Source organism: Bufo bufo, chromosome 3 (assembly GCF_905171765.1).
Source record: "Bufo bufo chromosome 3, aBufBuf1.1, whole genome shotgun sequence".
NCBI lineage: Eukaryota > Metazoa > Chordata > Amphibia > Anura > Bufonidae > Bufo > Bufo bufo.
The window spans coordinates 4,467,831-4,612,009 of record NC_053391.1 but is presented as its reverse complement, the minus strand read 5'-3'; the positions used below and the strand labels follow the sequence as shown (position 1 = coordinate 4,612,009).

The 144,179-nt window shown below is 47.8% G+C and overlaps 2 protein-coding genes and 1 long non-coding RNA gene across 3 annotated transcripts; 2 read left to right on the top strand and 1 right to left on the bottom strand.

Moving 5' to 3' along the window:
- Positions 1-50,422: 50,422 nt before the first annotated feature.
- On the bottom strand, positions 50,423-102,671 carry MAN1A2 (mannosidase alpha class 1A member 2). The gene is made up of 13 exons (XM_040422787.1): positions 101,857-102,671; positions 66,685-66,940; positions 64,971-65,067; positions 64,184-64,302; positions 63,986-64,066; positions 56,239-56,333; positions 55,988-56,111; positions 55,667-55,760; positions 55,218-55,333; positions 54,829-55,048; positions 54,576-54,748; positions 51,613-51,728; positions 50,423-51,124 (listed from the first exon to the last, which is right to left on the bottom strand). Exons 1-13 carry the CDS (start codon positions 102,162-102,164, stop codon positions 50,992-50,994), a joined length of 1,932 nt encoding a protein of 643 aa, XP_040278721.1. The 5' UTR covers positions 102,165-102,671; the 3' UTR covers positions 50,423-50,991.
- On the top strand, positions 79,115-96,740 carry LOC120994321 (interferon-induced very large GTPase 1-like). The gene is given in 6 exon segments (XM_040422786.1): positions 79,115-79,173; positions 90,896-90,987; positions 91,624-92,791; positions 92,793-94,083; positions 94,085-96,164; positions 96,167-96,740. Coding segments are annotated over 5 exon segments (4,926 nt in total). The 5' UTR covers positions 79,115-79,173; positions 90,896-90,923; the 3' UTR covers positions 96,490-96,740.
- On the top strand, positions 102,482-103,070 carry LOC120994323. The gene is made up of 3 exons (XR_005777394.1): positions 102,482-102,629; positions 102,664-102,715; positions 102,749-103,070. It is a non-coding gene; the product is annotated as an uncharacterized LOC120994323 (long non-coding RNA).
- Positions 103,071-144,179: the final 41,109 nt, after the last annotated feature.

Here is a 144,179-nt window from a genome sequence, read left to right as displayed (position 1 = left end):
ACAGTGTTCTACACCACTATACAGGCACAGTGTTCTACACCACTATACAGGCACAGTGCTCTACACCGCTATACAGGCACAGTGTTCTACACCACTATACAGGCACAGTGTTCTACACCACTATACAGGCACAGTGTTCTACACCTCTATACAGGCACAGTGTTCTACACCGCTATACAGGCACAGTGTTCTACACCGCTATACACGCAGTGTTCTACACCGATATACAGGCACAGTGTTCTACACCACTATACAGGCACAGTGTTCTACACCGCTATACAGGCACAGTGTTCTACACCGCTATACAGGCACAGTGTTCTACACCACTATACAGGCACATCGCTCTACACCGCTATACAGGCACATCGCTCTACACCGCTATACAGGCACAGTGTTCTACACCACTATACAGGCACAGTGTTCTACACCACTATACAGGCACAGTGTTCTACACCACTATACAGGCACAGTGCTCTACACCGCTATACAGGCACAGTGTTCTACACCGCTATACAGGCACAGTGTTCTACACCACTATACAGGCACAGTGTTCTACACCACTATACAGGCACAGTGTTCTACACCACTATACAGGCACAGTGCTCTACACCGCTATACAGGCACAGTGTTCTACACCGCTATACAGGCACAGTGTTCTACACCGCTATACAGGCACAGTGTTCTACACCGCTATACAGGCACAGTGTTCTACACCGCTATACAGGCACAGTGTTCTACACCGCTATACAGGCACAGTGTTCTACACCACTATAAAGGCACAGTGTTCTACACCACTATACAGGCACAGTGTTCTACACCACTATACAGGCACAGTGTTCTACACCACTATACAGGCACAGTGTTCTACACCGCTATACAGGCACAGCGTTCTACACCACTATACAGGCACAGCGTTCTACACCACTATACAGGCACAGTGCTCTACACCACTATACAGGCACAGTGTTCTACACCACTATACAGGCACAGTGTTCTACACCGCTATACAGGCACAGTGTTCTACACCGCTATACAGGCACTGTGTTCTACACCGCTATACAGGCACAGTGTTCTACACCACTATACAGGCACAGTGTTCTACACCACTATACAGGCACAGTGTTCTACACCGCTATACAGGCACAGTGTTCTACACCGCTATACAGGCACAGTGTTCTACACCACTATAAAGACACAGTGTTCTACACCACTATACAGGCACAGTGTTCTACACCACTATACAGGCACAGTGTTCTACACCGCTATACAGGCACAGTGTTCTACACCGCTATACACGTAGTGTTCTACACCGATATACAGGCACAGTGTTCTACACCACTATACAGGCACAGTGTTCTACACCGCTATACACGCAGTGTTCTACACCGATATACAGGCACAGTGTTCTACACCGCTATACAGGCACAGTGTTCTACACCGCTATACACGCAGTGTTCTACACCGATATACAGGCACAGTGTTCTACACCACTATACAGGCACAGTGTTCTACACCACTATACAGGCACAGTGTTCTACACCGCTATACAGGCACAGTGTTCTACACCGCTATACAGGCACAGTGTTCTACACCACTATACAGGCACAGTGTTCTACACCACTATACAGGCACAGTGTTCTACACCACTATACAGGCACAGTGTTCTACACCGCTATACAGGCACAGTGTTCTACACCGCTATACAGGCACAGTGTTCTACACCACTATACAGGCACAGTGTTCTACACCACTATACAGGCACAGTGTTCTACACCACTATACAGGCACAGTGTTCTACACCACTATACAGGCACAGTGTTCTACACCGCTATACAGGCACAGTGTTCTACACCGCTATACAGGCACAGTGTTCTACACCACTATACAGGCACAGTGTTCTACACCGCTATACAGGCACAGTGTTCTACACCACTATACAGGCACAGTGTTCTACACCGCAATACAGGCACAGCGCTCTACACCGCTATGCGGCACAGTGTTCTACACCACTATACAGGCACAGTGTTCTACACCACTATACAGGCACAGTGTTCTACACCACTATACAGGCACAGTGCTCTACACCGCTATACAGGCACAGTGTTCTACACCACTATACAGGCACAGTGTTCTACACCACTATACAGGCACAGTGTTCTACACCTCTATACAGGCACAGTGTTCTACACCGCTATACAGGCACAGTGTTCTACACCGCTATACACGCAGTGTTCTACACCGATATACAGGCACAGTGTTCTACACCACTATACAGGCACAGTGTTCTACACCGCTATACAGGCACAGTGTTCTACACCGCTATACAGGCACAGTGTTCTACACCACTATACAGGCACAGCGCTCTACACCGCTATACAGGCACAGCGCTCTACACCGCTATACAGGCACAGTGTTCTACACCACTATACAGGCACAGTGTTCTACACCACTATACAGGCACAGTGTTCTACACCACTATACAGGCACAGTGCTCTACACCGCTATACAGGCACAGTGTTCTACACCGCTATACAGGCACAGTGTTCTACACCACTATACAGGCACAGTGTTCTACACCACTATACAGGCACAGTGTTCTACACCACTATACAGGCACAGTGCTCTACACCGCTATACAGGCACAGTGTTCTACACCACTATACAGGCACAGTGTTCTACACCGCTATACAGGCACAGTGTTCTACACCGCTATACAGGCACAGTGTTCTACACCGCTATACAGGCACAGTGTTCTACACCGCTATACAGGCACAGTGTTCTACACCACTATAAAGGCACAGTGTTCTACACCACTATACAGGCACAGTGTTCTACACCACTATACAGGCACAGTGTTCTACACCACTATACAGGCACAGTGTTCTACACCGCTATACAGGCACAGCGTTCTACACCACTATACAGGCACAGCGTTCTACACCACTATACAGGCACAGTGCTCTACACCACTATACAGGCACAGTGTTCTACACCACTATACAGGAACAGTGTTCTACACCGCTATACAGGCACAGTGTTCTACACCGCTATACAGGCACAGTGCTCTACACCACTATACAGGCACAGTGTTCTACACCACTATACAGGCACAGTGTTCTACACCGCTATACAGGCACAGTGTTCTACACCGCTATACAGGCACAGTGCTCTACACCACTATACAGGGCACAGTGTTCTACACTGCTATACAGGCACAATGCTCTACACCACTATACAGGCACAGTGTTCTACACCGCTATACAGGCACAGTGTACTACACCACTATACAGGCACAGTGTTCTACACCGCCATACAGGCACAGTGTTCTACACCGCTATACAGGCACAGTGTTCTACACCGCTATACAGGCACAGTGTTCTACACCGATATACAGGCTCAGTGTTCTACACCGATATACAGGCACAGTGTTCTACACCGCTATACAGGCACAGTGTTCTACACCACTATACAGGCACAGTGCTCTACACCACTATACAGGCACAGTGTTCTACACCACTATACAGGCACAGTGTTCTACACCACTATACAGGCACAGTGCTCTACACCGCTATACAGGCACAGTGTTCTACACCGCTGTGGCGAAACCGACCTCGCCACTGGGTTTTGGAGAGGACTGGCTGCTGGCCTCTTGCCCCAGGATTATGGGCCATATACTAACTTTTAAACCCCTGAACCGATTCAAGTGAATTTTGGATAGGTTTGTCCCCACGTTATACTGTTTGAATTAATGTAAGTTATATGTATGGCCAATGTAAACTCACAAAGTTGTAACAATTTATAATAAGTGTAACTTGTCAGCTTGGGAGGAAAATGCTGGGTGTGTTTCTATTGTGCCATTGTCCCATTGTGTGTTTAAATGGTGATGTCTGTCCTGTTGTATCTACATGTGTATTGGCGATCTCCCTTTGTTCTGAGAGATAATTGGATTGCTCCTCAGGTTGTCTCCAGACAGAGGGCAGGAGACCATGATGCATTGTGGGGATATGTTGTCCTATGTCCCAGTCTTCATTCTGGTCCTCTGGGGGCGTGAACGATTGGTTGCTGTAGTTACATTGTATGTGTTGTTAATTACTGATTGGTTGTATTTCAAACCCCTGTGGGCAGTACTATGTTTTTGGTTTGTGAATAAAAGAGGCTGTACGTGAAGTACAGTCAGTTCCTGTTTCACCTTCAACATAGAGCCTCGTCTCATGTGTGTGGGGATTGCTATACGTGTATACTCCCCTGGCTATAACTACTAGCTCTTTTAAGGGCTGTTCCTGATCTCTGGTTTTAGGAGAGGTCCACCCACTGGAGCCTTGTCGTAGGTCCAGGGTGTGTAGGAGACGGTGAGACCTCAACCAAGCTTCGGCGGTTCGTGGGGTCTGCAGTGCGTACGGTGTCAAGTGGAGTGCTTGGAGTCCTCGGAAAGCACTAGGAGCATTCATTCAACGGAGGTACCCGGTCGGGGTGCCAGGTGATCCGTTACATTGGTGGCAGCAGTGGGATCCAGAGGCTGACTTTCCACAGGCTACCCCAGTGGAAGCGCTGTCATCTGGGCAGAGCGCAGTCGGCCTCTGCCCTCCCCTATCCTCTTCTCCAGAGCCGGACTTCCCACAGGCTACCCCAGCGGAAGCGCTGGCATCTGGGCAGAGCGCAGTCGGCCTCTGCCCTCCCCTATCCTCTTCTCCAGAGCCGGACTTCCCACAGGCTACCCCAGCGGAAGAGCTGGCATCTGGGCAGAGCGCAGTCGGCCTCTGCCCACCAAGTACCTACAGTTCCAAGCTGGAGAACCACAAGGAAGCGAGGAGTAGCAGATGCCCACTCAACAGCTGGGGACATACAGAACAGAGCCAGGCCCCAAGATTCAACAGGTCCAGTATTGGGTTGTGGTTGGACTGCCAGACTAACTCAGGTACTGACCGTGAGGTCAGGTATCTGGTTAGTCTTCCCTGGGAGGGGGAGATGTGTGGCGAAACCGACCTCGCCACTGGGTTTTGGAGAGGACTGGCTGCTGGCCTCTTGCCCCAGGATTATGGGCCATATACTAACTTTTAAACCCCTGAACCGATTCAAGTGAATTTTGGATAGGTTTGTCCCCACGTTATACTGTTTGAATTAATGTAAGTTATATGTATGGCCAATGTAAACTCACAAAGTTGTAACAATTTATAATAAGTGTAACTTGTCAGCTTGGGAGGAAAATGCTGGGTGTGTTTCTATTGTGCCATTGTCCCATTGTGTGTTTAAATGGTGATGTCTGTCCTGTTGTATCTACATGTGTATTGGCGATCTCCCTTTGTTCTGAGAGATAATTGGATTGCTCCTCAGGTTGTCTCCAGACAGAGGGCAGGAGACCATGATGCATTGTGGGGATATGTTGTCCTATGTCCCAGTCTTCATTCTGGTCCTCTGGGGGCGTGAACGATTGGTTGCTGTAGTTACATTGTATGTGTTGTTAATTACTGATTGGTTGTATTTCAAACCCCTGTGGGCAGTACTATGTTTTTGGTTTGTGAATAAAAGAGGCTGTACGTGAAGTACAGTCAGTTCCTGTTTCACCTTCAACATAGAGCCTCGTCTCATGTGTGTGGGGATTGCTATACGTGTATACTCCCCTGGCTATAACTACTAGCTCTTTTAAGGGCTGTTCCTGATCTCTGGTTTTAGGAGAGGTCCACCCACTGGAGCCTTGTCGTAGGTCCAGGGTGTGTAGGAGACGGTGAGACCTCAACCAAGCTTCGGCGGTTCGTGGGGTCTGCAGTGCGTACGGTGTCAAGTGGAGTGCTTGGAGTCCTCGGAAAGCACTAGGAGCATTCATTCAACGGAGGTACCCGGTCGGGGTGCCAGGTGATCCGTTACAACCGCTATACAGGCACAGTGTTCTACACCACTATACAGGCACAGTGTTCTACACCGCTATACAGGCACAGTGTTCTACACCGCTATACAGGCACAGTGTTCTACACCGCTATACAGGCACAGTGTTCTACACCGCTATACAGGCACAGTGTTCTACACCACTAAAAAGGCACAGTGTTCTACACCGCTATACAGGCACAGTGCTCTACACCGCTATACAGGCACAGTGTTCTACACCGCTATACAGGCACAGTGTTCTACACCACTATACAGGCTCAGTGTTCTACACCACTATACAGGCACAGTGTTCTACACCGCTATACAGGCACAGTGTTCTACACCACTATACAGGCACAGTGTTCTACACCGCTATACAGGCACAGTGTTCTACACCGCTATACAGGCACAGTGTTCTACACCGCTATAAAGGCTCTCTGCAGCCAGGAAACAGACGTTTTTTGATGCAATTCGCCTCAATTATATTCGGATCGAATCAAATCTTTTTGAAAAATTTGATGAACCGACCGAATAGAAATTTTTAGAAAATTGCTTATTTCTAGCCATGATGTCACTGCTGCTCTCTAGTAAATGGATCTCATGGCTGTGATGTCACCGCTGCTCTCTAGTAAATGGATCGCATGGCTGTGATTTCAACACTGCTCTCCAGAGAATAGATCCCATGGCTGTGATGTCACCTCCGCTCTCTAGTGAATGGATCTCATGGCTGTGATGTCACCGCTGCTCTCTGATGAATGGATCTCATGGCTGTGATGTCACCGCTGCTTTCTAGTGAATGAATCTGATGGCTGTGATGTCACCGCTGCTCTCTAGTAAATGGATCTCATGGCTGTGATGTCACCGCTGCTCTCTAGTGAATGGATCACATGGCTGTGATGTCACCGCTGCTCTCTAGTAAATGGATCTCATGGCTGTGATGTCACCGCTGCTCTCTAGTGAATGGATCTCATGGCTGTGATGTCACCGCTGCTCTCTAGTGAATGGATCTCATGGCTGTGATGTCACCGCTTCTCTCTAGTAAATGGATCTCATGGCTGTGGTGTCACCGCTGCTCTCTAGTAAAGGAATCTCATGGCTGTGATGTCACCGCTGCTCTCTAGTAAATGGATCGCATGGCTGTGATTTCAACACTGCTCTCCAGAGAATAGATCCCATGGCTGTGATGTCACCTCCGCTCTCTAGTGAATGGATCTCATGGCTGTGATGTCACCGCTGCTCTCTGATGAATGGATCTCATGGCTGTGATGTCACCGCTGCTTTCTAGTGAATGAATCTCATGGCTGTGATGTCACCGCTGCTCTCTAGTAAATGGATCGCATGGCTGTGATTTCAACACTGCTCTCCAGAGAATAGATCCCATGGCTGTGATGTCACCTCCGCTCTCTAGTGAATGGATCTCATGGCTGTGATGTCACCGCTGCTCTCTGATGAATGGATCTCATGGCTGTGATGTCACCGCTGCTCTCTAGTAAATGGATCTCATGGCTGTGATGTCACCGCTGCTCTCTAGTGAATGGATCACATGGCTGTGATGTCACCGCTGCTCTCTAGTAAATGGATCTCATGGCTGTGATGTCACCGCTGCTCTCTAGTGAATGGATCTCATGGCTGTGATGTCACCGCTTCTCTCTAGTGAATGGATCTCATGGCTGTGATGTCACCGCTTCTCTCTAGTAAATGGATCTCATGGCTGTGATGTCACCGCTGCTCTCTAGTGAATGGATCTCATGGCTGTGATGTCACTGCTGCTCTCTAGTGAATGGATCTCATGGCTGTGATGTCACTGCTGCTCTCTAGTGAATAGATCCCATGGCTGTGATGTCACCGCTGCTCTCTAGTGAATGGATCTCATGGCTGTGATGTCACCGCTGCTCTCTAGTAAATGGATCTCATGGCTGTGATGTCACCGCTGCTCTCTAGCGAATGGATCTCATGGCTGTGATGTCACCGCTGCTCTCTAGTGAATGGATCACATGGCTGAGATGTCACTGCTGCTCTCTGATGAATGGATCTCATGGCTGTGATGTCACCGCTGCTCTCTAGTAAATGGATCTCATGGCTGTGATGTCACCGCTGCTCTCTAGTGAATGGATCTCATGGCTGTGATGTCACTGCTGCTTTCTACTGAATGGATCTCATGGCTGTGATGTCACCGCTGCTCTCTAGTGAATGGATCTCATGGCTGTGATGTCACCTCTGCTCTCCAGTGAATAGATCCCATGGCTGTGATGTCACTGCTGCTCTCTAGTGAATGGATCTGATGTCAGTTATGTCAACAATGCTCTCTATTATTATTATTATTTATTATTAAAGCGCCATTCATTCCATAGCGCTGTACATATGATAAGCGGTGCACATATATAACACAGACAATTGCACTAATCGTAAACAAGACGAGTTACAGACTGGTACAGAAGGAGAGTGGGCCCTGCCCGCGAGGCTTACAATCTACATGGTATGGGAGAAGGACACAGTAGGTGCGGGTGAAGCAGGTCATGGCGGTATAGAGGCAGCAGGGTCACTGGTTGGAGGCTTGTCTGAGGAGGTGGTTTTCATGTTTCTTGTGAAGGATTCCACTGTAGGTGAGAGTCTGATATGTTGGGGCAGTGAGTTCTAGAGTGTGGGGGATGCACGGGAGAAATCTTGTGGGAAGAGGCGATAAGAGGAGATAAGAGAACGAGGTCTTGTGAGGATCGGAGAGTGCGTGTGGGGGTGTATCGGGAAAGTAGCTCAGAGATGTAGGAGGGGACAGGTTGTGGACGGCCTTGTATGTATTTGTTAGTATTTTGAAGTGAATTCGCTGGGCAATGGAGAGCCAGTAAAGGGATGGCCGAGGGGAGAGGCAGAGGAGTAACAGAGTGAGAGGTGGATTAGTCGGGCAGCAGAGTTGAGGATAGATTGGAGGGGTGCGAGAGTGCTAGATGGAAGGCCACAGAGGAGAGTGTTGCAGTAGTCTAGGCGGGAGATGATGAGGGCAAGTTCAACTATTTTCGCAGATTCAAAGTTAAGGAAAGCGCGGATGCGGGAGATGTTTTTGAGTTGGAGGCGGCAGGTGGTGGAAAGGGCTTGGATGTGCGGTCGGAAGGAGAGGGCAGAATCCAAGGTCACTCCAAGGCAGTGGACTTGGTTGACCGGGGAGAGTGTGCAGCCATTGATCGTGATAGATAGGTCTGTTGGGGGGGTGAGCAAGATGGGGGAAAGATGATGAATTCTGTTTTATCCATGTTAAGTTTTAGAAAGTAAGAGGAGAAGAAGAAAGATATAGAAGATAGACATTGTGGGATTCTTGATAATAAGGTGGTGATGTCTGGACCAGAGAGGTAGATCTGTGTGTCGTCAGCATAAAAGTGAACTGAAAGCCATGGGACTCTATGAGATGTCCCAGGCCGAAAGTGTAGATAGAGAAGAGCAGGGGTCCTAGGACAGAGCCTTGCGGGACACCAACACAGAGGGAATGAGACGAGGAGGTGGTGTGGGAGTGGGAGACGCTAAACGTCCGGTCTGTGAGGTATGGTGTGATCCAGGAGAGGGCCAGGTCGGTGATGCCAAGAGATGAGAGAGTTTGCAACAGAAGGGAGTGGTCGACAGTATCGAAGGCAGAGGACAGGTCAAGGAGAAGGAGGACTGTTGTGCCTTTTCATAGGTAAATGCATTGATATCCAATTTATTCTAGTCAAGATGGATGTTCATTTCCTTTAAGAGCCATGCTCGACTATATTTACAATTTTGTATGTATTGAGTAGGCCAAAGTAAGGTCGTACAAAGGTTTCTGCTCTTTAATGTTATTCTTCTAATGAATGTACCAGTCTGAGAAGAGACCTCCTTGTCTACTTATAAATTTATGACAGGAGATAAAGATAAGCTCTATGCAGCTGGTGATCATTACCTATACAATTAGATATTTATTAATGAAGCAAAATATATAATTCTTGTATTCATTTAATGAGCCTTAATTAGTCCTTAGCATAAGACAATCAGTAGGACATATATATATATATTTGTTTATATTATATTGTTATATGTTATGAAGACAACATGTATCCAGTATATTGTATATATTTCTCATTAGAAGAGTGTCTGTAAAGATGTGTGTCTTGTAACAATTAATCACATCTTTGATATGACAGAGGAGGTACTAATATCTCTGTGAGAAAACAAGGCCACTCATATCAATAAATCAACAGTGTGAGAAACATTCAAAGAGACGCCTAGAGGTCTGTCTCTAATTGCTACAAGTGTCAGAATTAATCCCTATGGCTTTGAATTAAAGCTTCTAAGGTCAAAATGTATATTCAGACCTACATAAGTTAACCCTTTATACTATGATGCAGATAGCTTATACAGCAGTGCCACCTAGATATCAGTAGGTGACAATACAACAGTAGCAAAAGTGCATTCTGGGTAGGGTTATGATGTCACATCTTTTATCAATGGTCACGCCCATCCGACAATGATTGGAAAGATCCAAACCAGGAAGGTGTGTCTAACTGATAAGTTTGTGATCATAAGCCGTACACAGGAGAAGAAAGAGGAAAAAAGGAGAGAGAAAGAGAAGAGAAGTGGAGCTCTCTAGAGGGGTCTATCAAGATGAAAGCCATGGTGAGATGCGCTATGACGGACCACCCAGCTTTCCTAGGAGCAGAAGTGAGATTCCTACTAGGACTTGGTAAGAGACACAGAAAATGATATTTCATTTTAATAAGACTAATTTGATAGTGTGGGTGAAATTATACCATCTAGATTGGCGAATAAGTAAATCATTAAATTAATTGATCATCTCCATATTGAGATGTAGTCTTAGGATATTGTGAGGCTTCATTCTACCTGCAGAAGAATCTAGACTCATAATCTAGCAAAGCATTAAATAATTGCTTTTATATATATATATATATATATATATATATTGATAGAACATTCTTCGCCAAGCTAAGTGATGGATTGCCACAGGAAAGACTTGTTTCAAGTCCTTCCCATAGGATCCTAGATCCCTGTTATTTGTCTTAATAGTCTTACCAAAGTTATATATGTGAAAATAGTCCAGGATGGGGCGGAAGGATACAGATATCTCTTCTAAGTTATATCCTTGGATGGATTTGCCCATCTTGAAGTCATGTGATGTGTAGTCGGTTAGGGGGCGGAATGTATTTAGCATTCTATATTGATGTCTAGGATTAGACATGACCATCTTGATATCATGAGGTTTTCTCTGAACAGAAGTGATGTATATAACTTATGTTCCTACTTTGATATCCTAACCTTATAATAGCTTGATTATAATGTGACAAATTATTTCCACTCACATGTATTGTTAAGCTTGTAATGCTTTATATTAACGCTATATATATTCATTTGCATGTATCATTGTGTTTATTTACTTATATATGTTTATAATCTTGTAACCAATAAATCTGTAAATCTATAAATAAATTTTATAATACCTGTGTATTATTGTATAATGCAGAACTACATTTTATCATTAACGTCATCTCACGTCAAAAAGAACTTATTTATCTGAGGAAATAGTCGGACTCAGATGTGAATTGTATCAATTAGGTTGACTACAATTCACCAGGTCATGATTTTAACCCCTTAAGGACTCAGCCCTATTTCACCTTAAAGGGTTTCTATCACTTCGTATGCCATAATTAGCTCTCAGACACTAGCGATCCGCTAGTGTCTGCTCTGGCCAACCATCCTAATATAACAGCTTTTGGGGCAGCCGTTTTGCTAAAAAAAATAACTTTTATAAATATGCTAATGAGCCTCTAGGTGCTATGTGGGCGTCATTAGCACCTAGAGGCTCCGTCTACCTTCATACACAGCCACCGCCCAGCGCGTCCCTCCAGCCCGCCCATCTCCTGCTGAATGCGATTCTCCTTGTGACGCAGCGGACGAATTCTCGCGCATGCGCCGTGCGCGGCTGTATTCGGCGCATGCGCAGTGAATGTCTGACCGCTTCCCTGCTCAGACATCTCCACTGCGCCTGTTCCTTGGAGCACTATGACGTCATCGGCGCAGGCGCAGTGGAGATGTCTGAGCAGGGAAGCGGTCAGACATTCTCTGTGCATGCGCCGAATACAGCCTCGCACGGCGCATGCGCGAGAATTCGTCCGTTGCGTCACACGGAGGATCGCATTCATCAGGAGATGGGCGGGCTGGAGGGACGCGCTGGGCGGTGGCTGTGTATGAAGGTAGACGGAGCCTCTAGGTGCTAATGACGCCCACATAGCACCTAGAGGCTCATTAGCATATAGATATAAGTTGTTATTTTAGCGAAACGGCTGCCCCAAAACCTATTATATTAGGATGGTTGGCCAGAGCAGACACTAGCGGATCGCTAGTGTCTGAGAGCTAATTATGGCATACGAAGTGATAGAAACCCTTTAAGGACTTTATTTTTTGCAAATCTGACCAGTGTCACTTTAAGTGCTGATAACTTTAAAACGCTTTGACTTATCCAGGCCGTTCTGAGATAGTTTTTTCGTCACATATTTTACTTCATGACACTGCTAAAATTGGGTCAAAAAAGTTATTTTTTCAGCATAAAAAAATACCATATTTACCAAAGATTTTGAAAAATTAGCAAATTTCAAAGTTTCAGTTTCTCTACTTCTGTAATACATAGTAATACGCCCAAAAATTGTGATGACTTTACATTCCCCATATGTCTACTTCATGTTTGTAGCATTTTGGGAATGATATTTTATTTTTCGGGGATGTTACAAGGCTTAGAAGTTTAGAAGCAAATCTCAAAATTTTTCAGAAATTTACAAAAACCCAATTTTTAGGGACCACTACAGGTCTGAAATCACTTTGCGAGGCTTATATAATAGAAACCGCCCAAAAATGACCCCATTCTATAAACTAGACCCCTCAAGGTATTCAAAATGATTTTACAAACTTCGTTAACCCTTTAGGTGTTGCACAAGAGTTATTGGCAAATGGGGATGAAATTTGAGAATTTTATTTTTTTGCCTAATTTTCCATTTTAAGCAATTTTTTCCACTAACAAAGCAAGGGTTAACAGCCAAACAAGACTGTATCTTTATTGCCCTGACTCTGCCATTTACAGAAACACCCCATATGTGGCTGTAAACTGCTGTACGGGCACACAGTAAGGCGTAGAGTGAAAGGTGCGCCGTTTGGTTTTTGGAAGGCTGATTTTGCTGGACTGTTTTTTTGACACCATGTCCCATTTGAAGCCCCCTGATGCACCCCTAGAGTAGAAACTCCATAAAAGTGACCCCATCTAAGAAACTAAACCCCTCAAGGTATTTAAAACTGATTTTACAAACTTTGTTAACCCTTTAGGTGTTGCACAAGATTTAATGGAAAATAGAGATACAATTTCAAAATTTCACTTTTTTGGCAGATTTTCCATTTTAATAATTTTTTTTCCAGTTACAAAGCAAGGGTTAACAGCCAAACAAAACTCATTATTTATGGCCCTGATTCTGTAGTTTACAGAAACACCCCATATGTGGTCGTAAACTGCTGTACGGGCACACGGCAGGGCGCAGAAGGAAAGGAATGCCATACGGTTTTTGGAAGGCAGATTTTGCTGGACTGTTTTTTTTACACCATGTCCCATTTGAAGCCCCCCTGATGCACCCCTAGAGTGGAAACTCCAAAAAAGTGACTCCATTTTGGAAACTACGGGATAGGGTGGCAGTTTTGTTGGTACTAGTTTAGGGTACATATGATTTTTGGTTGCTCTATATTACACTTTTTTGTGCGGCAAGGTAACAAGAAATAGATTTTTTTGCACGTTTTTTTTTTTTTGTTTTAGTGTCTCCATAGTCTAAGAGCCATAGTTTTTTCAGTTTTTGGGCGATTATCTTAAGTAGGGTCTCATTTTTTGCGGGATGAGATGACGGTTTGATTTGCACTATTTTGGGGTGCATATGACTTTTTGATCGCTTGCTATTACACTTTATGTGACGTAAGATGACAAAAAATGGCTTTTTTTACACCGTTTTAATTTTTTTTTTTTTTACGGTGGTCACCTGAGGGGTTAGGTCATGTGATATTTTTATAGAGCAGGTTGTCACGGATGCGTCGATACCTAATATGTATACTTTTTTTTTATTTATTTAAGTTTTACACAATGATTTCATTTTTGAAACAAAAAATTCCATAGTCTAAGAGCCATAGTTTTTTCAGTTTTTCGGCGATTATCTTGGGTAGGGTATGATTTTTGCGGGATGAGATGACGGTTTGATTGGTACTATTTTGGCGTACATGCAACTTTTTTGATCACTTTTATTACCTTTTTTGGGAAGTAAGGTGGGCAAAATTTCAATTTTCTCATAGTTTTTATTTTTTTATTTTTATGGCGTTCACCGTGTGGGGAAAGTAACATGACCGTTTTATAGATCAGGTCATTACGGACGCGGCGATACCTAATATGTGTAGTGTATTTTTTTTTTTTTTTTTTTTATTAAGTGATAAATGTGTTTTTTTTTTATCTTAACTTTTTTCACTTTTTTTTTTTATTTTTTTTGACCCAGACCCGCTTGGTTCTTGAAGAACCAGTGGGTCTGATGTCTGTATAATACAGTACAGTACAATATATATTGTACTGTACTGTATTTTACTTACACTTTGTCTGAACAGATCTCTGCCTTTAGCACAGATCTGTTCAGCACCATGGACAGCAGGATGCCTGAGAAGGCGTCCTGTTGCCATGGGAACCTTCCCCGTCTGCTCAGTACTGGTCAGAACTTCGCAGACGGTAAAGGGTAAGGACGGGGCTGTCGGGGGGCTGTCTGGGGGCTCTCTCCCTCTCCCATCGGGGGGCTGCAAAGGCACAGCAGCCCCCTGATGGGAGAGGGAGGGAGCTCCCTGAGCTGTTAACCTTTTCCATACTGTATGGAAAGGGTTAAACGGCTGACATCGCATCACTGATGTCAGCCGTTTATACCAGGGTGTCAGCAATGTGCTGGCACCCTGGTATACCCACTAGACGCCAACGATTATTCAAGGGGAGGCGGGCGGGGGATCGCACCTCCCGCACCGCCTGTGACACCCCCCCTGCACCACCCGCCCACATAATATCATTCAGGGGTGCAGGGGGGGGTTAATAAAACTTTATTTCGGGCATTTTAAAGTTTGATCCCCGCGGTCAGAGACCGCGGAGATCAGAATCGGCTAAAAGCGCAGCAAACCGCAGGTCTAAATTGACCTGCGGTTTTCTGCGATCGTCGATACGGGGGGGTTAAATGACCCCCCCCTGCGTTGTTACGGGATGCCGGCTGAATGATTTCAGCCGGAATCCCGTTCCGATTAACCCCCATGGCGCCGGAATCACGAATTAAAGCCATGACGTACCGGTACGTCATGGGTCCTTAAGGATTCGGGACCCATGCCGTACCGGTACGTCCGAAGTCCTTAAGGGGTTAAGAATTTATGACAAATTTTATAAATTTTATTTTTTTATGGTTAATTATTTTTATGACCATAATTAATAATTCTTAATTGAATTATTACCCCCCGACAGGACAGAGTATTGTTTCTTGGTTTTGGCTGTCAGTAGGTCATTGATGACTTTGATAAGGGCAGTCTCAGTCGAATGGTGGGGTTGGAAGCCAGATTGTAGGCGGTCAAAGAGGGAGCAGGAGGAGAGGTGAGAGGACAGTTCTGAATGGAGTGAGCGGGGCAACAGTGTCCAGAGCTGTAGTTATGGTGGTGTTATATAGGGTGGTGGCAGCATCTGGGTCTTGGAGGGAACAGATGGTAGAGAGTGGGAGAAGAGAGTCAGAAAGCAAGCGAAAGTCGAGATGTTTAAGGTTCCTGCGGGGTGTGCTAGTGTGTGGACCGGTGGAGCAGCAGAAGAGACCAGTGAAGGGAAGGTGAGTAGGTTGTGGTCGAATAGGGGGAGAGGCGAATTAGAAGGGTTACATAGGGAGCAGAGGCGGGTAAAGATAAGATCCAAAGTGTGACCATCTCTGTGGGTGGGAGCTGAAGACCACCGTGAGAGGCCAAAGGAGGAAGAGAGCGATAGGAGTTTAGAGGCGGCTGAGTGTCACCGCCAGTCCTGTGAGAAGGTCTGTTAGACGTTCTTCTCTACCTCTTGCATGACGTTCTTTGTTTTGGTTTCACTTTGTCATCTCCTTTCCTTCTCCCAGCTGTCACCTAATTGTCTCCCTTTATATTCCCTCCCATACTGCCTCACTTTGCGGTTTATACTTCTTCCTGAATGAGTTGTTCACTGCTGGAGACTGCTACTACTGATTCCTCAGATAAGTGTTTTTCCTTTATTTGTGTTTCCTTGCTGGCTTGATTCTAGGTGACCCTGACTCCGTCTGTATTAAGTGCAGGGAGCCGGTTGTCGTGTCCCCTCACTATTATAGGGTTTTCAGGTGTCACACAGTATGAGGTACGCGGGCATGCAATTGTCTACCATAAAGACCTTTGCATGGGCATAGCAGTCAGGGAGAGCTCTGGGGGTTTTATAGGGCTCACCCATATGGTCCTAGACCCGGGATCTGTGCCTGTTCTGGTGGATGTTGTGTCTAGCAGTCTCTCGGGGTATGTCTCTATAGCGCCGCATATCTAGACCCCAGGATCAGTGCCCGTTCTGGTAGATGTTGTGTCCAGCAGTCTCTCAGGGTTTGTCTCTATAGCTCAGGACATCTAGACCCTGGGATCTGTGCCCGTTCTGGTGGATGTTGTATCCAGCAGTCTCTCAGGGATGTCTCTATAGCTCAGGACATCTAGACCCTGGGATCTGCACCCGTTCTGGTGGATGTTGTGTCCAGCAGTCTCTCAGGTCATGTCTCTATAGATCAGGACATCTAGACCTCGGGATCTGTGCCCGTTCTGGTAGATGTTGTGTCCAGCAATTTCTCAGGGTATGTCTCTATAGCTTAGGACATCTAGACCCCGGGATCTGCACCCGTTCTGGTAGATGCTGTGTCCAGCAGTCTCTCGGGGTATGTCTCTATAGCTCAGGACATCTAGACCCGGGATCTGCGCCCGTTCTGGTAGATGTTGTGTCAAGCAGTCTCTCGGGGTATGTCTCTATAGCTCAGGACATCTAGACCTCAGGATCTGTACCTCGTTCATTGGGAGGGTTATGGTCCTGAGGAGAGGATGTGGGTCCCAGTGGCGGACATTAAGGCCACTCGTCTCATCAGGGCTTTCCATAGGTCTCATCCTGAGAAGGTGGGTTCTGAGTGTCCGGAGTCCACCCGTAGAGGGAGGGGTACTGTCACCGCCAGTCCTGTGAGAAGGTCTGTTAGACATTCTTCTCTACCTCTTGCATGACGTTCTTTGTTTTGGTTTCACTTTGTCATCTCCTTTCCTTCTCCCAGCTGTCACCTATTTACACTAATTGTCTCCCTTTATATTCCCTCCCATACTGCCTCACTTTGTGGTTTATACTTCTTCCTGGATGAGTTGTTCACTGCTAGAGACTCCTACTATTGATTCCTCAGATAAGTGTTTTTCCTTTATTTGTGTTTCCTTGCTGGCTTAATTCTAGGTGACCCTGACTCCATCCATATTAAGTGCAGGGAGCTGGTGGTCGTGTCCCCTCACTATTATAGGGTTTTCAGGTATCACACAGTATGAGGTACGTGGGCATGCAATTGTCTACCATAAAGACCTTTGCATGGGCATAGCAGTCAGGGAGAGCTCTAGGGGTTTTATAGGGCTCACCCATATGCTCCTTAGTTTGGGATCAAGCCAGTCGGATGTTTATTTATAAGTTCCAGCTTTCTTCAACACCATCCGTGACACTGAGTGGCACGTGTCAAGTCACTGCTGAAGTGTTGAAGTCACTCATGATGATAGTGGGGATGTCGGCAGAAAGAAAGTGTAGGAGCCAGGTGTTAAAGTGGTCAAGAAAGATGGTGGCTGGGCCTTGGGGGGGGGGGGGCATAAATGACAGCTACTTGGAGGTTGGAGGGAGAGCAGATGTGAACAGAGTGTACTTCAAATGAGGTGAGCGTAATAGAGGGTGGCAGTGGAGTTGGGCTGTAGGAGCAGGTGTCTGATTGGCGAAGACCAACTCCTCCACCATGTTTGCAGCCGGAGCGGGGGGTGTGAGTGAATTGAAATCCACTATATGAGAGTGCAGCAAGGGAGGAGGTGTCAGAGGGTGTCAGCCATGTTTCTGTGAGACCCAGAAAGGAAAGTTTTTGAAAGATAAAAAGTTCATGAATGTAGGACAGTTTGTTACAGACAGAGTGTGCATTCTATAATGCTCCTGCAAGAGGAACCAAAGGAGCAGGGGTCAGAGGAATGGTTATTAGGTTTAAGGGGTTGCAGAAATTTGTAGAAGGAGATTTGTAGTGGGACATGGAGGTGATAGTGGGGATTTGCTGAAGGGGGCCTAGATTTGGAGAGATATCACCAGCAATAAAGAGAAGCAGAGAAAGTGTTAATAGGTGAGAATAAGAGAGGGCAGGAGGTATCTGTGTGTGTTTGGGAGGGAAGTGTTTTATGTTGTCAAACAGGGTAGTGCAAGTGGTCAGGTGAGAAGGTAAGATGGAGGGAGAGATAAATAGTTCCTTGCTGGGTGAATGGATGTGGGGATACTTCAGGAGGTTGTGGAAAAGTGGGAAGAGTAAGATGAAAAATGGAAACATTGTTTGCATTAACTATGTCTATAATTACCTGTGGTCCCCTTCTGGTCTTATTCTGGTATAATTCAGTATGTGCACTTAAGAGTTGCACTTGAGAGATGTTGCATTTGGAAAGACCAAGGTCTGAAAAGACCTAGGAACTTAGATTTATACCACTCAGTGTTCAATCAGGTGTGACCAAGAGGGGAGGGGGCTACATATGGCCTAATCAAGAAGGACCAGATACAGGGGTGAAATAGTCAGTGGGATAAATCAAGAGGACATTGTTTTAAATTAGAGGGGCAAAGGTTTAAAAGTAATCAGGAAGTACAGTCGTGCCCAAAAGTTTGGAGGATTACATACATATTGGAAATTGGAAAAGTTGCTGCTTAAGTTTTTATAATAGCAATTTGCATATACTGCAGAATGTTATGAAGAGTGATCAGATGAATTGCATAGTCCTTCTTTGCCATGAAAATTAACTTAATCCCAAAAAAAACTTTCCACTGCATTTCATTGCTGTCATTAAAGGACCTGCTGAGATCATTTCAGTAATCGTCTTGGTAACTCAGGTGAGAATGTTGACGAGCACAAGGCTGGAGATCATTATGTCAGGCTGATTGGGTTAAAATGGCAGACTTGACATGTTAAAAGGAGGGTGATGCTCGAAATCATTGTTCTTCCATTGTTAACCATGGTGACCTGCAAAGAAACGCGTGCAGCCATCATTGCGTTGCATAAAAATGGCTTCACAGGCAAGGATATTGTGGCTACTAAGATTGCACCTCAATCAACAATTTATAGGATCATCAAGAACTTCAAGGAAAGAGGTTCAATTCTTGTTAAGAAGGCTTCAGGGCGTCCAAGAAAGTCCAGCAAGCGCCAGGATCGTCTCCTAAAGAGGGTTCAGCTGCAGGATCGGAGTGCCACCAGTGCAGAGCTTGCTCAGGAATGGCAGCAGGCAGGTGTGAGCGCATCTGCACGCACAGTGAGGCCAAGACTTCTGGAAGATGGCCTGGTGTCAAGAAGGGCAGCAAAGAAGCCACTTCTCTCCAAAAAAAACATCAGGGACAGATTGATCTTCTGCAGAAAGTCTGGTGAATGGACTGCTGAGGACTGGGGCAAAGTCATATTCTCCGATGAAGCCTCTTTCCGATTGTTTGGGGCATCTGGAAAAAGGCTTGTCCGGAGAAGAAAAGGTGAGCGCTACCATCAGTCCTGTGTCATGCCAACAGTAAAGCATCCTGAGACCATTCATGTGTGGGGTTGCTTCTCATCCAAGGGAATGGGCTCACTCACAATTTTGACCAAAAACACAGCCATGAATAAAGAATGGCACCAAAACACCCTCCGACAGCAACTTCTTCCAACAATCCAACAACAGTTTGGTGAAGAACAATGCATTTTCCAGCACGATGGAGCACCGTGCCATAAGGCAAAAGTGATAACTAAGTGGCTCGGGGACCAAACGTTGACATGTTGGGTCCATGGCCTGGAAACTCCCCAGATCTTAATCCCATTGAGAACTTGTGGTCAATCCTCAAGAGGCGGGTGGACAAACAAAACCCACTAATTCTGACAAACTCCAAGAAGTGATGATGAAAGAATGGGTTGCTATCAGTCAGGAATTGGCCCAGAAGTTGATTGAGAGCATGCCCAGTCGGATTGCAGAGGTCCTGAAAAAGAAGGGCCAACACTGCAAATACTGACTCTTTGCATCAATGTCATGTAATTGTCGATAAAAGCCTTAGAAACGTATGAAGTGCGTGTAATTATATTTCACTACATCACAGAAACAACTGACACAAAGATCTAAGAGCAGTTTAGCAGAAAACTTTGTGAAAACTAATATTTGTGTCATTCTCAAAACCTTTGGCCACAACTGTATTACTTTACTGAGAGAGTAGTGGATGCATGGAATAGCCTTCCTGCAGAAGTGGTAGCTGCAAATACAGTGAAGGGGTTTAAGCATGCATGGGATAGGCATAAGGCCATCCTTCATATAAGATAGGGCCGGGGGCTATCCATAGTATTCAGTATATTGGGCAGACAAGATGGGCCAAATGGTTCTCATCTGCCGACACATTCTAGGTTTCTATGTTTTCAAACAAATACTCAATAAATCCAGCAGGGAAAGAGAAATTAAAGATCTAATCAGACATACCAGGATTTAGAAGGAAAGATGAGAGGGGTGGAAAATAGCACCTCTCTAGGGAATAGATCTCATGGCTGTGATGTCACCGCTGCTCTTTAGTAAATGGATCTCATGGCTGTGATTTCAACACTGCTCTCCAGAGAATAGATCCCATGACTGTGATGTCACTGTCGCTTTATAGTGAATGGATCTCATGACTGTGATGTCGCCGCTGCTCTCTAGTGAATGGATCACATGGCTGTGATGTCACCACTGCTCTTTAGTGAATGGATCACATGGCTGTGATGTCACCGATGCTCTTTAGTGAATGAATCTCATGGCTGTGATGTCACCGCTGCTTTCTAGTAAATGGATCTCATGGCTGTGATGTCACCGCTGCTCTCTAGTTAAAAGTTCTCATGGGTGTGATGTCACCGCTGCTCTCTAATGAATGGATCTCATGGGTGTGATGTCACCACTGCTTTTTAGTGAATGGAAAGCATGGCTCTAATGTTACTGCTGCTCTCTAATGATTAGATCTCATGGCTGTGATGTCAACTCTGTTCTCTAGTGAATGGATCTCAAGGCTTTGATGTCACTGCTGCTCTCTAGTGAATGCATCTGATGTCTGTGATGTCACCGCTGCTCTCTAGTGAATGGATCTCATGACTGTGATGTCACCACTGCTCTCTAGTGAATAGATCCCATGGCTGTGTTGTCACCGCTTCTCTCTAGTGAATAGATCTCATGGCTGTGATGTCACCGCTTCTCTCTAGTGAATAGATCTCATGGCTGTGATGTCACCACTGCACTCTAGTGAATGGATCGCATGGCTGTGATGTCACCTCTGTTCTCTAATGAATAGATCCCATGGTTGTGATGTCACCGCCGCTTTCAAGAGAATGGATCTCATGGCTGTGATGTCACCGCCGCTCTCTAGTGAATGGATCTCATGGCTGTGATGTCACCGCTGCTTTCTAGTGAATGGATCTCATGGGTGTGATGTCACCGGTGCTCTCTGATGAATAGATCCCATGGCTGTGATGTCACCGCCGCTCTCTAGTTAATGGATCTCATGGCTGTGATGTCACCGCTGCTCTCTAGTGAATGGATCACATGGCTGTGATGTCACCGCTGCTCTCTAGTGAATGGATCTCATGGCTGTGATGTCACCTCTGCTCTCTGATGAATAGATCCCATGGCTGTGATGTCACCGCCGCTCTCTAGTTAATGGATCTCATGGCTGTGTTGTCACCGCTTCTCTCTAGTGAATAGATCTCATGGCTGTGATGTCACCACTGCACTCTAGTGAATGGATCGCATGGCTGTGATGTCACCTCTGTTCTCTAATGAATAGATCCCATGGTTGTGATGTCACCGCCGATTTCAAGAGAATGGATCTCATGGCTGTGATGTCACCGCCGCTCTCTAGTGAATGGATCTCATGGCTGTGATGTCACCGCTGCTTTCTAGTGAATGGATCTCATGGGTGTGATGTCACCGGTGCTCTCTGATGAATAGATCCCATGGCTGTGATGTCACCGCCGCTCTCTAGTTAATGGATCTCATGGCTGTGATGTCACCGCTGCTCTCTAGTGAATGGATCACATGGCTGTGATGTCACCGCTGCTCTCTAGTGAATGGATCTCATGGCTGTGATGTCACCTCTGCTCTCTGATGAATAGATCCCATGGCTGTGATGTCACCGCCGCTCTCTAGTTAATGGATCTCATGGCTGTGTTGTCACCGCTTCTCTCTAGTGAATAGATCTCATGGCTGTGATGTCACCACTGCACTCTAGTAAATGGATCGCATGGCTGTGATGTCACCTCTGTTCTCTAATGAATAGATCCCATGGTTGTGATGTCACCGCCGATTTCAAGAGAATGGATCTCATGGCTGTGATGTCACCGCCGCTCTCTAGTGAATGGATCTCATGGCTGTGGTGTCACCGCTGCTCGCTAGTGAATAGATCTCATGGCTGTGATGTCACCGCTGCTTTCTAGTGAATGGATCTCATGGGTGTGATGTCACTGCTGCTGTCTGATAAATGGATCTCATGGCTGTGATGTCACCGCCGCTCTCTAGTGAATGGATCACATGGCTGTGATGTCACCTCTGCTCTCTAGTGAATAGATCTTATGGCTGTGATGTCACCGCTGCTCTCTAGTGAATGGATCTCATGGCTGTGATGTCAACGCTGCTTTCTAGTGAATGGATCTCATGGGTGTGATGTCACTACTGCTCTCTGATAAATGGATCTCATGGTTGTGATGTCACCGCCGCTCTCTAGTGAATGGATCTCATGGCTGTGATGTCACCGCTGCTCTCTAGTGAATGGATCACATGGCTGTGATTTCACCGCTGCTCTCAAGTGAATGGATCTCATGGCTGTGATGTCACTGCCGCTCTCTAGAGAATGGATCACATGGCTGTGATTTCACCACTGCTCTCTAGTGAATAGATCTTATGGCTGTGATGTCACCGCTGCTCTCTAGTGAATAGATCTCATGGGTTTGATGTCACCACTGCTTTTTAGTGAATGGAAACCATGGCTGTGATGTCACTGCTGCCCTCTAGTGAATAGATCTCAAGGCTGTGATGTCACCACTGCACTCTAGTGAATGGATCTCATGGCTGTGATGTCACCACTGCTCTTTAGTAAATGGAAAGCATGGCTGTGATGTCACCGCTGATCTCTAGTGATGGATGGCATGACTGTGATGTCACCGCTGCTCTCTGATAAATGGATCTCATGGCTGTGATGTCACCGCTGCTCTCTGTTGAATGGATCTCATGACTGTGATGTCACTGCTGCTTTCTTGTGAATGGATCACATGGGTGTGATCTCATGGCTGTGATGTCACCTCTGTTCTCTAGTGAATGGATCTCATGGCTGTGATATTATCGATGCTTTCTGATAAATAGATCTCATGGCTGTGATGTTACCCCGGCTCTCTAGTGAATGGATCTTATGGCTGTGATGTCACCACTGCTCTGTAGTGAATAGATCCCATGGCTGTGATGTCACTACTGCTCTGTAGTGAATAGATCCCATGGCTGTAATGTCACCGCCGCTCTCTAGTGAATGGATCTCATGGCTGTGATGTTACCGCTGCTCTATAGTGAATAGATCCCATGGCTGTAATGTCACCGCCGCTCTCTAGTGAATGGATCTCATGGCTGTGATGTTACTGCTGCTCTCTATTGAATGGATCTCATGGGTGTGATGTCACTGCTGCTGTCTGATAAATGGATCTCATGGCTGTGATGTCAGCGCTGCTCTCTAGTGAATGGATCTCATGGCTGTGATGTCACCACTGCTCTCTAGTGAATGGATCTCATGGGTGTGATGTCACCGCTGCTCTCTAGTAAATGAATCTCATGGCTGTGATGTCACTGCCGCTCTTTAGTGAATGGATCACACGGCTGTGATGTCACTGTTGCTCTCTAGTGAATGGATCTCATGGCTGTGATGTCATTGCTGCTCTCTATTGAAAAATCTCATGGCTGTGATGTCACCACTGCTGTCTAGTGAATGGATCTCATGGCTGTGATGTCACCATTGCCCTCTAGTGAATGGATCGCATTGCTGTGATGTCACCTCTATTCTCTAGTGAATTGATCCCATGGCTGTGATGTCACCGTTGCTCTCTAGTGAATAGATCCCATGGCTGTGATGTCACTGCCGCTCTCTAGAGAATGGATCACATGGCTGTGATTTCACCACTGCTCTCTAGTGAATAGATCTTATGGCTGTGATGTCACCGCTGCTCTCTAGTGAATAGATCTCATGGGTTTGATGTCACCACTGCTTTTTAGTGAATGGAAACCATGGCTGTGATGTCACTGCTGCTCTCTAGTGAATAGATCTCAAGGCTGTGATGTCACCACTGCACTCTAGTGAATGGATCTCATGGCTGTGATGTCACCACTGCTCTTTAGTAAATGGAAAGCATGGCTGTGATGTCACCGCTGATCTCTAGTGATGGATGGCATGACTGTGATGTCACCGCTGCTCTCTGATAAATGGATCTCATGGCTGTGATGTCACCGCTGCTCTCTGTTGAATGGATCTCATGACTGTGATGTCACTGCTGCTTTCTTGTGAATGGATCACATGGGTGTGATCTCATGGCTGTGATGTCACCTCTGTTCTCTAGTGAATGGATCTCATGGCTGTGATATTATCGATGCTTTCTGATGAATAGATCTCATGGCTGTGATGTTACCCCGGCTCTCTAGTGAATGGATCTTATGGCTGTGATGTCACCACTGCTCTGTAGTGAATAGATCCCATGGCTGTGATGTCACTACTGCTCTGTAGTGAATAGATCCCATGGCTGTAATGTCACCGCCGCTCTCTAGTGAATGGATCTCATGGCTGTGATGTTACCGCTGCTCTATAGTGAATAGATCCCATGGCTGTAATGTCACCGCCGCTCTCTAGTGAATGGATCTCATGGCTGTGATGTTACTGCTGCTCTCTATTGAATGGATCTCATGGGTGTGATGTCACTGCTGCTGTCTGATAAATGGATCTCATGGCTGTGATGTCAGCGCTGCTCTCTAGTGAATGGATCTCATGGCTGTGATGTCACCACTGCTCTCTAGTGAATGGATCTCATGGGTGTGATGTCACCGCTGCTCTCTAGTAAATGAATCTCATGGCTGTGATCTCACTGCCGCTCTTTAGTGAATGGATCACACGGCTGTGATGTCACTGTTGCTCTCTAGTGAATGGATCTCATGGCTGTGATGTCATTGCTGCTCTCTATTGAAAAATCTCATGGCTGTGATGTCACCACTGCTGTCTAGTGAATGGATCTCATGGCTGTGATGTCACCATTGCCCTCTAGTGAATGGATCGCATTGCTGTGATGTCACCTCTATTCTCTAGTGAATTGATCCCATGGCTGTGATGTCACCGTTGCTCTCTAGTGAATAGATCCCATGGCTGTGATGTCACTGCCGCTCTCTAGAGAATGGATCACATGGCTGTGATTTCACCACTGCTCTCTAGTGAATAGATCTTATGGCTGTGATGTCACCGCTGCTCTCTAGTGAATAGATCTCATGGGTTTGATGTCACCACTGCTTTTTAGTGAATGGTAACCATGGCTGTGATGTCACTGCTGCTCTCTAGTGAATAGATCTCAAGGCTGTGATGTCACCACTGCACTCTAGTGAATGGATCTCATGGCTGTGATGTCACCACTGCTCTTTAGTAAATGGAAAGCATGGCTGTGATGTTACCACTGCTTTTTAGTAAATGGAAAGCATGGCTGTGATGTCACCGCTGATCTCTAGTGATGGATGGCATGACTGTGATGTCACCGCTGCTCTCTGATAAATGGATCTCATGGCTGTGATGTCACCGCTGCTCTCTGTTGAATGGATCTCATGACTGTGATGTCACTGCTGCTTTCTTGTGAATGGATCACATGGGTGTGATCTCATGGCTGTGATGTCACCTCTGTTCTCTAGTGAATGGATCTCATGGCTGTGATATTATCGATGCTTTCTGATGAATAGATCTCATGGCTGTGATGTTACCCCTGCTCTCTAGTGAATGGATCTTATGGCTGTGATGTCACCACTGCTCTGTAGTGAATAGATCCCATGGCTGTGATGTCACTACTGCTCTGTAGTGAATAGATCCCATGGCTGTAATGTCACCGCCGCTCTCTAGTGAATGGATCTCATGGCTGTGATGTTACCGCTGCTCTATAGTGAATAGATCCCATGGCTGTAATGTCACCGCCGCTCTCTAGTGAATGGATCTCATGGCTGTGATGTTACTGCTGCTCTCTATTGAATGGATCTCATGGGTGTGATGTCACTGCTGCTGTCTGATAAATGGATCTCATGGCTGTGATGTCAGCGCTGCTCTCTAGTGAATGGATCTCATGGCTGTGATGTCACCACTGCTCTCTAGTGAATGGATCTCATGGGTGTGATGTCACCGCTGCTCTCTAGTAAATGAATCTCATGGCTGTGATGTCACTGCCGCTCTTTAGTGAATGGATCACACGGCTGTGATGTCACTGTTGCTCTCTAGTGAATGGATCTCATGGCTGTGATGTCATTGCTGCTCTCTATTGAAAAATCTCATGGCTGTGATGTCACCACTGCTGTCTAGTGAATGGATCTCATGGCTGTGATGTCACCATTGCCCTCTAGTGAATGGATCGCATTGCTGTGATGTCACCTCTATTCTCTAGTGAATTGATCCCATGGCTGTGATGTCACCGTTGCTCTCTAGAGAATGGATCTCATGGCTGTGATGTCACCGCTGCTCTCTAGTGAATGGATCCCATGGCTGTAATGTCACCGCCGCTCTCTAGTGAATGGATCTCATGGGTGTGATGTCACTGCTGCTGTCTGATAAATGGATCTCATGGCTGTGATGTCACCGCAGCTCTCTAGTGAATAGATCTTATGGCTGTGATGTCACCAATGCTCTCTAGTGAATAAATCTCAAGGCTGTGATGTCACCACTGTACTCTAGTGAATGGATCTCATGGCTGTGATGTCACCACTGCTCTTTAGTGAATAGATCTCATGGGTTGATGTCACCACTGCTTTTTAGTGAATGGAAACCATGGCTGTGATGTCACTGCTGCTCTCTAGTGAATAGATCTCAAGGCTGTGATGTCACCACTGCACTCTAGTGAATGGATCTCATGGCTGTGATGTCACCACTGCTCTTTAGTAAATGGAAAGCATGGCTGTGATGTCACCGCTGATCTCTAGTGATGGATGGCATGACTGTGATGTCACCGCTGCTCTCTGATAAATGGATCTCATGGCTGTGATGTCACCGCTGCTCTCTGTTGAATGGATCTCATGACTGTGATGTCAGTGCTGCTTTCTTGTGAATGGATCACATGGGTGTGATCTCATGGCTGTGATGTCACCTCTGCTCTCTAGTGAATGGATCTTATGGCTGTGATTTTATCGATGCTTTCTAGTGAATGGATCTCATGGCTGTGATGTCACCACTGCTCTCTAGTGAATGAATCTCATGGCTGTGATGTCACTGCCGCTCTCTAGTGAATGGATCACATGGCTGTGATGTCACTGTTGCTCTCTAGTGAATGGATCTCATGGCTGTGATGTCATCGCTGCTCTCTAGTGAAAAGATCTCATGGCTGTGATGTCACCACTGCTCTCTAGTGAATGGATCACATTGCTGTGATGTCACCTCTATTCTCTAAAGAATAGATCCCATGGCTGTGATGTCACCGTTGCTCTCTAGAGAATGGATCTCATGGCTGTGATGTCACCGCTGCTCTGTAGTGAATAGATCCCATGGCTGTAATGTCACCACCGCTCTCTAATGAATGGATCTCATGGCTGTGATGTTACCGCTGCTCTCTAGTGAATGGATCTCATGGCTGTGATGTCACCACTGCTCTCTAGTGAATGGATCTCATGGGTGTGATGTCACCGCTGCTTTCTAGTGAATGAATCCCATGGCTCTGATGTCACTGCTGCTCTCTAGTGAATGGATCACATGGCTGTGATGTCACTGTTGCTCTCTAGTTAATGGATCACATTGCTGTGATGTCACCTCTATTCTCTAGTGAATAGATCCCATGGCTGTGATGTCACCGTTGCTCTCTAGAGAATGGATTTCATGGCTGTGATGTCACCGCTGCTCTGTAGTGAATGGATCTCATGGCTGTGATGTCACCGCTACTCTCTAGTGAATGCATCTCATGGCTGTGATGTCACCGCTGCTCTCTAGTGAATAGATGTCATGGGTTTGATGTCACCACTGCTTTTTAGTGAATGGAAACCATGGCTGTGATGTCACTGCTGCCCTCTAGTGAATGGATCTCAAGGCTGTGATGTCACCACTACACTCTAGTGAATGGATCTAATGGCTGTGATGTCACCACTGCTCTTTAGTAAATGGAAAGCATGGCTGTGATGTCACCACTGCTTTTTAGTAAATAAAAATCATGGCTGTGATGTCACCGCTGATCTCTAGTGAATAGATGGCATGACTGTGATGTCACCGCTGCTCTCTGATAAATGGATCTCATGGCTGTGATGTCACCGCTGCTCTCTATTGAATGCATCTCATGACTGTGATGTCACCGCTGCTTTCTAGTGAATAGATCTCATGGGTGTGATGTCACCGCTGCTGTCTGATGAATGGATCTCTTGGCTGTGATGTCACCGCTGCTTTCTAGTGAATAGATCTCATGGCTGTGATGTCACCACTGCTCTCTAGTTAATGGATCTCATGAGTGTGATGTCACCGCTGCTCTCTAGTTAATGAATCTCATGGCTGTGATGTCACCGCTGCTCTCTAGTGAATGGATCACATGGCTGTGATGTCACTGTTGCTCTCTAGTGAATAGTTTCCTTGGCTGTGATGTCATCGCTGCTATCTAGTGAAAAGATCTCATGGCTGTGATGTCACCACTGCTCTCTAGTGAATGGATCTCATGGCTGTGATGTCACCATTGCCCTCTAGTGAATGGATCGCATTGCTGTGATGTCACCTCTATTCTCTAGTGAATTGATCCCATGGCTGTGATGTCACCGTTGCTCTCTAGAGAATGGATCTCATGGCTGTGATGTCACCGCTGCTCTGTAGTGAATAGATCCCATGGCTGTAATGTCACCGCCGCTCTCTAGTGAATGGATCTCATGGGTGTGATGTCACTGCTGCTGTCTGATAAATGGATCTCATGGCTGTGATGTCACCGCTGCTCTCTAGTGAATAGATCTTATGGCTGTGATGTCACCACTGCTCTCTAGTGAATAGATCTCAAGGCTGTGATGTCACCACTGTACTCTAGTGAATGGATCTCATGGCTGTGATGTCACCACTGCTCTTTAGTGAATAGATCTCATGGGTTTGATGTCACCACTGCTTTTTAGTGAATGGAAACCATGGCTGTGATGTCACTGCTGCTCTCTAGTGAATAGATCTCAAGGCTGTGATGTCACCACTGCACTCTAGTGAATGGATCTCATGGCTGTGATGTCACCACTGCTCTTTAGTAAATGGAAAGCATGGCTGTGATGTTACCACTGCTTTTTAGTAAATGGAAAGCATGGCTGTGATGTCACCGCTGATCTCTAGTGATGGATGGCATGACTGTGATGTCCAGTGAAGATGAAGAAAGTCACGGCACTCCAAGGCTAGTTCAATGTTCTTTAATCCACCAAATGTTCAGCAGCAACGTTTCGACAGAAGTCTTTATCAAGCTACATATGTAGCTACGTATGTAGCTTGATAAAGACTTCTGTCGAAACGTTGCTGCTGAACATTTGGTGGATTAAAGAACATTGAACTAGCCTTGGAGTGCCGTGACTTTCTTCATCTTCACTGGTAATTTGGGGGTCTTTGAGGCCGAGACCTGACGCCACGAGCACCGCCGCAAAAAGTTTTTTGAATGCTTTCAAGTAAGTGGTGCTGTCCTACTTTCTATTTTTTGATGACTGTGATGTCACCGCTGCTCTCTGATAAATGGATCTCATGGCTGTGATGTCACCGCTGCTCTCTGTTGAATGGATCTCATGACTGTGATGTCACTGCTGCTTTCTTGTGAATGGATCACATGGGTGTGATCTCATGGCTGTGATGTCACCTCTGCTCTCTAGTGAATGGATCTCATGGCTGTGATGTCACCTCTATTCTCTAGTGAATAGATCCCATGGCTGTGATGTCACCGTTGCTCTCTAGAGAATGGATTTCATGGCTGTGATGTCACCGCTGCTCTGTAGTGAATGGATCTCATGGCTGTGATGTCACCGCTACTCTCTAGTGAATGCATCTCATGGCTGTGATGTCACCGCTGCTCTCTAGTGAATAGATGTCATGGGTTTGATGTCACCACTGCTTTTTAGTGAATGGAAACCATGGCTGTGATGTCACTGCTGCCCTCTAGTGAATGGATCTCAAGGCTGTGATGTCACCACTACACTCTAGTGAATGGATCTAATGGCTGTGATGTCACCACTGCTCTTTAGTAAATGGAAAGCATGGCTGTGATGTCACCACTGCTTTTTAGTAAATAAAAATCATGGCTGTGATGTCACCGCTGATCTCTAGTGAATAGATGGCATGACTGTGATGTCACCGCTGCTCTCTGATAAATGGATCTCATGGCTGTGATGTCACCGCTGCTCTCTATTGAATGCATCTCATGACTGTGATGTCACCGCTGCTTTCTATTGAATAGATCTCATGGGTGTGATGTCACCGCTGCTGTCTGATGAATGGATCTCTTGGCTGTGATGTCACCGCTGCTCTCTAGTGAATAGATCTCATGGCTGTGATGTCACCACTGCTCTCTAGTTAATGGATCTCATGAGTGTGATGTCACCGCTGCTCTCTAGTTAATGAATCTCATGGCTGTGATGTCACCGCTGCTCTCTAGTGAATGGATCACATGGCTGTGATGTCACTGTTGCTCTCTAGTGAATAGTTTCCTTGGCTGTGATGTCACTGCTGCTATCTAGTGAAAAGATCTCATGGCTCTGATGTCACCACTGCTCTCTAGTGAATGGATCTCATGGCTGTGATGTCACCATTGCCCTCTAGTGAATGGATCGCATTGCTGTGATGTCACCTCTATTCTCTAGTGAATTGATCCCATGGCTGTGATGTCACCGTTGCTCTCTAGAGAATGGATCTCATGGCTGTGATGTCACCGCTGCTCTGTAGTGAATAGATCCCATGGCTGTAATGTCACCGCCGCTCTCTAGTGAATGGATCTCATGGGTGTGATGTCACTGCTGCTGTCTGATAAATGGATCTCATGGCTGTGATGTCACCGCTGCTCTCTAGTGAATAGATCTTATGGCTGTGATGTCACCACTGCTCTCTAGTGAATAGATCTCAAGGCTGTGATGTCACCACTGTACTCTAGTGAATGGATCTCATGGCTGTGATGTCACCACTGCTCTTTAGTGAATAGATCTCATGGGTTTGATGTCACCACTGCTTTTTAGTGAATGGAAACCATGGCTGTGATGTCACTGCTGCTCTCTAGTGAATAGATCTCAAGGCTGTGATGTCACCACTGCACTCTAGTGAATGGATCTCATGGCTGTGATGTCACCACTGCTCTTTAGTAAATGGAAAGCATGGCTGTGATGTTACCACTGCTTTTTAGTAAATGGAAAGCATGGCTGTGATGTCACCGCTGATCTCTAGTGATGGATAGCATGACTGTGATGTCACCGCTGCTCTCTGATAAATGGATCTCATGGCTGTGATGTCACCGCTGCTCTCTGTTGAATGGATCTCATGACTGTGATGTCACTGCTGCTTTCTTGTGAATGGATCACATGGGTGTGATCTCATGGCTGTGATGTCACCTCTGCTCTCTAGTGAATGGATCTCATGGCTGTGATTTTATCGATGCTTTCTAGTGAATGGATCTCATGGGTGTGATGTCACCGCTGCTTTCTTGTGAATGGATCACATGGGTGTGATCTCATGGCTGTGATGTCACCTCTGCTCTCTAGTGAATAGATCTCATGGCTGTGATTTTATCGATGCTTTCAAGTGAATGGATCTCATGGCTGTGATGTCACCACTGCTCTCTAGTGAATGAATCTCATGGCTGTGATGTCACTGCCGCTCTCTAGTGAATGGATCACATGGCTGTGATGTCACTGTTGCTCTCTAGTGAATGGATCTCATGGCTGTGATGTCATCGCTGCTCTCTAGTGAAAAGATCTCATGGCTGTGATGTCACCACTGCTCTCTAGTGAATGGATCACATTGCTGTGATGTCACCTCTATTCTCTAAAGAATAGATCCCATGGCTGTGATGTCACCGTTGCTCTCTAGAGAATGGATCTCATGGCTGTGATGTCACCGCTGCTCTGTACTGAATAGATCCCATGGCTGTAATGTCACCGCCGCTCTCTAGTGAATGGATCTCATGGCTGTGATGTTACCGCTGCTCTCTAGTGAATGGATCTCATGGGTGTGATGTCACCGCTGCTCTCTAGTGAATGAATCCCATGGCTCTGATGTCACTGCTGCTCTCTAGTGAATGGATCACATGGCTGTGATGTCACTGTTGCTCTCTAGTGAATGGATCGCATTGCTGTGATGTCACCTCTATTCTCTAGTGAATAGATCCCATGGCTGTGATGTCACCGTTGCTCTCTAGCCACCTCAGCCCCCAGTGCTTAAACACCCTGAAAGACCAGGCCACTTTTTACACTTCTGACCTACACTACTTTCACCGTTTATTGCTCGGTCATGCAACTTACCACCCAAATGAATTTTACCTCCTTTTCTTCTCACTAATAGAGCTTTCATTTGGTGGTATTTCATTGCTGCTGACATTTTTACTTTTTTTGTTATTAATTGAAATTTAACGATTTTTTTGCAAAAAAATGACATTTTTCACTTTCAGTTGTAAAATTTTGCAAAAAAAACTACATCCATATATAAATTTTGCTCTAAATTTTTTGTTCTACATGTCTTTGATAAAAAAAAAAATGTTTGGGTAAAAAAAAAATGCTTTGGGTAAAAGTTATAGCGTTTACAAACTATGGTACAAAAATGTGAATTTCCGCTTTTTGAAGCAGCTCTGACTTTCTGAGCACCTGTCATGTTTCCTGAGGTTCTACAATGCCCAGACTGTACAAACACCCCACAAATGACCCCATTTCGGAAAGTACACACCCTAAGGTATTCGCTGATGGGCATAGTGAGTTCATAGAACTTTTTATTTTTTGTCACAAGTTAGCGGAAAATGATGATTTTTTTTTTTTTTCTTTTCTTACAAAGTCTCATATTCCACTAACTTGTGACAAAAAATAAAAACTTCTATGAACTCACTATGCCCATCACGAAATACTTTGGGGTCTCTTCTTTCCAAAATGGGGTCACTTGTGGGGTAGTTATACTGCCCTGGCATTCTAGGGGCCCAAATGTGTGGTAAGGAGTTTGAAATCAAATTCTGTAAAAAATGACGAGTGAAATCCGAAAGGTGCTCTTTGGAATATGGGCCCCTTTGCCCACCTAGGCTGCAAAAAAGTGTCACACATCTGGTATCTCTGTATTCAGGAGAAATTGAGGAATGTGTTTTGGGGTGTCATTTTACATATACCGATGCTGGGTGAGATAAATATCTTGGTCAAATGCCAACTTTGTATAAAAAAATGGGAAAAGTTGTCTTTTGCCAAGATATTTCTCTCACCCAGCATGGGTATATGTAAAATGACACCCCAAAACACATTCCCCAACTTCTCCTGAGTACGGAGATACCAGATGTGTGACACTTTTTTGCAGCCTAGGTGGGCAAAGGGGCCCATATTCCAAAGAGCACCTTTCGGATTTCACAGGTCATTTTTTACAGAATTTGATTTCAAACTCCTTACCACACATTTGGGCCCCTAGAATGCCAGGGCAGTATAACTACCCCACAAGTGACCCCATTTTGGAAAGAAGACACCCCAAGGTATTCCGTGAGGGGCATGGCAAGTTCCTAGAATTTTTTATTTTTTGTCACAAGTTAGTGGAAAATGATGATTTTTTTTTTTTTTTTTTTTTCATACAAAGTCTCATATTCCACTAACTTGTGACAAAAAATAAAAACTTCCATGAACTAACTATGCCCATCAGCGAATACCTTGGGGTCTCTTCTTTCCAAAATGGGGTCACTTGTGGGGTAGTTATACTGCCCTGGCATTCTAGGGGCCCAAATGTGTGGTAAGGAGTTTGAAATCAAATTCTGTAAAAAATGACCTGTGAAATCCGAAAGGTGCTCTTTGGAATATGGGCCCCTTTGCCCACCTAGGCTGCAAAAAAGTGTCACACATCTGGTATCTCCGTACTCGGGAGAAGTTGAGGAATGTGTTTTGGGGTGTCTTTTTACATATACCCATGCTGGGTGAGATAAATATCTTGGTCAAATGCCAACTTTGTATAAACAAATGGGAAAAGTTGTCTTTTGCCAAGATATTTCTCTCACCCAGCATGGGTATATGTAAAATGACACCCCAAAACACATTCCCCAACTTCTCCTGAGTACGGAGATACCAGATGTGTGACACTTTTTTGCAGCCTAGGTGGGCAAAGGGGCCCATATTCCAAAGAGCACCTTTCGGATTTCACAGGTCATTTTTTACAGAATTTGATTTCAAACTCCTTACCACGCATTTGGGCCCCTAGAATGCCAGGGCAGTATAACTACCCCACAAGTGACCCCATTTTGGAAAGAAGAGACCCCAAGGTATTCGCTGATGGGCATAGTGAGTTCATGGAAGTTTTTATTTTTTGTCACAAGTTAGTGGAATATGAGACTTTGTATGAAAAAAAAAAAAAAATCAGCATTTTCCACTAACTTGTGACAAAAAATAAAAATTTCTAGGAACTCGCCATGCCCCTCACGGAATACCTTGGGGTGTCTTCTTTCCAAAATGGGGTCACTTGTGGGGTAGTTATACTGCCCTGGCATTTTCCAGGGGCCCTAATGTGTGGTAAGTAGGTAAATGACCTGTGAAATCCTAGAGGTGCTCTTTGCAATATGGGCCCCTTTGCCCACCTAGGCTGCAAAAAAGTGTCACACATGTGGTATCGCCGTATTCAGGAGAAGTTGGGGAATGTGTTTTGGGGTGTCATTTTACATATACCCATGCTGGGTGAGAGAAATATCTTGGCAAAAGACAACTTTTCCCATTTTTTTATACAAAGTTGGCATTTGACCAAGATATTTCTCTCACCCAGCATGGGTATATGTAAAATGACACCCCAAAACACATTCCCCAACTTCTCCTGAGTACGGCGATACCAGATGTGTGACACTTTTTTGCAGCCTAGATGCGCAAAGGTGCCCAAAGTCCTTTTAGGAGGGCATTTTTAGACATTTGGATACCAGACTTCTTCTCACGCTTTGGGGCCCCTAGAATGCCAGGGCAGTATAAATACCCCACATGTGACCCCATTTTGGAAAGAAGACACCAAAAGGTATTCAATGAGGGGCATGGCGAGTTCATAGAAATTTTTTTTTTTTGGCACAAGTTAGCGGAAATTGATATTTTTAATTTTTTTCTCACAAAGTCTCCCGTTCCGCTAACTTGGGACAAAAATTTCAATCTTTCATGGACTCAATATGCCCCTCACGGAATACCTGGGGGTGTCTTCTTTCCGAAATGGGGTCACATGTGGGGTATTTATACTGCCCTGGTATTCTAGGGGCCCTAAAGTGTGAGAAGAAGTCTGGAATATAAATGTCTAAAAAAATTTACGCATTTGGATTCCGTGAGGGGTATGGGGAGTTCATGTGAGATTTAATTTTTTGACACAAGTTAGTGGAATAGGAGACTTTGTAAGAAAAAAAATAATAATTCCGCTAACTTGGGCCAAAAAAATGTCTGAATGGAGCCTTACAGAGGGGTGATCAATGACAGGGGGGGTGATCAATGACAGGGGGGGTGATCAATGACAGGGGGGGTGATCAGGGAGTCTATATGGGGTGATAACCACAGTCATTGATCACGCCCGTGTAAGGCTTCATTCAGACGTCCGTATGCGTTTTGCGGATCCGATCCATCTATCAGTGCATCCGTAAAAATCATGCGGACATCTGAATGGAGCTTTACAGGGGGGTAATCAATGACAGGGGGGTGATCAGGGAGTCTATATGGGGTGATCACCACAGTCATTGATCACGCCCCTGTAAGGCTTCATTCAGACGTCCGGATGCGTTTTGCGGATCCGATCCATCTATCAGTGCATCCGTAAAAATCATGCGGACATCTGAATGGAGCTTTACAGGGGGGTGATCAATGACAGGGGGGTGATCAGGGATTCTATATGGGGTGATAACCACAGTCATTGATCATGCCCCTGTAAGGTTTCATTCAGACGTCCGGATGCGTTTTGCGGATCCGATCCATCTATCAGTGCATCCGTAAAAATCATGCGGACATCTGAATGGAGCTTTACAGGGGGGTAATCAATGACAGGGGGGTGATCAGGGAGTCTATATGGGGTGATAACCACAGTCATTGATCATGCCCCTGTAAGGCTTCATTCAGACGTCCGGATGCGTTTTGCGGATCCGATCCATCTATCAGTGGATCCGTAAAAATCATGCGGACGTCTTATGGAGCTTTACAGGGGGTTGATCAATGACAGGGGGGTAATCAATGACAGGGGGGTGATCAGGGAGTCTATATGGGGTGATCAGGGGTGATCAGGGGCTAATAAGGGGTTAATAAGTGACGGGGGGGGGGGGGGTGTAGTGTAGTGTAGTGGTGCTTGGTGGGACTTTACTGAGCTACCTGTGTCCTCTGGTGGTCGATCCAAACAAAGGGGACCACCAGAGGACCAGGTAGCAGGTATATTAGACGCTGTTATCAAAACAGCATCTAATATACCTGTTAGGGGTTAAAAAAAACACATCTCCAGCCTGCCAGCGAACAATCGCCGCTGGCAGGCTGGAGATCAACTCTCTTACCTTCCGTTCCTGTGAGCGCGCGCGCCTGTGTGCGCGCGTTCACAGGAAATCTCGCGTCTCGCGAGATGACGCATATATGCGTGACTGTGCGCAGCGCTGCCACCTCCGGAACGCGATCCTGCGTTAGGCGGTCCGGAGGTGGCTAGAGAATGGATTTCATGGCTGTGATGTCACCGCTGCTCTGTAGTGAATGGATCTCATGGCTGTGATGTCACCGCTACTCTCTAGTGAATGCATCTCATGGCTGTGATGTCACCGCTGCTCTCTAGTGAATAGATCTCATGGGTTTGATGTCACCACTGCTTTTTAGTGAATGGAAACCATGGCTGTGATGTCACTGCTGCCCTCTAGTGAATAGATCTCAAGGCTGTGATGTCACCACTGTACTCTAGTGAATGGATCTCATGGCTGTGATGTCACCACTGCTCTTTAGTAAATGGAAAGCATGGCTGTGATGTCACCACTGCTTTTTAGTAAATAAAAATCATGGCTGTGATGTCACCGCTGATCTCTAGTGAATAGATGGCATGACTGTGATGTCACCGCTGCTCTCTGATAAATGGATCTCATGGCTGTGATGTCACCGCTGCTCTCTATTGAATGCATCTCATGACTGTGATGTCACCGCTGCTTTCTAGTGAATGGATCTCATGGGTGTGATGTCACCGCTGCTGTCTGATGAATGGATCTCTTGGCTGTGATGTCACCGCTGCTCTCTAGTGAATGGATCTCATGGCTGTGATGTCACCACTGCTCTCTAGTTAATGGATCTCATGGGTGTGATGTCACCGCTGCTCTCTAGTTAATGAATCTCATGGCTGTGATGTCACTGTTGCTCTCTAGTGAATAGTTTCCATGGCTGTGATGTCATCGCTGCTCTCTAGTGAAAAGATCTCATGGCTGTGATGTCACCACTGCTCTCTAGTGAATGGATCGCATTGCTGTGATGTCACCTCTATTCTCTAGTGAATAGATCCCATAGCTGTGATGTCACCGTTGCTTTCTAGAGAATGGATTTCATGGCTGTGATTTCACCACTGCTTTCTAGTGAATGGATCACATGGCTGTGATGTCACCGTTGCTCTCTAGTGAATGGATCTCATGGCTGTGATGTCACCGCTACTCTCTAGTGAATGGATCTCATGGGTTTGATGTCACCACTGCTTTTTAGTGAATGGAAACCATGGCTGTGATGTCACTGCTGCCCTCTAGTGAATAGATCTCAAGGCTGTGATGTCACCACTGCTCTCTAGTGAATAGATCTCAAGGTTGTGATGTCACCACTGCACTCTAGTGAATGGATCTCATGGCTGTGATGTCACCACTGCTTTTTAGTAAATGAAAAGCATGGCTGTGATGTCACTGCTGATCTCTAGTGATGGATAGGCTGCATCTCATGGCTGTGATGTCACCACTGCTCTCTAGTGAATGGATGGCATGACTGTGGTGTCACCGCTGCTCTCTGATAAATGGATCTCATGGCTGTGATGTCACCGCTGTTCTCTATTGAATGGATCACATGGGTGTGATCTCATGGCTGTGATGTCACCTCAGCTCTCTAGTGAATAGATCCCATGGCTGTGATGTCACCGCCGCTCTCTAGAGAATGGATCTCATGGCTGTGATGTCACCGCTGCTCTCTGATGAATAGATCTCATGGCTGTGATGTTACCCCTGCTCTCTAGTGAATGGATCTTATGGCTGTGATGTCACCACTGCTCCCTAGTGAATAGATCCCATGGCTTTGATGTCACCGCCGCTCTCTGGAGAATGGATCTCATGGCTGTGATGTCACCACTGATCTCTAGTGAATGGATCACATGGCTGTGATGTCACCGCTGCTCTCTAGTGCATGGATCTAATGGCTGTGATGTCACCGCTGCTCTCTGATTAATGGATCTCATGGCTGTGATGTCACCGCTGCTCTCCAGTGAATGGATCTCATGGCTGTGATGTCACCATTGCTCTCTAGTGAATAGATCCCATGGCTGTGATGTCACCGCCGCTCTCTAGTGAATGGATCTCATGGATGTGATGTCACCGCTGCTCTCTAGTGAATGGATCACATGGCTGTGATGTCACCGCTGCTCTCTAGTGAATGGATCTCATGGCTGTGATGTCACCGCTTCTCTCTAGTGAATGGATCTAATGGCTATGTCACCGCTGCTGTCTAGGGAATGGATCTCATGGCTATGATGTCACCGCTGCTCTCCAGTGATTAGATCTTATGGCTGTGATGTCACTACCACTCTCTAGTGAATGGATCTCATGGCTGTGATATGACACCGCTGCTCTTTAGTGAATGGATCACATGGCTGTGATGTCACTGCTGCTCTCTGATGAATGGATCTCATGGCTGTGATGTCACCGCTGCTCCCTAGTGAATGGACCTCATGGGTGTGATGTCACCGCTGCTGTCTAGTGAATGGATCTCATGGCTGTGATGTCACCGCTGCTCTCTAGTGAATGGATCTCATGGCTGTGATGTCACCGCTGCTCTCTACTGAATGGATCTCAAGGCTGTGATGTCACCACTGCTTTTTAATGAATAGAAAGCATGGCTGTGATGTCACTGCTGCTCACTAGTGAATAGAACGCATGGCTGTGATGTCACCACTGCTCTCTAGTGCATGGATCTCATAGGTGTTATGTCACCGTTGCTTTCTAGCGAATGGAAAGCATTTCTGTGATGTCACCTCTGCTCTCTAGTGAATGGATCGCATGGCTGTAATATCACTGCTGCTTTCTAGTGAATGGATCTTATGGCTGTGATGTCACCACTGCTCTCTAGTGAATTGATCGCATGGCTGTGATGTCACCTCTGCTCTCTAGTAAATGGATCTCATAGGTGTGATGTCACAGCTGCTCTCTAGCGAATGGATCTCATGGCTGTGATGTCACCACTGCTTTTTAGTGAATGGAAACCATGGCTGTGATGTCACTGCTGCTCTCTAGTGAATAGATCTCATGGCTGTGATGTCACCGCTGCTCTCTAGTAAATGGATCTCATAGCTGTGTGTGGGAGGCACATACTTACGGCTGTGTACTGTGATTACACATAATGATTAATGTGCGGGTTAATACCCCGTAGGAATATTACAGCATCCTGTAGGGTCACCCCATAATCCTGGAGCCCCAATATCAGCGGCGGCTGCAGGTCATGATCAGACTCAGGGTGACATCTATGAGAATGTCCTGCACCGAGATGATGGTGTAATGCGAGATGCTGCGGTCTATAACATTAACTCGCGAATGACCAGCAGCACCAATCTTCTCCAGGTCACTCTAGATTTGGGCATGGAGCTCGTCTAGGGGGCACTTGCCGGCAGTTTCTAAGACGCCTCTTCATGATGTCTATGAGATACAGGGTCACAGCCGGCAGTGCCGCTTATCTCCTGCCGCATCATGTTACACATTAGTCCTGTAGCAAGTGCCTGAGTATTCTTTCTCAGCAAAACACCAGCCTGGCTTGAGTTTGTGGGGATTTTATCCGCTCTCCAATGTGAAATGTCACTTTGAATTATGGAGTCCTTGCAATGAACAGTAGTAACACTTGTGGCCCGACACAAATAGAAACCCTAACTAACTAACTACAGGCCTGGTCTCAGTCTCTAGGCGCCAGCACTCTAATGAGGTGCGTGCACGATCTTACCGACCCTCTGCTGGTGACTGAACAGAACAAATGTCTCTCCAACAAGAATGCGGTCCCGCAGTGTATGTAACTTTGCTCTCATCAGCGTTCCTGGAGGCAATCCTCCTTCCTCTGGACAGGATCAGGGTCCTGGACATGATCAGCGTCACTTAGCTGCAGCTTTGGTCACTGAGGGATTTTCTGCTCACACAGTTCCTCAGTCTCATCTTCCTCTAAGATGGCTGCTTTCTTTCTTCCAGGCTCTAAAACTCCACCTCTCATGAATATGAAAATATAAGCAGTCTGTAGCTGTGTTTAGGAAACAGCGGCATCTTGTGGCCAAACATCAGAATGTCAGTCCAGATCATTTAATTTATTCTATACAAACAGTGTTCAGACAATGAGAGCTGTTTCCCCATCTTACATGGCTTAGATACATCATTATGTGCACAGCAGAGTAACTGGATTTCATGGCTGTGATGTCACCGCTGCTCTGTAGTGAATGGATCTCATGGCTGTGATGTCACCGCTACTCTCTAGTGAATGCATCTCATGGCTGTGATGTCACCGCTGCTCTCTAGTGAATAGATCTCATGGGTTTGATGTCACCACTGCTTTTTAGTGAATGGAAACCATGGCTGTGATGTCACTGCTGCCCTCTAGTGAATAGATCTCAAGGCTGTGATGTCACCACTGTACTCTAGTGAATGGATCTCATGGCTGTGATGTCACCACTGCTCTTTAGTAAATGGAAAGCATGGCTGTGATGTCACCACTGCTTTTTAGTAAATAAAAATCATGGCTGTGATGTCACCGCTGATCTCTAGTGAATAGATGGCATGACTGTGATGTCACCGCTGCTCTCTGATAAATGGATCTCATGGCTGTGATGTCACCGCTGCTCTCTATTGAATGCATCTCATGACTGTGATGTCACCGCTGCTTTCTAGTGAATGGATCTCATGGGTGTGATGTCACCGCTGCTGTCTGATGAATGGATCTCTTGGCTGTGATGTCACCGCTGCTCTCTAGTGAATGGATCTCATGGCTGTGATGTCACCACTGCTCTCTAGTTAATGGATCTCATGGGTGTGATGTCACCGCTGCTCTCTAGTTAATGAATCTCATGGCTGTGATGTCACTGTTGCTCTCTAGTGAATAGTTTCCATGGCTGTGATGTCACTGTTGCTCTCTAGTGAATAGTTTCCATGGCTGTGATGTCATCGCTGCTCTCTAGTGAAAAGATCTCATGGCTGTGATGTCACCACTGCTCTCTAGTGAATGGATCGCATTGCTGTGATGTCACCTCTATTCTCTAGTGAATAGATCCCATAGCTGTGATGTCACCGTTGCTTTCTAGAGAATGGATTTCATGGCTGTGATTTCACCACTGCTTTCTAGTGAATGGATCACATGGCTGTGATGTCACCGTTGCTCTCTAGTGAATGGATCTCATGGCTGTGATGTCACCGCTACTCTCTAGTGAATGGATCTCATGGGTTTGATGTCACCACTGCTTTTTAGTGAATGGAAACCATGGCTGTGATGTCACTGCTGCCCTCTAGTGAATAGATCTCAAGGCTGTGATGTCACCACTGCTCTCTAGTGAATAGATCTCAAGGTTGTGATGTCACCACTGCACTCTAGTGAATGGATCTCATGGCTGTGATGTCACCACTGCTTTTTAGTAAATGAAAAGCATGGCTGTGATGTCACTGCTGATCTCTAGTGATGGATAGGCTGCATCTCATGGCTGTGATGTCACCACTGCTCTCTAGTGAATGGATGGCATGACTGTGGTGTCACCGCTGCTCTCTGATAAATGGATCTCATGGCTGTGATGTCACCGCTGTTCTCTATTGAATGGATCACATGGGTGTGATCTCATGGCTGTGATGTCACCTCAGCTCTCTAGTGAATAGATCCCATGGCTGTGATGTCACCGCCGCTCTCTAGAGAATGGATCTCATGGCTGTGATGTCACCGCTGCTCTCTGATGAATAGATCTCATGGCTGTGATGTTACCCCTGCTCTCTAGTGAATGGATCTTATGGCTGTGATGTCACCACTGCTCCCTAGTGAATAGATCCCATGGCTTTGATGTCACCGCCGCTCTCTGGAGAATGGATCTCATGGCTGTGATGTCACCACTGATCTCTAGTGAATGGATCACATGGCTGTGATGTCACCGCTGCTCTCTAGTGCATGGATCTAATGGCTGTGATGTCACCGCTGCTCTCTGATTAATGGATCTCATGGCTGTGATGTCACCGCTGCTCTCCAGTGAATGGATCTCATGGCTGTGATGTCACCATTGCTCTCTAGTGAATAGATCCCATGGCTGTGATGTCACCGCCGCTCTCTAGTGAATGGATCTCATGGATGTGATGTCACCGCTGCTCTCTAGTGAATGGATCACATGGCTGTGATGTCACCGCTGCTCTCTAGTGAATGGATCTCATGGCTGTGATGTCACCGCTTCTCTCTAGTGAATGGATCTAATGGCTATGTCACCGCTGCTGTCTAGGGAATGGATCTCATGGCTATGATGTCACCGCTGCTCTCCAGTGATTAGATCTTATGGCTGTGATGTCACTACCACTCTCTAGTGAATGGATCTCATGGCTGTGATATGACACCGCTGCTCTTTAGTGAATGGATCACATGGCTGTGATGTCACTGCTGCTCTCTGATGAATGGATCTCATGGCTGTGATGTCACCGCTGCTCCCTAGTGAATGGACCTCATGGGTGTGATGTCACCGCTGCTGTCTAGTGAATGGATCTCATGGCTGTGATGTCACCGCTGCTCTCTAGTGAATGGATCTCATGGCTGTGATGTCACCGCTGCTCTCTACTGAATGGATCTCAAGGCTGTGATGTCACCACTGCTTTTTAATGAATAGAAAGCATGGCTGTGATGTCACTGCTGCTCACTAGTGAATAGAACGCATGGCTGTGATGTCACCACTGCTCTCTAGTGCATGGATCTCATAGGTGTTATGTCACCGTTGCTTTCTAGCGAATGGAAAGCATTTCTGTGATGTCACCTCTGCTCTCTAGTGAATGGATCGCATGGCTGTAATATCACTGCTGCTTTCTAGTGAATGGATCTTATGGCTGTGATGTCACCACTGCTCTCTAGTGAATTGATCGCATGGCTGTGATGTCACCTCTGCTCTCTAGTAAATGGATCTCATAGGTGTGATGTCACAGCTGCTCTCTAGCGAATGGATCTCATGGCTGTGATGTCACCACTGCTTTTTAGTGAATGGAAACCATGGCTGTGATGTCACTGCTGCTCTCTAGTGAATAGATCTCATGGCTGTGATGTCACCGCTGCTCTCTAGTAAATGGATCTCATAGCTGTGTGTGGGAGGCACATACTTACGGCTGTGTACTGTGATTACACATAATGATTAATGTGCGGGTTAATACCCCGTAGGAATATTACAGCATCCTGTAGGGTCACCCCATAATCCTGGAGCCCCAATATCAGCGGCGGCTGCAGGTCATGATCAGACTCAGGGTGACATCTATGAGAATGTCCTGCACCGAGATGATGGTGTAATGCGAGATGCTGCGGTCTATAACATTAACTCGCGAATGACCAGCAGCACCAATCTTCTCCAGGTCACTCTAGATTTGGGCATGGAGCTCGTCTAGGGGGCACTTGCCGGCAGTTTCTAAGACGCCTCTTCATGATGTCTATGAGATACAGGGTCACAGCCGGCAGTGCCGCTTATCTCCTGCCGCATCATGTTACACATTAGTCCTGTAGCAAGTGCCTGAGTATTCTTTCTCAGCAAAACACCAGCCTGGCTTGAGTTTGTGGGGATTTTATCCGCTCTCCAATGTGAAATGTCACTTTGAATTATGGAGTCCTTGCAATGAACAGTAGTAACACTTGTGGCCCGACACAAATAGAAACCCTAACTAACTAACTACAGGCCTGGTCTCAGTCTCTAGGCGCCAGCACTCTAATGAGGTGCGTGCACGATCTTACCGACCCTCTGCTGGTGACTGAACAGAACAAATGTCTCTCCAACAAGAATGCGGTCCCGCAGTGTATGTAACTTTGCTCTCATCAGCGTTCCTGGAGGCAATCCTCCTTCCTCTGGACAGGATCAGGGTCCTGGACATGATCAGCGTCACTTAGCTGCAGCTTTGGTCACTGAGGGATTTTCTGCTCACACAGTTCCTCAGTCTCATCTTCCTCTAAGATGGCTGCTTTCTTTCTTCCAGGCTCTAAAACTCCACCTCTCATGAATATGAAAATATAAGCAGTCTGTAGCTGTGTTTAGGAAACAGCGGCATCTTGTGGCCAAACATCAGAATGTCAGTCCAGATCATTTAATTTATTCTATACAAACAGTGTTCAGACAATGAGAGCTGTTTCCCCATCTTACATGGCTTAGATACATCATTATGTGCACAGCAGAGTAACTCCTGACAGTCTTCAAATCCACAGAGATGGAGTGTGGCCCGATGATGTCATAAGGAAGTTTGCTTCTTATAAAAAACTTTAAGAAATTAAGAGATTAAAATACAAAGATTTCACCGCTGATCTGTAGTGAATGGATAGTCGACATTCCCAGTGATGTCACCGCTGATCTCTAGTGAATGGATAGGCGGCATTCCCAGTGATGTCACCGCTGATCTGTAGTGAATGGATAGTCGACATTCCCAGTGATGTCACCGCTGATCTCTAGTGAATGTATAGTCTGCATTCTCAGTGATGTCACCGCTGATCTCTAGTGATGGATAGGCGGCATTCTCAGTGATGTCACCGCTGATCTCTAGTGATGGACAGGCTGCATTCTCAGTGATGTCACTGCTGATCTGTAGTGAATGGATAGGCTGCATTCTCAGTGATGTCACCGCTGATCTGTAGTGAATGGATAGGCTGCATTCTCAGTGATGTCACCGCTGATCTGTAGTGAATGTATAGTCTGCATTCTCAGTGATGTCACTGCTGATCTCTAGTGAATGGATAGGCGGCATTCTTGTCACCGCTGATCTCTAGTGAATGGATAGTCTGCATTCTCAGTGATGTCACCGCTGATCTCTAATGAATGGATAGGCGGCATTCTTGTCACCGCTGATCTGTAGTGAATGGATAGTCGACATTCCCAGTGATGTCACTGCTGATCTTTAGTGAATGTATAGTCTGCATTCTCAGTGATGTCACTGCTGATCTCTAGTGAATGGATAGGCGGCATTCTTGTCACCGCTGATCTCTAGTGAATGGATAGTCTGCATTCTCAGTGATGTCACCGCTGATCTCTAGTGAATGGATAGGCGGCATTCTTGTCACCGCTGATCTCTAGTGAATGGATCGGTGGCATTCCCAATGATGTCACTGCTGATCTCAGAGGAGTCCGGAGTAGGGGGACAGAGGGGTTTGGTGCCCAGCTGATTTTGGGGTTGTAGCTGCTGACTGATGGTCTGGGTCAGGCCTAGTTCACACAGTGATTTCCATCAGAGATGCTCAGCCAAAACCAGCAGTGGAGCCTCTGCAGACATCGGGATGATGGGAGGATCTGCTCCTGTTTGGGGCCACTCCGGTTTTGACTCACAATAGCTGATGGAAAACACTGATGTGTGAAAGCCGCCTTAGGACAGGTTCACACTGAGCTTGAGTTGGTTTTGAGGCAGGATTTCCTGCCAATGCATCTTTAGATGTGGACTTGAGGTCGGACGTGGACTTCTTCTGGATCCACTTCTGGCTTTGGCTGAATTTTAACCTGCAGGAAAATCTGGCTAAAACTTAGAAAATGCAGCGTGTGAACCTGCCCTTACTGCCCAGCGCCGCCTCTCTAGACTGAACGCACCGGTGACTCCTCAGGGCTTGAGCTCTCAGCAGTCCAGTGTAGACCTCTGCTTGCTGTGAGTGAACGAGAACAATGCTGTTTACATTCTGCAGCACTAATGGATCTCAGGCTGATAACTTCATCCGGATACCCTGGAACAGTGTGACACTGAGGGCTTTAATTCACTGACAGCCAGCAGAGTTGGTTAAACCAGTGAGAAATGTACACTCATTAGAATCCATCATCTTTTCATTGATCCATCACGGGCAGGCTCGGGCCTTCTGCAGAGCCTCTGGAGATGCAGATGGAGCAGAACGTTTCCTCCTCTTAATCCCGGGCATCCGCTGCTGGCTGAGCCCTCGGAGCGTCCGCCCGCCTCATCTCTGTGCCAAAGCTGACAGATCCCTGGCCGACAACACAGGACGGACACGTTCTGCCCGGCCGCATCCTCCGATCTGCGGAGCTCAGATGGGCGAGTGGTGGGAAATTGTGTACGGGACGTCCTAGAGATGCATCACATGGAGGACACAAGTGACCCCAGATCCCCCTGCAGAAGCACCAGGCTCCTGGGTCTTGTCCCAGTACTGGCCAGATATGACCTTCCTGGTGGTGAAAAGGTTAAGCATCCCCCATCAATGTATGAAAGCTCCTCCTGTCCTGGTTTTTGGCGAGTTTTCCCCAGGTATCAGCGAGCGCTCAGGACGTGGCGGGACGTGTCTATGCAGAGGTTCTCCGGCCCAGCCTCCCCCGAGAGCAGAAACCCCCATAAATAGGAATAATCTCATTATCATCACTTCTTCACAGTTAGCAAGATCTCTGCTTGCTGTTCTTGTACAGGAACCTTCAGGGTTCACATCCAGTGAGTAGAACCAGTCCCGGACACTCAGAGGCACAGCTCGTTACATGGAGGTGCTCTAAGCCCTGCCCTGTAAGGGCGAATTCACACGTCCGTGGAACACGGTCCGTGTGATACCTGGATTTCTTCTGAGTGCAGGAGCGCACGGCGTCATTGGTTGCTATCATGCCGTGCGCTTACTGCTGCTGCCGCAGTACAGTGTATAGATCACACCAGTGCATTACTGTACTGCGGCGGCAGCAGGAAATGCACGGCGTCATAGCAACCAATGACGCCGTGCGCTCCTGCACTCAGAAGAAATCCAGGCCGGTATCACACGGACAGAGTTCCACGGACGTGTGAACCCAGCCTAAGGGTGCGTTCACACGTCCGCAAAATGGGTCCGCATCCGTTCCGCAATTTTGCAGAATGGGTGCGGACCCATTCATTCTCTATGGGGATGGAATGGATGCGGACAGCACACAGTGTGCTGTCCGCATTTGCGGTGCGCGGCCCCGATCTTTGGGTTCGCAGCTCCGCAAAAAGATAGAGCATGTCCTATTCTTGTCTGCAGCTTGCGGACAAGAATAGGCATTTCTATGGGGGTGCTGGGCGGGTGTGTTGCGGGTCCGCAACACAGCACGGACGTGTGAATGCAGCCTTAGGGTGCCCAAGAGCGCGTCCATGCGGAGGAGAGATGTAGTCTGTATGTGGCATAGAAAACACCTAATCAACACTCGGCAGCGGGAAGTTCTCTTCAGGGTGTGCAAACTTTTGGCCGGGTAAACACTTTGCTTTTGTGCTGCTTTTCAAATACACAGACTGTGGTCAGTTTTACATCAGTGGGTAAGAGCGCACACCTCCTTACAGGTGAAACACATTGCATCAGTGCCTAAGAGCGCACACCTCACAGGTGAAACACGTTGCATCAGTGGGTAAGAGCGCACACCTCACAGGTGAAACACATTGCATCAGTGGGTAAGAGCGCACACCCCCTTACAGGTGAAACACGTTGCATCAGTGCCTAAGAGCGCACACCTCACAGGTGAAACACGTTGCATCAGTGGGTAAGAGCGCACACCTCACAGGTGAAACACGTTGCATCAGTGGGTAAGAGCGCACACCTCACAGGTGAAACACGTTGCATCAGTGGGTAAGAGCGCACACCTCACAGGTGAAACACGTTGCATCAGTGGGTAAGAGCGCACACCTCCTTACAGGTGAAACACATTGCATCAGTGGGTAAGATCGCACACCTCACAGGTGAAACACGTTGCATCAGTGGGTAAGAGCGCACTCCTCACAGGTGAAACACATTGCATCAGTGGGTAAGATCGCACACCTCACAGGTGAAACACGTTGCATCAGTGGGTAAGAGCGCACTCCTCACAGGTGAAACACGTTGCATCAGTGGGTAAGAGCGCACACCTCACAGGTGAAACACATTGCATCAGTGGGTAAGAGCGCACACCTCACAGGTGAAACACGTTGCATCAGTGGGTAAGAGCGCACACCTCACAGGTGAAACACGTTGCATCAGTGGGTAAGAGCGCACACCTCACAGGTGAAACACGTTGCATCAGTGGGTAAGAGCGCACACCTCACAGGTGAAACACGTTGCATCAGTGGGTAAGAGCGCACACCTCACAGGTGAAACACGTTGCATCAGTGGGTAAGAGCGCACACCTCCTTACAGGTGAAACACATTGCATCAGTGGGTAAGAGCGCACACCTCACAGGTGAAACACATTGCATCAGTGGGTAAGAGCGCACACCTCACAGGTGAAACACGTTGCATCAGTGGGTAAGAGCGCACACCTCCTTACAGGTGAAACACATTGCATCAGTGGGTAAGAGCGCACACCTCACAGGTGAAACACGTTGCATCAGTGGGTAAGAGCGCACACCTCCTTACAGGTGAAGCACGTTGCATCAGTGGGTGAGAGCGCACACCTCCTTACAGGTGAAGCACGTTGCATCAGTGGGTAAGAGCGCACACCTCCTTACAGGTGAAACACATTGCATCAGTGGGTAAGAGCGCACACCTCCTTACAGGTGAAACACATTGCATCAGTGGGTAAGAGCGCACACCTCCTTACAGGTGAAGCACGTTGCATCAGTGGGTAAGAGCGCACACCTCACAGGTGAAACACGTTGCATCAGTGGGTAAGAGCGCACACCTTACAGGTGAAGCACGTTGCATCAGTGGGTAAGAGCACACACCTCCTTACAGGTGAAGCACGTTGCATCAGTGGGTAAGAGCGCACACCTCCTTACAGGTGAAGCACGTTGCATCAGTGGGTAAGAGCGCACACGTTTTGATGCATTACAAAAAAGCGATGTGTAAGCCCAGCCTTAGAAGCCGCTCCGGCGGACCGGTACATGTACTGACACCGGTACTGGCTCACTCTGCAGCCATATTTCACCGCACGTTGTCTCACCTTAGGCCACACCCCCTCTTCGAGCTGGAAAACCCAAACAGGCCGGCCAGGCGCCGAATGTGGTCTGACGTTAGTACATTCTCCCCACTGCCGCTCTGTGCTGACAGCTCCTGTGCAGTCCTATGTGTCTCCATGGTAACCTACTACAAACAAGCCCTGCGTGGTCCGCTCCGCTCGCCCGGCCTCCCTGTAGGTCCCTCATGGACCATATTTGCAGCCCGGCACGCACACATCCAGGTCTCTCAGATCCGTGTGCCCGATCCGCAGAACTCCCCCCCCAGGGAGCCATACATCAGGTGATGGTCACATGACCAGGATCGGCTTTGTCTGTAACCAGAGACACATTGGCCTGCACAGGAGCTGAAGACACAAAACGGGGGCTTTTAATTAAAGTTGCTTCATTTCTTTTCTCTATATGCACTGGAGCAATACAAACTGAGTGCAAAAGTATTCACACCCTACACAATAACCACTGACATCGTTAGGCCGTGATGTACCACTCGTAAAGGGGTCTCCAGTCAGACCCCCATCTGCCTGTAGTTTTCTATCTGGTACCACTATGACAAGACCCTGTGTATTCCCATTTCCTTCTTCGTAGCATGTGTCTGATCCTGAGGGCCCCTCACTGTGGCCCCCAGCTTCAGGAAAGAGGCACACGGCGGGGTATGTACAATGTCTTTAATCTCCTGCTTGTTGTGTTGCTCATGCCGCTAAAACCCCAGAAAAGTGTAATTAAAGGAGGAGGTGGGAGCCCCTGGGGTGTGGGGCGGGACAGCTTCACCCATCACTGGCTTTGCCATGAAGACCCGTCCTTAGTTTTGGAGCGCCGCGGCGTGCTCTACTCCATGGCCGCCAGGATAGAGGTAAGCTTTGGCAATGGTGCAGGATAAAAACCAGTCAGTGCAAGTCTGCCGCAAAGTGCAGCCGAAATGTCTTTTCCTGAAACAATCTCCGGACCCCCGCCCCCCCCCCCCCCCCCCCATAAAAGCCCCAACCCTGGAGTTTTGGCCCCGTAGTAACCCCTGCAGTAGCAGCCTTGTAAGCAGCGCAGTTTGGTCGGTGATCGCCTCCATCCAACGTGCTGTTCTGTCGCTGGAGGCAACAGAGAAAAAAAGAAATGAAGGGAAATGGAATAGTGCCCGGGACGAGGCCCAGTCCTGTCGAGAGAGGGGGTCTTCCCAAAAAGCCCCCCAGATCCCCAGTCTGAATTATGTGGTCCCAGGATATTGGTCCTATCGCGCCACGTGGCTCCCGGGCAGCGTGCTATTGGCCGTGCGGATGACCGGTAAGGGGTGCGCCTCCGTGTTGAACACCCAGTTGTCTAATGGTAGAAGGTCGTCACTGGAGAAGAGCAGATACAGGTACCTGGGGGGAGGAGAGGGTTAATAGGGTGGGGTGTGAATCCTAAATCTTCAGGGAAATAAAGGCCTCACCAGTGGACCCAGATACCCCGCCCACTCTGGAAGGAACCGCCCCCCCCCCCTCCAAAATAAGCCAATAACTGTGGAGACCCTCAGCCATAGCTGCAATGGCAGTGCAGCGCCCCCATAGGGGAACTGAAGGATTACAGTGTCCATTCATATCAATGGCAGGCAGAGTCCTCCAGAGACAGAGGAAGATTGCTAGACCTCCCCTGCCCCTCCCTCATTAGGCACCATTTTCAGCATCTCTGCTTGTCAATGAATGGAAACAACACAGAGCTGAACTTTTCAGCATACCCTCTGCTGCAAGAAGTATTAGATCAGGTCCCGTTCACTGACTGCCTACAGAGATCTTGAAAACAGTGAGCAATTGATCCACAGAACATATCAGAAATCTGCACAATGCTCCCCGCAGGACGATGGTCTACTCACTTCAGGGTCTCAGCGAGGAAGAAGCTCTGCTGGACGTCGTCGTACGCGGGGGCGGAGGAGTACACGTCCTTCAGACCAGAGAAGCCACCGCTCACCCTGCAGTACTTATCAATGGCCTGTAGAGGGAGACAGAGCGAGTCAGCGCGGCGGGGAGACAGAGCGAGTCAGCGCGGCGGGGAGACAGAGCGAGTCAGCGCGGCGGGGAGACAGAGCGAGTCAGCGCGGCGGGGAGACAGAGCGAGTCAGCGCGGCGGGGAGACAGAGCGAGTCAGCGCGGCGGGGAGACAGAGCGAGTCAGCGCGGCGGGGAGACAGAGCGAGTCAGCGCGGCGGGGAGACAGAGCGAGTCAGCGCGGCGGGGAGACAGAGCGAGTCAGCGCGGCGGGGAGACAGAGCGAGTCAGCGCGGCGGGGAGACAGAGCGAGTCAGCGCGGCGGGGAGACAGAGCGAGTCAGCGCGGCGGGGAGACAGAGCGAGTCAGCGCGGCGGGGAGACAGAGCGAGTCAGCGCGGCGGGGAGACAGAGCGAGTCAGCGCGGCGGGGAGACAGAGCGAGTCAGCGCGGCGGGGAGACAGAGCGAGTCAGCGCGGCGGGGAGACAGAGCGAGTCAGCGCGGCGGGGAGACAGAGCGAGTCAGCGCGGCGGGGAGACAGAGCGAGTCAGCGCGGCGGGGAGACAGAGCGAGTCAGCGCGGCGGGGAGACAGAGCGAGTCAGCGCGGCGGGGAGACAGAGCGAGTCAGCGCGGCGGGGAGACAGAGCGAGTCAGCGCGGCGGGGAGACAGAGCGAGTCAGCGCGGCGGGGAGACAGAGCGAGTCAGCGCGGCGGGGAGACAGAGCGAGTCAGCGCGGCGGGGAGACAGAGCGAGTCAGCGCGGCGGGGAGACAGAGCGAGTCAGCGCGGCGGGGAGACAGAGCGAGTCAGCGCGGCGGGGAGACAGAGCGAGTCAGCGCGGCGGGGAGACAGAGCGAGTCAGCGCGGCGGGGAGACAGAGCGAGTCAGCGCGGCGGGGAGACAGAGCGAGTCAGCGCGGCGGGGAGACAGAGCGAGTCAGCGCGGCGGGGAGACAGAGCGAGTCAGCGCGGCGGGGAGACAGAGCGAGTCAGCGCGGCGGGGAGACAGAGCGAGTCAGCGCGGCGGGGAGACAGAGCGAGTCAGCGCGGCGGGGAGACAGAGCGAGTCAGCGCGGCGGGGAGACAGAGCGAGTCAGCGCGGCGGGGAGACAGAGCGAGTCAGCGCGGCGGGGAGACAGAGCGAGTCAGCGCGGCGGGGAGACAGAGCGAGTCAGCGCGGCGGGGAGACAGAGCGAGTCAGCGCGGCGGGGAGACAGAGCGAGTCAGCGCGGCGGGGAGACAGAGCGAGTCAGCGCGGCGGGGAGACAGAGCGAGTCAGCGCGGCGGGGAGACAGAGCGAGTCAGCGCGGCGGGGAGACAGAGCGAGTCAGCGCGGCGGGGAGACAGAGCGAGTCAGCGCGGCGGGGAGACAGAGCGAGTCAGCGCGGCGGGGAGACAGAGCGAGTCAGCGCGGCGGGGAGACAGAGCGAGTCAGCGCGGCGGGGAGACAGAGCGAGTCAGCGCGGCGGGGAGACAGAGCGAGTCAGCGCGGCGGGGAGACAGAGCGAGTCAGCGCGGCGGGGAGACAGAGCGAGTCAGCGCGGCGGGGAGACAGAGCGAGTCAGCGCGGCGGGGAGACAGAGCGAGTCAGCGCGGCGGGGAGACAGAGCGAGTCAGCGCGGCGGGGAGACAGAGCGAGTCAGCGCGGCGGGGAGACAGAGCGAGTCAGCGCGGCGGGGAGACAGAGCGAGTCAGCGCGGCGGGGAGACAGAGCGAGTCAGCGCGGCGGGGAGACAGAGCGAGTCAGCGCGGCGGGGAGACAGAGCGAGTCAGCGCGGCGGGGAGACAGAGCGAGTCAGCGCGGCGGGGAGACAGAGCGAGTCAGCGCGGCGGGGAGACAGAGCGAGTCAGCGCGGCGGGGAGACAGAGCGAGTCAGCGCGGCGGGGAGACAGAGCGAGTCAGCGCGGCGGGGAGACAGAGCGAGTCAGCGCGGCGGGGAGACAGAGCGAGTCAGCGCGGCGGGGAGACAGAGCGAGTCAGCGCGGCGGGGAGACAGAGCGAGTCAGCGCGGCGGGGAGACAGAGCGAGTCAGCGCGGCGGGGAGACAGAGCGAGTCAGCGCGGCGGGGAGACAGAGCGAGTCAGCGCGGCGGGGAGACAGAGCGAGTCAGCGCGGCGGGGAGACAGAGCGAGTCAGCGCGGCGGGGAGACAGAGCGAGTCAGCGCGGCGGGGAGACAGAGCGAGTCAGCGCGGCGGGGAGACAGAGCGAGTCAGCGCGGCGGGGAGACAGAGCGAGTCAGCGCGGCGGGGAGACAGAGCGAGTCAGCGCGGCGGGGAGACAGAGCGAGTCAGCGCGGCGGGGAGACAGAGCGAGTCAGCGCGGCGGGGAGACAGAGCGAGTCAGCGCGGCGGGGAGACAGAGCGAGTCAGCGCGGCGGGGAGACAGAGCGAGTCAGCGCGGCGGGGAGACAGAGCGAGTCAGCGCGGCGGGGAGACAGAGCGAGTCAGCGCGGCGGGGAGACAGAGCGAGTCAGCGCGGCGGGGAGACAGAGCGAGTCAGCGCGGCGGGGAGACAGAGCGAGTCAGCGCGGCGGGGAGACAGAGCGAGTCAGCGCGGCGGGGAGACAGAGCGAGTCAGCGCGGCGGGGAGACAGAGCGAGTCAGCGCGGCGGGGAGACAGAGCGAGTCAGCGCGGCGGGGAGACAGAGCGAGTCAGCGCGGCGGGGAGACAGAGCGAGTCAGCGCGGCGGGGAGACAGAGCGAGTCAGCGCGGCGGGGAGACAGAGCGAGTCAGCGCGGCGGGGAGACAGAGCGAGTCAGCGCGGCGGGGAGACAGAGCGAGTCAGCGCGGCGGGGAGACAGAGCGCAGAGCGGAGACACGGGGCGCACGGCATAGATGGAGGGGACCCACCTGAGCAGCTTCCCAGCCCCAGTTGCGGTATTTGGGGTCGTGGGTGAAGCGCCACATGTACCAGTACGTCTCGATCACCTCTGGTCTCAGGATGTAGTATTTCTCGTTCTGACGTACGGCTAACGCTTCCGCGCCCCCGTCAAATTTAAACGCTTCAGGACCCAACTTCAGCACTGCCAAAAAAGCAGAAGGAAGCATTGAGGACTCACCCCTCCTCGTCTGGCACTTACATGACCCCTATCCCGGTACCCACCTGTCCGGTCATAGGACTCGTGACACGTGTGAGCAATCTCTGCGCCCAGCTGAAGGTAGTGTCCAGCTTTATCCCCCGGAGATCCATCGGCTCCTAGTGCCAGCATGCCACCCGCAAAACAGGTCAGGTGACCCATTTTCCGTTCCAGGTGCCCGTTCTTCCACTCACCAATGAAGGTGAGGCCCCCGTTGGACTTGCGGATAAGATGCTTCTCGATGGCCTAGAGCAGGGACAATAAGATGTTAGGATTCTTTCACAGGACTACCACTCACATCGGGATAAGCTCACATATTACCCAGGTACCCAAAAGGTAGCGCTACAGTGCAAGGAATACAGGAACCAGTCCACCGATCACCCTCCCCCGCAGGCTGCCCGACACTGGTACTCACTTCTATGGCGTTGTCATACATGTTCCGAGCCTCGATGTCAGTCCGGTCTGACACCAGCCAGGCCTTCAGGAGATACTCGTAAAAACTGTCTCCTAAACCTCCCACCGACGTGTGGTCTGGAGGGACAGGAAGGGTTAATTGCACATGAGTCGTCCTCACGCACCCCCGCAGTCCATGGGTCATCCTCACATCCTCAACCTCTGGGGACACAGGTAGTCCTCACGCACACCTCCTGCACAAGGGTCATCTTTACACATCCCTCCGGGGACACCGGTCGCCCTCACACACCCCTCCTGCACATAGGTCATCCTCAGACACCCCACCGGGACACGGGTCGTCCACACAACTCACACGTCTGGTACACGGATTATTCTCACATACCTCTCCAGTACACAGGTCATCCTCACAACACTCCCAGTACACGGGTCACGTGTTATTCCACCACTTACGTTGCCCCCAACGCCCTGTCCTGGGATTCAGATAATTTGGGTAAAGTCCATTGGGACGATCCATTTTCTGCAGAAGTTTTCTGATGTGCATAACCTGCAAGTCAGAGGAATTCACAGTCAGGGTCTCGGGCGATGGACGGGCGTCTGCTGCCCCGTATTACTACCATACCTACTGGAGGATGTAAGTGGCCGCGGGGTGAGGAGAGCGGATGGAAAGCAATGGAGACCGAAGGCATCAGCAGACCTGAGGGGGCACAGATCCTCCAGACTCCCTCCGGACTCATCTGTGTCACCATACAGGGTGGGAAGGAGACATCTTACCTTATTATAGTACACAGGATTGCCCGTCAGGTAGGTCAAGTGCACAAACTCCAGGTGAAGGGTGCCAAATTCTGCCAGGATGCTACTGCCAGCCGATGCCCAGCCCCAGTTCCTGCCAACGCCACTAGGAGAGGAGGAATACAAGACAATAGGTTCTCCGCTCTGTACGACAAGTGGGCACCAGGGGGCACCACTGAGCCGGGTAATATCCATTCTCTTCCCCGTAATGGAGGATTACAGTAACCACTCACCTCTTGAGGTTCACCATTGCCCAGGGGATGCCCGTCGGGGTGTTAAATGCCGGGAGCAGCTTCTCCGCCAGCAGCACCGCCTTGTTCTTAAATACCTGGAACAAGCACAGAAAGTGAATCCATTATAGAAGCCACATCTGAGGCGGTCAGGGAATACAATAGAGATAGGTGAGGAGATCCCTGCTGGCAGCTGCACGTGAAGGGTTAATTTGCGGAAAATGTGATGATGTCACTCTCCTGAGAGGACGCTGCCCATTTCAGGGAGATACGTAAATAAAGCACTTACCGGGAAGCACGGAGGCGTCTGCTGAGCCGCGAGGTGCTAAAAGCCTCTTAATATCCGCAAATGCTGAAGAACCCCTGAAGATTTAACCCTTCACTTCTCTATCTACAGGGTTACTAAGGAGTTTTGGGGGGGGAAGGGGTTCTGCTGACCCCCATCCCAATTACAGGAAAGGGGCACTGCACCTGCAGGACAGGAGAATACAGTGTATTGCCCCCTGTTATCTGCCATTTCAGGGGAGAGGATGACTGTAGGACAGGAGAATACAGTCTATTGCTCCCTGTTATCAGCCATTTCAGGGGAGAGGATGACTGTAGGACAGGAGAATACAGTCTATTGCTCCCTGTTATCAGCCATTTCAGGGGAGAGGATGACTGTAGGACAGGAGAATACAATCTATTGCCCCCTGTTATCAGCCATTTCAGGGGAGAGGATGACTGTAGGACAGGAGAATACAGTCTATTGCCCCCTGTTATCTGCCATTTCAGGGGAGAGGATGACTGTAGGACAGGAGAATACAGTCTATTGCCCCCTGTTATCAGCCATTTCAGGGTAGAGGATGACTGTAGGACAGGAGAATACAGTGTATTGCCCCCTGTTATCTGCCATTTCAGGGGAGAGGATGACTGTAGGACAGGAGAATACAGTGTATTGCCCCCTGTTATCTGCCATTTCAGAGGAGAGGATGACTGTAGGACAGGAGAATACAGTCTATTGCTCCCTGTTATCAGCCATTTCAGGGGAGAGGATGACTGTAGGACAGGAGAATACAGTCTATTGCCCCCTGTTATCTGCCATTTCAGGGGAGAGGATGACTGTAGGACAGGAGAATACAGTCTATTGCCCCCTGTTATCTGCCATTTCAGGGGAGAGGATGACTGTAGGACAGGAGAATACAGTGTATTGCCCCCTGTTATCTGCCATTTCAGAGGAGAGGATGACTGTAGGACAGGAGAATACAGTCTATTGCTCCCTGTTATCAGCCATTTCAGGGGAGAGGATGAGTGTAGGACAGGAGAATACAGTCTATTGCCCCGTGTTATCTGCCATTTCAGGGGAGAGGATGACTGTAGGACAGGAGAATACAGTCTATTGCCCCCTGTTATCTGCCATTTCAGGGGAGAGGATGACTGTAGGACAGGAGAATACAGTCTATTGCCCCCTGCTATCAGCCATTTCAGGGGAGAGGATGACTGTAGGACAGGAGAATACAATCTATTGCTGCCTGTTTTCAGCCATTTCAGGGGAGAGGATGACTGTAGGACAGGAGCATACAGTCTATTGCCCCCCTGTTATCAGCCATTTCAGGGGAGAGGATGACTGTAGGACAGGAGAATACAGTCTATTGCCCCCTGTTATCAGACATTTCAGGGGAGAGGATGACTGTAGGACAGGAGAATACAATCTATTGCCCCCTGTTATCAGCCATTTCAGGGGAGAGGATGACTGCAGGACAGGAGAATACAATCTATTGCCCCCTGTTATCAGCCATTTCAGGGGAGAGGATGACTGCAGGACAGGAGAATACAATCTATTGCCCCCTGTTATCAGCCATTTCAGGGGAGAGGATGACTGTAGGACAGGAGAATACAGTCTATTGCCCCCTGTTATCAGCCATTTCAGGGGAGAGGATGACTGTAGGAAAGGAGAATACAGTCTATTGCCCCCTGTTATCTGCCATTTCAGGGGAGAGGATGACTGTAGGACAGGAGAATACAGTCTATTGCCCCCTGTTATCAGCCATTTCAGGGGAGAGGATGACTGTAGGACAGGAGAATACAGTCTATTGCCCCCTGTTATCAGTCATTTCAGGGGAGAGGATGACTGTAGGACAGGAGAATACAGTCTATTGCTCCCTGTTATCAGCCATTTCAGGGGAGAGGATGACTGTAGGACAGGAGAATACAGTCTATTGCTCCCTGTTATCAGCCATTTCAGGGGAGAGGATGACTGTAGGACAGGAGAATACAATCTATTGCCCCCTGTTATCAGCCATTTCAGGGGAGAGGATGACTGTAGGACAGGAGAATACAGTCTATTGCCCCCTGTTATCTGCCATTTCAGGGGAGAGGATGACTGTAGGACAGGAGAATACAGTCTATTGCTCCCTGTTATCAGCCATTTCAGGGGAGAGGATGACTGTAGGACAGGAGAATACAGTCTATTGCCCCGTGTTATCTGCCATTTCAGGGGAGAGGATGACTGTAGGACAGGAGAATACAGTCTATTGCCCCCTGTTATCTGCCATTTCAGGGGAGAGGATGACTGTAGGACAGGAGAATACAGTCTATTGCCCCCTGTTATCAGCCATTTCAGGGGAGAGGATGACTGTAGGACAGGAGAATACAGTCTATTGCCCCCTGCTATCAGCCATTTCAGGGGAGAGGATGACTGTAGGACAGGAGAATACAATCTATTGCTGCCTGTTTTCAGCCATTTCAGGGGAGAGGATGACTGTAGGACAGGAGAATACAGTCTATTGCCCCCCTGTTATCAGCCATTTCAGGGGAGAGGATGACTGTAGGACAGGAGAATACAGTCTATTGCCCCCTGTTATCAGACATTTCAGGGGAGAGGATGACTGTAGGACAGGAGAATACAATCTATTGCCCCCTGTTATCAGCCATTTCAGGGGAGAGGATGACTGTAGGACAGGAGAATACAATCTATTGCCCCCTGTTATCAGCCATTTCAGGGGAGAGGATGACTGCAGGACAGGAGAATACAGTCTATTGCCCCCTGTTATCAGCCATTTCAGGGGAGAGGATGACTGTAGGAAAGGAGAATACAGTCTATTGCCCCCTGTTATCTGCCATTTCAGGGGAGAGGATGACTGTAGGACAGGAGAATACAGTCTATTGCCCCCTGTTATCAGCCATTTCAGGGGAGAGGATGACTGTAGGACAGGAGAATACAGTCTATTGCCCCCTGTTATCAGTCATTTCAGGGGAGAGGATGACTGTAGGACAGGAGAATACAGTCTATTGCTCCCTGTTATCAGCCATTTCAGGGGAGAGGATGACTGTAGGACAGGAGAATACAGTCTATTGCTCCCTGTTATCAGCCATTTCAGGGGGGGGGGGGGGGGTGGCTGTAGGACAGGAGAATACAGTATATTGCTCCCTGTTATCAGCCATTTCAGGGGAGAGGATGACTGTAGGACAGGAGAATACAGTCTATTGCTCCCTGTTATCAGCCATTTCAGGGGAGAGGATGACTGTAGGACAGGAGAATACAGTCTATTGCCCCCTGTTATCAGCCATTTCAGGGGAGAGGATGACTGTAGGACAGGAGAATACAGTCTATTGCTCCCTGTTATCAGCCATTTCAGGGGAGAGGATGACTGTAGGACGGGAGAATACAATCTATTGCCCCCTGTTATCAGCCATTTCAGAGGAGAGGATGACTGTAGGACAGGAGAATACAATCTATTGCTCCCTGTTATCAGCCATTTCAGGGGAGAGGATGACTGTAGGACAGGAGAATACAGTCTATTGTCCTCTGTTATCAGCCATTTCAGGGGAGAGGATGACTGTAGGACAGGAGAATACAATCTATTGCTCCCTGTTATCAGCCATTTCAGGGGAGCGGATGACTGTAGGACAGGAGAATACAGTCTATTGCCCAATGTTATCAGCCATTTCAGGGGAGAGGATGACTGTAGGACAGGAGAATACAGTCTATTGCTCCTGTTATCAGCCATTTCAGAGGAGAGGATGACTGTAGGACAGGAGAATACAGTCTATTATCCCCTGTTATCAGCCATTTCAGGGGAGAGGATGACTGTAGGACAGGAGAATACAGTCTATTGCCCCCTGTTATCAGCCATTTCAAGGGAGAGGATGACTGTAGGACAGGAGAATACAGTCTATTGCTCCCTGTTATCAGCCATTTCAGGGGAGAGGATGACTGTAGGACAGGAGAATACAGTCTATTGCCCCCTGTTATCAGCCATTTCAGGGGAGAGGATGACTGTAGGACAGGAGAATACAGTCTATTGCTCCCTGTTATCAGTCATTTCAGGGGAGAGGATGACTGTAGGACAGGAGAATACAGTCTATTGCCCCCTGTTATCAGCCATTTCAGGGGAGAGGATGACTGTAGGACAGGAGAATACAATCTAATGCCCCTGTTATCAGCCATTTCAGGGGAGAGGATGACTGTAGGACAGGAGAATACAATCTATTGCCCCCTGTTATCAGCCATTTCAGAGGAGAGGATGACTGTAGGACAGGAGAATACAGTCTATTGCCCCCTGTTATCAGCCATTTCAGAGGAGAGGATGATTGTAGGACAGGAGAATACAGTCTATTGCCCCCTGTTATCAGCCATTTCAGGGGAGAGGATGACTGTAGGACAGGAGAATACAGTCTATTGCCCCCTGTTATCAGCCATTTCAGGGGAGAGGATGACTGCAGGACAGGAGAATACAGTCTATTGCCCCCTGTTATCAGCCATTTCAGGAGAGAGGATGACTGTAGGACAGGAGAATACAGTCTATTGCCCCCTGTTATCAGCCATTTCAGGAGAGAGGATGACTGTAGGACAGGAGAATACAGTCTATTGCCCCCTGTTATCAGCCATTTCAGGGGAGAGGATGACTGCAGGACAGGAGAATACAGTCTATTGCCCCCTGTTATCAGCCATTTCAGGAGAGAGGATGACTGTAGGACAGGAGAATACAGTCTATTGCCCCCTGTTATCAGCCATTTCAGGAGAGAGGATGACTGTAGGACAGGAGAATACAGTCTATTGCCCCCTGTTATCAGCCATTTCAGGGGAGAGGATGACTGTAGGACAGGAGAATACAGTCTATTGCCCCCTGTTATCAGCCATTTCAGAGGAGAGGATGACTGTAGGACAGGAGAATACAGTCTATTGCCCCCTGTTATCAGCCATTTCAGAGGAGAGGATGACTGTAGGACAGGAGAATACAATCTATTGCCCCCTGTTATCAGCCATTTCAGAGGAGAGGATGACTGTAGGACAGGAGAATACAGTCTATTGCCCCCTGTTATCAGCCATTTCAGGGGAGAGGATGACTGTAGGACAGGAGAATACAGTCTATTGCCCCCTGTTATCAGCCATTTCAGGGGAGAGGATGACTGTAGGACAGGAGAATACAGTCTATTGCTCCCTGTTATCAGCTATTTCAGGGGGGAGGACGACTGTAGGACAGGAGAATACAATCTATTGCTCCCTGTTATCAGCCATTTCAGGGGAGAGGATGACTGTAGGACAGGAGAATACAGTCTATTGCTCCCTGTTATCAGCCATTTCAGGGGAGAGGATGACTGTAGGACAGGAGAATACAATCTATTGCCCCCTGTTATCAGCCATTTCAGGGGAGAGGATGACTGTAGGACAGGAGAATACAGTCTATTGCCCCCTGTTATCAGCCATTTCAGGGGAGAGGATGACTGTAGGACAGGAGAATACAGTCTATTGCCCCCTGTTATCAGCCATTTCAGGGGAGAGGATGACTGTAGGACAGGAGAATACAGTCTATTGCCCCCTGTTATCAGCCATTTCAGGGGAGAGGATGACTGTAGGACAGGAGAATACAGTCTATTGCCCCCTGTTATCAGCCATTTCAGAGGAGAGGATGACTGTAGGACAGGAGAATACAATCTATTGCTCCCTGTTATCAGCCATTTCAGGGGGGGGGAGGATGACTGTAGGACAGGAGAATACAGTCTATTGCTCCCTGTTATCAGCCATTTCAGGGGAGAGGATGACTGTAGGACAGGAGAATACAGTCTATTGCCCCCTGTTATCAGCCATTTCAGGGGAGAGGATGACTGTAGGACAGGAGAATACAATCTATTGCTCCCTGTTATCGGCCATTTCAGGGGAGAGGATGACTGTAGGACAGGAGAATACAATCTATTGCCCCCTGTTATCAGCCATTTCAGAGGAGAGGATGACTGTAGGACAGGAGAATACAGTCTATTGCCCCCTGTTATCAGCCATTTCAGAGGAGAGGATGATTGTAGGACAGGAGAATACAGTCTATTGCCCCCTGTTATCAGCCATTTCAGGGGAGAGGATGACTGCAGGACAGGAGAATACAGTCTATTGCCCCCTGTTATCAGCCATTTCAGGGGAGAGGATGACTGCAGGACAGGAGAATACAGTCTATTGCCCCCTGTTATCAGCCATTTCAGGAGAGAGGATGACTGTAGGACAGGAGAATACAGTCTATTGCCCCCTGTTATCAGCCATTTCAGAGGAGAGGATGACTGTAGGACAGGAGAATACAGTCTATTGCTCCCTGTTATCAGCCATTTCAGGGGAGAGGATGACTGTAGGACAGGAGAATACAGTCTATTGCCCCCTGTTATCAGCCATTTCAGGGGAGAGGATGACTGTAGGACAGGAGAATACAGTCTATTGCCCCCTGTTATCAGCCATTTCAGAGGAGAGGATGACTGTAGGACAGGAGAATACAGTCTATTGCCCCCTGTTATCAGCCATTTCAGGGGAGCGGATGACTGCAGGACAGGAGAATACAGTCTATTGCTCCCTGTTATCAGCCATTTCAGAGGAGAGGATGACTGTAGGACAGGAGAATACAGTCTATTGCCCCCTGTTATCAGCCATTTCAGCGGAGAGGATGACTGTAGGACAGGAGAATACAGTCTATTGATACATAAATATATATATAGTCACCGATCTCTTCTTTCTGAGTTGTATATTGTCATATAACATCTTTATTTGCAGTTCTAGATGCAATCGCTTTGTTCATGTTTGGTTCGTAGTCGCTGACTCTTGCACTGTCTGCACCTCAGCTCTGTATTATTATTCAATAGCGCATGCGCCATGTACCCCCCTCCAGTGCCCGATGGTGTGCCTCCCCTTGGCATGTACTTACATCATGTGAAGTGTAAATACATGCGAATAGCCCCCTGCTTGTCCAGTAACTGGTGGAGCCCAGCACATTATCATGGTTACATGTAATTTTGGCACACTTTGTGTTACTTTTTTAGTGCAGATTGAATGATAAATCGGCCCCCGTCATTATAACTACTACCACCATCATCACTAAACCCTGCGGCTGTGGAGAGCTCAGAGTGGCGGAGTATTTGTGCACCACCCTGGGGGAGCGCAGACCACTAACGTCCACTCTGAATATTGTCAATGATTTACAGGAAGTGGCAATAGAGAGCTGCCAGACCCTACACCCTCGGTATAGCAGAGCTGCAGTGTTACACCACTACTCAATGTACACAGGGGGTGTTAGAGCGTGGGTCCAGTAACCCCCTTATAGAGCGGATGGGGAGCACTGCTAGATCGATAGGGGTCCGATGGACCCCCACTGACTACCAGAAAGGGGGTCACACTATAACTTCTCCTGGCCACGATTATCACCTGGAGGGGGGGGCCCACTTCAGGAGATCGACGAGTTCCCACTATGTAATTACTAGTCTGCCCCTTTAAAGGCTCCTCAGTCCCACCTCTCACCTCTTGTCCGGACAGGTAGTATGCCGCCAGCAGACCACCGATGAAACGGATATTCACCTCGAATACGGACACCTCGGAATTCTGGAAAACAATGGGACACATCTAAGAGAAGACAGGCTCCAGCAGGAGGCGCTGCAGCCTTCACACGGCCACACACCCAGGGGCCAATGAACGAGCGTCAGAAGAGGCCGCACTCACCACGCCGAAGTCCAGATTATTGGTCACCCACTCCTGTCCGTCACGGAATTCATCCAGGAGCCCCATGATGTACAGGGTGTCCAGAGCGTCCACGATGGTGGCTCCCATCTGTGAGTTCCCTGCAGTGATCAGAAGGGGTTAACAGTAGTCAGAGACCGATGCCCAGCGATGCCAGTCAGATGAAGAGATGGGTGCTGCCCATCCAATAACCACAACAGGATCTGATGGGAGGTACCTGATGGGGCCACATGGGGCAGCGCAGCCACACGGCTCCCCAGCACCTGACCCGCCCCGTCACATGACCTGTCCGCTGTAACGGTGCGTCTATATGTCTAACACCACGGACTAAAACCGCACATACACGCCACAGGCATCGGGAACACGTGTGCAATGCCTTAAAGGGATTGTCCATTTTCTGTAAATCAATTATTTTTCTGATAGACTCTCTCACCATTTTTAAGATCACTGCTTGCTGTCAGAAGCTTGTACAATCTACAGCTGGGTTTGCTACAATGTATCAGTCTGTGAGCTGGACTGGTTAAATGACACTAGACTGATACATTGTAACAAAATCTCAGATTAGTGCTGTGGATTGGCTGGACTGGACACACTGTAACAAACCCTCAGCTGTGAGGCATACATGCACAGAAGACTTGGAGTCTATTAGAAACCTGCAGAGCTTCTCCTTATATAAAGAGCGTCCGGGGTCACATGACGCGGAGATATTACCCAGAATCCTCGGCTCCGGAAGCGGTCAGATAACAAGCCAAGAATCCGCAAAACTCACCGAAAATATTAGTGGAGTGGCCCTTCCGGGCGATCGGCTTCAGCTCGTTGTGGCCCCAACCGTACTGGCGGTAATTGTCCCAGGCGTGCTTCATCATCTGCAGGAGAAGAGGACAGCGCCTTATATACTGACCCCCGCACTGTACTATTATATACTGACCCCCGCACTGTACTATTATATATACTGACCCCCGCACTGTACTATTATATATACTGACCCCCGCACTGTAATATTATATATACTGACCCCGCAACGTAATATTATATATACTGACCCCCGCACTGTAATATTATATACTGACCCCGCACTGTACTATTATATATACTGACCCCCGCACTGTAATATTATATATACTGACCCCCGCACTGTAATATTATATATACTGACCCCCGCAACGTAATATTATATATACTGACCCCCGCACTGTACTATTATATATACTGACCCCCGCAACGTAATATTATATATACTGACCCCGCAACGTAATATTATATATACTGACCCCCGCACTGTAATATTATATATACTGACCCCCGCACTGTAATATTATATATACTGACCCCCGCACTGTAATATTATATATACTGACCCCCGCAACGTAATATTATATATACTGACCCCCGCACTGTAATATTATATATACTGACCCCCGCACTGTAATATTATATATACTGACCCCCGCACTGTAATATTATATACTGACCCCCGCACTGTAATATTATATACTGACCCCCGCACTGTAATATTATATACTGACCCCCGCACTGTAATATTATATACTGACCCCCGCACTGTAATATTATATATACTGACCCCCGCACTGTAATATTATATATACTGACCCCCGCACTGTAATATTATATATACTGACCCCGCACTGTAATATTATATATACTGACCCCGCACTGTAATATTATATATACTGACCCCCGCACTGTAATATTATATATACTGACCCCCGCACTGTAATATTATATATACTGACCCCGCACTGTAATATTATATATACTGACCCCGCACTGTAATATTATATATACTGACCCCGCACTGTAATATTATATATACTGACCCCCGCACTGTAATATTATATACTGACCCCCGCACTGTAATATTATATATACTGACCCCCGCACTGTAATATTATATATACTGACCCCCGCACTGTAATATTATATATACTGACCCCGCACTGTAATATTATATATACTGACCCCCGCACTGTAATATTATATATACTGACCCCCGCACTGTAATATTATATATACTGACCCCCGCACTGTAATATTATATATACTGACCCCCGCACTGTAATATTATATACTGACCCCGCACTGTAATATTATATACTGACCCCCGCACTGTAATATTATATACTGACCCCCGCACTGTAATATTATATATATAATCTTATAACATGTTGATGGGGGGGGTCTGTACATTAATCAGTGTCCTCTTGTTGAGGTGGGGGTGCAGTCTGTACATAGTGCTGTCACCGCTCTGTGCGCCTCGCGCCTCTTCTCAGCAGCCGCTGTGGACTTCCTGCTGAAGCCTCGTCAGGAAGAAACCTACAGACCTCAGGGGGTCACGGCCGAATCTGGGGGATGGGTAAACCCTGCGGAAGAGCTGTCATGGCAACCGACGGGCGCAGCGCTCCATTTCCCGATTTGAGAGGAGGCATCATATTGGTTGGGCAGAGCGGTCACGTTCCCCTCACCTCCTTGATCTTGTCCCGTTTCTCTCGGATGTCGGGGTCCCCGGGGTCGCCACTCTTCAGCTCGGGCAGGTTGGGCACCGGGGCCAGCGGCACGGGCGGGTTCTCCTTCTTCTTCAGGTCTTCCAGCAGCTTGCTCTTCTCCGTCTGGATCTCGGCCCGGATCTCGTCTCGGGACTTCTTGAGCTTCTCCTTGGCTTCCTCCAGGGCCCGCTCATGGTCGGCTCGGATCTTGTTCCTCAGCTGCTCCTCCTCTTCCCTGCAGAAGGAAGCAGAATATCATCAGTGACTGGCGGGAAAACCGCTTGCTTTCAGTGAACTGTCCTGACCACACATCTGTGCCCACTGAAAGTGTCATGATGACTCAGTATATGTTCCCGGGAGCAAGAGATTAATGTTCCCATTCACTGACTGCAAGCAGAGATCTTGAAAGAAAATGCAATGATTTCACGTAAACACACAGCTGTGATCTATAGGATATGTCAGTCACTTCACTGCTGTCTAATCATATGGGCCCCCGGGGCCCCCACCCACTGCGGCACTGATGAGAGAGGCAGGAATATGCAGCAGGTGCACCTGAGGCGCGAGGTCCTGCTGTGCCTCGTGTCATCACCACTGCAGGAGCTCGGAGAACAGGCCGACCATTATAAGAATATAGAAGGCCGAGCCGCGAGGGAGGTGGAGGCTCATGCCTCAGGAAGCGGCAGCCTCCCGTTACTGCAACTGTACTGATGATGTATACTCCAGTCACATCCAAAGCTGAAGAGACACGGGTCCTCCAGTCACATCCAGAGCGGTTTCCGGTTGGCTCTCAGGACCTCCTCTGCTGGCAGGAACCAGAATTGTGAATGCAGCTCTGGATGTGACTGGAGTATGAGACACCCCGGTGGCGCTGTGTCTTTGGGGAGGCTGGGTACCCTACATGAGGGCGGCGGTGCCTGCAGCAGTGTCACCCGGGCACGGATCGCAGCGCAGCCGCCACTAACATCACTGGATCAGGGGGTAGACCAGGACACAGCGGTGCAGGTAATTCTGGCCTCATCAGAAAACTAGGGGTCTATCCCCATCTGCAATGTCAGTCTTCACTGTAATTCTGGCATTCTATTCATGTGCCCCCTGGTGATTATAATCAGAAACAATGTTTCCCCGGGGATCTTCTAACGCCCTCAGACAGCAGCAGCGTCTACCGGGCCCGAGCCCAGGTGCAGAAGTATTGGTGCCCTCCAGCCAATGCCGCCTGTGCTGCCACCTGACAAAGAACATACGTGGACAGCTGCATGATGGCGGCAGGGATGAGGGTCTCCACAGATCACCCCCCCGGGGCGGCTATAAATTCACATCTATGACCCCCCCCAGGAGCGGCATTATTATTTCATGTCCTCTGCTTCCTCGAGCGCAGATCAATCTTCTGTCAATAATGAGCAGCGGTAAAAGGAGAAGCCGGATACAGGGCTGCACTACCGAAATACCGACATAACACCGCCAGAAATACCGACATAACACCGCCAGAAATACTGGTATAATACAGCCAGAAATACTGACATAATACCGCCAGAAATACCGACATAACACCGCCAGAAATACTGGTATAATACCACCAGAAATACAGACATAACACCGCCAGAAATACCGACATAACACCGCCAGAAATACCGACATAACACCGCCAGAAATACCGGTATAACACCGCCAGAAATACCGGTATAATACCGCCAGAAATACTGACATAACACCGCCAGAAATACCGACATAACACCGCCAGAAATACAGACATAACACCGCCAGAAATACCGGTATAATACCGCCAGAAATACCGGTATAATACAGCCAGAAATAGACATAACACCGCCAGAAATACCGACATAACACCGCCAGAAATACCGGAATAATACCGCCAGAAATACCGACATAACACCACCAGAAATACCGACATAACACCGCCAGAAATACCGACATAACACCGCCAGAAATACCGACATAACACCGCCAGAAATACCGACATAACACCGCCAGAAATACCGACATAACACCGCCAGAAATACCGACATAACACCGCCAGAAATACCGGTATAATACAGCCAGAAATAGACATAACACCGCCAGAAATACCGACATAACACCGCCAGAAATACCGACATAACACCGCCAGAAATACCGACATAACACCGCCAGAAATACCGACATAACACAGCCAGAAATACCGGTATAATACAGCCAGAAATACCGGTATAATACCGCCAGAAATACTGACATAACACCGCCAGAAATACCGGTATAATACCGCCAGAAATACTGACATAACACCGCCAGAAATACCGACATAACACCGCCAGAAATACCGACATAACACCGCCAGAAATACCGACATAACACCGCCAGAAATACCGGTATAATACAGCCAGAAATAGACATAACACCGCCAGAAATACCGACATAACACCGCCAGAAATACCGACATAACACCGCCAGAAATACCGACATAACACCGCCAGAAATACCGACATAACACAGCCAGAAATACCGGTATAATACAGGCAGAAATACCGGTATAATACCGCCAGAAATACCGACATAACACCGCCAGAAATACCGACATAACACCGCCAGAAATACCGACATAACACCGCCAGAAATACCGACATAACACCGCCAGAAATACCGGTATAATACCGCCAGAAATACTGACATAACACCGCCAGAAATACCGACATAACACCGCCAGAAATACCGGTATAATACCGCCAGAAATACTGACATAACACCGCCAGAAATACCGACATAACACCGCCAGAAATACAGACATAACACCGCCAGAAATACCGGTATAATACCGCCAGAAATACCGGTATAATACAGCCAGAAATAGACATAACACCGCCAGAAATACCGACATAACACAGCCAGAAATACCGACATAACACCGCCAGAAATACCGACATAACACCGCCAGAAATACCGGTATAATACAGCCAGAAATAGACATAACACCGCCAGAAATACCGACATAACACCGCCAGAAATACCGACATAACACCGCCAGAAATACCGACATAACACCGCCAGAAATACCGACATAACACAGCCAGAAATACCGGTATAATACAGCCAGAAATACCGGTATAATACCGCCAGAAATACTGACATAACACCGCCAGAAATACCGGTATAATACCGCCAGAAATACTGACATAACACCGCCAGAAATACCGACATAACACCGCCAGAAATACCGACATAACACCGCCAGAAATACCGACATAACACCGCCAGAAATACCGGTATAATACAGCCAGAAATAGACATAACACCGCCAGAAATACCGACATAACACCGCCAGAAATACCGACATAACACCGCCAGAAATACCGACATAACACCGCCAGAAATACCGACATAACACCGCCAGAAATACCGACATAACACAGCCAGAAATACCGGTATAATACAGCCAGAAATACCGGTATAATACCGCCAGAAATACTGACATAATACCGCTAGAAATACTCTCTTTCCTCCAGGCCCCTCTGTCTCTCTCTCTCTCCCCTCCCTCAGGGGCCCCCCTCTCTCTCCTCCCTCAGAGGGGCCCCTCTCTCTCTCCTCCCTCAGAGGGGCCCCTCTCTCTCTCCTCCCTCAGAGGGGCCCCTCTCTCTCTCCTCCCTCAGAGGGGCCCCCCTCTCTCTCTCCTCCCTCAGGGGCCCCCCTCTCTCTCTCCTCCCTCAGGGGCCTCCCCTCTCTCTCTCCTCCCTCAGGGGCCACCCTCTCTCTCTCCTCCCTCAGGGGCCCCCCTCTCTCTCTCCTCCCTCAGGGGCCCCCCTCTCTCTCTCCCTCCCTCAGGGCCCCCCCCTCTCTCTCTCTCTCCCCCCTCCGGGCCCCCCCCTCTCTCTCTCTCTCCCCTCCGGCCCCCCCCCCTCTCTCTCTCTCCTCCGGGCCCCCCCCCTCTCTCTCTCTCCCCCCCGGGCCCCCCCCCTCTCTCTCTCTCTCCCCCCCGGGCCCCCCCCCCCCTCCCCTCTCTCTCTCTCCCCCCCTCAGGGGCTCCTCTCTCTCTCCCACCTCAGGGGCCCTCTCTCTCTCCCACCTCAGGGGCCCTCTCTCTCTCCCACCTCAGGGGCCCCTCTCTCTCTCCCCCCTCAGGGGCCCCCTCTCTCTCCCCCCTCAGGGGCCCCCTCTCTCTCCCCCCCTCAGGGGCCCCCTCTCTCTCTCCCCCCTCAGGGGCCCTCTCTCTCTCCCACCTCAGGGGCCCTCTCTCTCTCTCTCTCTCTCCCACCTCAGGGGCCCTCTCTCTCTCCCACCTCAGGGGCCCTCTCTCTCTCTCTCCCCCCCTCAGGGGCCCTCTCTCTCTCTCTCTCCCACCTCAGGGGCCCTCTCTCTCTCCCACCTCAGGGGCCCTCTCTCTCTCCCACCTCAGGGGCCCTCTCTCTCTCCCACCTCAGGGGCCCTCTCTCTCTCCCACCTCAGGGGCCCTCTCTCTCTCTCTCTCTCCCACCTCAGGGGCCCTCTCTCTCTCTCTCCCACCTCAGGGGCCCTCTCTCTCTCCCACCTCAGGGGCCCTCTCTCTCTCCCACCTCAGGGGCCCTCTCTCTCTCCCACCTCAGGGGCCCCCTCTCTCTCTCTCTCCCACCTCAGGGGCCCCCTCTCTCTCTCCCACCCCAGGGGCCCCCTCTCTCTCTCTCTCCCACCTCAGGGGCCCCCTCTCTCTCTCTCTCCCACCTCAGGGGCCCCCTCTCTCTCTCTCTCCCACCTCAGGGGCCCCCTCTCTCTCTCTCTCCCACCTCAGGGGCCCCCTCTCTCTCTCTCTCCCACCTCAGGGGCCCCCTCTCTCTCTCTCTCCCACCTCAGGGGCCCCCTCTCTCTCTCTCTCCCACCTCAGGGGCCCCCTCTCTCTCTCTCTCCCACCTCAGGGGCCCCCTCTCTCTCTCTCTCCCACCTCAGGGGCCCCCTCTCTCTCTCTCTCCCACCTCAGGGGCCCCCTCTCTCTCTCTCTCCCACCTCAGGGGCCCCCTCTCTCTCTCTCTCCCCCCTCAGGGGCCCCTCTCTCTCCCCCCTCAGGGGCCCCTCTCTCTCTATAGGACAGTCAGAAATGCTGCAGAAGTCACTACATATGAACTTGGCCTAAAAGTGCCCTCGAAGACCAATCCAGCCCGATCCACCTGTCCTGCCCGTGTCAGTCACTCTGAGTTCTTGCATTCTTTTCATGAATCAGACAAATCGAGAGCATCATAAGACCACCTACAGGACAAGGATATATGACAGATCATGACGTCCACATCAGCTCCATGCCTGGCAGAGATCCTGGACAAACCGGTTTGGGGAGTGACCCTGCAGCGGGGGCGTTCCCTCCTGCCTGTCCAGCAGACAGTTCTGAGCCTCCTATTGGATAATTACTGCTCCGGCGATTATCTCTCAGCTGGTAATACGTTATTTAACCCCGACTGGTGCAACGAGCTGCTTCTCATTTCCTAAACAACCATGTGGAAAGACCTGACCATCCTGAAGGACCAGGTTACTCCAGCAATGGATCTGCTCTTCCCTGATGGCCCGGGCATATTCCAAGATGACAATGCCAGGACTCATCGGGCTCAGATTGTGAAAGAGCGGTTCAGGGAGCAGGAGACGTCATTGTCACACAGGGATCGGCCACCAGAGTCCAGACCTTAACCCCATGGAGAACCTCTGGGATGTGCTGGAGAAGGCTTTGTGCAGCCGTCAGACTATCATCATCAATGCAAGATCTTGGGGGAAAATTACTGCAACACTGGATGGAAATCTTGTGACATTGCAGAAGCTTATCGGAACAATGCCGCAGCGAATGCGTGCCGGAATCACAGCTGCAGTGTATGTAGGGTGCTCTCTGTCAGTATACTGGTGACTGCAGTGCGCGCCACCGGCGTGTGACCATAATGTGCGCACCAATCCCAAGCCTTCACTTCCCACCTGTGCAGGGAGCTGCTCCAGAGGGGGCAGGCCGAGGAGGACCCCATTACTGGGCCGCCAGTCATCAAATGTTCCGAAATATCCGTCACAGAAGAGACAAACTCACGTGTAATGAGAGGAGCAGGTGACAGTCACCGCAGCCTTAGGCCCCTTTCACACGGGCGAGTATAATGCCTGATGTGAACGCATTGCACCCGCACTGAATACCGACCCATTCATTTCTATGGGGCCGTTCACATGAGCGGTGATTTTCACGCATCACTTGTGCGTTGCGTGAAAATCTCAGCATGCTCTATATTCTGCGTTTTTCATGCAACGCAGGCCCCATAGAAGTGAATGGGGTTGCGTGAAAATCGCAAGTAAGTGCGGATGCGGTGCGATTATCACGCCCGGTTGCTAGGAGACGATCGGGATGGAGACCCGATCATTATTATTTTCCCTTATAACATGGTTATAAGGGAAAATAATAGCATTCTGAATACAGACTGCATAGTAAACTAGCGCTGGAGGGGTTAAAAAAAATAATAAATCATTTAACTCACCTTAGTCCACTTGATCGCGTAGTCCGGCATCTGCTTCTTTCTCCTTTACTGAATAGGACCTGTGGTGAGCATTAATTACTGTAACAAGACCTTTGATGACGTCACTCCGGTCATCACATGGTACGTCACATGATCTTTTACCATGGTGAATCACCATGGTAAAAGATCATGTGACGTACCATGTGATGACCGCAGTGACGTCATCAAAGGTCCTTGACCTATAATTAATGCTCACCACAGGTCCTATTCAGTAAAGGAGAAAGAAGGAGATGCCGGGCCGCGATCAATTGGACTAAGGTGAGTTGAATGATTTTTTATTTTATTTTTTAACCCCTCCAGCGCTAGTTTACTATGCAGTCTGTATTCAGAATGTATTATTTTCCCTTATAACCATGTTATAAGGGAAAATAATACAATCTACACAACCCCGATCCCAAGCCCGAACTTCTGTGAAGAAGTTCGGGTTTGGGTACCAAACATGTGCGATTTTTCTCACGCGAGTGCAAAACACATTACAATGTTTTGCACTCGCGCGGAAAAATCGCGGGTGTTCCCGCAACGCCCGCGTGAAAAGGGCCTTACAGCCACTCACCTCAAGAGACTCCCGACTATCAGACGCTGCAAACTGCTCCATCAGTCACATCCCTCACCGGACCTCGAACACAAACTGATGACTACACCCTGCACTCACCCCAAACCCCGTACAACTGAATACAGCCATCAGTGTTATACTCCAGAGCTGCACTCACTATTCTGCTGGTGCAGTCACTGTGTACATACATTACTTATCCTGTACTGATCCTGAGTTACATCCTGTAATATACTCAAGAGCTGCACTCACTATTCTGCTGGTGCAGTCACTGTGTACATACATTACTTATCCTGTACTGATCCTGAGTTACATCCTGTATTATACTCCAGAGCTGCACTCACTATTCTGCTGGTGCAGTCACTGTGTACATACATTACTTATACTGTACTGATCCTGAGTTACATCCTGTATTGTACTCCAGAGCTGCACTCACTATTCTGCAGGTGCAGTCACTGTGTACATACATTACTTATCCTGTACTGATCCTGAATTACATCCTGTATTATACTCCAGAGCTGCACTCACTATTCTGCTGGTGCAGTCACTGTGTACATACATTACTTATCCCGTACTGATCCTGAGTTACATCCTGTATTATACTCCAGAGCTGCACTCACTATTCTGCAGGTGCAGTCACTGTGTACATACATTACTTATCCTGTACTGATCCTGAGTTACATTCTGTATTATACTCCAGAGCTGCACTCACTATTCTGCTGGTGCAGTCACTGTGTACATACATTACTTATCCTGTACTGATCCTGAGTTACATCCTGTATTATACTCCAGAGCTGCACTCACTATTCTGCTGGTGGAGTCACTGTGTACATACATTACTTATCCTGTAATGATCCTGAGTTACATCCTGTATTATACTCCAGAGCTGCACTCACTATTCTGCTGGTGCAGTCACTGTGTACATACATTACTTATCCTGTACTGATCCTGAGTTACATCCTGTATTATCCTCCAGAGCTGCACTCACTATTCTGCTGGTGCAGTCACTGTGTACATACATTACTTATCCTGTGTTACATCCTGTACTATACTCCAGAGCTGCACTCACTATTCTGCTGGTGCAGTCACTGTGTACATACATTACTTATCCTGTACTGATCCTGAGTTACATCCTGTAATATACTCCAGAGCTGCACTCACTATTCTGCTGGTGCAGTCACTGTGTACATACATTACTTATCCTGTACTGATCCTGAGTTACATCCTGTAATATACTCCAGAGCTGCACTCACTATTCTGCTGGTGCAGTCACTGTGTACATACATTACTTATCCCGTACTGATCCTGAGTTACATCCTGTATTATCCTCCAGAGCTGCACTCACTATTCTGCTGGTGCAGTCACGGTGTACATACATTACTTATCCTGTACTGATCCTGAGTTACATCCTGTATTATACTCCAGAGCTGCACTCACTATTCTGCTGGTGCAGTCACTGTGTACATACATTACTTATCCTGTACTGATCCTGAGTTACATCATGTATTATACTCCAGAGCTGCACTCACTATTCTGCTGGTGCAGTCACTGTGTACATACATTACTTATCCTGTACTGATCCTGAGTTACATCCTGTATTATACTCCAGAGCTGCACTCACTATTCTGCTGGTGCAGACACTGTGTACATACATTACTTATCCTGTAATGATCCTGAGTTACATCCTGTATTATACTCCAGAGCTGCACTCACTATTCTGCTGGTGCAGTCACTGTGTACATACATTACTTATCCTGTACTGATCCTGAGTTACATCCTGTATTATACTCCAGAGCTGCACTCACTATTCTGCTGGTGCAGTCATTGTGTACATACATTACTTATCCTGTACTGATCCTGAGTTGCATCCTGTATTATACTCCAGAGCTGCACTCACTATTCTGCTGGTACAGTCACTGTGTACATACATTACTTATCCTGTACTGATCCTGAGTTACATCCTGTATTATACTGCAGAGCTGCACTCACTATTCTGCTGGTGCAGTCACTGTGTACATACATTACTTATCCTGTACTGATCCTGAGTTACATCCTGTATTATACTCCAGAGCTGCACTCACTATTCTGCTGGTGCAGTCACTGTGTACATACATTACTTATCCTGTACTGATCCTGAGTTACATCATGTATTATACTCCAGAGCTGCACTCACTATTCTGCTGGTGCAGTCACTGTGTACATACATTACTTATCCTGTACTGATCCTGAGTTACATCCTGTATTATACTCCACAGCTGCACTCACTATTCTGCTGGTGCAGTCACTGTGTACATACATTACTTATCCTGTACTGATCCTGAGTTACATCCTGTATTATCCTCCAGAGCTGCACTCACTATTCTGCTGGTGCAGTCACTGTGTACATACATTACTTATCCTGTACTGATCCTGAATTACATCCTGTATTATAATCCAGAGCTGTACTCACTATTCTGCTGGTGCAGTCACTGTGTACATACATTACTTATCCTGTACTGATCCTGAATTACATCCTGTATTATACTCCAGAGCTGCACTCACTATTCTGCTGGTGCAGTCACTGTGTACATACATTACTTATCCTGTACTGATCCTGAGTTACATCCTGTATTATACTCCAGAGCTGCACTCACTATTCTGCTGGTGCAGTCACTGTGTACATACATTACTTATCCTGTACTGACCCTGAGTTACATCCTCTATTATACTCCAGAGCTGCACTCACTATTCTGCTGGTGCACTCACTGTGTACATACATTACTTATCCTGTACTGATCCTGAGTTACATCCTGTATTATACTCCAGAGCTGCACTCACTATTCTGCTGGTGCAGTCACTGTGTACATACATTACTTATCCTGCACTGATCCTGAGTTACATCCTGTATTATACTCCAGAGCTGCACTCACTATTCTGCTGGTGGAGTCACTGTGTACATACATTACTTATCCTGTACTGATCCTGAGTTACATCCTGTATTATACTCCAGAGCTGCACTCACTATTCTGCTGGTGCAGTCACTATGTACATACATTACTTATCCTGTACTGACCCTGAGTTACATCCTGTATTATACTGCAGAGCTGCACTCACTATTCTGCTGGTGCAGTCACTGTGTACATACATTACTTATCCTGTACTGATCCTGAGTTACATCCTGTATTATACTCCAGAGCTGCACTCACTATTCTGCTGGTGCAGTCACTGTGTACATACATTACTTATTCTGTACTGACCCTGAGTTACATCCTGTGATATACTCCAGAGCTGCACTCACTATTCTGCTGGTGCAGTCACTGTGTACATACATTACTTATCCTGTACTGATCCTGAGTTACATCCTGTATTATACTCCAGAGCTGCCCTCACTATTCTGCTGGTGGAGTCACCGCCACCTCATTAGTTTGTCTGATGTCCTACATGTTGTGGGGTCAGTTAGTTTTCGGAAGGCAATGCGTCCATGAGTGCAGTATGATGGCGGGGGTCCCGCTCCTCTGTGTAGAGAGTAGATGGGTTTGGGCGCCTGATGTTTGAAGGGTTTTTCTGGGGGCCATTTGTGCTAAGAAAAAAGGTATATGTTTTTATTTCAGAAACAGCGCCCCTCCTGTCTGTGGCTGATATTGCAGCTCACCCTACTGAAGTGAATACCAGACACACGGACCGGAGGGCACTGGTTGACCCTCGGCTACTGGTTTAAGGACTGGTCTTTCTTTTTAGCCTTAGGTTGCAGATGAGAGGACAGAAGAATGATTTCAGGACTGATCTCATCCAGGACAGGGACCCCAGCAGTAAGATCAAACTTGGGGGTGTGATCTTCTGATCCACGCATGAGTGAGGGGGATGGGGATCGTAATGCTACAGCTGGCCTGAGGTGGCGCTAAAGAGGAAGAGAGCAGCCAGTGGCAACCTACCCACCGGGGGTGTCCGGATCCATGGCTGGGGATGTCGGGATGAGACTGCTCCTTTAAGGCATGTACTTCACACTGAACTTTCTGGAGGTGGTGTTGAGGTCAGAAGAGGATTAGGAAGGAATAGGAAATGTAAAGGGCGTGGACCTCTCCTCCTGCTGGATCCACTTCTGCTTCTGGCTGAAAAACATTGCAGAAAATCTGCCTCAAAATCTCCTCCAAAAACCTGTCCTTACGATGCCCTGGAGCAGTCAATGTGGCCCCTTCTACGTCCGCAGAGACCTCGAGGACAGAACCATGCTTATACTGAGCAGAACATACAGCTGCCCGGGGGTCCTTGGAAGGGCAGGGACCGGCCCCGTCCATGCCAACCGCATCGACGGCAAACGAGGGAGTGGTGAACCGGCCCGGGGTCAATGCAAAGGGGAAGAAAAACTGCTGCTGCCCACTGCTGTCACTACTGCTGCCCACTACCCCTGCCACCACTGCTGCTGCTGCCCACTACCCCTGCCACTGCTGCTGCCCACTACCCCTGCCGTCATTGCTGCTGCCCACTACAGTAACTACTGATGCTGCCCTTTTCCCCCTGCCGTCACTGCTGCTGCAGCCCACTACCCCTGCCATCATTGCTGCTGCCGCCCCACTGCTGCCCACTACCCCTGCCGTCATTGCTGATGCCCACTACCCCTGCCGTCATTGCTGCTGCTGCCCACTGCCGCTCACTGCCCCTGCCATCATTGCTGCTGCTGCCCACTACCGCTCACTGCCCCTGCCATCATTGCTGCTGCTGCCCACTGCCGCTCACTGCCCCTGCCATCATTGCTGCTGCTGCTGCCCACTGCCGCTCACTGCCCCTGCCATCATTGCTGCTGCTGCCCACTGTCCCTGCCTTCACTACTGCCCGTCATCACTGCTGCCTACTGCCATTGCTGCCCTCTACCCCTGCCTTCACTGCTGCTGCTGCCCCCTGCCAGCTTCCTCTCTCACTCAGCATGTAATAATCATATATCGTCCGTGGGCACGCCCTGCATTCCGTGGCAGGTGGTGGTGGTAACTAGCGCTACCTATTACACTGCAAGTTTTTCCCCACCCTGAATATTTGTCTTAAAGCCATAGTCCGGTTCCAGAATAAAAGATGGCCTACTCTGCCCGTGATGGGAAGCTTTACCATCTTCCACCATTCTTCCTGCATAAGTTCCATGCTGCATTCAAGATCTCTGCTTGCTGTCACTCAATAGGACCCTCATGGCACGGGTCCTGCTGATGTGAGGACACTCGGGTGCACAGCTCCTCACAGTTATCAGAGATAAACAATAAAGGTTCCTCTTGAGTAACAGCAATCAGAGATCTTGAAAACTGTGAGGAACTGATGCAGAAGGTATACCGGGAAGAGGTAGACGGGCTGAGCACACCCCGAAGGAGTGGTTTACAGAAGGGGAAAGTGAAAGGGAATTGCTGGAAACTCCTGCAGCCGTCTCCTGTGTGACCGGACGCTGTGGGGCTCCATCGCACGGACGCCGAGGTAGGAGAATATTATTTCAGTTCCATCATACAATGTAAGGCCTCCGATATACGGTCCGTGAGCGGCGTGGATCCCACAGCATCATGGATAACAATGATCACATGAGTGCGGGGCGGCCCGCCGTGCACAGCATCATTGCTCCGGTGGCACGATCCATGCCGCTCACGGACCGTATATCGTGGAGGGCATACGACCGTGGGCAAGAGGCCTAACAGCCGGTACAGGCCGCGCCCCGATGCTCTGGTGGCCTCTGACTCCCCCCCGGTGGTTCTCCAGGACCACAATCCTTAGGATAGCACTCAAGCACTTCCTTTCTTCACCACACAGAGGCGCTGTCGGCTGGTGACTCGCCAGACCTAGCTCAGGGGACTGACTGTACGGCAGCCCCATGTCACGATCTCCACCCCGCCACCTCCTCGGCTCCACAGACACTGAGCATCAGGACTATAAGGAACAGTCCTCCAAGAACAGCTGAGCAGTGCTACTCCTGGCGCTGCAGCCAATCTGTTCACAAGGCACAGCGCCATACACGTGGTAGTGGTAGGGCCTGGTACTGCAGCTCAGTCCCATTAAAGGGGTTGTCCGAGTTATGAAAAAAAATATATAGCACTGAAAATCTGATGGGCAGCGATATATAACTGAGCTAAGCAAGTTTTATGCAAAAAAAAAAAAGAAGATATATATTTCCTCATTTCCCTGGTTCTCTTCTGGCCCTTTGTTTACATGCAATAAAAACAATCTCTGCCTGTTATATGTGTAGGACTACAAGTCCCAGCTGTATAATGACACTGCTAAGGGAGCGGATACAAGAGCTGCCCTGAGTGACATGTCTGCCTGCTGGGAGACTCTGCAGCATGTTATATGTGTAGGACTACAAGTCCCAGCTGTATAATGACACTGCTAAGGGAGCGGATACAAGAGCTGCCCTGAGTGACATGTCTGCCTGCTGGGAGACTCTGCAGCATGTTGTATGTGTAGGACTACAAGTCCCAGCTGTATAATGACACTGCTAAGGGAGTGGATACAAGAGATGTCCTGAGTGACATGTCTGCCTGCTGGGAGACTCTGCAGCATGTTGTATGTGTAGGACTACAAGTCCCATCTGTATAATGACACTGCTAAGGGAGTGGATACAAGAGATGTCCTGAGTGACATGTCTGCCTGCTGGGAGACTCTGCAGCATGTTGTCTGTGTAGGACTACAAGTCCCAGCTGTATAATGACACTGCTAAGGGAGTGGATACAAGAGCTGCCCTGAGTGACATGTCTGCCTGCTGGGAGACTCTGCAGCATGTTGTATGTGTAGGACTACAAGTCCCAGCTGTATAATGACACTGCTAAGGGAGTGGATACAAGAGCTGCCCTGAGTGACATGTCCGCCTGCTGGGAGACTCTGCAGCATGTTGTATGTGTAGGACTACAAGTCCCAGCTGTATAATGACACTGATAAGGGAGTGGATACAAGAGCTGCCCTGAGTGACATGTCCGCCTGCTGGGAGACTCTGCAGCATGTTGTATGTGTAGAACTACAAGTCCCAGCTGTATAATGACACTGCTAAGGGAGTGGATACAAGAGCTGCCCTGAGTGACATGTCCGCCTGCTGGGAGACTCTGCAGCATGTTGTATGTGTAGGACTACAAGTCCCAGCTGTATAATGACACTGCTAAGGGAGTGGATACAAGTGCTGCCCTGAGTGACATGTCTGCCTGCTGGGAGACTCTGCAGCATGTTGTATGTGTAGGACTACAAGTCCCAGCTGTATAATGACACTGCTAAGGGAGTGGATACAAGTGCTGCCCTGAGTGACATGTCTGCCTGCTGGGAGACTCTGCAGCATGTTGTATGTGTAGGACTACAAGTCCCAGCTGTATAATGACACTGCTAAGGGAGTGGATACAAGTCCTGCCCTGAGTGACATGTCTGCCTGCTGGGAGACTCTGCAGCATGTTGTATGTGTAGGACTACAAGTCCCAGCTGTATAATGACACTGCTAAGGGAGTGGATACAAGTGCTGCCCTGAGTGACATGTCTGCCTGCTGGGAGACTCTGCAGCATGTTGTATGTGTAGGACTACAAGTCCCAGCTGTATAATGACACTGCTAAGGGAGTGGATACAAGAGCTGCCCTGAGTGACATGTCTGCCTGCTGGGAGACTCTGCAGCATGTTGTGTGTGTAGGACTACAAGTCCCAGCTGTATAATGACACTGCTAAGGGAGTGGATACAAGTGCTGCCCTGAGTGACATGTCCGCCTGCTGGGAGACTCTGCAGCATGTTGTATGTGTAGGACTACAAGTCCCAGCTGTATAATGACACTGCTAAGGGAGCGGATACAAGAGCTGCCCTGAGTGACATGTCTGCCTGCTGGGAGACTCTGCAGCATGTTGTATGTGTAGGACTACAAGTCCCAGCTGTATAATGACACTGCTAAGGGAGTGGATACAAGTGCTGCCCTGAGTGACATGTCCGCCTGCTGGGAGACTCTGCAGCATGTTGTATGTGTAGGACTACAAGTCCCAGCTGTATAATGACACTGCTAAGGGAGTGGATACAAGAGCTGCCCTGAGTGACATGTCTGCCTGCTGGGAGACTCTGCAGCATGTTGTCTGTGTAGGACTACAAGTCCCAGCTGTATAATGACACTGCTAAGGGAGTGGATACAAGAGCTGCCCTGAGTGACATGTCTGCCTGCTGGGAGACTCTGCAGCATGTTGTCTGTGTAGGACTACAAGTCCCAGCTGTATAATGACACTGCTAAGGGAGCGGATACAAGAGCTGCCCTGAGTGACATGTCCGCCTGCTGGGAGACTCTGCAGCATGTTGTCTGTGTAGGACTACAAGTCCCAGCTGTATAATGACACTGCTAAGGGAGCGGATACAAGAGCTGCCCTGAGTGACATGTCTGCCTGCTGGGAGACTCTGCAGCATGTTGTCTGTGTAGGACTACAAGTCCCAGCTGTATAATGACACTGCTAAGGGAGCGGATACAAGAGCTGCCCTGAGTGACATGTCTGCCTGCTGGGAGACTCTGCAGCATGTTGTATGTGTAGGACTACAAGTCCCAGCTGTATAATGACACTGCTAAGGGAGTGGATACAAGAGCTGCCCTGAGTGACATGTCTGCCTGCTGGGAGACTCTGCAGCATGTTGTATGTGTAGGACTACAAGTCCCAGCTGTATAATGACACTGCTAAGGGAGTGGATACAAGAGCTGCCCTGAGTGACATGTCTGCCTGCTGGGAGACTCTGCAGCATGTTGTATGTGTAGGACTACAAGTCCCAGCTGTATAATGACACTGCTAAGGGAGCGGATACAAGAGCTGCCCTGAGTGACATGTCTGCCTGCTGGGAGACTCTGCAGCATGTTGTATGTGTAGAACTACAAGTCCCAGCTGTATAATGACACTGCTAATACACACAGGATCTTCCCCCCCTACCTTCTTGTGCAATGCTCTCTCTAGTCTGTCAGCTCCTGTGCCCAGAATTGTCACTGCTGCAGCTAGCCAGTATGTGCAGTTGAAGGGGTTAAAAATCTTGAGAGATGAGAGAGAGAGAGAGAGATGTGAGAGAGAGAGATGTGAGAGATGAGAGAGAGATGAGAGAGATGAGAGAGATGAGAGAGATGAGAGAGATGAGAGAGATGAGAGAGATGAGAGAGATGAGAGAGAGAGATGAGAGATGAGAGAGAGATGAGAGAGAGAGAGATGAGAGAGATGAGAGAGAGATGAGAGAGAGATGAGAGAGAGATGAGAGAGAGATGAGAGAGAGATGAGAGAGAGATGAGAGAGAGATGAGAGAGAGATGAGAGAGAGATGAGAGAGAGATGAGAGAGAGATGAGAGAGAGATGAGAGAGAGATGAGAGAGAGATGAGAGAGAGATGAGAGAGAGATGAGAGAGAGATAGAGATAGAGAAAAGACGGCAGTGAAGGGGGTGTGGCCAGCACAGTGAGGACCACTATCAGAGCAGGGAGAGAAGCTGACATCACAGGTCATGTGACCCTCAGTGAAATCTGAGAAACAAGGCACTGCAGATAAAGGTTGTTAGGCTACTTTCACACCAGCGTTGTTTGAATCCGGTGTTCAATTCCGACACCGGAACTGCCCGCCGGATCCGGAGAAAACGTGTGAAAACTGATTACATTTGAATCCTGATCAGGATTTTGATCACAATGAAAAAATGCATTGGAAAAAACGGACCCGCCATTTATGGACTTTAACTTTTTTTTCACATTTTTCGGGTTTAACATGCAAAAGCCGGATCCGTTTTGACGGAACACACAGCGCCGGATACGGCGTTAATGCAAGTCAATTGGAAAAAGGCCGGATCTGGCGTTCAGTCAAAGTGTTCCGGATTTTTGGCCGGAAGTAAAAATTAGAGATGAGCGAACTTCTGTTTTAAGTTCGGCGTCTAAAGTTCGGCTTCCGTTAGCGGAGGATCCCGATATGGATTCCGAATTCCGTTGTGGTCCGTGGTAGCGGAATCAATAATGGTCATTATTGATTCCGCTACCACGGACCACAACGGAATTCGGAATCCATATCGGGATCCTCCGCTAACGGAAGCCGAACTTTAGACGCCGAACTTAAAACAGAAGTTCGCTCATCTCTAGTAAAAATACAACATGCTACGGTTTTCTGAAACGCCTGATCAGTCAAAAAGACTGAACTGAAGACGTCCTGATGCATCCTGATCGGATCACTCTCCATTCAGAATGCATGGGGATATGCCGGATCAGTTCTTCTCCGGTATTGAGCCCCTAGGACGGAACTCAGCGCCGGAAAAGAAAAACGCAAGTGTGAAAGTAGCCTTATCTGGAAAGCTGTTACATTTGCTTAGTTAGGAACATAGAAAGAACAAAAAAATAACTCGGACAACCCCTTTAAATGGAATCTGTCAGCAGACGGCAGTTAGGCGCCAAGCTGCTGACAGACCCAATCTCTCGGACGTCCGGACTTGCGGGTCTCATCACATTCATTTGTTTGTGGGTCCGATTGGCGCCGTTGGTATGTATGGTGCAGCGGACCCAGCAGAAGGTTGTGGAGCCCTTATAAAATGGAGGATGCAGATAGAAGCAGAGAGGACTAGACGGATGGAGTGTGACCCCGATCAGAACCACCCAGAGAATAAGCCCGCTATTTATACAGCGGCGGGAAGAAAACCCCCCCCAAAACTAAATTCTCAGCAGCAGGAGGGGAGAGCGCCCGCTCTGAAGGAGGCCAGAGGTTACACTCGGATTTATCCGGAGTCTCACATATCGAGGTCAGGGGTCAGCAACCAGAGGAACTCCAGCAAACTACAACTCCCAGCATGCTCTGTTTATTCCTGTAGGAAGTCCAAAAGCAGCCTAACAAGTATGCACCACGGCATAGGTACTAGGTGGGTCCCGGTGACAGCGCGGCATAGGTGCTAGGTGGGTACAGCGCTGTATAGGTGCTAGGTGGGTACAGCGCTGTATAGGTACTAGGTGGGTACAGCGCTGTATAGGTACTAGGTGGGTACAGCGCTGTATAGGTACTAGGTGGGTACAGCGCTGTATAGGTACTAGGTGGGTCCCGGTGCTAGGTGGGTACAGCGCTGCATAGGTGCTAGGTGGGTACAGCGCTGCATAGGTGCTAGGTGGGTACAGCGCTGCATAGGTGCTAGGAGGGTACAGCGCTGTATAGGTACTAGGTGGGTACAGCGCTGCATAGGTGCTAGGTGGGTCCCGGTTACAGCGCTGTATAGGTACTAGGTGGGTACAGCGCTGCATAGGTGCTAGGAGGGTACAGCGCTGTATAGGTGCTAGGAGGGTACAGCGCTGCATAGGTGCTAGGTGGGTACAGCGCGGCATAGGTGCTAGGTGGGTACAGCGCTGCATAGGTGCTAGGAGGGTACAGCGCTGTATAGGTACTAGGTGGGTACAGCGCTGTATAGGTACTAGGTGGGTACAGCGCTGTATAGGTACTAGGTGGGTCCCGGTGACAGCGCGGCATAGGTGCTAGGTGGGTACAGCGCTGTATAGGTACTAGGTGGGTACAGCGCTGTATAGGTACTAGGTGGGTACAGCGCTGTATAGGTACTAGGTGGGTACAGCGCTGTATAGGTACTAGGTGGGTACAGCGCTGTATAGGTACTAGGTGGGTCCCGGTGCTAGGTGGGTACAGCGCTGCATAGGTGCTAGGTGGGTACAGCGCTGCATAGGTGCTAGGTGGGTACAGCGCTGCATAGGTGCTAGGAGGGTACAGCGCTGTATAGGTACTAGGTGGGTACAGCGCTGCATAGGTGCTAGGTGGGTCCCGGTTACAGCGCTGTATAGGTACTAGGTGGGTACAGCGCTGCATAGGTGCTAGGAGGGTACAGCGCTGTATAGGTGCTAGGAGGGTACAGCGCTGCATGGGTGCTAGGTGGGTACAGCGCGGCATAGGTGCTAGGTGGGTACAGCGCTGTATAGGTACTAGGTGGGTACAGCGCTGTATAGGTACTAGGTGGGTACAGCGCTGTATAGGTACTAGGTGGGTACAGCGCTGTATAGGTACTAGGTGGGTCCCGGTGCTAGGTGGGTACAGCGCTGCATAGGTGCTAGGTGGGTACAGCGCTGCATAGGTGCTAGGTGGGTACAGCGCTGCATAGGTGCTAGGAGGGTACAGCGCTGTATAGGTGCTAGGAGGGTACAGCGCTGCATAGGTGCTAGGTGGGTACAGCGCGGCATAGGTGCTAGGTGGGTACAGCGCTGTATAGGTACTAGGTGGGTACAGCGCTGCATAGGTGCTAGGAGGGTACAGCGCTGTATAGGTACTAGGTGGGTACAGCGCTGTATAGGTACTAGGTGGGTACAGCGCTGTATAGGTACTAGGTGGGTCCCGGTGACAGCGCGGCATAGGTGCTAGGTGGGTACAGCGCTGTATAGGTACTAGGTGGGTACAGCGCTGTATAGGTACTAGGTGGGTCCCGGTGACAGCGCTGTATAGGTACTAGGTGGGTCCCGGTTACAGCGCTGTATAGGTACTAGGTGGGTACAGCGCTGCATAGGTGCTAGGAGGGTACAGCGCTGCATAGGTGCTAGGAGGGTACAGCGCTGCATAGGTACTAGGAGGGTACAGCGCTGTATAGGTACTAGGTGGGTACAGCGCTGCATAGGTGCTAGGAGGGTACAGCGCTGTATAGGTACTAGGTGGGTACAGCGCTGCATAGGTGCTAGGTGGGTACAGCGCTGTATAGGTACTAGGTGGGTACAGCGCTGCATAGGTGCTAGGTGGGTACAGCGCTGTATAGGTACTAGGTGGGTACAGCGCTGCATAGGTGCTAGGTGGGTACAGCGCTGTATAGGTACTAGGTGGGTACAGCGCTGTATAGGTACTAGGTGGGTCCCGGTGACAGCGCTGCATAGGTGCTAGGTGGGTCCCGGTTACAGCGCTGCATAGGTGCTAGGAGGGTACAGCGCTGTATAGGTACTAGGTGGGTACAGCGCTGCATAGGTGCTAGGAGGGTACAGCGCTGTATAGGTACTAGGTGGGTACAGCGCTGTATAGGTGCTAGGAGGGTACAGCGCTGTATAGGTACTAGGTGGGTCCCGGTGACAGCGCTGCATAGGTGCTAGGAGGGTACAGCGCTGTATAGGTACTAGGTGGGTCCCGGTGACAGCGCTGCATAGGTGCTAGGTGGGTACAGCGCTGCATAGGTGCTAGGTGGGTCCCGGTTACAGCGCTGCATAGGTGCTAGGAGGGTACAGTGCTGTATAGGTGCTAGGAGGGTACAGCGCTGCATAGGTGCTAGGTGGGTACAGCGCGGCATAGGTGCTAGGTGGGTACAGCGCGGCATAGGTACTAGGTGGGTACAGCGCTGCATAGGTGCTAGGAGGGTACAGCGCTGTATAGGTACTAGGTGGGTACAGCGCTGTATAGGTACTAGGTGGGTACAGCGCTGCATAGGTGCTAGGAGGGTACAGCGCTGCATAGGTGCTAGGAGGGTACAGCGCTGCATAGGTACTAGGAGGGTACAGCGCTGTATAGGTACTAGGTGGGTACAGCGCTGCATAGGTGCTAGGTGGGTACAGCGCTGTATAGGTACTAGGTGGGTACAGCGCTGTATAGGTACTAGGTGGGTCCCGGTGACAGCGCTGCATAGGTGCTAGGTGGGTCCCGGTTACAGCGCTGCATAGGTGCTAGGTGGGTACAGCGCTGTATAGGTACTAGGAGGGTACAGCGCTGCATAGGTGCTAGGAGGGTACAGCGCTGTATAGGTACTAGGTGGGTACAGCGCTGCATAGATGCTAGGAGGGTACAGCGCTGCATAGGTGCTAGGAGGGTACAGCGCTGTATAGGTACTAGGTGGGTACAGCGCTGCATAGATGCTAGGAGGGTACAGCGCTGTATAGGTACTAGGTGGGTACAGCGCTGCATAGGTGCTAGGAGGGTACAGCGCGGCATAGGTGCTAGGTGGGTACAGCGCTGTATAGGTACTAGGTGGGTACAGCGCTGCATAGGTGCTAGGAGGGTACAGCGCTGTATAGGTGCTAGGTGGGTCCCGGTTACAGCGCTGCATAGGTGCTAGGAGGGTACAGTGCTGTATAGGTGCTAGGAGGGTACAGCGCTGCATAGGTGCTAGGTGGGTACAGCGCGGCATAGGTGCTAGGTGGGTACAGCGCTGTATAGGTACTAGGTGGGTACAGCGCTGCATAGGTGCTAGGTGGGTACAGCGCTGTATAGGTACTAGGTGGGTCCCGGTGACAGCGCTGCATAGGTGCTAGGAGGGTACAGCGCTGTATAGGTACTAGGTGGGTACAGCGCTGCATAGGTGCTAGGAGGGTACAGCGCTGTATAGGTACTAGGTGGGTACAGCGCTGCATAGGTGCTAGGTGGGTCCCGGTTACAGCGCTGCATAGGTGCTAGGAGGGTACAGTGCTGTATAGGTGCTAGGAGGGTACAGCGCTGCATAGGTGCTAGGTGGGTACAGGGCGGCATAGGTGCTAGGTGGGTACAGCGCGGCATAGGTGCTAGGTGGGTACAGCGCTGTATAGGTGCTAGGAGGGTACAGTGCTGTATAGGTGCTAGGAGGGTACAGCGCTGCATAGGTGCTAGGTGGGTACAGGGCGGCATAGGTGCTAGGTGGGTACAGCGCGGCATAGGTGCTAGGTGGGTACAGCGCTGCATAGGTACTAGGTGGGTACAGCGCGGCATAGGTACTAGGTGGGTACAGCGCTGTATAGGTACTAGGTGGGTCCCGGTGACAGCGCTGCATAGGTGCTAGGTGGGTACAGCGCTGCATAGGTGCTAGGTGGGTACAGCGCTGTATAGGTACTAGGTGGGTACAGCGCTGTATAGGTGCTAGGAGGGTACAGCGCTGTATAGGTGCTAGGAGGGTACAGCGCTGTATAGGTACTAGGCGGGTCCCGGTGACAGCGCTGTATAGGTACTAGGCGGGTCCCGGTGACAGCGCTGCATAGGTGCTAGGCGGGTACAGTGCTGCATAGGTACTAGGAGGGTCCCGGTGACAGCGCTGTATAGGTACTAGGAAGGTACAGCGCTGTATAGGTACTAGGAGGGTACAGCGCTGTATAGGTACTAGGAGGGTACAGCGCTGTATAGGTACTAGGAGGGTACAGCGCTGTATAGGTACTAGGAGGGTACAGCGCTGTATAGGTACTAGGTGGGTCCCGGTGACAGCGCTGTATAGGTACTAGGTGGGTACAGCGCTGTATAGGTACTAGGAGGGTACAGCGCTGTATAGGTACTAGGAGGGTACAGCGCTGTATAGGTACTAGGTGGGTACAGCGCTGTATAGGTACTAGGTGGGTCCCGGTGACAGCGCTGTATAGGTACTAGGTGGGTACAGCGCTGTATAGGTACTAGGAGGGTACAGCGCTGTATAGGTACTAGGTGGGTACAGCGCTGTATAGGTACTAGGTGGGTACAGCGCTGTATAGGTACTAGGAGGGTACAGCGCTGTATAGGTACTAGGAGGGTACAGCGCTGTATAGGTATTAGGAGGGTACAGCGCTGTATAGGTACTAGGAGGGTACAGCGCTGTATAGGTACTAGGAGGGTCCCGGTGACAGCGCTGTATAGGTACTAGGAGGGTCCCGGTGACAGCGCTGTATAGGTACTAGGAGGGTCCCGGTGACAGCGCTGTATAGATACTAGGAGGGTCCCGGTGACAGCGCTGTATAGATACTAGGAGGGTCCCGGTGACAGCGCTGTATAGATACTAGGAGGGTCCCGGTGACAGCGCTGTATAGGTACTAGGTGGGTACAGCGCTGTATAGGTACTAGGAGGGTACAGCGCTGTATAGGTACTAGGTGGGTACAGCGCTGTATAGGTACTAGGTGGGTCCCGGTGACAGCGCTGTATAGGTACTAGGTGGGTCCCGGTGACAGCGCTGTATAGGTACTAGGTGGGTCCCGGTGACAGCGCTGTATAGGTACTAGGTGGGTCCCGGTGACAGCGCTGTATAGGTACTAGGTGGGTCCCGGTGACAGCGCTGTATAGGTACTAGGTGGGTACAGCGCTGTGTATCCGTGTACGCATTCCTCCTCGGCTGCACCGAGCGCTGTAGGGGCCGGAGCATCGCTCCTCCTGCCTGCACCAGCACAGCTTTGCTATAACATTGCACATCGATGCCAGGCTTTTCAGCAGGGTGAGCGGGCACAGGGAAGAGCTGACATAGCACGTCGCTTCTCCTGCCTGCGCCCGCTCTGCTACAGCCTGGCATAAAAGTTAATTTTAGAAGTTAGGTTAGTTTTTATATAAAACCGTAATAGCACTGTCGCCGCTGCCATGTCCTGAGGTCTCCACCAGTGCTGCAGGCATATACCAGTATTGCTAACTGGTACAGAAGTATGTGGCACGCCGCGCCAACTATCCAACATACTTTTCTACTATTCTCAAAAGTAGTAGAAAATGGCGGCTCACAAACAGCTGGCACTAACACTTCCGCCACTGGCCCCCTATGGGCCCCTACCAGGGCTGTCCGATGCCTGGGGGCTGCAGTGAGTACAGATGATGTGTACGGGGTAAAAGCCCCCCGGCCGGTGCCGCTTCTCCTGTCTGGATGTTCCCTGATGAAGGCAAACGTAAAGCTTTTTCCAAAACGTGTTAGGTAGTTTTTTGGTTGCCAGAGGCTTCTGTACCTCAGTGATGTCACTGAACGCTGGGTCCAGACAGGAGAAGCAGTACCGGCGGGGGGGCTTCCATCCCGTATACATCATCTGTACGTACACCAGCAGCCCCCAGGACAGGCATCGGACAGCCCTGATAGGGGCCCATAGGGGAACATGGCTAATGCATCTGCTTTTGTGGCTCCATTTCTGAGAAAAACAAACGTATTTTATGCAAATGAGCCTCTAGGAGCAACGGGGGCGTTGTCGTTACACCAAGAGACTCCAGGTGTGATGGCGTCCTAAAGTGGAGAGGGCCCGGCAGTTGCAGAGAGAACAGAGCCCCTAGGTGTAATGGCAACGCCCCCATTGCTCCTAGAGGTTCATTTGCATACATATGAACATGTGATCAACACAGATGCCTTCAGCTGCCGAGCGCCCATGTAATAGGTACAAAACTGCTGACAGATGCCCTTTAATAGCGGGTAACTGGGAGACCTGATTTTCTAACTGAAATATCAGTTTTCTTATAAAAATCCTAAATCTGGAAAGTTTTCTCAAAACACCCTTATGGCATCGCTGACCTTCCTGCATCTGCGGGGTCTGCTGATGGGGATTCTGGTGATTTATTGAATGTTTGATGTTTCAGGTTCAATGACGTCATCCAAAGCGACACCATGCTTAAGGCGGTGACCGGACTGGAATTATTCACTGCAGTAACACAACGGGTTAAATCACCAGGTGAGGACCACAGTCTTTCCTAGATTCATGACCGAACCCTCAGGGGTAGTAGGAACAGCGGGGCATTGGGGTGTCAAGGTGACCATACGCTGGGGATTGACCATAGACGGGTGTCCGTGACAGATCCCCACAGCAGATCCGCATCCCACGAGTGGAGGCTCAGGTCCGGCCGCCACGGATCGATTGGTGACTTTTTTTTGTTTGTTTTAACTTATGGCATTGTTGTGGAAGACGACCAGCAACCTTCAGCACTCCAGCTGTTTTCAAACTACAACTCCCAGCATGCACAACTCATAGAAGTGAAAGGAGGATTCTGGGAAATGTAGTTTCAGAACAGCTGGAGTGCCGGAGGTTGCTAAACCCTGGTGTATGACAAGTCACCCAGAAAATGGCCATCTGAAATTTCTGTGTATGACCAGCTAAGTGTTGTCAAGCATTAAGACAGGCATGGCCAACCTGAGGCTCTCCAGCTGTTGTAAAACTACAACTCCCACCATGCCCTGCTGTAGGCTGATAGCTGTAGGTAGCCTGGGCATGCTGGGAGTTGTAGTTTTGCAACAGCTGGACAGCCTCAGGTTGGCCATCGCTGCATTAAGAGAATCCATCATGTAACTGGGATCTGTTCTGTCTTCACAGGAAACGCATTTCAGCATCTCTTGAAGGAATTAGATCTACAAAAGTATGTGAATTCAAAGCTAACACTAAACGAGGTCTTAGAACTAGGACTGGATCATGTCCATCAGGACCAAGCACTGGAAACAGGACTGGATCATGTCCATCAGGACCAAGCACTGGAAACAGGACTGGATCATGTCCATCAGGACCAAGCACGGGAAACAGGACTGGATCATGTCCATCAGGACCAAGCACGGGAAACAGGACTGGATCATGTCCATCAGGACCAAGCACGGGAAACAGGACTGGATCATGTCCATCAGGACCAAGCACAGGAAACAGGACTGGATCATGTCCATCAGGACCAAGCACAGGAAACAGGACTGGATCATGTCCATCATGATCAACCGCAGGCCAAAGAGGAGATCCCTTGGATTTACTTAAAGAAACTGATGGCCTTAAACTCCACTGCAAGGGAGATGGTCAGTGACATCCACCCGCTAGATGTCCTCTGCGTCCTCCTGCAATGTGCCGACAGCTTTCTACAGCAAGAGATTGTAACCAAAATGTCCATGTGCCAATTTGCTGTCCCTCTGCTGCTTCCTCCCACCATCGGCCCAAACAACACCCTCATGCTATGGGCTATGAGAGGTATTGTGAAGCGATGGAAAACTCACGTAAAAAAAAGCAGCAAAAAATTCATAGAAGAAAATATAGTATATATTCCCATGCCAGTCTTCTCGTTTGTCAGATTGGGGAAAGTGAAATTATCCAAATCTCTGCTCTTAAACAACCTCCTCAGCTCACGAGCTCAAAACCACGACTTCTTCATACACGAGAATTTGGAGGGAGGAAACGTGGAGAAAAAAGTGTCTGAAGGCCTCGTAGAAATGTCCTGGTACTTTCCTTGTGGGAAATCTGACGTCTTCCCAGAACCTGTTGCAGTGACCAATCTACGTGGAGACCTGGGGTCCAACTGGGAACAGTTCACATTTCTGACTCGAATCTCATCGGCTGTGTTCATATTTGTCGACAGGGTTCCTACAGAGGCAGAAACCAGGCGATTACCAACCGGCACTAACTATTATTACGTTGTCACTCAGTTTGAAGAGTCACATAAGACAAAATGGGACAACTTCATGTCGATGTTCAGGATTGATCAGGGCAATGTTATAATAAAAGGACAGAAGAACAAACCTAAGTCAAATAGTGCAAGTGATGAGAAAGACCATGATGTCCTTGAGTACCAAACAGATCACAATTAAAAACATGGCATATAAAATCTCTGGTCTTCCCATCTGTGTAGATGAGCAATCGGAAGAATGCAGTCGGGCGAGAAGATATGCTGAAGAGCTAACACAAGACATTGCAGTGGTAGAGAAGTATAAAGAAAAGGCAATGGCCTTACAGGGGAAGCTCTGGAAACAACTGTCCGCAACAGAGAAGGAGCTCTGCCGAATGAGCAGACAGGGGGAGCGGAGCATGCAGGACTACCAGTCAGAACTGACGGACAAACAGGCCTCCATTCGTCAGCAGCAAAGTGAGACCACAATGCATAAGAGCATAGAGCGCTTTATTGCAGCAACCACTGGCCTTCCACCGCCAGAAAGACGCTATTTTCTTAAATGGCTTCAGGAGGAACTCAGTTCACTTGCTAGAAGAGATATCTCGGCGTTGCAGGTGAAATACAATGAAACATGTCTCAAGATAAATGATCTAGAACTAAAGAATCAACCACTAGAAAGATGTAGAACAGAACTGAAGCAGCTGGATGAGAAGATTTCGGATAGCTCTTTGGGACTTGAACACTTCCTGCGGGAGATGGGGCAGATCTATGAGGCTGAACGGGCTATGCAGAATCGAGGACCGATGAACATGAATCGGAGAAGTGCTGACAGCTTTCCAGGCACAGCTGCCGATCTCCTGCTGGATGGGTTCCCACTGGAGCTGATTGATGGAGATGTCTCCAACATTCCCATACAGTGGATAACGGATGTCCTGACCGAGCTTGATAGGAAGACCGACGGACGCTGTAGGATGAGAGTGATATCGGTGCTGGGAGTGCAGAGTACGGGGAAGTCCACCCTTCTGAACACCATGTTTGGTCTACAGTTCCCTGTGGCCAGTGGACGCTGCACACGAGGAGCCTTCATGACCCTTATCAAAGTGAAGGAAACCTCCCGGGAAGAACTAGGCTGTGACTTGGTCATGGTGATTGACACTGAAGGGTTAAGGGCCCCCGAGCTGTCTTCTCTGGAGGGCAGTTATGAGCACGACAATGAGTTGGCCACATTAGTGGTTGGGTTGAGTGATATCACCATAGTAAACATAGCCATGGAAAACGCAACAGAAATGCAAGATATTTTACAGATTGTGGTCCATGCTTTTCTCCGGATGAAAGAGATATGGACAAAAACACAGTTGGTTTTTTCCCCTCAGAATGTGAGTGATGTGTCCGCTCAAGAGAACAACATGAGGGATAAGAAAAAAACTCCTAGAACAGCTCAACGAAGTGACAAAAATAGCTGCAAAAATGGAAAAAAGAAGTAAAGTCTCAATGTTCAGCGACGTGATGGACTATAATCTGGAGAGAAACAACTTGTACATTTCTGGCCTGTGGCAGGGGAAGCCACCAATGGCCTCTGTGAACGTTGGTTACAGTGAACAAGTTCAAGACCTTAAAAAATATTTACTTGAATTTATGAAACGTCAAAAACGTTATCGGAATCCGTCCAGCATTCCCCAATTCTGCAAATGGATCGAAAGCTTATGGAAGGCTGTAAAGTATGAGACATTCATCTTCAGTTTCCGAAACAGCCTGGTAGCGGACGCTTACTACAGACTGTCCATGCAGTTCTCCCTGTGGGAATGGGAATTTCGCAAAAAGGTCCACAGCAAAGTTAACAGCTTACAGAACAGCATCAAAAATCTGTCAGAGGAGGCTCCAGACAGAGGAGCACATGCCGAACTCAAGAACCTGGAAAACTGCATCCATCATGAAGAAACTCAAATGATCCGGTCACTAGAAAAATATTTCGAGGATAGGCTAGAAAATCAAAATGTTCAACTTCTAGAAAGATATCGGGAAGACTTCATTAAAAGCATCCAGTCTCTGAGAAGGGAACTGGAAAATAACGCTCAAGTCAAGTACAGGGAAGCGGTTGCTATACAGAGAGAGACATTAGCCATTCAGAATATCCAGAATAGATATCAAGAGTTAATAGAAGAAAAGATCACCAAACTTCTAGAACGCTGCAGAAAGGAAAACTACAGGTTGGGTAATAATGATTTAATGAAGGAATTCAATACCATGTGGACCGAGACTCTTGAAGACCAACAGATCAGTCATGTGAACAAGCGTAACGTCCGACAGTCCATGTTTTATCAACTGAAACGAGACATGGGCATGAAAGGACCTCTGGTCAACGAGAGGCTTACATCAGAATGTACGTTACGAAGCTCCTCGCTGATCGATCACTATTTAACAGAGGAGATAACTAACGAGGAGGACCACAAGCTGAAGACAATGGTGACCTCGCTAGACCAGCGCTGTGAAGAAGAATATGTAGACAGAGTCGTTAACACAGGTGGAGATTATGTCGATGTTTTCTGCTATGAATTACTTAACATGATCAACGAACAACTTGGGGCCAAAACAGGCAACGTGGCGGACTATTCTGTAGAGTTTGAGTTGGAGATCAAGATTTTCATTTTACATAAAGCGTCTCAGAAGTTTCAGGACATGCACGAGAGATTCAACCACAACAACCACCCAAGGGCCATTCTAGAGCGCCTCAAACCTCAGTATCTGTCAATATTCGCCAACTCATTCCAAGAAAAGGATGAATGTCAGAGCCGAGCCAAACGCTTCACCCAGCTCTGCCTGAAACCGGCCATATTCAACTATATATTCCAGAATCTCGGAGATAAAATTATGGACGATGTTCTTCTTGGTCCCAATAATCAGACTTTTAGAAACAGAAGTTTTTTTCAAAACACTCTGCTAGAAGGTCTACTGTCCGACATGTCATTCCAGGAATACGTCAAGTACATAAGCTCCTATGAGGTATACGCCAAAGACTGGACGTTAAAATATATTTCTAAAACGTACAGAAATTCCCCAGTTCTAGAGTCTTTACAAGAACAGGTTCTCGCTGATATCATCTCAAGAATCAAAGACATTCTCAACAATGAAGAATGCCAGGAAAGTCCAAACCTCTCCAGATTTTTAAAAATATTTTGTGGGATGTTAAGAAAAGAATTGGTGCTGTCAACGGCAGAGATTAAAGTGTTGGCCTTCCACAGCCTTATGAATTCTAAGCAATTTTCTTCTGATGTTCAGGTCTTTCTCCAAGACACAGAACAAGAGGTTCGGTCAGAGATGAGGTCTATGAGTTTTGAATCTCTACTTTCCAAAATCACATTGAAGCCTCAGGATGAGCTGCTGAAGAAAGCGATTGGATGTGGACACCAGTGTCCGTTCTGTAAAGTCCCCTGTGAGGCTGGAAGTGATGCCCACGAGAACCACTTTGCATCTGTCCATAGACCTCAAGGACTGGGACAATACAATACAGGTGGTGCAAGAATGAAAAACTGGTTGCTGACATTTGTACTACGGCCGTTGTGTCCCAAAGTCAATTCAAAAATTCAGACACGGGTTGGACATTTCATCCATACAAAGACTATCGCACTTACTATCCAGACTGGGCCATCCAGCCCGACCCCAGCATCGAGTCCTCCGATTACTGGAAATACATATTCGTGAAGTTTAATATAGAATTTGCCAAAATGTACAATGCAAAACCGGCCGTTCTGCCAGCCAACTGGAAGACGATCACCAAGGAGCAGGCCTCGTCCAGCCTGAGGAGAGTGTACAACTTGAGTTAATCTTTTTTTTTTATACATTTTTATTAGTGTATTCACAAAGCCAAAAACATAACGACAATAAAAAGGATATCAATTTAAAGGGGTTGTCCGGGTTCAGAGGTGAATCTGGACATATCCCCTTCTTCACCTAGGCAGCCCCTCTCACATGAGCATTTCATGTTCAGATGCTCTCCTTCGTCCTGTGCTGAATCGCCCAGGACAAGGGCTTTTTCTGGAAATCTGGTGACGTACCAGCATCTCCATGGGCAAGCTAGGCGGAGGCTCCCACCTAGCAGTGAGCCCGGTGACGTCACCAACACTTACCCTGTAAAAGTCCACCCATCAGTGACATCACCGGCAACGCTGCTAGGCAGAAGCCTCCTCCCAGCAATGGAAATGTAAACGAAACAGCGCAGGCCAAGGAGGGGCATCGGAGCATGAAAGGCTCATCTGAGAGGGGCTGCCTGAAGGAGGGGTATAAGTCCGGGTTCAGAGATGAACCCCTTTAACTCCACCCCATACATTATGCTCAAGATCTGCCACCTCAGGAGGGCACCATAGGCCGCCCGGTCCTTAGTTTGGACCTATCTAGAGAAGCCGGGGTATAATACAGACCATATACAAGTGAACCATCCTGTGATTACTATTTAAAGGGGTTGTGTAGGAATGAGAGGGCTTTTTCAACTCCCCCTCCCCCATTCTGAGGGACCTGCAAAGGGAGGATGACTTACCTGCTTCCCGGCGCCGGCTCCCGCTCCTCTGGGCTCCAGTGATTTCAACATCCGGTCTTATCATCGCCACAGCCAATAACACGGAGCAGGGGGAGCCTGGCGATCATTCATCATGGTGTACGGGGAGCCCGGCGATCATTCATCATGGTGTACGGGGAGCCCGGCGATCATTCATCATGGTGTACGGGGAGCCTGGCACCGCCGCAGCTGTTATTGGCTGCGGAAATGTCAAACCGGATGTTGACACCACTGCAGCCCGGAGGAGCATCGCAGGCCGCGAGAAGGAGGAGCAGGGAAGCAGGTAAGTCATCCTCCCTTTGCGGGTCCCTCAGAACCCCTTAAAAGAGGAATTTTTCATGTTTTTACCAATCCGAGCCCATTGTTAAATTCCCTAATTTCCCTACGCCACAAATCCTTCCGTCCACACCTTCTCCATCTGTGACCGGGACGGACAATCATCTACAAGACTATCACGTGGACAATGTGATTCTCCAGTCTGTGAGGAGCCGCTTGTCAACCACAGAATAAAATATTCATTTCCCTTCTTTACAAATCTGAGCAATAAAATTTAGACCTTTTTGGAATTGTCTAAAATTATTCCACGGCGGAGAAGAACTACGGGGCGAGCCAAAAGTCGCCGAACGCCCTTTTATTTCAGAAACGAAAAGTAAATTAAATATCTGAAGACCCCAGCAAGTAATCGGTGAGGGGGCTTTTAGGCCATGTCTGATCCAAGGCCACCATCTTGAAAGCCACCATTTTGGACGAAGGACAAATTTTATCCAATGGGAAGGGGGTCTGTGTACATACATTACTTATCCTGTATTATACTCCAGAGCTGCACTCACTATTCTGCTGGTGCAGTCACTGTGCACATACATTACTTATCCTGTACTGATCCTGAGTTACATCCTGTATTATACTCCAGAGCTGCCCTCACTATTCTGCTGGTGCAGTCACTGTGTACATACATTACTTATCCTGTACTGATCCTGAGTTACATCCTGTATTATACTCCAGAGCTGCACTCACTATTCTGCTGGTGCAGTCACTGTGTACATACATTACTTATCCTGTACTGATCCTCTGTTACATCCTGTATTATACTCCAGAGCTGCACTCACTATTCTGCTGGTGCAGTCACTGTGTACATACATTACTTATCCTGTACTGATCCTGAGTTACATCCTGTATTATACTCCAGATCTGCGCTCACTATTCTGCTGGTGCAGTCACTGTGTACATACATTACTTATCCTGTACTGATCCTGAGTTACATCCTGTATTATACTCCAGAGCTGCACTCACTATTCTGCTGGTGCAGTCACTGTGTACATACATTACTTATCCTGTACTGATCCTGAGTTACATCCTGTATTATACTCCAGATCTGCGCTCACTATTCTGCTGGTGCAGTCACTGTGTACATACATTACTTATCCTGTACTGATCCTGAGTTACATCCTGTATTATACTCCAGAGCTGCACTCACTATTCTGCTGGTGCAGTCACTGTGCACATACATTACTTATCCTGTACTGATCCTGAGTTACATCCTGTATTATACTCCAGAGCTGCACTCACTATTCTGCTGGTGCAGTCACTGTGTACATACATTACTTATCCTGTACTGATCCTGAGTTACATCCTGTATTATACTCCAGAGCTGCACTCACTATTCTGCTGGTGCAGTCACTGTGCACATACATTACTTATCCTGTACTGATCCTGAGTTACATCCTGTATTATACTCCAGAGCTGCACTCACTATTCTGCTGGTGCAGTCACTGTGTACATGCATTACTTATCCTGTACTGATCCTGAGTTACATCCTGTATTATACTCCAGAGCTGCACTCACTATTCTGCTGGTGCAGTCACTGTGTACATGCATTACTTATCCTGTACTGATCCTGAGTTACATCCTGTATTATACTCCAGAGCTGCACTCACTATTCTGCTGGTGCAGTCACTGTGTACATACATTACTTATCCTGTACTGATCCTGAGTTACATCCTGTATTATACTCCAGAGCTGCACTCACTATTCTGCTGGTGCAGTCACTGTGTACATACATTACTTATCCTGTACTGATCCTGAGTTACATCCTGTATTATACTCCAGAGCTGCACTCACTATTCTGCTGGTGCAGTCACTGTGTACATACATTGGCGACACGGGTGGCACTTCCCCAGCTGTAGTCAGAGGGCTGAAGACATAAACTAGTAACAAGTCTGGGGCTTCCACCTGCAGGGCTGCACTACTGACACTGACTCCAATTTTATTCTACCTGCTAACGATCTCAGTACAACATGTCTTACTTAATAGGTCACTTCCAGAGCTGCACTCTCTATTCTTCCAGCAGTATTTAGCAATTTGTCTGGACATACACATCTGAAAATGCAGCCGGCCCGGAGACCATCTCCTGGAGCAGCAATTTCCTTCCAGGTAAGACAGATAGAAACTGCGCTCTGCTGCTTCTGGCATCCATCCATTTATCATCAGAGCAGACATGAAGGTAAAGATAAGTGAGCAGGTGAGGGGCTCCCTGGGGCCCCTAACTACATTACCCACTTCAGAGCCAGCTGCTGTAACAATTCAACCCGGGAGCTCAATTGTTGTGAGATCCTTGTCAGAGCTGAGGGCTGGCTGCTGGGGATAAAGGAATGAAGGGCGTGAAGATCCGGGCAGGAGACCTCCAGCTCCAGCAGTATGCGGTGTGAAGATCAGGACAGGAAATCTCCTGCCCTAGCAGTATGGGGCGTGAAGATCCAGGCAAGAGATCTCCAGCTCCAGCAGTATGGGGCATGAAGATCCGGGCAGGAGATCTCCAGAGCCAGGAGAATGGGGCGTGAAGATCCGGGCAGGAGATCTCCAGAGCCAGGAGAATGGGGCGTGAAGATCAGGGCAGAAGATCTCCAGCCCCAACAATAGGGAGCGTGAAGATCAGGGCAGAAGATCTCCAGCCGCAACAGTAGGGAGCGTGAAGATCAGGGCAGAAGATCTCCAGCCCCAACAGTAGGGAGCGTGAAGATCAGGGCAGAAGATCTCCAGCCGCAACAGTAGGGAGCGTGAAGATCAGGGCAGAAGATCTCCAGCCCCAACAGTAGGGAGCGTGAAGATCAGGGCAGAAGATCTCCAGCCCCAACAGTATGTGGTGTGAAGATCATGACAGGAAATCTCCTGCCCTAGCAGTATGGGAGGTGAAGATCCAGGCAAGAGATCTCCAGCCCCAGGAGTATGGGGCGTGAAGATCCGGCCAGGAGACCTCCAGAGCCAGGATATGGGGCGTGAAGATCCAGGCAGATCTCCAGAGCCAGAGGTATGGGGCGTGAAGATCCGGCCAGGAGATCTCCAGACACAGGAGTAAGGGGTGGTGATAAGTTTTGGCCAGATTTGGCCAAGCATGTCCCCGTGTTCTAGATTATACAATAGCGGCAGGGCTGCTCGGACACGGCTGGGTAGTGGCCACGTTTCCTATTATCAATGTGGCTCATGTGACCTGAACTCACTACATCATAGATCAGCCACATACGGTCTTGTGAAAGTACCCTTAGTGTGAGTCTGTGTTCTATACTGCATGATGGCGGTAAGTGTGCTCCTGTGTTCTAGATTAGGTACGCTCAACCTGTGGCCCTCCAGCTGTAGTAAAACTACAACTCTCAGTATGCCCTAAATGCTGTAGGCTGTCCAGGCATGCTGGGAGTTGTAGTTTTGCAACAGTTGGAGGGCTGCAGGTTGAGCACCCCTGTTCTAGATGATATGATAGAAGTAAGAATGCCCCTGCATTCTAGACTGTATGATGACAGGAACTCTGCTCCTGTGTTCTAGATGATACAATGCCAGTAAGTGTTCTTCTATGCTCTAGATCATAAGATAGAAGTAAGCATGATCCTTGATTCTAGACTGTATGATGACAGGTAGTGTGCTCCTGTGTTCTAGATGATATGAGGGCATTAAGTGTGGTCCTGTGTTCTAGATCGTATTATTAAAGCAAGTATGCTCCGGCATTCTAGATCATATGAGGGCAGTAAGCAAGCTCCTGTGTTCTAGATCATATGACAGAAGTAAGCGTGCTCCTGTGTTCTAGACCATATGATAGAGGAAAGCATGCTCCTGTGTTCTAGATTGTATAATGACAGGAAGTGTGCTCCTGTGTTCTAGACCATATGATAGAGGAAAGCGTGCTCCTGTGTTCTAGACCATATGATAGAGGAAAGCGTGCTCCTGTGTTCTAGATTGTATAATGACAGGAAGTCTGCTCCTGTGTTCTAGATTGTATAATGACAGGAAGTCTGCTCCTGTGTTCTAGATTGTATAATGACAGGAAGTCTGCTCCTGTGTTCTAGATTGTATAATGACAGGAAGTCTGCTCCTGTGTTCTAGATTGAGCAGTACACGTGCTCCTGAGTACAGGTGTGTTCTAGACTTTGATGATGTGTGGGTTCAGTGGGTGACTTTCCCAACTACTGCCCGTCTCACCCAGTTGGATCTTATAAAAACACCAGAGACTTTCCATCATGACCCCTGACCCCTGTGCTGGCCGCGGGGTGCCACCTGTGGTGTCCTCTCCCTGATCTAGAATAGTGATAGAACCTCATTGCTGAGGAGGAGTTGGTGCCACACGTTAGGGTGACCCAGGCGCCGCTGCTCCTACCTGTGGCGGTGCTCGTCGTGGCCCAGGCCGTGGATCAGGAAGCCGCCCGAGTTCTTGTCGCCCTTGTCGGAGTCGATGTGGGGGATGAGCACGTCCTCCAGGCCCAGGTCGAATCGCTTGTGCTTGGAGGAGTCCGGCAGGAAGAAGAAGGCGCCGAAGCAGAGCGTGATGAAGGCACTGAGGATGAGGAGCAGGATGAACTTCTCCGAGAGCCTCAGGGTGGCGCGGTGGTGGGGGATGGACGAGGCGCCCAGGCTGAGGGGGGGGATCCTGCGCCCAGACAGGGGGAGCAGAGCTGGGGTGGTCATGTCTGCAGCGGCCGTGAAGAGCGGGTATCAGGTGATGCCAAACGTACAATTCATTGAGGGACTGTCAGCGAAGACCTGCCACGTGTCACCCCGGGCACCCGATGCCAGTACAAGGAAAGAGTGCCCACAAATCCTGGCAGGTGAGGGGAACAAGTACAATGTGCACGCTCTGCCCCCTCACCAGAGGTGCCAGCTGTGCCCCTCACTGACAGGTATCCAGTGGCAGCTGTGCCCCCTTACTGACAGGTATCCAGTGCCAGCTGTGCCCCCTCGCCAGAGGTGCCAAGTATCCAGTGCCAACTGTGCCCCCTTACTGACAGGTATCCAGTGCCAGCCGAGCCCCCTCACCAGAGGTGCCAAGTATCCAGTGCCAGCCGAGCCCCCTCAAAGGTGCCAGGTATCCAGTGCCAGCTGAGCCCCCTTACTGACAGGTATCCAGTGCCAGCTGTGCCCCCTTACTGACAGGTATCCAGTGCCAGCCGAGCCCCCTCACCAAAAGAGGTGCCAGGTGTCCAGTACCAACTGTGCCTCTTCAGTATGACATGTGCCTAGTATCCGGTGCCAGCTGTGCCCCTCACTGACAGGTATCCGGTGCCAGCCGAGCCTCCGTACTGTAGGGAGTGCCGGCCACGGCCTGTGGTGCCTCCCGCACTGAGGTGACGAGGTTAGGGGCCCGTGTTTCAGTCCAGGCTATGGCTATGAGCGAGCAGTGACCGTAGACAGGACGGAGGCAGCCCGGGTCCGCTCTCTCCGGAGACCTCGGCCGATGCAGCTCCCGGCGCTCAGCCCGCAGCTCCTCCTCTATCTCATACGTTAATCGGTGCCTTCGCCATCTTTGGGGAGGGGAGGCGGAGCGAGGAGGAGCTGCCATGGAGACGCCGAGTCCTCCGCAGCCAATGAGGCTGACAGCTGACCTAATACGTCACTTCCGGCGTTAAGGGTCACGTAGGCCATAGCACATTCTATGCCCGCCATCTTTGATAAGGGAAGGGAAAGTATCACAGGGTTTGACCTAAACTAGACGTTTACTGTCAGTGTCACAGGGGGAGCAATTAGATACACAGCTCAGCAGACTGTATCACACAGGATAGGATTAGATACACAGCTCAGCAGGCAGTATCACACAGGATAGGATTAGATACACAGCTCAGCAGACAGTATCACACAGGATGGGATTAGATACACAGCTCAGCAGACAGTATCACACAGGATAGGATTAGATACACAGCTCAGCAGGCTGTATCACACAGGATAGGATTAGATACACAGCTCAGCAGGCAGTATCACACAGGATAGGATTAGATACACAGCACAGCAGACTGTATCACACAGGATAGGATTAGATACACAGCTCAGCAGACAGTATCACACAGGATAGGATTAGATACACAGCTCAGCAGACTGTATCACACAGGATAGGATTAGATACACAGCTCAGCAGGCAGTATCACACAGGATAGGTTTAGATACACAGCTCAGCAGACTGTATCACACAGGATAGGATTAGATACACAGCTCAGCAGGCAGTATCACACAGGATAGGATTAGATACACAGCTCAGCAGACAGTACCACACAGGATAGGATTAGATACACAGCTCAGCAGACTGTATCACACAGGATAGGATTAGATACACGGCTCAGCAGGCAGTATCACAGAGGATAGGATTAGATACACAGCTCAGCAGACAGTATCACACAGGACAGGATTAGATACACCGCTCAGCAGACAGTATCACACAGGATAGGATTAGATACACAGCTCAGCAGACTGTATCACACAGGATAGGATTAGATACACAGCTCAACAGACAGTATCACACAGGATAGGATTAGATACACAGCTCAGCAGACAGTATCACACAGGATAGGATTAGATACACAGCTCAGCAGACAGTATCACACAGGATAGGATTAGATACACAGCTCAGCAGACAGTATCACACTGGGAAGGATTAGATACACAGCTCAGCAGGCAGTATCACACAGGACAGGATTAGATACACAGCTCAGACTGTATCACACAGGATAGGATTAGATACACAGCTCAGCAGACTGTATCACACAGGATAGGATTAGATACACAGCTCAGCAGGCAGTATCACACAGGATAGGATTAGATACACAGCTCAGCAGACAGTATCACACAGGATGGGATTAGATACACAGCTCAGCAGACAGTATCACACAGGATAGGATTAGATACACAGCTCAGCAGGCTGTATCACACAGGATAGGATTAGATACACAGCTCAGCAGGCAGTATCACACAGGATAGGATTAGATACACAGCACAGCAGACTGTATCACACAGGATAGGATTAGATACACAGCTCAGCAGACAGTATCACACAGGATAGGATTAGATACATAGCTCAGCAGGCTGTATCACACAGGATAGGATTAGATACACAGCTCAGCAGACAGTATCACACAGGATAGGATTAGATACACAGCTCAGCAGACTGTATCACACAGGATAGGATTAGATACACAGCTCAGCAGGCAGTATCACACAGGATAGGTTTAGATACACAGCTCAGCAGACTGTATCACACAGGATAGGATTAGATACACAGCTCAGCAGGCAGTATCACACAGGATAGGATTAGATACACAGCTCAGCAGACAGTACCACACAGGATAGGATTAGATACACAGCTCAGCAGACTGTATCACACAGGATAGGATTAGATACACGGCTCAGCAGGCAGTATCACAGAGGATAGGATTAGATACACAGCTCAGCAGACAGTATCACACAGGACAGGATTAGATACACCGCTCAGCAGACAGTATCACACAGGATAGGATTAGATACACAGCTCAGCAGACTGTATCACACAGGATAGGATTAGATACACAGCTCAACAGACAGTATCACACAGGATAGGATTAGATACACAGCTCAGCAGACAGTATCACACAGGATAGGATTAGATACACAGCTCAGCAGACAGTATCACACAGGATAGGATTAGATACACAGCTCAGCAGACAGTATCACACTGGGAAGGATTAGATACACAGCTCAGCAGGCAGTATCACACAGGACAGGATTAGATACACAGCTCAGACTGTATCACACAGGATAGGATTAGATACACAGCTCAGCAGACTGTATCACACAGGATAGGATTAGATACACAGCTCAGCAGGCAGTATCACACAGGATAGGATTAGATACACAGCTCAGACTGTATCACACAGGATAGGATTAGATACACAGCTCAGCAGACTGTATCACACAGGACAGGATTAGATACACAGCTCAGCAGACTGTATCACACAGGATAGGATTAGATACACGGCTCAGCAGACTGTATCACATAGGATAGGATTAGATACACAGCTCAGCAGACTGTATCACACAGGATAGGATTAGATACACAGCTCAGCAGACAGTATCACACAGGATAGGATTAGATACACAGCTCAGCAGGCAGTATCACACAGGATGGGATTAGATACACAGCTCAGCAGGCAGTATCACACAGGACAGGATTAGATACACGGCTCAGCAGGCAGTATCACAGAGGATAGGATTAGATACACAGCTCAGCAGACAGTATCACACAGGATAGGATTAGATACACGGCTCAGCAGGCAGTATCACAGAGGATAGGATTAGATACACAGCTCAGCAGACAGTATCACACAGGACAGGATTAGATACACCGCTCAGCAGACAGTATCACACAGGATAGGATTAGATACACAGCTCAGCAGACAGTATCACACTGGGTAGGATTAGATACACAGCTCAGCAGGCAGTATCACACAGGACAGGATTAGATACACAGCTCAGACTGTATCACACAGGATAGGATTAGATACACAGCTCAGACTGTATCACACAGGATAGGATTAGATACACAGCTCAGCAGACAGTATCACACAGGACAGGATTAGATACACAGCTCAGCAGACTGTATCACACAGGATAGGATTAGATACACAGCTCAGCAGGCAGTATCACACAGGACAGGATTAGATACACAGCTCAGACTGTATCACACAGGATAGGATTAGATACACAGCTCAGACTGTATCACACAGGATAGGATTAGATACATAGCTCAGCAGACAGTATCACACAGGATAGGATTAGATATACAGCTCAGCAGACAGTATCACACAGGATAGGATTAGATACACAGCTCAGCAGACAGTATCACACATGATAGGATTAGATACACAGCTCAGCTGACTGTATCACACAGGATAGGATTAGATACACAGCTCAGCAGACAGTATCACACAGGATAGGATTAGATACACAGCTCAGCAGACAGTATCACACAGGACAGGATTAGATACACAGCTCAGCAGACTGTATCACACAGGATAGGATTAGATACACAGCTCAGCAGACTGTATCACACAGGATAGGATTAGATACACAGCTCAGCAGACAGTATCACACAGGATAGGATTAGATACATAGCTCAGCAGACAGTATCACACTGGGTAGGATTAGATACACAGCTCAGCAGGCAGTATCACACAGGATAGGATTAGATACACAGCTCAGCAGACAGTATCACACAGGATGGGATTAGATACACAGCTCAGCAGACAGTATCACACAGGATAGGATTAGATACACAGCTCAGCAGACTATCACACAGGATAGGATTAGATACACAGCTCAGCAGACTGTATCACAGGATAGGATTAGATACACAGCTCAGCAGACGGTATCACACAGGGTAGGATTAGATACACAGCTCAGCAGACAGTATCACACAGGATAGGATTAGATACACGGCTCAGCAGACAGTATCACACAGGACAGGATTAGATACACAGCTCAGCAGACAGTATCACACAGGATAGGATTAGATACACAGCTCAGAAGACAGTATCACACAGGATAGGATTAGATACACAGCTCAGCAGACAGTATCACACAGGATAGGATTAGATACATAGCTCAGCAGACAGTATCACACAGGATAGGATTAGATACACAGCTCAGCAGGCAGTATCACACAGGATAGGATTAGATACACAGCTCAGCAGTATCACACAGGATAGGATTAGATACACAGCTCAGCAGACAGTATCCCACAGGATAGGATTAGATACACAGCTCAGCAGACTGTATCACACAGGATAGGATTAGATACACAGCTCAGCAGACAGTATCACACAGGAGAGGATTAGATACACAGCTCAGCAGACAGTATCACACAGGATAGGATTAGATACACAGCTCAGCATACAGTATCACACAGGATAGGATTAGATACACGGCTCAGCAGACTGTATCACACATGACAGGATTAGATACACAGCTCAGCAGACAGTATCACACAGGATAGGATTAGATACACAGCTCAGCAGGCAGTATCACACAGGATAGGATTAGATACACAGCTCAGCAGACAGTATCACACAGGATAGGATTAGATACACAGCTCAGCAGACAGTATCACACAGGATAGGATTAGATACACAGCTCAGCAGACAGTATCACACAGGAGAGGATTAGATACACAGCTCAGCAGGCAGTATCATACAGGAGAGGATTAGATACACAGCTCAGCAGACAGTATCACACAGGATAGGATTAGATACACAGCTCAGCAGTCAGTATCACACAGGATAGGATTAGATACACAGCAGACAGTATCACACAGGATAGAATTAGATACACAGCTCAGCAGACAGTATCACACAGAATAGGATTAGATACAGCTCAGCAGACAGTATCACACAGGATAGGATTAGATACACAGCTCAGCAGACTGTATCACACAGGATAGGATTAGATACACAGCTCAGCAGACTGTATCACACAGGGTAGGATTAGATACACAGCTCAGCAGACAGTATCACACAGGATAGGATTAGATACACAGCTCAGCAGACAGTATCACACAGGATAGGATTAGATACACAGCTCAGCAGACTGTATCACACAGGATAGGATTAGATACACAGCTCAGCAAACAGTATCACACAGGATAGAATTAGATACACAGCTCAGCAGACTGTATCACACAGGATAGGATTAGATACACAGCTCAGCAGACAGTATCACACAGGATAGGATTAGATACACAGCTCAGCAGACAGTATCACACAGGATAGGATTAGATACACAGCTCAGCAGACAGTATCACACAGGATAGGATTAGATACACAGCTCAGCAGACAGTATCACACAGGATAGGATTAGATACACAGCTCAGCAGACAGTATCACACAGGATAGGATTAGATACACAGCTCAGCAGACAGTATCACACAGGATAGGATTAGATACACAGCTCAGCAGACTGTATCACACAGGATAGGATTAGATACACAGCTCAGCAGACAGTATCACACAGGAGAGGATTAGATACACAGCTCAGCAGACTGTATCACACAGGGTAGGATTAGATACACAGCTCAGCAGACAGTATCACACAGGATAGGATTAGATACACAGCTCAGCAGACAGTATCACACAGGATAGGATTAGATACACAGCTCAGCAGACTGTATCACACAGGATAGGATTAGATACACAGCTCAGCAGACTGTATCACACAGGATAGGATTAGATACACAGCTCAGCAGACAGTATCACACAGGATAGGATTAGATACACAGCTCAGCAGACAGTATCACACAGGATAGGATTAGATACACAGCTCAGCAGACAGTATCACACAGGATAGGATTAGATACACAGCTCAGCAGACAGTATCACACAGGATAGGATTAGATACACAGCTCAGCAGACAGTATCACACAGGATAGGATTAGATACACAGCTCAGCAGACAGTATCACACATTATAGGATTAGATACACAGCTCAGCAGACTGTATCACACAGGATAGGATTAGATACACAGCTCAGCAGACAGTATCACACATTATAGGATTAGATACACAGCTCAGCAGACTGTATCACACAGGATAGGATTAGATACACAGCTCAGCAGACAGTATCACACAGGATAGGATTAGATACACAGCTCAGTAGGCAGTATCACCCAGGACAGGATTAGATACACAGCTCAGCAGACTGTATCACACAGGAGAGGATTAGATACAGCTCAGCAGACAGTATCACACAGTATAGGATTAGATACACAGCTCAGCAGGCAGTATCACACAGGATAGGATTAGATACACAGCTCAGCAGACAGTATCACACAGGACAGGATGAGATACACAGCTCAGCAGACAGTATCACACAGGATAGGATTAGATACACAGCTCAGCAGACAGTATCACACAGGATATGATTAGATACACAGCTCAGCAGACTGTATCACACAGGATAGGATTAGATACACAGCTCAGCAGACAGTATCACACAGGATAGGATTAGATACACAGCTCAGCAGACAGTATCACACAGGATAGATTAGATACACAGCTCAGCAGACAGTATCACACAGGATAGGATTAGATACACAGCTCAGCAGACAGTATCACACAGGATAGGATTAGATACACAGCTCAGCAGACAGTATCACACAGGATAGGATTAGATACACAGCTCAGCAGACTGTATCACACAGGATAGGATTAGATACACAGCTCAGCAGACTGTATCACACAGGATAGGATTAGATACACAGCTCAGCAGACAGTATCACACAGGATAGGATTAGATACACAGCTCAGCAGACAGTATCACACAGAATAGATTAGATACACAGCTCAGCAGACAGTATCACATAGGATAGGATTAGATACACAGCTCAACAGACAGTATCACACAGGATAGGATTAGATACACAGCTCAGCAGACAGTATCACACAGGATAGGATTAGATACACAGCTCAGCAGACAGTATCACACAGGATAGGATTAGATACACAGCTCAGCAGACAGTATCACACAGGATAGGATTAGATACAGCTCAGCAGACAGTATCACACAGGATAGGATTAGATACACAGCTCAGCAGACAGTATCACACAGGATAGGATTAGATACACAGCTCAGCAGACAGTATCACACAGGATAGGATTAGATACAAAGCTCAGCAGACAGTATCACACAGGATAGGATTAGATACACAGCTCAGCAGACAGTATCACACAGGATAGGATTAGATACACAGCTCAGCAGACAGTATCACACAGGATAGGATTAGATACACAGCTCAGCAGACAGTATCACACAGGACAGGATGAGATACGTGGCCTCGGCTGTAATCCAGTGACCAGAGATTTCCTCTGTGCTGCTGTTACCGCTCAGGATCCCGTTGTGTGTGATTTGTGCTCTGATATTACGTTGCGGTTTCCTCGCTGCGACCGTATAATTGACGGTCAGACTGAGGCTCAGGACATTGGGCACAGACCCTGTGCAGACCACGTTCCAGGGGCTCCTGCAGATCGGCACCAGGGGGCAGTGGTTAGCACTGGTGCCTGGGTTCGAACCCGACCAAGGACAACATGGAGTTTGTATGTTCTCCCCGTAATTACGTGGGTTTCCAGGTTCTCCAGTTTCCTCCCACTCCAAAGACAGTGATAGGGAACTTATCTGTACAGCGCTGTGGAATATGTCAGTGATATATAAGTGATGAGAATGTCTGTACAGCGCTGTGGAATATGTCAGTGATATATAAGTGATGAGAATGTCTGTACAGCGCTGTGGAATATGTCAGTGATATATAAGTGATGAGAATGTCTGTACAGCGCTGTGGAATATGTCAGTGATATATAAGGGATGAGAATGTCTGTACAGCGCTGTGGAATATGTCAGTGATATATAAGGGATGAGAATGTCTGTACAGCGCTGTGGAATATGTCAGTGATATATCAGTGATGAGAATGTCTGTACAGCGCTGTGGAATATGTCAGTGATATATAAGGGATGAGAATGTCTGTACAGAGCTGTGGAATATGTCAGTGATATATAAGTGATGAGAACATAGTAACATAGTAACATAGTACATAAGGCCGAAAAAAGACATTTGTCCATCCAGTTCGGCCTGTTATCCTGCAAGTTGATCCAGAGGAAGGCAAAAAACCCTGTGAGGTAGAAGCCAATTTTCTCCACTTTAGGGGAATAAAAAATTTCTTCCCGACTCCAATCAGAATAACTCCCTGGATCAACGACCCCTCTCTAGTAGCCATAGCCTGTAATATTATTACGCTCTAGAAACACATCCAGGCCCCTCTTGAATTCCTTTATTGTACTCACCATCACCACCTCCTCAGGCAGAGAGTTCCATAGTCTCACTGCTCTTACCGTAAAGAATCCTCTTCTATGTTTGTGTACAAACCTTCTTTCCTCCAGACGCAGAGGATGTCCCCTCGTCACAGTCACAGTCCTGGGGATAAATAGCTGATGGGATAGATCTCTGTACTGACCCCTGATATATTTATACATATTAATTAGATCTCCCCTCAGTCGTCTTTTTTCTAAAGTGAATAACCCTAATTTTGATAATCTTTCAGGGTACTGTAGTTGCCCCATTCCAGTTATTACTTTAGTTGCCCTCCTCTGAACCCTCTCTAGCTCTGCTATGTCTGCCTTGTTTACAGGAGCCCAGAACTGTACACAGTACTCCATGTGTGGTCTGACTAGCGATTTGTAAAGTGGTAGGACTATGTTCATATCACGGGAATCTATGCCCCTTTTGATGCAACCCATTATCTTGTTGGCCTTGGCAGCAGCTGCCTGACACTGGTTTTTGCTGTTTAGTTTGCTGTTTATTAAAATTCCTAGATCCTTTTCCATGTCAGTGTTACCGAGTGTTTTACCATTTAGTATGTACGGGTGACTTGCATTTTTCCTTCCCATGTGCATAACCTTACATTTATCAGTGTTAAACCTCATCTGCCACTTATCTGCCCAAGCCTCCAATCTATCCAGATCCCTCTGTAGTAATATACTGTCCTCTTCAGTGTAAATTACTTTACACAGTTTAGTGTCATCTGCGAAAATTGATACTTTACTATGCAAGCCTTCTACAAGATCATTAATAAATATATTGAAGAGAATAGGGCCCAATACTGACCCCTGAGGTACCCCACTAGTGACAGTGACCCAATCTGAATGTGTACCGTTAATAACCACCCTCTGTTTTCTATCACTCAGCCAGTTACTTACCCACATACAGATGTTTTCTCCCAGTCCGAGCATTCTCATTTTATATACTAACCTTTTATGCGGTACAGTGTCAAATGCTTTGGAGAAGTCCAGATATACGACATCCATTGATTCGCCGCTGTCAAGTCTAGAACTTACCTCCTCATAGAAACTGATTAAATTAGTTTGACATGACCGATCCCTCACGAAGCCATGCTGATATGGCGTTATTTGCTTATTTCCGTTGAGATGCTCTAATATAGCATCTCTCAGAAAACCTTCAAACAGTTTACCCACAACAGATGTTAAACTTACCGGCCTATAGTTTCCAGGCTCTGTTTTTGGCCCCTTTTTGAATATTGGCACCACATATGCCACGCGCCAATCCTGTGGGACATTCCCTGTCAGTATAGAGTCTGCAAATATCAGAAATAAGGGTCTGGCTATGACATTACTTAATTCCTTTAGGATACGGGGGTGTATGCCATCCGGTCCTGGCGATTTGTCTATTTTAATCTTTTTAAGCCGCTGATGTACTTCTTCCTGGGTCAGACAGGACACTTTTAATGGGGAATTTATTTTTGCATTCTGCATGTCATCTGACAGTTTATTTTCCTCAGTGAATACATTGGAGAAAAAAATATTTAACAGCTTTGCTTTCTCCTCGTCGCTCTCTGCGACTCTGCGACTACAGAAGGTCTGTACAGCGCTGTGGAATATGTCAGTGATATATAAGTGATGAGAATGTCTGTACAGAGCTGTGGAATATGTCAGTGATATATAAGTGATGAGAATGTCTGTACAGCGCTGTGGAATATGTCAGTGATATATAAGTGATGAGAATGTCTGTACAGCGCTGTGGAATATGTCAGTGATATATAAGTGATGAGAATGTCTGTACAGCGCTGTGGAATATGTCAGTGATATATAAGTGATGAGAATGTCTGTACAGCGCTGTGGAATATGTCAGTGATATATAAGTGATGAGAATGTCTGTACAGAGCTGTGGAATATGTCAGTGATATATAAGTGATGAGAATGTCTGTACAGAGCTGTGGAATATGTCAGTGATATATAAGTGATGAGAATGTCTGTACAGCGCTGTGGAATATGTCAGTGATATATAAGGGATGAGAATGTCTGTACAGCGATGTGGAATATGTCAGTGATATATAAGGGATGAGAATGTCTGTACAGCGCTGTGGGATATGTCAGTGATATATAAGTGATGAGAATGTCTGTACAGCGCTGTGGAATATGTCAGTGATATATAAGTGATGAGAATGTCTGTACAGAGCTGTGGAATATGTCAGTGATATATAAGTGATGAGAATGTCTGTACAGAGCTGTGGAATATGTCAGTGATATATAAGGGATGAGAATGTCTGTACAGAGCTGTGGAATATGTCAGTGATATATAAGTGATGAGAATGTCTGTACAGAGCTGTGGAATATGTCAGTGATATATAAGTGATGAGAATGTCTGTACAGAGCTGTGGAATATGTCAGTGATATATAAGTGATGAGAATGTCTGTACAGCGCTGTGGAATATGTCAGTGATATATAAGTGATGAGAATGTCTGTACAGCGCTGTGGAATATGTCAGTGATATATAAGTGATGAGAATGTCTGTACAGCGCTGTGGAATATGTCAGTGATATATAAGTGATGAGAATGTCTGTACAGCGCTGTGGAATATGTCAGTGATATATAAGTGATGAGAATGTCTGTACAGAGCTGTGGAATATGTCAGTGATATATAAGTGATGAGAATGTCTGTACAGAGCTGTGGAATATGTCAGTGATATATAAGTGATGAGAATGTCTGTACAGCGCTGTGGAATATGTCAGTGATATATAAGGGATGAGAATGTCTGTACAGCGATGTGGAATATGTCAGTGATATATAAGGGATGAGAATGTCTGTACAGCGCTGTGGGATATGTCAGTGATATATAAGGGATGAGAATGTCTGTACAGCGCTGTGGAATATGTCAGTGATATATAAGTGATGAGAATGTCTGTACAGAGCTGTGGAATATGTCAGTGATATATAAGTGATGAGAATGTCTGTACAGCGCTGTGGAATATGTCAGTGATATATAAGGGATGAGAATGTCTGTACAGCGCTGTGGAATATGTCAGTGATATATAAGTGATGAGAATGTCTGTACAGAGCTGTGGAATATGTCAGTGATATATAAGTGATGAGAATGTCTGTACAGCGCTGTGGAATATGTCAGTGATATATAAGTGATGAGAATGTCTGTACAGCGCTGTGGAATATGTCAGTGATATATAAGTGATGAGAATGTCTGTACAGCGCTGTGGAATATGTCAGTGATATATAAGTGATGAGAATGTCTGTACAGCGCTGTGGAATATGTCAGTGATATATAAGTGATGAGAATGTCTGTACAGCGCTGTGGAATATGTCAGTGATATATAAGGGATGAGAATGTCTGTACAGCGCTGTGGAATATGTCAGTGATATATAAGTGATGAGAATGTCTGTACAGCGCTGTGGAATATGTCAGTGATATATAAGTGATGAGAATGTCTGTACAGAGCTGTGGAATATGTCAGTGATATATAAGTGATGAGAATGTCTGTACAGCGCTGTGGAATATGTCAGTGATATATAAGTGATGACAATGTCTGTACAGCGCTGTAGAATATGTCAGTGATATATAAGTGATGAGAATGTCTGTACAGCGCTGTGGAATATGTCAGTGATATATAAGTGATGAGAATGTCTGTACAGCGCTGTGGAATATGTCAGTGATATATAAGTGATGAGAATGTCTGTACAGCGCTGTGGAATATGTCAGTGATATATCAGTGATGACAATGTCTGTACAGAGCTGTGGAATATGTCAGTGATCAGTGATATATAAGTGATGAGAATGTCTGTACAGCGCTGTGGAATATGTCAGTGATATATTAGTAATGAGAATGTCTGTACAGAGCTATGGAATATGTCAGAGATATATAAGGGATGAGAATGTCTGTACAGCGCTGTGGAATATGTCAGTGATATATAAGTGATGAGAATGTCTGTACAGCGCTGTGGAATATGTCAGTGATATATAAGGGATGAGAATGTCTGTACAGCACTATGGAATATGTCAGTGATATATAAGTGATGAGAATGTCTGTACAGCGCTGTGGAATATGTCAGTGATATATAAGTGATGAGAATGTCTGTACAGAGCTGTGGAATATGTCAGTGATATATAAGTGATGAGAATGTCTGTACAGCGCTGTGGAATATGTCAGTTATATATAAGTGATGGGAATGTCTGTACAGCGCTGTGGAATATGTCAGTGATATATCAGTGATGAGAATGTCTGTACAGCGCTGTGGAATATGTCAGTGATATATAAGGGATGAGAATGTCTGTACAGCGCTGTGGAATATGTCAGTGATATATAAGAGATGAGAATGTCTGTACAGAGCTGTGGAATATGTCAGTGATATAGAAGTGATGAGAATGTCTGTACAGCGCTGTGGAATATGTCAGTGATATATAGTGATGAGAATGTCTGTACAGTGCTGTGGAATATGTCAGTGATATATAGTGATGGGAATGTCTGTACAGCGCTGTGGAATATGTCAGTGATATATAAGGGATGAGAATGTCTGTACAGCGCTGTGGAATATGTCAGTGATATATAAGGGATGAGAATGTCTGTACAGCGCTGTGGAATATGTCAGTGATATAGAAGTGATGAGTATGTCTGTACAGCGCTGTGGAATATGTCAGTGATATATAAGTGATGAGAATGTCTGTACAGCGCTGTGGAATATGTCAGTGATATATAAGTGATGAGAATGTCTGTACAGCGCTGTGGAATATGTCAGTGATATATAAGGGATGAGAATGTCTGTACAGCGCTGTGGAATATGTCAGTGATATATAAGTGATGAGAATGTCTGTACAGCTCTGTGGAATATGTCAGTGATATATAAGTGATGAGAATGTCTGTACAGCGCTGTGGAATATGTCAGTGATATATAAGTGATGAGAATGTCTGTACAGCGCTGTGGAATATGTCAGTGATCAGTGATATATAAGTGATGAGAATGTCTGTACAGCGCTGTGGAATATGTCAGTGATATATAAGTGATGAGAATGTCTGTACAGCACTGTGGACTATGTCAGTGATCAGTGATATATAAGTGATGAGAATGTCTGTACAGCGCTGTGGAATATGTCAGTGATATATAAGTGATGGGAATGTCTGTACAGTGCTGTGGAATATGTCAGTGATATATAAGTGATGAGAATGTCTGTACAGCGCTGTGGAATATTTCAGTGATATATCAGTGATGAGAATGTCTGTACAGTGCTGTGGAATATGTCAGTGATATATAAGGGATGAGAATGTCTGTACAGCTCTGTGGAATATGTCAGTGATATATAAGTGATGAGAATGTCTGTACAGCTCTGTGGAATATGTCAGTGATATATAAGTGATGAGAATGTCTGTACAGCGCTGTGGAATATGTCAGTGATATAGAAGTGATGAGAATGTCTGTACAGCGCTGTGGAATATGTCAGTGATATATAAGTGATGAGAATGTCTGTACAGCGCTGTGGAATATGTCAGTGATCAGTGATATATAAGTGATGAGAATGTCTGTACAGCGCTGTGGAATATGTCAGTGATATATAAGTGATGAGAATGTCTGTACAGCGCTGTGGAATATGTCAGTGATATATAAGTGATGAGAATGTCTGTACAGCGCTGTGGAATATGTCAGTGATATATAAGGGATGAGAATGTCTGTACAGCACTATGGAATATGTCAGTGATATATAAGTGATGAGAATGTCTGTACAGCGCTGTGGAATATGTCAGTGATATATAAGTGATGAGAATGTCTGTACAGAGCTGTGGAATATGTCAGTGATATATAAGTGATGAGAATGTCTGTACAGGGCTGTGGAATATGTCAGTTATATATAAGTGATGGGAATGTCTGTACAGCGCTGTGGAATATGTCAGTGATATATAAGTGATGAGAATGTCTGTACAGCGCTGTGGAATATGTCAGTGATATATAAGTGATGGGAATGTCTGTACAGCGCTGTGGAATATGTCAGTGATATATAAGTGATGAGAATGTCTGTACAGAGCTGTGGAATATGTCAGTGATATATAAGAGATGAGAATGTCTGTACAGAGCTGTGGAATATGTCAGTGATATAGAAGTGATGAGAATGTCTGTACAGCGCTGTGGAATATGTCAGTGATATATAGTGATGGGAATGTCTGTACAGCGCTGTGGAATATGTCAGTGATATATAAGGGATGAGAATGTCTGTACAGCGCTGTGGAATATGTCAGTGATATATCAGTGATGAGAATGTCTGTACAGCGCTGTGGAATATGTCAGTGATATAGAAGTGATGAGTATGTCTGTACAGCGCTGTGGAATATGTCAGTGATATATAAGTGATGAGAATGTCTGTACAGCGCTGTGGAATATGTCAGTGATATATAAGTGATGAGAATGTCTGTACAGCGCTGTGGAATATGTCAGTGATATATAAGGGATGAGAATGTCTGTACAGCGCTGTGGAATATGTCAGTGATATATAAGTGATGAGAATGTCTGTACAGCGCTGTGGAATATGTCAGTGATATATAAGTGATGAGAATGTCTGTACAGAGCTGTGGAATATGTCAGTGATATATAAGTGATGAGAATGTCTGTACAGCGCTGTGGAATATGTCAGTGATATATAAGGGATGAGAATGTCTGTACAGAGCTGTGGAATATGTCAGTGATATATAAGGGATGAGAATGTCTGTACAGCGCTGTGGAATATGTCAGTGATATATCAGTGATGAGAATGTCTGTACAGCGCTGTGGAATATGTCAGTGATATATCAGGGATGAGAATGTCTGTACAGCGCTGTGGAATATGTCAGTGATATATAAGGGATGAGAATTTCTGTACAGCGCTGTGGAATATGTCAGTGATATATAAGTGATGAGAATGTCTGTACAGAGCTGTGGAATATGTCAGTGATATATAAGTGATGAGAATGTCTGTACAGCGCTGTGGAATATGTCAGTGATATATAAGTGATGAGAATGTCTGTACAGAGCTGTGGAATATGTCAGTGATATATAAGTGATGAGAATGTCTGTACAGCGCTGTGGAATATGTCAGTGATATATAAGTGATGAGAATGTCTGTACAGCGCTGTGGAATATGTCAGTGATATATAAGTGATGAGAATGTCTGTACAGCGCTGTGGAATATGTCAGTGATATATAAGTGATGAGAATGTCTGTACAGCGCTGTGGAATATGTCAGTGATATATAAGTGATGAGAATGTCTGTACAGCGCTGTGGAATATGTCAGTGATATATAAGTGATGAGAATGTCTGTACAGCACTGTGGACTATGTCAGTGATCAGTGATATATAAGTGATGAGAATGTCTGTACAGCGCTGTGGAATATGTCAGTGATATATAAGTGATGGGAATGTCTGTACAGCGCTGTGGAATATGTCAGTGATATATCAGTGATGAGAATGTCTGTACAGTGCTGTGGGATATGTCAGTGATATATAAGGGATGAGAATGTCTGTACAGCTCTTTGGAATATGTCAGTGATATATAAGTGATGAGAATGTCTGTACAGCTCTGTGGAATATGTCAGTGATATATAAGTGATGAGAATGTCTGTACAGCGCTGTGGAATATGTCAGTGATATATCAGTGATGAGAATGTCTGTACAGCGCTGTGGAATATGTCAGTGATATATAAGTGATGAGAATGTCTGTACAGCGCTGTGGAATATGTCAGTGATATATCAGTGATGAGAATGTCTGTACAGCGCTGTGGAATATGTCAGTGATATATAAGTGATGAGAATGTCTGTACAGCGCTGTGGAATATGTCAGTGATATATAAGTGATGAGAATGTCTGTACAGAGCTGTGGAATATGTCAGTGATATATAAGTGATGAGAATGTCTGTACAGCGCTGTGGAATATGTCAGTGATATATAAGTGATGAGAATGTCTGTACAGCGCTGTGGAATATGTCAGTGATATATAAGGGATGAGAATGTCTGTACAGCACTATGGAATATGTCAGTGATATATAAGTGATGAGAATGTCTGTACAGCGCTGTGGAATATGTCAGTGATATATAAGTGATGAGAATGTCTGTACAGAGCTGTGGAATATGTCAGTGATATATAAGTGATGAGAATGTCTGTACAGCGCTGTGGAATATGTCAGTTATATATAAGTGATGGGAATGTCTGTACAGCGCTGTGGAATATGTCAGTGATATATCAGTGATGAGAATGTCTGTACAGCGCTGTGGAATATGTCAGTGATATATAAGGGATGAGAATGTCTGTACAGCGCTGTGGAATATGTCAGTGATATATAAGAGATGAGAATGTCTGTACAGAGCTGTGGAATATGTCAGTGATATAGAAGTGATGAGAATGTCTGTACAGCGCTGTGGAATATGTCAGTGATATATAGTGATGGGAATGTCTGTACAGCGCTGTGGAATATGTCAGTGATATATAAGGGATGAGAATGTCTGTACAGCGCTGTGGAATATGTCAGTGATATATAAGGGATGAGAATGTCTGTACAGCGCTGTGGAATATGTCAGTGATATAGAAGTGATGAGTATGTCTGTACAGCGCTGTGGAATATGTCAGTGATATATAAGTGATGAGAATGTCTGTACAGCGCTGTGGAATATGTCAGTGATATATAAGTGATGAGAATGTCTGTACAGCGCTGTGGAATATGTCAGTGATATATAAGGGATGAGAATGTCTGTACAGCGCTGTGGAATATGTCAGTGATATATAAGTGATGAGAATGTCTGTACAGCTCTGTGGAATATGTCAGTGATATATAAGTGATGAGAATGTCTGTACAGCGCTGTGGAATATGTCAGTGATATATAAGTGATGAGAATGTCTGTACAGCGCTGTGGAATATGTCAGTGATCAGTGATATATAAGTGATGAGAATGTCTGTACAGCGCTGTGGAATATGTCAGTGATATATAAGTGATGAGAATGTCTGTACAGCACTGTGGACTATGTCAGTGATCAGTGATATATAAGTGATGAGAATGTCTGTACAGCGCTGTGGAATATGTCAGTGATATATAAGTGATGAGAATGTCTGTACAGCACTGTGGACTATGTCAGTGATCAGTGATATATAAGTGATGGGAATGTCTGTACAGTGCTGTGGAATATGTCAGTGATATATAAGTGATGAGAATGTCTGTACAGCGCTGTGGAATATTTCAGTGATATATCAGTGATGAGAATGTCTGTACAGTGCTGTGGAATATGTCAGTGATATATAAGGGATGAGAATGTCTGTACAGCTCTGTGGAATATGTCAGTGATATATAAGTGATGAGAATGTCTGTACAGCTCTGTGGAATATGTCAGTGATATATAAGTGATGGGAATGTCTGTACAGCGCTGTGGAATATGTCAGTGATATATAAGTGATGAGAATGTCTGTACAGCGCTGTGGAATATGTCAGTGATATAGAAGTGATGAGAATGTCTGTACAGCGCTGTGGAATATGTCAGTGATATATAAGTGATGAGAATGTCTGTACAGCGCTGTGGAATATGTCAGTGATATATAAGTGATGAGAATGTCTGTACAGCGCTGTGGAATATGTCAGTGATATATAAGTGATGGGAATGTCTGTACAGCGCTGTGGAATATGTCAGTGATATATAAGTGATGAGAATGTCTGTACAGCGCTGTGGAATATGTCAGTGATATAGAAGTGATGAGAATGTCTGTACAGCGCTGTGGAATATGTCAGTGATATATAAGTGATGAGAATGTCTGTACAGCGCTGTGGAATATGTCAGTGATCAGTGATATATAAGTGATGAGAATGTCTGTACAGCGCTGTGGAATATGTCAGTGATATATAAGTGATGAGAATGTCTGTACAGCGCTGTGGAATATGTCAGTGATATATAAGTGATGAGAATGTCTGTACAGCGCTGTGGAATATGTCAGTGATATATAAGTGATGAGAATGTCTGTACAGCGCTGTGGAATATGTCAGTGATATATAAGTGATGAGAATGTCTGTACAGAGCTGTGGAATATGTCAGTGATATATAAGTGATGAGAATGTCTGTACAGGGCTGTGGAATATGTCAGTTATATATAAGTGATGGGAATGTCTGTACAGCGCTGTGGAATATGTCAGTGATATATAAGTGATGAGAATGTCTGTACAGCGCTGTGGAATATGTCAGTGATATATAAGTGATGGGAATGTCTGTACAGAGCTGTGGAATATGTCAGTGATATATAAGAGATGAGAATGTCTGTACAGAGCTGTGGAATATGTCAGTGATATATAAGTGATGAGAATGTCTGTACAGCGCTGTGGAATATGTCAGTGATATATAGTGATGGGATGTCTGTACAGCGCTGTGGAATATGTCAGTGATATATAAGGGATGAGAATGTCTGTACAGCGCTGTGGAATATGTCAGTGATATATAAGGGATGAGAATGTCTGTACAGCGCTGTGGAATATGTCAGTGATATATCAGTGATGAGAATGTCTGTACAGCGCTGTGGAATATGTCAGTGATATATAAGTGATGAGAATGTCTGTACAGCGCTGTGGAATATGTCAGTGATATATAAGTGATGAGAATGTCTGTACAGCGCTGTGGAATATGTCAGTGATATATAAGTGATGAGAATGTCTGTACAGCGCTGTGGAATATGTCAGTGATATATAAGGGATGAGAATGTCTGTACAGCGCTGTGGAATATGTCAGTGATATATAAATGATGAGAATGTCTGTACAGCGCTGTGGAATATGTCAGTGATATATAAGTGATGAGAATGTCTGTACAGCGCTGTGGAATATGTCAGTGATATATAAGTGATGAGAATGTCTGTACAGCGCTGTGGAATATGTCAGTGATATATAAGTTATGAGAATGTCTGTACAGCGCTGTGGAATATGTCAGTGATATATAAATGATGAGAATGTCTGTACAGCGCTGTGGAATATGTCAGTGATATATAAGGGATGAGAATGTCTGTACAGCTCTGTGGAATATGTCAGTAATATATAAGTGATGAGAATGTCTGTACAGCGCTTTGGAATATGTCAGTGATATATAAGTGATGAGAATGTCTGTACAGCGCTGTGGAATATGTCAGTGATATATAAGTGATGAGAATGTCTGTACAGCGCTGTGGAATATGTCAGTGATATATAATGATGAGAATGTCTGTACAGCGCTGTGGAATATGTCAGTGATATATAAAAGTGATGAGAATGTCTGTACAGCGCTGTGGAATATGTCAGTGATATATAAATGATGAGAATGTCTGTACAGCGCTGTGGAATATGTCAGTGATATATAAGGGATGAGAATGTCTGTACAGCGCTGTGGAATATGTCAGTGATATATAAGTGATGAGAATGTCTGTACAGCGCTGTGGAATATGTCAGTGATATATAAGTGATGGGAATGTCTGTACAGCGCTGTGGAATATGTCAGTGATATATAAGTGATGAGAATGTCTGTACAGCGCTGTGGAATATGTCAGTGATATATAAGAGATAGAATGTCTGTACAGCGCTGTGGAATATGTCAGTGATATATAAGTGATGAGAATGTCTGTACAGCGCTGTGGAATATGTCAGTGATATATAAGTGATGAGAATGTCTGTACAGCGCTGTGGAATATGTCAGTGATATATAAGTGATGAGAATGTCTGTACAGCGCTGTGGAATATGTCAGTGATATATAAGTGATGAGAATGTCTGTACAGCGCTGTGGAATATGTCAGTGATATATAAGTGATGAGAATGTCTGTACAGCGCTGTGGAATATGTCAGTGATATATAAGTGATGAGAATGTCTGTACAGCGCTGTGGAATATGTCAGTGATATATAAGTGATGAGAATGTCTGTACAGCGCTGTGGAATATGTCAGTGATATATAAGTGATGAGAATGTCTGTACAGCGCTGTGGAATATGTCAGTGATATATAAGTGATGAGAATGTCTGTACAGCGCTGTGGAATATGTCAGTGATATATAAGTGATGAGAATGTCTGTACAGCGCTGTGGAATATGTCAGTAATATATAAGTGATGAGAATGTCTGTACAGCGCTGTGGAATATGTCAGTGATATATAAATGATGAGAATGTCTGTACAGCGCTGTGGAATATGTCAGTGATATATAAGGGATGAGAATGTCTGTACAGCGCTGTGGAATATGTCAGTGATATATAAGTGATGAGAATGTCTGTACAGCGCTGTGGAATATGTCAGTGATATATAAGGGATGAGAATGTCTGTACAGCGCTGTGGAATATGTCAGTGATATATAAGGGATGAGAATGTCTGTACAGCGCTGTGGAATATGTCAGTGATATATCAGTGATGAGAATGTCTGTACAGCGCTGTGGAATATGTCAGTGATATAGAAGTGATGAGTATGTCTGTACAGCGCTGTGGAATATGTCAGTGATATATAAGTGATGAGAATGTCTGTACAGCGCTGTGGAATATGTCAGTGATATATAAGTGATGAGAATGTCTGTACAGCGCTGTGGAATATGTCAGTGATATATAAGTGATGAGAATGTCTGTACAGCGCTGTGGAATATGTCAGTGATATATAAGTGATGAGAATGTCTGTACAGCGCTGTGGAATATGTCAGTGATATATAAGTGATGAGAATGTCTGTACAGCGCTGTGGAATATGTCAGTGATATATAAGGGATGAGAATGTCTGTACAGCGCTGTGGAATATGTCAGTGATATATAAGTGATGAGAATGTCTGTACAGCGCTGTGGAATATGTCAGTGATATATAAGTGATGAGAATGTCTGTACAGCGCTGTGGAATATGTCAGTGATATATAAGTGATGAGAATGTCTGTACAGCGCTGTGGAATATGTCAGTGATATATAAGGGATGAGAATGTCTGTACAGCGCTGTGGAATATGTCAGTGATATATAAGGGATGAGAATGTCTGTACAGCGCTGTGGAATATGTCAGTGATATATAAGTGATGAGAATGTCTGTACAGAGCTGTGGAATATGTCAGTGATATATAAGTGATGAGAATGTCTGTACAGCGCTGTGGAATATGTCAGTGATATATAAGTGATGAGAATGTCTGTACAGCGCTGTGGAATATGTCAGTGATATATAAGTGATGAGAATGTCTGTACAGCGCTGTGGAATATGTCAGTGATATATAAGTGATGAGAATGTCTGTACAGCACTGTGGACTATGTCAGTGATCAGTGATATATAAGTGATGAGAATGTCTGTACAGCGCTGTGAAATATGTCAGTGATATATAAGTGATGGGAATGTCTGTACAGTGCTGTGGAATATGTCAGTGATATATAAGTGATGAGAATGTCTGTACAGCGCTGTGGAATATGTCAGTGATATATAAGGGATGAGAATGTCTGTACAGCGCTGTGGAATATGTCAGTGATATATAAGTGATGAGAATGTCTGTACAGCGCTGTGGAATATGTCAGTGATATATAAGTGATGAGAATGTCTGTGCAGCGCTGTGGAATATGTCAGTGATATATCAGTGATGAAAATGTCTGTACAGCGCTGTGGAATATGTCAGTGATATATAAGTGATGAGAATGTCTGTACAGCGCTGTGGAATATGTCAGTGATATATCAGTGATGAGAATGTCTGTACAGCGCTGTGGAATATGTCAGTGATATATAAGTGATGAGAATGTCTGTACAGCGCTGTGGAATATGTCAGTGATATATAAGGGATGAGAATGTCTGTACAGAGCTGTGGAATATGTCAGTGATATATAAGTGATGAGAATGTCTGTACAGCGCTGTGGAATATGTCAGTGATATATAAGGGATGAGAATGTCTGTACAGCACTGTGGAATATGTCAGTGATATATAAGGGATGAGAATGTCTGTACAGCGCTGTGGAATATGTCAGTGATATATAAATGATGAGAATGTCTGTACAGCGCTGTGGAATATGTCAGTGATATATAAGTGATGAGAATGTCTGTACAGCGCTGTGGAATATGTCAGTGATATATAAGTGATGAGAATGTCTGTACAGCGCTGTGGAATATGTCAGTGATATATAAGTTATGAGAATGTCTGTACAGCGCTGTGGAATATGTCAGTGATATATAAATGATGAGAATGTCTGTACAGCGCTGTGGAATATGTCAGTGATATATAAGGGATGAGAATGTCTGTACAGCGCTGTGGAATATGTCAGTGATATATAAATGATGAGAATGTCTGTACAGCGCTGTGGAATATGTCAGTGATATATAAGGGATGAGAATGTCTTTACAGCGCTGTGGAATATGTCAGTGATATATAAGTGATGAGAATGTCTGTACAGCGCTGTGGAATATGTCAGTGATATATAAGTGATGAGAATGTCTGTACAGAGCTGTGGAATATGTCAGTGATATATAAGTGATGAGAATGTCTGTACAGCGCTGTGGAGTATGTCAGTGATATATAAGTGATGAGAATGTCTGTACAGCGCTGTGGAATATGTCAGTGATATATCAGTGATGAGAATGTCTGTACAGCGCTGTGGAATATGTCAGTGATATATCAGAGATAAGAATGTCTGTACAGAGCTGTGGAATATGTCAGTGATATATAAGTGATGAGAAGGTCTGTACAGCGCTGTGGAATATGTCAGTGATATATAAGTGATGAGAATGTCTGTACAGCGCTGTGGAATATGTCAGTGATATATAAGTGATGAGAATGTCTGTACAGAGCTGTGGAATATGTCAGTGATGTATAAGTGATGAGAATGTCTGTACAGCTCTGTGGAATATGTCAGTGATATATAAGTGATGAGAATGTCTGTACAGCGCTGTGGAATATGTCAGTGATATATAAGGGATGAGAATGTCTGTACAGCGCTGTGGAATATGTCAGTGATATATAAGTGATGAGAATGTCTGTACAGCGCTGTGGAATATGTCAGTGATATATCAGAGATGAGAATGTCTGTACAGAGCTGTGGAATATGTCAGTGATATATAAGTGATGAGAATGTCTGTACAGCGCTGTGGAATATGTCAGTGATATATAAATGATGAGAATGTCTGTACAGCGCTGTGGAATATGTCAGTGATATATAAGTGATGAGAATGTCTGTACAGCGCTGTGGAATATTTCAGTGATATATAAATGATGAGAATGTCTGTACAGCGCTGTGGAATATGTCAGTGATATATAAATGATGAGAATGTCTGTACAGCGCTGTGGAATATGTCAGTGATATATAAGGGATGAGAATGTCTGTACAGCGCTGTGGAATATGTCAGTAATATATAAGTGATGAGAATGTCTGTACAGCGCTGTGGAATATGTCAGTGATATATAAGTGATGAGAATGTCTGTACAGCGCTGTGGAATATGTCAGTGATATATAAGTGATGAGAATGTCTGTACAGCGCTGTGGAATATGTCAGTGATATATAAGTGATGAGAATGTCTGTACAGCGCTGTGGAATATGTCAGTGATATATAAATGATGAGAATGTCTGTACAGCGCTGTGGAATATGTCAGTGATATATAAGGGATGAGAATGTCTGTACAGCGCAGTGGAATATGTCAGTGATATATAAGTGATGAGAATGTCTGTACAGCGCTGTGGAATATGTCAGTGATATATAAGTGATGAGAATGTCTGTACAGCGCTGTGGAATATGTCAGTGATATATAAGTGATGAGAATGTCTGTACAGCGCTGTGGAATATGTCAGTGATATATAAGTGATGAGAATGTCTGTACAGCGCTGTGGAATATGTCAGTGATATAGAAGGGATGAGAATGTCTGTACAGCGCTGTGGAATATGTCAGTGATATATAAGTGATGAGAATGTCTGTACAGCGCTGTGGAATATGTCAGTGATATATAAGTGATGAGAATGTCTGTACAGCGCTGTGGAATATGTCAGTGATATATCAGTGATGAGAATGTCTGTACAGCGCTGTGGAATATGTCAGTGATATATAAGTGATGAGAATGTCTGTACAGTGCTGTGGAATATGTCAGTGATATATAAGTGATGAGAATGTCTGTACAGCGCTGTGGAATATGTCAGTGATATATAAGTGATGAGAATGTCTGTACAGAGCTGTGGAATATGTCAGTGATATATAAGTGATGAGAATGTCTGTACAGCGCTGTGGAATATGTCAGTGATATATAAGTGATGGGAATGTCTGTACAGTGCTGTGGAATATGTCAGTGATATATAAGTGATGAGAATGTCTGTACAGTGCTGTGGAATATGTCAGTGATATATAAGTGATGAGAATGTCTGTACAGCGCTGTGGAATATGTCAGTGATATATAAGTGATGAGAATGTCTGTACAGCGCTGTGGAATATGTCAGTGATATATAAGGGATGAGAATGTCTGTACAGAGCTGTTGAATATGTCAGTGATATATAAGTGATGAGAATGACTGTACAGCGCTGTGGAATATGTCAGTGATATATAAGTGATGAGAATGTCTGTACAGCCCTGTGGAATATGTCAGTGATATATAAGTGATGAGAATGTCTGTACAGTGCTGTGGAATATGTCAGTGATATATAAGGGATGAGAATGTCTGTACAGCGCTGTGGAATATGTCAGTGATATATAAGTGATGAGAACACTGGCTACATGCCAGCCTTCCATCACCAAGCACAATGCCAGGCGTGGGGTAGAGGGTGTAAAGCCACCACCACTGGACACTGGAGCAGAGGACACCTCTTCTGTGCAGTGTCCAATCACACTTCCCTATCTGATGCACGAGTCTGGTCAATGCCAGGAGGATGTTACCTGCCTGCATGGCGCCCGCTGTACAGTCTGGTCAATGCCAGGAGGACGTTACCTGCCTGCATGGCGCCCGCTGTACAGTCTGGTCAATGCCAGGAGGACGTTACCTGCCTGCATGGCGCCCGCTGTACAGTCTGGTCAATGCCAGGAGGACGTTACCTGCCTGCATGGCGCCCGCTGTACAGTCTGGTCAATGCCAGGTTGACGTTACCTGCCTGCATAGCGCCCGCTGTACAGTCTGGTCAATGCCAGGAGGACGTTACCTGCCTGCATGGCGCCCGCTGTACAGTCTGGTCAATGCCAGGAGGATGTTACCTGCCTGCATGGCGCCCGCTGTACAGTCTGGTCAATGCCAGGAGGACGTTACCTGCCTGCATGGCGCCCGCTGTACAGTCTGGTGGAGGAGGGGTAATTCTATGGGGGTTTTCAGTGGTCGGCCTTTGATACTTAGTTCCACTGAAGGGAAATGTTAATACTTCAGCAGACGAGACATTGTGGACAGTTGTTTGGTGACAGCTTTGTGGGGACAGTTTGGGTATCGCCCTTTTCTCTTTCAGCATGGCGGACTGGAGGCATAGTGGTGACTGACACTGGGAGACCAGAGTCTGATAATAGATTTTACTCCTCTTAAAGGGGCGATGCAGGTGTCCGGATGTCACCTACGGGTATATGGGACACTGGGGCAGGAGATGGATGCAGTAAAGGCTGTAGTATGAAATCTTCACCGCGTCCACCAGGGGTGACCCTGCAGTGACCCCTGTAGACCTGCAGACGGGCGAGCGGCACCGGCAGCGCCCCCCCCCCCCCCCCGATGGAGAGACTGATCCCGCTGATAACTGGCGCGGGTTTCACCTAAACTAAATAGTCTGGACATGCGCAAATGTGCATCAGATTTCTGGATCCACTTACATGGCGGTAAGTGCAGGACACATGGGCGTCTTTTATTACTCTTGTTTTTTTTTGTGTTTTTGCTTCTTTTCTTAAATGCCGTATTTTCAGGCAGTTTTAACGTGAATTCGACAATTTTAGAATAAATTGGCTTAACTGCCTTAGTGATAAAAATATATTTACTAAGTGTGATTAAATAGAAGGTCAAACAGACAAATGACAAACCGAGTAGTAAAAAGTAAGCAATCATCACTGGGGGGGGGGACTCCGAGCTTGCCGTGTCCGCACATGGTCATACAAGAGATGGGGCTGGTATCATCATCCTACCTGGGTCAGCTTTATACCTTTCAGCCCCTCCACTAGGGGGCAGCAGAGAGAACCCCTCAGGGGGTGGGGGTTGTGTAACTACATTACATGGACTATAGAAGATAAGAATTAAAGGGGACTGAGCCGATCAGAACTTAATGATGGAAGTAAAATACCCGAAACACACAGTCATTTTACATCACATTCTCTTTAGGGGAAAAACACCAAGAAAATGTTAGTGCAAAAAGTGCCACAAAAACAGCAAAAATGCAGGTACTCTAAAAAACCAAAGCCCTACAAGCTATTATTCTGGCATCTTCATCGCCCCCTCCCCATAAAACGTTCACAGGATCGAGGTCATCGGCAGAAGACAACACCAGAGATGACTGAGGGTCGTGGACGTTCGGCGGTGGGAATGCCTCTCTGCCAGATGGTGTTAGGCCTCGGTCACGACGGTTTCAGCGTCTCTTGCTGGTTCCTCATCTCACAAGAACGGCGCGCCGCTGATCAATAATTACTGAACCACTTATACCCCGCTAATGTACGACACGCTAATTACAGGACCCCAGAGGAGCCGATGCAGAGAACACACCGAGTCCAGGAACTGATCCCCCAGGTACAGACGGGTCCACGGGATGAGTACTCAGGCAGAGAAGGTGGACCTGTGTGGAGGTGCAGGGGCCCTTTAAGAAGATCCCGCAGAAGAATCAACAGAAATTAACGCGGGGGCCCAGCACCTATCAGTATATGGAGCCGACATGGGAGGAGCGGTGCGACATGGGAGGAGCGGCGCGACACGGGAGGAGGGGCGCGACATGGGAGGAGCTTGGCTGGAGCAGTGCAACATGGGAGGAGCGGTGCGACATGGGAGGAGCGGTGCGACACGGGAGGAGCGGTGCGACACGGTAGGAGGGGCGCGACACGGGAGGCAACACGGGAGGAGGGGTGCGACACGGGAGGAGCGGTGCGACACGGGAGGAGCGGTGCGACGTGGGAGGAAGTGAGAACAGAAGAGGGACTACAATCTCACATGGACATAAGTCTTCAGCCCCTTTATTTAGGACATAAGTCTTCAGCCCCTTTATTTAGGACATAAGTCTTCAGCCCCTTAATTTAGGACATAAGTCTTCAGCCCCTTTATTTAGGACATAAGTCTTCAGCCCCTTTGCTCAGGACATAAGTCTTCAGCCCCTTTATTTAGGACATAAGTCTTCAGCCCCTTTGCTCAGCACATAAGTCTTCAGCCTCTTTATTTAGGACATAAGTCTTCAGCCCCTTTGCTCAGGACATAAGTCTTCACCCCCATTTAGCTCTGGGGCCTCCCATTTCTCTGGATCATCTTTGAGATGTTCTCCACCTTTATTGGAGTCACCTGTGGTAAATTCAGTGGATTGGACAGGATTTGGAAAGACACAACTCGCCAACCTGTTGATGGGGCCTCGGAGGTCTCCTATAGTATGGTCCTCCATGGGAGTGAGTTCTGGGCACAGCTCGGCGCCACTACTTGGGGCATGAAGATCCTTTGAATTCTAGAACTGAACTGGGGTTTTAGATGTTAGAGGTCCGCATTCAGGGCCCAGAGTCGTCACTTCCACGTGTTTGGTCTGTATTATTCCTGACAAATAGTCGCTGAAGATACTCTGCAGTCAGGTGACAAGAGTAAAAAAAAGCTGCACAAAATATTGTACCTTCATCCAGATATTGCCAGAAAAGGTCATCAACATCAACATGAGATCGGTGGCAACACCACTAGTCAGCTGTTTGAGGAAGCTGTGGCACCTGCTGGAGCTCTGGTGGTCTCTGTGGCCTCCTCGCAGCTCACCGAGCACAGCGCCATCCATTATATAGTGGTTGTGCTTGGTATTGCAGGTCAGTCTTTTCATGTGAATGGGATGGAGCAGTTTTGGTTACAGAGTTGCAGTGTCGATGGCGAGCAGGTAAACAGGAGAATACAGCGCTCACACAAACGCCTTCGTCGCTACAAACCGCCGATCGGCGGGGGTGCCGGGAGTCGGACCCCCGCCGATCTGATATTGATGACCTATCTTAAGGACAGTCCAACAATTTCAAAATACCAGAGAACCCCTTTAAGCTAATCTATAGATTGTTTTCTGTAACACTTTGTAACATTTGGTAATGGTCCAGCCATGATCATTTCCACTACTTTACCGCCATCTAGTGGTCATGATTGATCACTGTCTATTCATTGGAAAACGTTGGACAGTATTTTATTCTGTTTTTGAGCCCCTCCAGCTTCCCGAGTCATATGTGCAGATAAACCTGTTCTAATGAAATACACGCAGTGGCGTGCCAGGGGGAAGGGGGGTCCGCCCGGGTGCCGGCTCTCAGGGGGGTGCCAGAAGCAATGAGCGCTTCCATCAATACAGAAGGAAGAGTTCATGGCTGGAGCGCTGACGCCCACATACTGCGGTGGGGCACGGGAGCGAATAGTTCCCTGCCCCGCCGCCGATCATCACCATAGGCTTCAGGCCTAGTAGGCCTGAGGCCTATGCAGTAATGAAATCCCGGCGCAGGCGTGCGTGATGATGTCATCGCGCGCGCCTGTGCCGGTGTTCTGTCAGAAAACCTTAACTCGTCAGATTCCGTTACCCCACGTGACTTCCGGGGTTGTGCGCCTCCGCGCAAGCGCAGTACCAGGGCATGGATAGGTTAAAACTACAGTGAGCGTTGACTCATGGATGCGAGCACGGACACCGCGCGTGCGCTCTCAGGGGTAAGGAGATCTGACGGTCTTTTGTCTTGTTAAATCTCCTTCCCTTCACACTGCGCACGCGCAGATTATAAAATCTCCTTGCCCTCACTCCACAGCGCGCTTCAGATTCATTGCTGGCTGAATCCGTGTGTGCACAGTGTGAGAGTAAGGAGATTTAACAAGACCGTCAGATCTCCTTACCCCTGAGAGCGCATGCGCAGTGTCCGTGCGCGCATCCAATGCTCAATGCTCACTGTAATTTTAACTTACCCATGCCGTGGTACAGCGCTTGCGCAGAGGTGCACACCCCCGGAAGTCACGTGGGGTAAGGGAATCTGACGAGTTCAGGTTTTCTGACAGAACACCAGGACGCAGTGAAGTGTGCGCGCCTTCCTCTCCTCTGCATTTAGATTTTAGGGTTTTATTTTATTTATTTTTTTATTTTATGTGAAAACTTTGGAGACACGTAGAGGAAAATGATCATGAGGAATACGCTGTGGGGGCAAATTACTATATGGGGGCAGTGTGGGGGAAACTACGCTGTGGGGCAAATTACTATTTGGGGCAATGTGGGGGAAACTACGGCGTGGGGGCAAATTACTATATGGGGCATTGTGGGGGAAACTACAGTGTGGGGCAAATTACTATATGGGGCAATGTGGGGGAAACTACAGTGTGGGGCAAATTACTATATGGGGCAATGTGGGGGAGACTACGGTGTGGGGCAAATTACTATATGGGGCAATGTGGGGGAAACTACAGTGTGGGGCAAATTACTATATGGGGGCAGTGTGGGGGAAACTACGCTGTGGGGGCAAATTACTATATGGGGCAATGTGGGGGAAACTACGCTGTGGGGGCAAATTACTATATGGGGCAATGTGGGGGAAACTACGCTGTGGGGGCAAATTACTATATGGGTCAATGTGGGGGAAACTGCAGTGTGGGGCGAATTACTATATGGGGCAATGTGGGGGAAACTACGGTGTGGGGCAAATTACTATATGGGGCAATGTGGGGGAAACTGCAGTGTGGGGCAAATTACTATATGGGGCAATGTGGGGGAAACTACGGTGTGGGGCGAAATACTATATGGGGCAATGTGGGGGAAACTACGGTGTGGGGCAAATTACTATATGGGGCAATGTTGGGGAAACTACGGTGTGGGGCAAATTACTATATGGGGCAATGTGGGGGAGACTACGGTGTGGGGCAAATAACTATATGGGGCAATGTGGAGGAAACTACGGTGTGGGGCAAATTACTATATGAGGCAATGTGGGGGAAACTACGCTGTGGGGGCAAATTACTATATGGGGCAATGTGGGGGAAACTACAGTGTGGGGGCAAATTACTATATGGGGCAATGTGGGGGAAACTACGGTGTGGGGCAAATTACTATATGGGGCAATGTAGGGGAAACTACGGTGTGGGGCAAATTACTATATGGGGCAATGTGGGGGAAACTACGGTGTGGGGTAAATTACTATATGGGGCAATGTGGGGGAGACTACGGTGTGGGGCAAATTACTATATGGGGCAATGTGGGGGAACTACGGTGTGGGGCAAATTACTATATGGGGCAATGTGGGTGAAACTACGGTGTGGGGCAAATTACTATATGTTGCAATGTAGGGGAAACTACGGTGTGGGGCAAATTACTATATGGGGCAATGTGGAGGAAACTACGGTGTGGGGCAAATTACTATATGGGGCAATGTGGGGGAAACTACGGTGTGGGGCAAATTACTATATGGGGCAATGTGGGGGAGACTACGGTGTGGGGTAAATTACTATATGGGGCAATGTGGGGGAAACTACGGTGTGGGGTAAATTACTATATGGGGCAATGTGGGGGAGACTACGGTGTGGGGCAAATTACTATATGGGGCAATGTGGAGGAAACTACGGTGTGGGGCAAATTACTATATGGGGCAATGTGGGGGAGACTACGGTGTGGGGCAAATTACTATATGGGGCAATGTAGGGGAAACTACGGTGTGGGGCAAATTACTATATGGGGCAATGTGGGGGAACTACGGTGTGGGGCAAATTACTATATGGGGCAATGTGGGGGAAACTACGATGTGGGGGCAAATTACTATATGGGGCAATGTGGGGGAAACTACGGTGTGGGGGCAAATTACTATATGGGGCAATGTGGGGGAAACTACGGTGTGGGGCAAATTACTATATGGGGCAATGTGGGGGAAACTACGGTGTGGGGCAAATTACTATATGGGGCAATGTGGAGGAAACTACGGTGTGGGGCAAATTACTATATGGGGCAATGTGGGGGAAACTACGGTGTGGGGCAAATTACTATATGGGGCAATGTAGGGGAAACTACGGTGTGGGGCAAATTACTATATGGGGCAATGTGGGGGAAACTACGGTGTGGGGCAAATTACTATATGAGGCAATGTGGGGGAAACTACGGTGTGGGGCAAATTACTATATGGGGCAATGTGGAGGAAACTACGGTGTGGGGCAAATTACTATATGGGGCAATGTGGGGGAAACTACGGTGTGGGGCAAATTACTATATGAGGCAATGTGGAGGAAACTATGGTGTGTGGGGCAAATTACTATATGGGGCAATGTGGGGGAAACTACGGTGTGGGGCAAATTACTATATGGGGCGTTGTGGGTGAAACTACGGTGTGGGGCAAATTACTATATGGGGCAATGTGGGGGAAACTACGGTGTGGGGCAAATTACTATAGGGGGGCAATGTGGGGGAGACTACGGTGTGGGGCAAATTACTATATGTTGCAATGTAGGGGAAACTACGGTGTGGGGCAAATTACTATATGGGGCAATGTGGGGGAAACTACGGTGTGGGGCAAATTACTATATGGGGCAATGTAGGGGAAACTACGGTGTGGGGCAAATTACTATATGGGGCAATGTGGGGGAAACTACGGTGTGGGGCAAATTACTATATGGGGCAATGTGGGGGAGACTACGGTGTGGGGCAAATTACTATATGAGGCAATGTGGAGGAAACTACGGTGTGGGGCAAATTACTATATGGGGCAATGTGGGGGAGACTACGGTGTGGGGCAAATTACTATATGTTGCAATGTAGGGGAAACTACGGTGTGGGGCAAATTACTATATGGGGCAATGTGGGGGAAACTACGGTGTGGGGCAAATTACTATATGGGGCAATGTAGGGGAAACTACGGTGTGGGGCAAATTACTATATGGGGCAATGTGGGGGAAACTACGGTGTGGGGCAAATTACTATATGGGGCGATGTGGAGGAAACTACGGTGTGGGGCAAATTACTATATGGGGGCAATGTGGGGGATACTACGGTGTGGGGCAAATTACTATATGGGGCAATGTGGGGGAGACTACGGTGTGGGGTAAATTACTATATGGGGGCAATGTGGGGGATACTACGGTGTGGGGCAAATTACTATATGGGGCATTGTAGGGGAAACTACGGTGTGGGGCAAATTACTATATGGGGCAATGTGGGGGAAACTACGGTGTGGGGCAAATTACTATATGGGGCAATGTGGGGGAGACTACGGTGTGGGGCAAATTACTATATGGGGCAATGTAGGGGAGACTACGGTGTGGGGCAAATTACTATATGGGGCAATGTGGGGGAAACTACGGTGTGGGGTAAATTACTATATGGGGGCAATGTGGGGGAAACTACGGTGTGGGGCAAATTACTATATGGGGCAATGTGGGGGAAACTACGGTGTGGGGTAAATTACTATATGGGGCAATGTGGGGGAGACTACGGTGTGGGGCAAATTACTATATGGGGCATTGTGGGGGAAACTACGGTGTGGGGCAAATTACTATATGGGGCAATGTGGGGGAAACTACGGTGTGGGGCAAATTACTATATGGGGCAATGTGGGGGAAACTACGGTGTGGGGCAAATTACTATATGGGGCAATGTGGGGGAAACTACGGTGTGGGGCAAATTACTATATGGGGCAATGTGGGGGAAACTACGGTGTGGGGCAAATTACTATATGGGGCAATGTGGGGGAAACTACGGTGTGGGGCAAATTACTATATGGGGCAATGTGGGGGAAACTACGGTGTGGGGCAAATTACTATATGGGGCAATGTGGGGGAAACTACGGTGTGGTGCAAATTACTATATGGGGCAATGTGGGGGAGACTACGGTGTGGGGCAAATTACTATATGGGGCAATGTAGGGGAGACTACGGTGTGGGGAAAATTACTATATGGGGCGATGTGGGGGAAACTACGGTGTGGGGCAAATTACTATATGGGGCAATGTGGGGGAGACTACGGTGTGGGGCAAATTACTATATGGGGGCAATGTGGGGGATACTACGGTGTGGGGCAAATTACTATATGGGGCAATGTAGGGGAAACTACGGTGTGGGGCAAATTACTATATGGGGCAATGTGGGGGATACTACGGTGTGGGGCAAATTACTATATGGGGGCAATGTGGGGGATACTACGGTGTGGGGCAAATTACTATATGGGGCAATGTAGGGGAAACTACGGTGTGGGGCAAATTACTATATGGGGGCAATGTGGGGGAAACTACGGTGTGGGGCAAATTACTATATGGGGCAATGTAGGGGAAACTACGGTGTGGGGCAAATTACTATATGGGGGCAATGTGGGGGATACTACGGTGTGGGGCAAATTACTATATGAGGCAATGTGGGGGAAACTACGGTGTGGGGCAAATTACTATATGGGGCAATGTGGGGGAAACTACGGTGTGGGGCAAATTACTATATGGGGCAATGTGGGGGAAACTACGGTGTGGGGCAAATTACTATATGGGGCATTGTGGGGGAAACTACGGTGTGGGGCAAATTACTATATGGGGCAATGTAGGGGAAACTACGGTGTGGGGCAAATTACTATATGGGGGCAATGTGGGGGATACTACGGTGTGGGGCAAATTACTATATGAGGCAATGTGGGGGAAACTACGGTGTGGGGCAAATTACTATATGGGGCAATGTGGGGGAAACTACGGTGTGGGGCAAATTACTATATGGGGCAATGTAGGGGAAACTACGGTGTGGGGCAAATTACTATATGGGGCAATGTGGGGGAAACTACGGTGTGGGGCAAATTACTATATGGGGCAATGTGGGGGAAACTACGGTGTGGGGCAAATTACTATATGGGGCAATGTGGGGGAAACTACGGTGTGGGGCAAATTACTATATGGGGCATTGTGGGGGAAACTACGGTGTGGGGCAAATTACTATATGGGTCAATGTGGGGGAAACTACGGTGTGGGGCAAATTACTATATGGGGCAATGTGGGGGAAACTACGGTGTGGGGCAAATTACTATATGGGTCGATGTGGGGGAAACTACGGTGTGGGGGCAAATTACTATATGGGGGCAATGTGGGGGAGACTACGGTGTGGGGGCAAATTACTATATGGGGCAATGTGGGGGAAACTACGGTGTGGGGCAAATTACTATATGGGTCGATGTGGGGGAAACTACGGTGTGGGGGCAAATTACTATATGGGGGCAATGTGGGGGAGACTACGGTGTGGGGGCAAATTACTATATGGGGCAGCATGGGGGGCCTTGCTATTGGGGAGGCACTGTAGGAGCCATTCTATTATTTCTGGGGACACTATACAGGGATTATTACCTGGAGCACAATAGAGGGTGTTATTATTACTGGGGGTCTCTAGGGGACATTATAGCTGCTGTGGACGCTATAGGGACATTTGGGGTCATTTATCAGACTGGTGTAAAGTAGAACTGGCTTAGTTGCCCATAACAGCCAATCAGATTCCACCTTTCATATTTGACAGCTCTTTTGGAAATCCAGTTCTACTTTACACCAGTTTGATAAATGGCCCCAATTATGTCTACTGGGGTCACTATGTTTTCGGCAGTATAGTACCTGGGCCATTGGGGGGCACAACGGGCACATTATTGGGGGTGGCAGGATGACACTGTGGGGACACCAGGATGGGGGCGGGGGTTGATGGAAAAACTGAGAAATCTAACGTGTCTGTGTTACAAACTGTAGAGATGAGATGCGGCTTAAAGAATTTGTCATGGTGGTCTGGGTCAAATGGAGGAGAAGAGGAAAGAGAAGGTCTACAGTCGTGGCAAAAAGTTTTGAGAATGACACAAATATTAGTTTTCACAGAGTTTGCTGCTAAACTGCTTTTAGATCTTTGTTTCAGTTGTTTCTGTGATGTAGTGAAATATAATTACACGCACTTCATACGTTTCAAAGGCTTTTATCGACAATTACATGACATTGATGCAAAGAGTCAGTATTTGCAGTGTTGGCCCTTCTTTTTCAGGACCTCTGCAATCCGACTGGGCATGCTCTCAATCACCTTCTGGGCCAATTCCTGACTGATACAACCCATTCTTTCATCATCACTTCTTGGAGTTTGTCAGAATTAGTGGGTTTTTGTTTGTCCACCCGCCTCTTGAGGATTGACCACAAGTTCTCAATGGGATTAAGATCTGGGGAGTTTCCAGGCCATGGACCCAAAATGTCAACGTTTTGGTCCCCGAGCCACTTAGTTATCACTTTTGCCTTATGGCACGGTGCTCCATCGTGCTGGAAAATGCATTGTTCTTCACCAAACTGTTGTTGGACTGTTGGAAGAAGTTGCTGTTGGAGGGTGTTTTGGTGCCATTCTTTATTCATGGCTGTGTTTTTGGGCAAAATTGTGAGTGAGCCCACTCCCTTGGATGAGAAGCAACCCCAGACATGAATGGTCTCAGGATGCTTTACTGTTGGCATGACACAGGACTGATGGTAGCGCTCACCTTTTCTTCTCCGGACAAGCCTTTTTCCAGATGCCCCAAACAATCGGAAAGAGGCTTCATCGGAGAATATGACTTTGCCCCAGTCCTCAGCAGTCCATTCACCAGACTTTCTGCAGAAGATCAATCTGTCCGTGGTGGGTTTTTTTGGAGAGAAGTGGCTTCTTTGCTGCCCTTCTTGACACCAGGCCATCTTCCAAAAGTCTTGGCCTCACTGTGCGTGTAGATGCGCTCACACCTGCCTGCTGCCATTCCTGAGCAAGCTCTGCACTGGTGGCACTCCGATCCCGCAGCTGAATCCTCTTTAGGAGACGATCCTGGCGCTTGCTGGACTTTCTTGGATGCCCTGAAGCCTTCTTAACAAGAATTGAACCTCTTTCCTTGAAGTTCTTGATGATCCTATAAATTGTTGATTGAGGTGCAATCTTAGTAGCCACAATATCCTTGCCTGTGAAGCAATTTTTATGCAACGCAATGATGGCTGCACGCGTTTCTTTGCAGGTCACCATGGTTAACAATGGAAGAACAATGATTTCAAGCTTCACCCTCCTTTTAACAGGTCAAGTCTGCCATTTTAACCCAATCAGCCTGACATAATGATCTCCAGCCTTGTGCTCGTCAACATTCTCACCTGAGTTAACAAGACGATTACTGAAATGATCTCAGCAGGTCCTTTAATGACAGCAATGAAATGCAGTGGAAAGGTTTTTCTGGGATTAAGTTAATTTTCATGGCAAAGAAGGACTATGCAATTCATCTGATCACTCTTCATAACATTCTGGAGTAGATGCAAATTGCTATTATAAAAACTTAAGCAGCAACTTTTCCAATTTCCAATATTTATCTAATTCTCCAAACTTTTGGCCACGACTGTACATGACAGGAGATGTCCCTGGATTTAGGAGGTATGTGGTCAAGTATTGGGGGGGGGGGGGGTTTCCAGAGAAAGGACCCGCCCCGGGTGCCAAACACCGTAGGCATGCCACTGAATACACGTCATATAGAGTTCATATCTAGTGCCCCCTGCAGGTTCTCCCCAGTACATCGGGTGAGGCCCATTTGGCGTCATCCATTATGTTGCTGGTCCGACTTTAGGAAAGATGGATTACATACTGTGCCGCTGCAGTACCCACTACTCTATGGAAAGCCATGGTGGTGTCCATCTATTCTACACTGCTCAAAAAAATAAAGGGAACACTTAAACAACACAATGTAACTCCAAGTCAATCCCACTTCTGTGAAATCAAACTGTCCACTTAGGAAGCAACACTGAGTGACAATCAATTTCACATGCTGTTGTGCAAATGGGATAGACAACAGGTGGAAATTATAGGCAATTAGCAAGACACCCCCAATAAAGGAGTGGTTCTGCAGGTGGTGATCACAGACCACTTCTCAGTTCCTATGCTTCCTGGCTGATGTTTTGGTCACTTTTGAATGCTGGCGGTGCTTTCACTCTAGTGGTAGCATGAGACGGAGTCTACAACCCACACAAGTGGCTCAGGTAGTGCTGCTTATCCAGGATGGCACATCAATGCGAGCTGTGGCAAGAAGGTTTGCTGTGTCTGTCAGCGTAGTGTCCAGAGCATGGAGGCGCTACCAGGAGACAGGCCAGTACATCAGGAGACGTGGAGGAGGCCAACAACCCAGCAGCAGGACCGCTACCTCCGCCTTTGTGCAAGGAGAAACAGGAGGAGCACTGCCAGAGCCCTGAAAAATGACCTCCAGCAGGCCACAAATGTGCATGTGTCTGCTCAAACGGTCAGAAACAGACTCCATGAGGGGGATATGAGGGCCCGACGTCCACAGGTGGGGGTTGTGCTTACAGCCCAACACCGTGCAGGACGTTTGGCATTTGCCAGAAAACAACAAGATAGGCAAATTCACCACTGGCGCCCTGTGCTCTTCACAGATGAAAGCAGGTTCACACTGAGCACATGTGACAGACGTGACAGAGTCTGGAGACGCCGTGGAGAACGTTCTGCTGCCTGCAACATCCTCCAGCATGACCGGTTTGGCATTGGGTCAGTAATGGTGTGGGGTGGCATTTCTTTGGAGGGCCGCACAGCCCTCCATGTACTCACCAGAGGTAGCCTGACTGACATTAGGTACCGAGATGAGATCCTCAGACCCCTTGTGAGACCATATGCTGGTGCGGTTGGCCCTAGGTTCCTCCTAATGCAAGACAATGGTAGACCTCATGTGGCTGGAGTGTGTCAGCAGTTCCTGCAAGACGAAGGCATTGATGCTATGGACTGGCCCGCCCGTTCCCCAGACCTGAATCCAATTGAGCACATCTGGGACATCATGTCTCGCTCTATCCACCAACGTCACGTTGCACCACAGACTGTCCAGGAGTTGGCAGATGCTTTAGTCCAGGTCTGGGAGGAGATCCCTCAGGAGACCGTCCGCCACCTCATCAGGAGCATGCACAGGCGTTGTAGGGAGGTCATACAGGCACGTGGAGTCCACACACACTACTGAGCCTCATTTTGACTTGTTTTAAGGACATTACATCAAAGTTGGATCAGCCTGTAGTGTGTTTTTCCACTTTAATTTTGAGTGTGACTCCAAATCCAGACCTCCATGGGTTAAAAAATTTGATTTCCATATTTTTTTGTTGTGTGATTTTGTTGTCAGCACATTCAACTATGTAAAGAACAAAGTATTTCAGAAGAATATTTAATTAACTCAGATCTAGGATGTGTTATTTTTGTGTTCCCTTTATTTTTTTGAGCAGTGTATATCTCATTGACCTGGGACCACCCCCCACCCCCTTTCTGAATCTTGGAAAGATGGATGAAATATTATAATATTGGATTTAATCTCTTCCATCCTGAGAACATGGAAGGAACGTCCCTTCCCATTGTCTCTAGAATTGTGTCATGTCCCATCAGATACAATGTAGAGAGGTCCCCATTACATATTGTTACATTGTGTTTATTTCTTGTGTATACAGAACGCTCAGATATCTTCAGACCTTTTCACTTTTTAAACATTTGTTTTGTCAAGTCCCCCCCCCCATTCTGAGGTCAATCCCCTATAATAAGAAAGTGAGAACAGTCCGAGGTCTTTTAGGGGCTTTTCTACAAACCCCTGGTGGCTCCAATGTGTCTCTTACTGAGGAGAATCACTATGGCCGCTCTGCCATAAAGCCCAGACTGGTGGAGGCTGCAGTGATGGTCGACCTTCTGGAAGTTTCTCCCACACAATCCTGTCTCTGAGCTCTACAGGCAGTTCTCTCCTCCTCAGGGCTTGGTTCTTGCTCTGATACATTGTCAGCTGTGAGATCTTATAGACAGGGCTCAACTTACCACATCATGTCCAATCCACAGAATTTACCACAGGTGACTCCAATCAGGGTGTAGAACATCTCAGAGATGATCCAGAGAAATGAGAGACCCCAGAGCTAAATGTCAAGTGTCAGGGGCTGAAGACTTATGTCCCGAGTAAAGGGGAGACTTATGCCTCGAGTAAAGGGGCTGAAGACTTATGTCCCGAGTAAAGGGGCTGAAGACTTATGTCCCGAGTAAAGGGGCTGAAGACTTATGTCCCGAGTAAAGGGGCTGAAGACATATGACCCGAGTAAAGGGGCTGAAGTGATAGCACAAGGAGTGAGAGAACAGAATGTGAGGACAGTGAGGGGTGTGAGGACGTTTTCAATGCATTGCACTGTACGTCTGGCCGAAACGCTTTTTTATACCAGTGCGCCGTATAACGTTACTGTAACGGATGTCTTGGCACCCCGACCGGGTACCTCCGTTGATGAATGCTCCTAGTACTTCCCGAGGGCTCCAAGCTCTCCGCTTGGCACCATCAGCACTGCCGACCCGACGAACCGCCGCAGCTTTGTTGGGGTCTCGCCGTCTTCTACCCACCCTGGACCTACGACCAGGCTTCCGGGCTCCAGTGGGTGAACCTCTATTCCTTGAGAGAGCGATGCAGGAACAAGCTCTTAAAAGAGCTCAGTGATTATAGCCGGGGAGTATACAGCGTATAGCATTCCCCAGTGTAGATGCAGCCTTCTCCCCACACACATGAGACGAGGTTCTATGTTGAGGGTAGAACAGGACACTTTAATGGGTCTACATGTCAGCCTTTTATACAGGTCTTCCAGCAAGGGACACTCCCCTGGGGACCTTGTGGAAGACTGAGACAGTTTATACATTAGCCAATCACATGAATTTACAGTATGGAAACACTCCCAGCAATTGTACACAACCCCCCCCCCCCCCCCCCCTGTGATACAATTACCAAACACAATGGGCTCTGCCTGTGATACAATTACCAAACACAATGGGCTCTGCCTGTGATACAATTACCAAACACAATGGGCTCTGCCTGTGATACAATTACCAAACACAATGGGCTCTGCCTCTGATACAATTAACAAACACAATGGGCTCTGCCTGTGATACAATTAACAAACACAATGGGCTCTGCCTGTGATACAATTAACAAACACAATGGGCTCTGCCTGTCATACAATTAACAAACACAATGGGCTCTGCCTGTCATACAATTAACAAACACAATGGGCTCTGCCTGTGATACAATTAACAAACACAATGGGCTCTGCCTGTAATACAATTACCAAACACAATGGGCTCTTCCTGTGATACAATTACCAAACACAATGGGCTCTGCCTGTAATACAATTAACAAACACAATGGACTCTGCCTCTGATACAATCAACAAACCCTGTCATACAATTAACAAACACAATGGGCTCTACCTGTCATACAATTAACAAACACAATGGGCTCTGCCTGTGATACAATTAACAAACACAATGGGCTCTGCCTGTGATACAATTAACAAACACAATAGGCTAACTTAATCACTCACAGGCAGAAAACACATATGTTTCCCCAAAACACAGAAACCCCCCCAAAGCCCCACATATCCCCATAAATTATACATCCCTGGATAGCTCTGATCTGGGCGAACAACATATCCAGAAATCACCCAGATCCGAGCAGGGGTTCACGAATTCCATGTTCTCCTTCCAGAATGTACATGGGCCATAATCCTGAGGCAAGAGGCTGGCAAACAGGCCCCTGCAAAACCCACACTTGACACTTGACAATGGGGAGGGGCATAGAGGAAAATGGGTGGAGCTTTGCAGGAAAGAGACAGGGCCTAAGAGTCCGAATCTTTCTGAGTGTAAAGCAGAGTCAGAGAATGCGCCAGACCTCGCCGTGTCAGTAATGGGTGCAGACACAGAGCACGCCGGGTGTGTCCAGAGCCATATACCTTACATTCTGGGAGCCAGTGCGGGCCCCATAGTCACTGCTCGGCAGTCCTCCTCCAGTGTTTCCAGTATTTCCAGTCTGGCTCATATTTAGCA

Coding starts and splice junctions, on each gene's coding strand:
- MAN1A2 (XM_040422787.1), bottom strand. CDS start 102,164: ATGACCACCCCAGCTCTGCTCCCCCTGTCTGGGCGCAGGATCCCCCCC. Junction 56,334..63,985: donor ACTACCTGTCCGGACAAGAG/GTGAGAGGTGGG, acceptor TGCTTGTTCCAG/GTATTTAAGAACAAGGCGGT. Junction 54,749..54,828: donor CGAGTCCTATGACCGGACAG/GTGGGTACCGGG, acceptor CTTTTTTGGCAG/TGCTGAAGTTGGGTCCTGAA.